General features: G+C 46.9%; 2 protein-coding genes and 1 pseudogene across 3 annotated transcripts; 2 read left to right on the top strand and 1 right to left on the bottom strand.

The window, feature by feature from the left end:
• The first annotated feature begins 16385 nt into the window (after window positions 1-16385).
• Window positions 16386-28619, top strand: LOC140219118 (uncharacterized). The gene is made up of 4 exons (XM_072289003.1): window positions 16386-16510; window positions 27958-28125; window positions 28198-28284; window positions 28349-28619. The coding sequence occupies exons 1-4, from the start codon at window positions 16386-16388 to the stop codon at window positions 28617-28619; spliced, it is 651 nt and encodes a 216-aa protein (XP_072145104.1).
• A 146-nt stretch (window positions 28620-28765) lies between these two features.
• Window positions 28766-30203, bottom strand: LOC126523288 (uncharacterized; annotated as a pseudogene).
• A 6365-nt stretch (window positions 30204-36568) lies between these two features.
• LOC126523495 (uncharacterized) lies at window positions 36569-116979 on the top strand. 2 transcript variants are annotated; one of them, XM_055066883.2, is made up of 16 exons: window positions 36570-38017; window positions 38069-38253; window positions 48135-48264; window positions 49904-50065; window positions 61730-61809; window positions 64143-64191; window positions 66764-66855; window positions 68661-68738; window positions 89075-89171; window positions 95628-96518; window positions 101791-101870; window positions 104098-104142; window positions 106733-107047; window positions 109566-109871; window positions 113338-113526; window positions 116626-116979. In XM_055066883.2, exons 1-16 carry the CDS (start codon window positions 36772-36774, stop codon window positions 116869-116871), a joined length of 4191 nt encoding a protein of 1396 aa, XP_054922858.2. In that variant the 5' UTR covers window positions 36570-36771; the 3' UTR covers window positions 116872-116979. The 2 variants fall into 2 exon arrangements, with proteins under 2 accessions (XP_054922859.2, XP_054922858.2); XM_055066884.2 differs by lacking the exon at window positions 113338-113526 and having other exon boundaries at window positions 36569-38017.
• Window positions 116980-144179: the final 27200 nt, after the last annotated feature.

Raw genomic sequence — 144179 nt, 5'->3', positions numbered from 1 at the left:
TATACTACGAGAGCTATGACTGATAGTTTTCTATATATATATATATATATATATATATATATATATATATATATATATATATATTCATCTCATCTATGGGATCGCATTCGCGCGCTGTTTCTTTGTCTCTGCGTGTAGTACAGTTAAGAGAGCCAGTTTAAGGGCGGAGAAGAAGAAAGAAGAGAAAAGCAAAAACTGCAGCGCCGTGGTTTTAAAGCGCACCCGTGGTAGAGAAACGGAATGCGATATAAGCGTGCGTAGCCATGATACGCACACGACAAACTGCCTTAAAATATTTAGACTTGAGGGAAAGCTTCGTTAGCAAACGATAGCACGGCAATCAGCACTCGAATATAATTATAACCCTAATACTAATTGTAAATATTCATCTCATCTATGGGATCTAATGCGCGCGCTGTTTCTTTGTCTCTGCGTGTAGTAGTTGAGAGAGCCAGTTTAAGGGCGGAGAAGAAGAAAGAAAAGAAAAGCAAAAACTGCAGCGCCGTGGTTTTAAAGCGCACCCGTGGTAGAGAAACGGAATGCGATATAAGCGTGCGTAGCCATGATACGCACACGACAAACTGCCTTAAAATATTTAGACTTGAGGGAAAGCTTCGTTAGCAAACGATAGCACGGCAATCAGCACTCGAATATAATTATAACCCTAATACTAATTGTAAATATTCATCTCATCTATGGGATCTAATGCGCGCGCTGTTGCTTTGTCTCTGCGTGTAGTAGTTGAGAGAGCCAGTTTAAGGGCAGAGTAGTTGGAAGGCATACTTTCTAGGTAAAATGGCCGCTCAAGGAGAAGAGCGAACTCGAGCGGCTTTAGAGGCTAGGAAAACTGCCTTAAAATATTTAGACTCGAGGGAAAGCTTCGTTAACAAACTATAACACGGCAATCAGCACTCGAATACGACGAGAGAAATTACTGAGACGTGGAAAATTCCCTTGAAAAGAAATCTGGTTTGCTAGACAAATGCTCGTATGTATTGGACCTCTTAAAAGATGAGGGGTGAAATATGCGCTCACCGAGAGGGCATCTTCAGCGCGAGACATCCACAAGGCACCTTACAGAGATGTGGAGAGCTTCGCGGCCGGAACGAAGCATCCCTTCTCCGCCGGCCAAGAGGGGGAAACGTGCTTTCCGATCGCTCAAGGTTGCGCGGACAACGCATAGCTCTAGCGTCTAGGAAAAGCTTAACCAGGTGCGATGGCGGCACGCATAGCGTGGGAAGCTAGCCGCCAGAATAACTATACCAAGGACTGCTGCTGATGAGGGCGAAGTACCTTCGTGTAATTATAATAACCCTAATAGGACTACTTTCGAAAAAAAAAAAAAAAGGAAACGGCCCAGAGGGCTATACTACGAGAGCTATGACTGATAGTTTTCTATATATATATATATATATATATATATATATATATATATATATATATATATATTCATCTCATCTATGGGATCGCATTCGCGCGCTGTTTCTTTGTCTCTGCATGTAGTACAGTTAAGAGAGCCAGTTTAAGGGCGGAGAAGAAGAAAGAAGAGAAAAGCAAAAACTGCAGCGCCGTGGTTTTAAAGCGCACCCGTGGTAGAGAAACGGAATGCGATATAAGCGTGCGTAGCCATGATACGCACACGACAAACTGCCTTAAAATATTTAGACTTGAGGGAAAGCTTCGTTAGCAAACGATAGCACGGCAATCAGCACTCGAATATAATTATAACCCTAATACTAATTGTAAATATTCATCTCATCTATGGGATCTAATGCGCGCGCTGTTTCTTTGTCTCTGCGTGTAGTAGTTGAGAGAGCCAGTTTAAGGGCGGAGAAGAAGAAAGAAAAGAAAAGCAAAAACTGCAGCGCCGTGGTTTTAAAGCGCACCCGTGGTAGAGAAACGGAATGCGATATAAGCGTGCGTAGCCATGATACGCACACGACAAACTGCCTTAAAATATTTAGACTTGAGGGAAAGCTTCGTTAGCAAACGATAGCACGGCAATCAGCACTCGAATATAATTATAACCCTAATACTAATTGTAAATATTCATCTCATCTATGGGATCTAATGCGCGCGCTGTTGCTTTGTCTCTGAGTGTAGTAGTTGAGAGAGCCAGTTTAAGGGCAGAGTAGTTGGAAGGCATACTTTCTAGGAAAAATGGCCGCTCAAGGAGAAGAGCGAACTCGAGCGGCTTTAGAGGCTAGGAAAACTGCCTTAAAATATTTAGACTCGAGGGAAAGCTTCGTTAACAAACTATAACACGGCAATCAGCACTCGAATACGACGAGAGAAATTACTGAGACGTGGAAAATTCCCTTGAAAAGAAATCTGGTTTGCTAGACAAATGCTCGTATGTATTGGACCTCTTAAAAGATGAGGGGTGAAATATGCGCTCACCGAGAGGGCATCTTCAGCGCGAGACATCCACAAGGCACCTTACAGAGATGTGGAGAGCTTCGCGGCCGGAACGAAGCATCCCTTCTCCGCCGGCCAAGAGGGGGAAACGTGCTTTCCGATCGCTCTAGGTTGCGCGGACAACGCATAGCTCTAGCGTCTAGGAAAAGCTTAACCAGGTGCGATGGCGGCACGCATAGCGTGGGAAGCTAGCCGCCAGAATAACTATACCAAGGACTGCTGCTGATGAGGGCGAAGTACCTTCGTGTAATTATAATAACCCTAATAGGACTACTTTCGAAAAAAAAAAAAAAGGAAACGGCCCAGAGGGCTATACTACGAGAGCTATGACTGATAGTTTTCTATATATATATATATATATATATATATATATATATATATATATATATATATATATATATATATATATATTCATCTCATCTATGGGATCGCATTCGCGCGCTGTTTCTTTGTCTCTGCGTGTAGTACAGTTAAGAGAGCCAGTTTAAGGGCGGAGAAGAAGAAAGAAGAGAAAAGCAAAAACTGCAGCGCCGTGGTTTTAAAGCGCACCCGTGGTAGAGAAACGGAATGCGATATAAGCGTGCGTAGCCATGATACGCACACGACAAACTGCCTTAAAATATTTAGACTTGAGGGAAAGCTTCGTTAGCAAACGATAGCACGGCAATCAGCACTCGAATATAATTATAACCCTAATACTAATTGTAAATATTCATCTCATCTATGGGATCTAATGCGCGCGCTGTTTCTTTGTCTCTGCGTGTAGTAGTTGAGAGAGCCAGTTTAAGGGCGGAGAAGAAGAAAGAAAAGAAAAGCAAAAACTGCAGCGCCGTGGTTTTAAAGCGCACCCGTGGTAGAGAAACGGAATGCGATATAAGCGTGCGTAGCCATGATACGCACACGACAAACTGCCTTAAAATATTTAGACTTGAGGGAAAGCTTCGTTAGCAAACGATAGCACGGCAATCAGCACTCGAATATAATTATAACCCTAATACTAATTGTAAATATTCATCTCATCTATGGGATCTAATGCGCGCGCTGTTGCTTTGTCTCTGCGTGTAGTAGTTGAGAGAGCCAGTTTAAGGGCAGAGTAGTTGGAAGGCATACTTTCTAGGAAAAATGGCCGCTCAAGGAGAAGAGCGAACTCGAGCGGCTTTAGAGGCTAGGAAAACTGCCTTAAAATATTTAGACTCGAGGGAAAGCTTCGTTAACAAACTATAACACGGCAATCAGCACTCGAATACGACGAGAGAAATTACTGAGACGTGGAAAATTCCCTTGAAAAGAAATCTGGTTTGCTAGACAAATGCTCGTATGTATTGGACCTCTTAAAAGATGAGGGGTGAAATATGCGCTCACCGAGAGGGCATCTTCAGCGCGAGACATCCACAAGGCACCTTACAGAGATGTGGAGAGCTTCGCGGCCGGAACGAAGCATCCCTTCTCCGCCGGCCAAGAGGGGGAAACGTGCTTTGCGATCGCTCAAGGTTGCGCGGACAACGCATAGCTCTAGCGTCTAGGAAAAGCTTAACCAGGTGCGATGGCGGCACGCATAGCGTGGGAAGCTAGCCGCCAGAATAACTATACCAAGGACTGCTGCTGATGAGGGCGAAGTACCTTCGTGTAATTATAATAACCCTAATAGGACTACTTTCGAAAAAAAAAAAAAGGAAACGGCCCAGAGGGCTATACTACGAGAGCTATGACTGATAGTTTTCTATATATATATATATATATATATATATATATATATATATATTCATCTCATCTATGGGATCGCATTCGCGCGCTGTTTCTTTGTCTCTGCGTGTAGTACAGTTAAGAGAGCCAGTTTAAGGGCGGAGAAGAAGAAAGAAGAGAAAAGCAAAAACTGCAGCGCCGTGGTTTTAAAGCGCACCCGTGGTAGAGAAACGGAATGCGATATAAGCGTGCGTAGCCATGATACGCACACGACAAACTGCCTTAAAATATTTAGACTTGAGGGAAAGCTTCGTTAGCAAACGATAGCACGGCAATCAGCACTCGAATATAATTATAACCCTAATACTAATTGTAAATATTCATCTCATCTATGGGATCTAATGCGCGCGCTGTTTCTTTGTCTCTGCGTGTAGTAGTTGAGAGAGCCAGTTTAAGGGCGGAGAAGAAGAAAGAAAAGAAAAGCAAAAACTGCAGCGCCGTGGTTTTAAAGCGCACCCGTGGTAGAGAAACGGAATGCGATATAAGCGTGCGTAGCCATGATACGCACACGACAAACTGCCTTAAAATATTTAGACTTGAGGGAAAGCTTCGTTAGCAAACGATAGCACGGCAATCAGCACTCGAATATAATTATAACCCTAATACTAATTGTAAATATTCATCTCATCTATGGGATCTAATGCGCGCGCTGTTGCTTTCTCTCTGCGTGTAGTAGTTGAGAGAGCCAGTTTAAGGGCAGAGTAGTTGGAAGGCATACTTTCTAGGAAAAATGGCCGCTCAAGGAGAAGAGCGAACTCGAGCGGCTTTAGAGGCTAGGAAAACTGCCTTAAAATATTTAGACTCGAGGGAAAGCTTCGTTAACAAACTATAACACGGCAATCAGCACTCGAATACGACGAGAGAAATTACTGAGACGTGGAAAATTCCCTTGAAAAGAAATCTGGTTTGCTAGACAAATGCTCGTATGTATTGGACCTCTTAAAAGATGAGGGGTGAAATATGCGCTCACCGAGAGGGCATCTTCAGCGCGAGACATCCACAAGGCACCTTACAGAGATGTGGAGAGCTTCGCGGCCGGAACGAAGCATCCCTTCTCCGCCGGCCAAGAGGGGGAAACGTGCTTTCCGATCGCTCAAGGTTGCGCGGACAACGCATAGCTCTAGCGTCTAGGAAAAGCTTAACCAGGTGCGATGGCGGCACGCATAGCGTGGGAAGCTAGCCGCCAGAATAACTATACCAAGGACTGCTGCTGATGAGGGCGAAGTACCTTCGTGTAATTATAATAACCCTAATAGGACTACTTTCGAAAAAAAAAAAAAAAAGGAAACGGCCCAGAGGGCTATACTACGAGAGCTATGACTGATAGTTTTCTATATATATATATATATATATATATATATATATATATATATATATATATATATATATATATATATATATATATATATATTCATCTCATCTATGGGATCGCATTCGCGCGCTGTTTCTTTGTCTCTGCGTGTAGTACAGTTAAGAGAGCCAGTTTAAGGGCGGAGAAGAAGAAAGAAGAGAAAAGCAAAAACTGCAGCGCCGTGGTTTTAAAGCGCACCCGTGGTAGAGAAACGGAATGCGATATAAGCGTGCGTAGCCATGATACGCACACGACAAACTGCCTTAAAATATTTAGACTTGAGGGAAAGCTTCGTTAGCAAACGATAGCACGGCAATCAGCACTCGAATATAATTATAACCCTAATACTAATTGTAAATATTCATCTCATCTATGGGATCTAATGCGCGCGCTGTTTCTTTGTCTCTGCGTGTAGTAGTTGAGAGAGCCAGTTTAAGGGCGGAGAAGAAGAAAGAAAAGAAAAGCAAAAACTGCAGCGCCGTGGTTTTAAAGCGCACCCGTGGTAGAGAAACGGAATGCGATATAAGCGTGCGTAGCCATGATACGCACACGACAAACTGCCTTAAAATATTTAGACTTGAGGGAAAGCTTCGTTAGCAAACGATAGCACGGCAATCAGCACTCGAATATAATTATAACCCTAATACTAATTGTAAATATTCATCTCATCTATGGGATCTAATGCGCGCGCTGTTGCTTTGTCTCTGCGTGTAGTAGTTGAGAGAGCCAGTTTAAGGGCAGAGTAGTTGGAAGGCATACTTTCTAGGAAAAATGGCCGCTCAAGGAGAAGAGCGAACTCGAGCGGCTTTAGAGGCTAGGAAAACTGCCTTAAAATATTTAGACTCGAGGGAAAGCTTCGTTAACAAACTATAACACGGCAATCAGCACTCGAATACGACGAGAGAAATTACTGAGACGTGGAAAATTCCCTTGAAAAGAAATCTGGTTTGCTAGACAAATGCTCGTATGTATTGGACCTCTTAAAAGATGAGGGGTGAAATATGCGCTCACCGAGAGGGCATCTTCAGCGCGAGACATCCACAAGGCACCTTACAGAGATGTGGAGAGCTTCGCGGCCGGAACGAAGCATCCCTTCTCCGCCGGCCAAGAGGGGGAAACGTGCTTTCCGATCGCTCAAGGTTGCGCGGACAACGCATAGCTCTAGCGTCTAGGAAAAGCTTAACCAGGTGCGATGGCGGCACGCATAGCGTGGGAAGCTAGCCGCCAGAATAACTATACCAAGGACTGCTGCTGATGAGGGCGAAGTACCTTCGTGTAATTATAATAACCCTAATAGGACTACTTTCGAAAAAAAAAAAAAAAGGAAACGGCCCAGAGGGCTATACTACGAGAGCTATGACTGATAGTTTTCTATATATATATATATATATATATATATATATATATATATATATATATATATATATATATATATTCATCTCATCTATGGGATCGCATTCGCGCGCTGTTTCTTTGTCTCTGCGTGTAGTACAGTTAAGAGAGCCAGTTTAAGGGCGGAGAAGAAGAAAGAAGAGAAAAGCAAAAACTGCAGCGCCGTGGTTTTAAAGCGCACCCGTGGTAGAGAAACGGAATGCGATATAAGCGTGCGTAGCCATGATACGCACACGACAAACTGCCTTAAAATATTTAGACTTGAGGGAAAGCTTCGTTAGCAAACGATAGCACGGCAATCAGCACTCGAATATAATTATAACCCTAATACTAATTGTAAATATTCATCTCATCTATGGGATCTAATGCGCGCGCTGTTTCTTTGTCTCTGCGTGTAGTAGTTGAGAGAGCCAGTTTAAGGGCGGAGAAGAAGAAAGAAAAGAAAAGCAAAAACTGCAGCGCCGTGGTTTTAAAGCGCACCCGTGGTAGAGAAACGGAATGCGATATAAGCGTGCGTAGCCATGATACGCACACGACAAACTGCCTTAAAATATTTAGACTTGAGGGAAAGCTTCGTTAGCAAACGATAGCACGGCAATCAGCACTCGAATATAATTATAACCCTAATACTAATTGTAAATATTCATCTCATCTATGGGATCTAATGCGCGCGCTGTTGCTTTGTCTCTGCGTGTAGTAGTTGAGAGAGCCAGTTTAAGGGCAGAGTAGTTGGAAGGCATACTTTCTAGGAAAAATGGCCGCTCAAGGAGAAGAGCGAACTCGAGCGGCTTTAGAGGCTAGGAAAACTGCCTTAAAATATTTAGACTCGAGGGAAAGCTTCGTTAACAAACTATAACACGGCAATCAGCACTCGAATACGACGAGAGAAATTACTGAGACGTGGAAAATTCCCTTGAAAAGAAATCTGGTTTGCTAGACAAATGCTCGTATGTATTGGACCTCTTAAAAGATGAGGGGTGAAATATGCGCTCACCGAGAGGGCATCTTCAGCGCGAGACATCCACAAGGCACCTTACAGAGATGTGGAGAGCTTCGCGGCCGGAACGAAGCATCCCTTCTCCGCCGGCCAAGAGGGGGAAACGTGCTTTCCGATCGCTCAAGGTTGCGCGGACAACGCATAGCTCTAGCGTCTAGGAAAAGCTTAACCAGGTGCGATGGCGGCACGCATAGCGTGGGAAGCTAGCCGCCAGAATAACTATACCAAGGACTGCTGCTGATGAGGGCGAAGTACCTTCGTGTAATTATAATAACCCTAATAGGACTACTTTCGAAAAAAAAAAAAAAAAGGAAACGGCCCAGAGGGCTATACTACGAGAGCTATGACTGATAGTTTTCTATATATATATATATATATATATATATATATATATATATATATATATATATATATATATATATATATATATATTCATCTCATCTATGGGATCGCATTCGCGCGCTGTTTCTTTGTCTCTGCGTGTAGTACAGTTAAGAGAGCCAGTTTAAGGGCGGAGAAGAAGAAAGAAGAGAAAAGCAAAAACTGCAGCGCCGTGGTTTTAAAGCGCACCCGTGGTAGAGAAACGGAATGCGATATAAGCGTGCGTAGCCATGATACGCACACGACAAACTGCCTTAAAATATTTAGACTTGAGGGAAAGCTTCGTTAGCAAACGATAGCACGGCAATCAGCACTCGAATATAATTATAACCCTAATACTAATTGTAAATATTCATCTCATCTATGGGATCTAATGCGCGCGCTGTTTCTTTGTCTCTGCGTGTAGTAGTTGAGAGAGCCAGTTTAAGGGCGGAGAAGAAGAAAGAAAAGAAAAGCAAAAACTGCAGCGCCGTGGTTTTAAAGCGCACCCGTGGTAGAGAAACGGAATGCGATATAAGCGTGCGTAGCCATGATACGCACACGACAAACTGCCTTAAAATATTTAGACTTGAAGGAAAGCTTCGTTAGCAAACGATAGCACGGCAATCAGCACTCGAATATAATTATAACCCTAATACTAATTGTAAATATTCATCTCATCTATGGGATCTAATGCGCGCGCTGTTGCTTTGTCTCTGCGTGTAGTAGTTGAGAGAGCCAGTTTAAGGGCAGAGTAGTTGGAAGGCATACTTTCTAGGAAAAATGGCCGCTCAAGGAGAAGAGCGAACTCGAGCGGCTTTAGAGGGTAGGAAAACTGCCTTAAAATATTTAGACTCGAGGGAAAGCTTCGTTAACAAACTATAACACGGCAATCAGCACTCGAATACGACGAGAGAAATTACTGAGACGTGGAAAATTCCCTTGAAAAGAAATCTGGTTTGCTAGACAAATGCTCGTATGTATTGGACCTCTTAAAAGATGAGGGGTGAAATATGCGCTCACCGAGAGGGCATCTTCAGCGCGAGACATCCACAAGGCACCTTACAGAGATGTGGAGAGCTTCGCGGCCGGAACGAAGCATCCCTTCTCCGCCGGCCAAGAGGGGGAAACGTGCTTTCCGATCGCTCAAGGTTGCGCGGACAACGCATAGCTCTAGCGTCTAGGAAAAGCTTAACCAGGTGCGATGGCGGCACGCATAGCGTGGGAAGCTAGCCGCCAGAATAACTATATCAAGGACTGCTGCTGATGAGGGCGAAGTACCTTCGTGTAATTATAATAACCCTAATAGGACTACTTTCGAAAAAAAAAAAAAGGAAACGGCCCAGAGGGCTATACTACGAGAGCTATGACTGATAGTTTTCTATATATATATATATATATATATATATATATATATATATATATATATATATATATATATATATATATATATATTCATCTCATCTATGGGATCGCATTCGCGCGCTGTTTCTTTGTCTCTGCGTGTAGTACAGTTAAGAGAGCCAGTTTAAGGGCGGAGAAGAAGAAAGAAGAGAAAAGCAAAAACTGCAGCGCCGTGGTTTTAAAGCGCACCCGTGGTAGAGAAACGGAATGCGATATAAGCGTGCGTAGCCATGATACGCACACGACAAACTGCCTTAAAATATTTAGACTTGAGGGAAAGCTTCGTTAGCAAACGATAGCACGGCAATCAGCACTCGAATATAATTATAACCCTAATACTAATTGTAAATATTCATCTCATCTATGGGATCTAATGCGCGCGCTGTTTCTTTGTCTCTGCGTGTAGTAGTTGAGAGAGCCAGTTTAAGGGCGGAGAAGAAGAAAGAAAAGAAAAGCAAAAACTGCAGCGCCGTGGTTTTAAAGCGCACCCGTGGTAGAGAAACGGAATGCGATATAAGCGTGCGTAGCCATGATACGCACACGACAAACTGCCTTAAAATATTTAGACTTGAGGGAAAGCTTCGTTAGCAAACGATAGCACGGCAATCAGCACTCGAATATAATTATAACCCTAATACTAATTGTAAATATTCATCTCATCTATGGGATCTAATGCGCGCGCTGTTGCTTTGTCTCTGCGTGTAGTAGTTGAGAGAGCCAGTTTAAGGGCAGAGTAGTTGGAAGGCATACTTTCTAGGTAAAATGGCCGCTCAAGGAGAAGAGCGAACTCGAGCGGCTTTAGAGGCTAGGAAAACTGCCTTAAAATATTTAGACTCGAGGGAAAGCTTCGTTAACAAACTATAACACGGCAATCAGCACTCGAATACGACGAGAGAAATTACTGAGACGTGGAAAATTCCCTTGAAAAGAAATCTGGTTTGCTAGACAAATGCTCGTATGTATTGGACCTCTTAAAAGATGAGGGGTGAAATATGCGCTCACCGAGAGGGCATCTTCAGCGCGAGACATCCACAAGGCACCTTACAGAGATGTGGAGAGCTTCGCGGCCGGAACGAAGCATCCTTTCTCCGCCGGCCAAGAGGGGGAAACGTGCTTTGCGATCGCTCAAGGTTGCGCGGACAACGCATAGCTCTAGCGTCTAGGAAAAGCTTAACCAGGTGCGATGGCGGCACGCATAGCGTGGGAAGCTAGCCGCCAGAATAACTATACCAAGGACTGCTGCTGATGAGGGCGAAGTACCTTCGTGTAATTATAATAACCCTAATAGGACTACTTTCGAAAAAAAAAAAAAAAATCGTCAGCACATACGATGCGGCACATACATACGGCACATACGAGCTAAAGTCATTTTTGCAGTTTCTCACAATATGTTTGCTACAAATCCGTGTTGTCTCTGATGGCGACAACGGTCTTCCATCGACACTGTGCGGAAATAAACAAAATATATCGCTGTATAGCACAAGTACGACATGCGCACACAACTTTAACTAGTGCGTCCCCTACCATATGGAATAGAAGCAGCAATGTAGACAGCTTGGCCATTTTTTAACAGTGCTCAAGAGACGGAAGTTGAAAGTATTAGTAATCATTCCTGCTTCAGCAATGCCGGCGCGACCAAGACGCGGGCGTGTATCGTCCAGCAACTCGATCGATCGGTGCAGTGGTGAAGCGGGAATGAACTCCGGTCATGTTAAATGCATCGTGCACATATTCAATTTCTCGGCACGCATGAACTTCGGCCACTGCTAGCGCATACAACAGAAGTGGTTTCCATTCTTGGGCAGCGCACACATAAACGAAACACGAGAAAGAAGACAGGACAAGCGCTCGTCGAACAACTTAAAGTTTTTATATGAATAAAAGGATTATGTACCGAGTAATTATTAAATTCATGTGCGTTACATATAAAAACCGTCATACACTCAGGAGTGATCAATGAACGAGCTCGCTTCGTTTGCCAGTTGTTTACTTCGCTCGGCGCACCGCAGTAATCCATGTGTGTCGTCTGCTTATTTCGTACCATTTTCTTGTGAATCGGCAGAATTTCACTGGTGGCATCAACCCTTTCGTGTTTACATTGCTGTCATGACAGTTAACAACACAATAATAATTTCCGGTCATCCGAAGAGGCGCCGTCGCAAACAAGAGACGTTTCGCGCGCAGCGCGAACTTAACGCGGGCGCGACCGCTAAGGAAAGCGGCGGCGGAAACCTACACCCGTTGGAGATGAAATCGTTCCGCCAGGGGAGAAACGAGCGCTGGCGTCTAGGATGGAACTTGGCGTGCGGTCGTCCATGCACCCACATTTCTTCACAGGAGTGCCAGTTCTGCATGTAATAAGAAATAAAATGTTTAGAAGCCATAGCTTCGAGCTCAGCAAGCTTATCTAAGTAGTTCTGCACAGCGATGGAATAAACTATTCTTTTTAAAAGACGGAGCAACTGGTCACTCCCCAGTCTAGCATTCTCATTGACCTTCTGCTGAAAGCATTGCAGCACATGCCATGTACACAACAAAATTTCAGAATTAGGAAGAATCTTGGTCAAAATGCGTAGCTCGGTCATGTCTTTATCATGACTACTCGGCAAACGCACACAACGAACGGGTTAAAATCTGCAAACTTGGTGAACATAGCCTGCACAATGTTAGACATTTCAGTTCTCAAAAAGGCATAACACAAAGGTCTCCCACGACCTCCGCCATCTTAAACCAAAATAGAGCACAAGATAAAGCTTTCAATGTTTACTTTATATGTTCCGTCAATATTTAAAATATCTGGATACTTTTCCGAAATCTCACACATGTGCGATGTCTGAAGTAGCACAAATGGCAGGGTATTTGATTCTTTTCATACTGAACGACCTAGTTTGGATTGTTTCCTAACAAGGTATTTATATTTTCTAAAACCATTTCTCTGTGAGCCTGCTCGTTGCGAGTAGGAATAGAAAACATATGCTTGTAATTGTTAACATCTTTCGTAGTTAATTTCTTGCCAGTTTTCTGTCGACCGAATTTTTAAAATACTTTGGGTCAATATTACATATGGGAAAATCTAATAATTCTACTTTCTCTTCATCGTTCAGAAGCCTGCTTCGAGGTTACAAGTCCTAATACTTCGTTGCGTGATTATGCTTAGTTTGCAGCTTGGTTATATTGCAGTGAAGAGTAGGTGATTTGCACAGGCTTACAGAAACTGCCATTTCACAACCAGTACGATTGTATGCTTGCTTGGGTCGCTTTCCGGTGCCTCTTGGTTTTGTAGCACGACCATGAACACAGCTATATGAAATCCTAATACACTCAAGCTCTTTAGATTCTGTCGTAAATGGACTTCTGTGAGACCTATTTATTGTGACTAGGTGCTTGCCCGCCCTGCACTACTCATCAAAGCTCTGCCTAAAATAAATAAAATTATCAAATGTTGCATTTAAATAAGCTGCTGCCTCCACCATGCCATAAATTGACAGTGTTAGGAACTCTGGTTGTGTTAGCGCCAGCTCCTTCGCAAACAGCGTGGGCATCAGAGCTGGCAAGCCTGCAGCTGGATGTGAAAGCAGCCTCACAACACCTACGTCGTGTGGAAGCAATGCACCCAGCTTTGTTAAGGTCACCAGCCTCTGTGCCAGGATTGCTCGTCATCTGCCCTCCATCTTGCATGGTTCCTGACCTACAGCATTTTCAGACAGGGACGTCATTTGGAACACCATTTATGACAGGTCTGAGCTCAGGCATAGCAACTACCAGGCAGTCTTTATTCTGCCTGCTAGCCACATGCTGCACTTTGCCAAAACTATCATAAATGGCATCATGAGAGGCACTGGCTTGTCCTTCAAGCTCGCTGCCAGAGACAGCAGAAGAAGCATACTCAGACTTTCCACTGTCAATGCATGTGTTTCTGGCTTACAGCTGCTCTCATAGGTGAAGCGAACTTCAAGAACTTGGCAGCTGTGACAGCAAGAATTTTGTCTTCGCTGTCTGCAGCGGGTCCCAGCTCCATTCTTGCATGTGCAATGCTGCAGCGCCGCCTCTTCGGTACTACCAGTTTCCACTCACCGTCGCCTCTCTGGGAGACAGCCTCTGGCACAGCTGCTTCTCGAGCACTGGTCTCTTCTTCCCCCATAGGTGAGCACACAACAAGAGCACTCTCATGCTTTTCTGTGGCTCTCCTAGTTCTCCTGACTCAAGTGGCGCTTGCACCTCGACCAAAGATCATTAGCTCAGCAGACCTCCCCTCGGCTTTTCCCCTGCTTGGCACACTTGTGCCATGGAAAATGGGGAAGGCAGGCTGTCCCAGGTGAACCAAGCCTTGCTTCCCTTGCAACGGACATGGACACCGCCAACAAGTGAAAAGCCAGTACCTTGAAGGGTTCTGGTAGGCTGGTTGGTGCCTTGCCTCTGCAATGGAGCAGTGCTCGCTTTCCAGACAGGAGCTGGTGCTATGGAAGGTCCACATGCTGCTTGAGAAGAAATGGAAATATGCAAACCAAGCGGGGGAAAGTCAGCCTCGGAGATACGCATGCATGTGACGTTGTCTTTTAGTGACGTCACTTCCGTGCGTCGGTCCATTTCGGCCGCTGCTGATTGGATGCAGCTGTATGAGAGAGGAGGAGACGAGATAGAGATTCTTGGTTGGGAAGGAGAAGATTAGGGTAAAGTGCAGCGCAGTAACTGTCTTTCAGATGAGGACACCTCAACCGCGCTGCACAAGAGGGAGAGGGAATTGAAAGAAGGGTGAAAGAGACGCGGCGGCGGCGGCCAAAACGGCGTGCGCGGGCAACTTGGTGGCCTTCGCTTATGTGGCACGGTGATGCGCATAGTCGTGATGAAGCAGCGCTTCCTGCGCGGCGAGAGCCGCGTCACACATTTGACGTACGTTGCCGACGATGGCTGGGCACTGGACGAGCAGGGCACGGAGTGCAGCAGCGAGAGCGGCTATTAGCGCATCTCTGGGGTCGCTGTTCGCAGCGGTTGGAGGGCCGCGTGACGGCTCAGCTGCGGCTGTCTGGATGCTGCGGCCGCGCAGGGCGTCACTGTAAGATCGGCCCTGCGGGGAGTGAGCAGACGTAGACGGAGCGGCTGTACGCGGCTCGGTCGGTGCGGCGCCGGCTAGCTCAAGCGCTTTTTTGCGCGAAAGGGGCCGCTGAGACGATGACAGCAACACGGCCGCCTTTCTCTCGCGCTGCCACTCGGGACAGCTCGGTTCGGTCGACGGCCGCCGCAATTAATGCAGCGAGGCTACTCTGTGGGGCAGCCTCCTGTGGCATGCGACTCACCACAGCGGAGGCAACGGGCGTCACGGAAGCAGGTGGCGCCGGCGTGGCCGAAGACGCCGCAGCGGTCGCATTGAAGTGGTCGGGGCAGACGAGCACGTACGGCGCGCAGCTGTTTGAAGAGCCGCACGTTTGTCGTTACGACGCTCCCGACGAAGGTGACGCTGACGCTCGCGCCACTCCGTGAGCATGAAATCACCGCGACGGGGGCCTCAAGGTTTTCTCGAACCGTGCGGGCGTCGAAAGAAGTGTCGACCCCATGGATAACACCCACACAGGGGTTGTTGTGTAGTGCCTTGGGGCGCACCGCCACGCCGTCGATGTCGCACACTTCGAGGAGGGGCGCCAAGTCGACACCGCGCGTCACGTCAGCAAACACCACATTCCGGCGGAAATTCACGCGAACGCGTCTCACGCCTGGCACAGAGGAGAGCTGGGCAGCGATACCGTCCCGTGAGAGTGCGAGGAAAGTCGCTTTGTGCCCGATGGGACGGTAGAACACCGTGACGGTGGTATCCCGAGCGACACCGTCGTCAACGGGTGGGGTGTGCGGCTCGAAGTCGACGACCCGTCGGTAACGGCGTCTCCTTCTTGCGGCTTGTTTTGGCTGTACCGCTGCCGGCTGGTAGGCTTTGGCGTCCTCGGCGGCCTCGAGCAGCAGCGGAGAGTTTCTCTGGATGAGCTCCCCTGTTCCCTCAGCAGCTGGGGCAGGGGTGGGCGCTCTCGGCCGGCTCTCGCTGTACGAGGGGCCGTCAGCTGGGTCGTCGTCGTCGGCGGGAGCAGCCACAGCCGCCGAGCGCGAGCCCTCTTCCGCCGCAGGTGCGGTGGGCTCGGTGTTGGTGAGCGGGGACGACGAGCAGATCGCCGGCAACGACAGTGATGGAGAATCCGGCCGGACAGGACTTGCCTCGGGCGAGGTGGTCGCGTACGTGTGGGAGGACGTAGTGTCGGCACCAATCATGCTTGCGGTTGGCAAGAAGAAGGTGCCGGCACTCTCGTCGGTGTCGCCGGTCGGCGGGCAGCTGGCACCTTCGTCGGTGGAGGCAGCCGAAGTGGGGGCCTCTGAGGTGGTGTCCGTTGAAGCGGACGGTGCGGCGTGGTGGCCGCTGGGAGCCGTCTTCCGCGCATCAAAGGGAAATGCGCGGAAGGGAGTATCCAGGGCAAATGGGGCGCGCGCGGATGGCGTCGCACTCACTTGCGTAGGCGGGCATGACGGCGTGGAGCTGGTCGAGTCAGCCGAGAGTGCACGTAGCGTACGTGCTTTCAGCCCGCGCTTCCATCGCAAGGCAGGAGGCGATCTGCCGGTGCGTGGTTGCCGTCCACGTGGCTGGTGCTGCAGGGCTCGTCGGTACTCCGAGTCGTCGTTGGAGCCAGGAACTGACTTCTTCGGCCTCTTCCTATGCTGCTTCTTCGGAGGGTCACCCATGAGATGGGGTCTCCGTGCGGCGCGACTCAGGAGATCGTGCCAGCTGCTGTGCGAGCCCTGAAAATGGCTGCGCTCATTAGCGCGGTCGAAGGCGGAGACGTGCGCGCGCGAGAGGTGGCGGGCGAGCCGTAGACGTCGGAGCGAGGGGCGATACGATTGCTCGCATCGAGTGTCCGGGAACGTCTGAGGAGGAGACGAGTGGCTCTAGCCAATCAGCAGCGGCTAAAGTGGACAGTCCACTAGATAGACTCTTACAGAATACCCCCCCAGTACTGTCAAGGAGGGGGGGGGGGGGGGTATTCTGTAAGAGTCCACCTAGATCGAATCGATCCACCTAAATTCGAATGCAAATGGCTACTCAATAATTCTTAATTGTGAATTCCGAAGTCGAATACGATTTGAAGGGCAAATACCATTCCACTAGACTATATGTTTCTACTTTATTTCGCCTGCTGGCACGTTGAAGGAGATCGCCAGACAAAGCCACGGAGGTTACTTTAATAGACTTCCTGGTCTCCCCGATTAAGTGTGAGCACATAGGCAATATCTTGTCCCTAACACTGCTCGCATTAACTTGCAGTGATTTCCTTGATTCTTTTTTTATCGGAAAGTCGATTGGTCAACGTAGGGTTGGTGCAGCTTTTAAAAGAAACGCTTTTTCCGGTCAGGAGTTCTAACTTATTCAATCAGTGCAGTTAGAATATTTGATAATTGTTCTCTTGTATATATGTGTCTTACCAGTACTCACCTACGGGGCAGAAACCTGGAGGCTTACGAAAAGGGTTCTACTCAAATTGAGGACGACGCAACGAGCTATGGAAAGAAGAATGATAGGTGTAACGTTAAGGGATAAGAAAAGAGCAGATTGGGTGAGGGAACAAACGCGAGTTAATGACATCTTAGTTGAAATCAAGAAAAAGAAATGGGCATGGGCAGGACATGTAATGAGGAGGGAAGATAACCGATGGTCATTAAGGGTTACGGACTGGATCCCCCCAGTACTGTCAAGGGGGGGGGGGGGGGTATTCTGTAAGAGTCCACCTAGTGCACTGTCCATTTCAGCCGCTGCTCATTGGCTAGAGCCGCTCGTCTCCTCCTCACTCGTACAGCTGCATCCAATCAGCAGCGGCCGAAATGGACAGTCCATTAGGTGCACTCCTACAGAATACCCACAGGAGTCTATTCTATGTGGGGTCATCTGGGGGGCCGCGTGTTGCACCAGTCTTTACCAAAAATTTTGCGAGGGCGCTGCGAGCGAACTAAGCTGGGGTAGAGACGCGCTTCGCGGCATATTCAATTTAATTTCGCTGCGGGCCCTGTGACCGATTGCGCGCGTACGCTTTTATAATAGTGATTTATTTCCAGTACAAATTTATATTGACGCCTTTTTGCTACGCATACATATTTGAGGTGTGGGTTATACAACATGACGTCTTCAATGTTGCAGTCGTTGTCAAGTGCGTCGTCCGCTAGCGAGCGCACGTTCGTTGCCCGGACGCTGGCGAACGGCCAGTTTTTCTCGCAAAAAGTGTGCGCTGTAAAATTGTTTATGGTTTTACTCGCTTTGCTGCGCCCCCGACTCTTCTCGGTCGGCAGTAGTTTTAGCCACGTAAACTCCTATTTTTAACACTGTTTTCTAAAAGTAACACATTATTTTTGCCACAGAAGCCGCCTATTTGCAACATGAAGCAACGTAAAAAAAAACGTTTTGATATTGTGTCATTTTACGCGCACTTCTGATTGGTGGAATACTGATCAGGGACAATGCATGATCAAAGATAACAATATTATACTCAAATAAACCAGGTTTCGTGGCGCGAAGACATGCAGATGACCAATGCATCTAATGCATTCTAGGTAAATCTAAGAGTACCTAGACATATATATCCACGACATATATCATCATCATCATCAGCCTGGTTACGCCCACTGCAGGGCAAAGGCCTCTCCCATACTTCTCCAACAACCCCGGTCATGTACTAATTGCGGCCATGCCGTCCCTGCAAACTTCTTAATCTCATCCGCCCACCTAACTTTCTGCCGCCCCCTGCTACGCTTCCCTTCCCTTGGGATCCAGTCCGTAACCCTTAATGACCATCGGTTATCTTCCCTCCTCATTACATGTCCTGCCCATGCCCATTTCTTTTTCTTGATTTCAACTAAGATGTCATTAACTCGCGTTTGTTCCCTCACCCAATCTGCTCTTTTCTTATCCCTTAACGTTACACCTATCATTCTTCTTTCCATAGCTCGTTGCGTCGTCCTCAATTTGAGTAGAACCCTTTTCGTAAGCCTCCAGGTTTCTGCCCCGTAGGTGAGTACTGGTAAGACACATATATACAAGAGAACAATTATCAAATATTCTAACTGCACTGATTGAATAAGTTAGAACTCCTGACCGGAAAAAGCGTTTCTTTTAAAAGCTGCACCAACCCTACGTTGACCAATCGACTTTCCGATAAAAAAAGAATAAAGGAAATCACTGTAAGTTAATGCGAGCAGTGTTAGGGACAAGATATCGCCTATGTGCTCACACTTAATCGGGGAGACCAGGAAGTCTATTAAAGTAACCTCCGTGGCTTTGTCTGGCGATCTCCTTCAACGTGCCAGCAGGCGAAATAAAGTAGAAACATATAGTCTAGTGGAATGGTATTTGCCCTTCAAATCGTATTCGACTTCGGAATTCACAATTAAGAATTATTGAGTAGCCATTTGCATTCGAATTTAACGAATAACAACACTTTTGAAGTATCGAAGGTGAGGGGCCGATGCAAGTGAGGACTCTTATTCCGAATGACTGTGCTGCTGGAGAATCTTGACTGCTGCTCAGAGGCGGACCAGTTCCTGAGAGAAATAAAGCACGGGTGCTAATCAGTTCTGCTGAAGAAGTTCCAAGCTGTCATTTGGTATCAACACCCCGTTTTGGGACAGCCTGTAAATCTGCAAACTTGGTTCAGGCAAGGAAAATATTTTTTTGACAGTCCCACGTCTGCGACCCATTAAAACTGTGTGCCCAATGTGGTACCGCACTTATCCTCTTCAACGAACACAGCAGATCTACAAATATCTCTACGTGTATGTAAGGCATGCCACTCCTTTAATTGCTTAATTATTGTCCTTATGATAGTGCACCGGATAACCGAAAGCAGCCGTTTATAATAGAGAACCTGCTTATTTGAGCGGACGTACAATTAGCAACGGCATTACATTTAAGTATGAAATATAAAATAAGCGTAACATATTTCTCTCTGAAATCAGGCTCCAGAATATATAAATATTTCGTTTACACTCCTAGAAAAAAGCCAAAGGACGCAGCTACCTTTCTTTCTTTCGTGCTATTTTTTCTTAATTAAACAAATTCCAGCGTTTTACGTTTGGCCATATGCTTGTGAGGCGCCCTGTTCAGTTCTCACAACCTGGCGTTCTTTAACGTGCACCTAAACAGAAGTACACGCGTGTTTTTTTTTTTTTTTTCATTTCGTTCCCATAGAATTCCGCTGTACCTGGTTTGGACCCGTGAGCTCGTGTTTAGCAGCGCAACGCCATATCCACTATGCAGCCACTAATTAATGCTACCACGCCGCTTTTTCCTTTTCTTTAGAGGGAAGCTGTTAGGTCAAGTTTATTTACAACATGCACAATGTACAGTGTTGAAGGCCACCCTGGCAAGAAAGCTGTAAACATACAGCTTGACGAGGCCACGGGGCCACCACCAGGCAACATCAGCATCGCATAGATCCGTAATACAAACAGTAAGCTTTCCTAAGCAAGTCCATTAATTGAACGCGTGGTATATATCCACTTCCTTGGGCATGAATACATCTGCATACATGTATACTCATTACGAGCGCATTGAAATTCTGGTAAATAACATTAGCGCCAGGGGAATATATAATGTTACACTTTTAAAATTAAAATATTGCTACGGAACAGCTGCCACAGTGAGGCTGCACTGAGGAGGAAGAAGACGACGTGGCCCGCTTGATATAGCGTCGCCATTTTGGCCTTCCGTTACCTTCCCTGTAAATAAATTGTATATAGTATTGGGCTCCAGCTACACGTAACATTAATTTGGTGGAGGTGGACGTTCCCCGTACCCGTCATGGAGCTTCGCAGCGGTCGCAACGGCGACAGTGCAACTTCGGCTCCGGCCGGCGGCACTTCATCTACGCAACTGTCTCCGCCTGCAGCCCCGACCTACGTCGCCGCCTCGCCCCCTCGGGATCCTGGTGTTTTCAACGGAGTCGGCAGTCCTTATGTCGACGACTGGCTCCGCTTATACGAACGTGTCAGCACCAGTCACAGGTGGGATCCGACTATTATGCTTGCGAACGTTCTTTTCTACCTCGACGGAGCTCCACTTGCATGGTTCCAGACTCACGAAGAGGCGATCTCGAGCTGGGATCTCTTCAAAGAGAAGCTCCGCGACCTCTTTGGCAATCCGTTCGGTCGCCAAGTAAATGCCAAGAAAGCCCTTGCCACACGTGTACAGACGTCGACCGAGTCCTACGTGTCGTACATTCTCGACGTCTTGGCCCTTTGTGCCAAGGCTGACCCGACCATGTCTGAGGACGATAAGGTTATTCACGTCCTCAAAGGCATTGCTGACGGCGCCTTCAATTTACTGGTGTTTCGAACGTCACCAGCATGGATGCGATCCTCAAGAAGTGCCGCCGGGTATCCCAGCACATCACGCTACTTCTCAACACAGCTGCTACATCATCCTGTGACGACCTCTTCCACCAGCCGTCGCGATGTGACAACTTGACCCGCATCATTCGTCGTGAGGTCGAAGCGGCACAACCGGCGGCCCCTTCATTCCCGTCACCTGAACATTCTCCAGTGACAATCTCCTTGATCCAGGCCATCGTTCGTCAAGAGTTGTCCAACGTCGGCCTGCAATCCTTTGGTTCCATACGATCGGAACCTCTTTCACCACGCACGTCCCCACCGCGTTCTTCTTACTCCTCTTAAGGACAGCGCAACCCCTCCGAATGGCGAACCGTGGACGACAAGCCGATCTGTTTTAACTGCCGACGGATTGGACATGTCGCTCGCCACTGCCGCAGCCGCTGGATTTCTCCGATACGCTATTCTCCTGATTACCACCCTCGCCCCTCTAGCGCGTCCTTTTCCTTCGCCCCTTCTATGCCCGCTCCATCATCTGACCCTGCGACACCTTTGACATGATCCCGCTACTCCCGCTTGCCTTCTACCTCCCGTCGTCAATCTCGCTCGCCCCCGTTTCGCCGTGCTCCTTCTCCGACCTACGCGCCGCACCCCCGACCGGAAAACTAGACAGTGCAGCTTCTGGAGGTGAAGCTGCAATGACGAAATTGGCACGAAATCCTCGCTTCACTTTACCTACGAACAAGAATCTTTTGGACGTTCTCGTCGACAATATTCCTGTGTGCGCGTTGATTGACACCGGGGTCCATGTGTCCATTATGAGTGCCGCTCTTCGCCGTCGGCTCAAGAATGTTCTGACGGCCGTCCCGAACCGATTTGTACAAGTCGCCGACGGAGGGACTGTCGCTATTATTGGCATGTGCTCTGCCCGACTCACCATTGCTGAGAGACACACCGTCGTTCTCTTCACCATCATCGAGCATTGCCCTCACGAACTCATTCTCGGTCTGGATTTCCTTGCCAATCATTCGGCCCTCATTGACTGTTCGGCCGGCTCACTTCGCCTTGGCTTGCCTCTTCTTACCGACCCTGTGGACCCGCCTCCAAGCCGTTTGAGCTACATCGATTTTATTCGCCTACCGCCTCACGTGGTAGGCGGTAGGCGGTAGGTAGGTAGACCTGATCTGTGACGCACGTCGACTTGTCCTCACCAGCTGTGCCTGACGGTAATTACGTGGTCGCACCAATTCCGGCAGTTATACTTACACATGGTGTTACCGTGCCGCACACTGTGCTGACAATTACTGGCAACCGCACCTGCCTTCCCCTTGTCAATTTCGCGCTAACCGCGCAAGTTCTGCCTCAGGGGATTTCATTGGCTATAATTAGCGCTTTGCACGATGGTGAGATTGAGCCATTCACAGTGGAAGATCGCCACAGCTCAGCCCATACCGTGACGTCATCGCACGGTACTGACGTCGACATTGAGAAGATGGTTTCCTCTGACCTTACACCTGTTCAAGCTGAATTCCTTTGCCGCATTCTTGACGGCTATCGCGACATTTTTTACTTTGACAATCGACCCTTAGGTCAAACGTCCGTCGTGACCCATCGCATAAACACTGGCGATGCGAACCCTATTCACCGACGTCCGTATCGTGTTTCTGCGTCCGAACGAGCTGTTATCCAACAGGAAGTCAAAAAGATGCTTGCAAAGGACCTTATCGAGCCTTTCTGTAGTCCCTGGGCTTCTCCCGTCGTACTTGTCAAAAAGGATGGAACGTGGCGTTTTTGTGTAGATTATTGCCACCTGAACAAAATCACAAAAAAGGACGTCTACCCTTTGCCACGTATTGATGACGCTCTCGACTGCTTGTACGGTGCCACCTATTTTTCTCCTATCGACTTACGGTCCAGCTACTGGCACATATCCATCGACGACATGGACGGAGAGATGACTGCATTTATTACCCCTGACGGCCTTTATCAGTTCAAGGTGATGCCTTTCGGTCTTTGTAACGCGCCCGCCACCTTCGAACGAATGATGGACTCTTTGCTTCAGGGGTTCAAGTGGTCCACCTGTTTGTGCTATCTGGACGACGTCATCGTTTATTCGCCCACATTTGACACGCATCTAGACCGTCTTTCAGCGATACTTGACGTGTTCCGCCGCGCCGGTCTCCAGTTGAATTCGTCAAAATGTCACTTCGCTCGCCGCCAAATCACCGTCCTTGGACACCTCGTGGACGCCAGAGGCGTGCGACCTGATCCGGACAAAATTCGCGCCGTTACGAACTTTCCTGTTCCGAAGTCTACCAAGGACGTTCGTAGTTTCATAAGGCTATGCTCTTATTTCCGACGCTTTGTGAAGGATTTTGCGACCATCGTACGTCCTCTTACTGACCTCTTGAAGAAAGACGCCCCATTTTCTTGGGGACCTGACCATGCCGAATCTTTTTCGCAGCTCACTACTCTCCTTACCACGCCTCCAATTCTGGCCCACTTTGACCCGTCTGCCTCAACGGAAGTTCGAACTGATGCCAGTGGTCACGACATAAGAGCAGTGTTAGCACAACGCCAGCGAGGACATGATCGCGTTATAGCCTATGCCAGCCGACTTCTATCACCCGCCGAGCGCAATTATTCAATCACAGAGCGCGAGTGCCTCGCTCTTGTGTGGGCTGTTGCGAAGTTTCTTCCATACTTGTACGGACGCCCCTTCTGTGTCATCACTGATCACCGCGCGCTCTGCTGGCTATCCTCGCTCAAGGACCCCATGGGACGACTCGCTCGCTGGACGCTTGCACCAGGATGCCCATTGTTTGTCCCGCTACCCCGTCGACGAACCGGCTGATGCGGACGCCATCGCTTGCGTTTTCTCTGTGTCCCAGTTGCTTGAAATCGGCAACGAGCAATGCCGCGACCCTTCATCACGAGCCCTCATCGACCATGTGGAGTCAACGCCTGGCGACGCCTCTCTCCGGAAGTTTCTCCTTAAAGGAGGGACATTATACCGCCGCAATCTCGATCCACACGGCCTTGACCTTCTGCTCGTAATTCCATCGCACCTGCGTTCGACTGTCCTCCAACAACTTCACGACGCTCCCTTGGCTGGACACTTGGGCGTCTCGCGCACATACGACCGTGTACGCCGTCGATTCTTTTGGCCGGGTCTCAACCGCTCCGTGCGGTGCTACGTTGCCGCTTGTGAGCCCTGTCAGCGCCGGAAGAAGCCCTCCACATCTCCAGCTGGATGTCTCCAGCCGATCGACATCCCACCGGAACCCTTTTTCCGTGTTGGTCTAGACCTTCTTGGACCGTTTCCTCTTTCGGGCTCCGGAAATAAATGGGTCGCCGTCGCTACTGATTATGCTACGCGGTACGCAATCACCAGAGCCCTTCCGACAAGTGCCAATGACGTTGCTGACTTTCTGCTCTATGACATCATTTTAGAGCACGGTGCTCCGCGCCAATTACTCACTGACCGTGGCCGCAGCTTTCTGTCGGCAGTCGTCGAGGACATCCTCCGCTCCTGCTCAACAAAGCACAAGTTCAGCACGTCCTACCATTCACAGACCAATGGCCTCACGGAGCGCCTCGACCGGACCATCACCGACATGCTTTCAAAGTACGTTGCGACCGACCACCACGACTGGGATCTTCACTTACCATATGTGACGTTCGCGTATAATTCATCGCGTCACGACACCGCCGGCTATTCACCATTCTATCTCCTATACGGCCGAGAACCCGCGTTGCCCTTGGACACTTTGTTGCCCTCGGCCACACGATCAACCACTGAATACGCCCGCGACGCGATCGCACACGCAGACCACGCGCGCCAGCTAGCCCGCACCCGTCTCGAGGCCCCACAGGAGCATCAGAGACGCCTCTATGATTGCCACCATCGCGACGTGCACTTTACTCCAGGCTCTCTGGTGCTTCTCTGGTCACCCATTCGATGTGTGGGCCTTTCCGAAAAGCTGCTGTCGCGCTACACTGGCCCATACCGTGTGGTGCGACAAGTGACCGATGTCACGTATGAAGTCATCCCCACCGACCTGTCAGCGTCATCGTCGGCTGCAAGTGACATCGTTCACGTGGCGAGACTAAAGCCATACCAGACACCTTTCACCGCGGATGTGTAGATTAAGCACCGGGACGGTGCTTCTACTGCCGGGGGTGATGATACGGAACAGCCGCCACAGTGAGACTGCACTGAGGAGGAAGAAGACGACGTGGGCCCGCTTGATATAGCGTCGCCATCTTGGCCTTCCGTTAGCTTCCCTGTAAATAAATTGTATATAGTATTGGGCTCCAGCTACACATAACAATATTATTAAAAGCAATAATTAAAAGGAAGTTAAGCAACAGTAAAGAATGCGCATGTGCAACTTACAAGAAATGAAATGAATATACATGTGATGAGTACATTCTGAACAGGTATGGACACAAACGAATTTACAAATTTCATACAGTCAGGTGAAATTTGTCAAAGACAAAGATATCGCGCAACAGCGTGCGCGATAGAACCAATCTCCATTTCCGCACTTCTGCAGTTGATTTAATTGCGCGGGTACGTTGTAGGCCAGGGTTTGCATAAAGTAATTTGTTCGATGGTGCCTTATCATCCATTTTTCCGGTCCTCGTGTTACACGGGTGCTGGGTCGTTCTACAAGGGCTGACACATGCTTTAGGAATTGTATGGTTTCTTTATCTGCAAATTGTAATTGATGTAGGAGACGGTATGCGTAAAGAGCTTTGACGTTGATTATTCTGCTTTCTTGAAATAACAGTTTTGTAGGATGTAAATAATGAACATTGTGAATACAACGAATAGCTTTCTTTTCGAGCAGCGACAGCCTGTTTGTTATGCTGTGTAGTCGTAGCCCATACTAAGGTGCAATAGTTTATCTGCGACCGAAAAAGGGAATGATAAAGCTGGAACATTACACGAGGTGGGAACATATGACGGCATCTAAATAGCACAAATAAAGCAGGAGACAATTTTTTTGCAACTGAAATGCAATGGTCGTGCTTGCCCAGACCGGTCGCCTGCAAGAGTGGTCGACGGCAGCGCCATCGCTTCGGGTGCCACTTCGGGACGAGGCGTTCCTTTGAGGGATCGCCAGTGATTTGTGCACAAGCGCGAGTAAAAGCGAGTGCGAGAGAGAAAATATGAGGGCTTTTGCTCCTTGAATATGTGGGTCTGTTCGATTCAGCTGCACCACTTGAACCAGTTCACGCGGTGCCGCACCTTTCCGTTCGTTTCAGCGGTAGGGTGCCTCGATGCGCGCGCTCATCGAGGCACCCTATTCAGCGGTGCAGCTTAGCGCCCCCTGCACCCTGGCGTTCGTTTCAAAAAGTGCAGCAAAGGTGCAGCGCTGGTTCAGGAATTTTCAGAACCTGCGCTGCCTGTGGTGCCGCGTTGGTGCACGCGCGGTTCACGAGCTTCCACACTTGAGAGCCGACCCCAGCAGACGATGTCAGCGAAAGACTTGCCGACGCTGTCTGTACTTGTAGGCGGGGTGCAAACTCAGGTTACCCCTGTAGTCGACGAGGATGGGAGTCGCGTTCCCTTCGGCGATGGTTTTGCCTACTGAACGTCAGGTATGTTAACCCTTTTTAGTCACATGGGGTAAATTTCTTGTTGTAAGCTGCTTCAATTCAGCTGTCAGCGCCTGTGAATATGGTGAACACGATGTATTCGTTGTTTAGCCATAGCAGTGTGCCTGTTTGTCAATATGCCAGTACTGAAGTGTACAAAATGCGTTATTCTGATCCGGAAATTATCGCGCTTTGTTTCCCGTGCAACAAAGGCGGAGTAACAAAGTGCGTAGTAACGTGCGTAAAAATTTAAAATGTTGGCTGCGACAAAAGAAAGAAGACGTTAACGTTTATTTGTTGCACTACATACAACAAACTCGTATGCCAATCAAGAAAGAATAGAAGTAACTATTAGTAGGCTTCGCTGTGGCATTCTGGCACCCTCACCGATTTGTCACATGTGTAGTGAAAATGAGACCATAGAACATTTTTTTAAGTTCTTGTCAACGATTTATTAGCTTAAGTAAACGAACCCTACAAATACCACTCCGCCTTATTGGATTAGATTTAACTTCAAAATGTACAATCTTTGGGTGCCCCTACACTTCGGCATAGCGACGGGAAGGTTAGCGCTGCCATCCAAGATTTTCTTTTAGGATCAATGAGATTTCAACTCTGAATACAAAATTTTCAGCCTCCTTTTCTATCACTAAAATTGAATTTGAACTGTTTTATTATAATTATGTTAGAATTTTCATTTTCGTAAAATCATGCAGGCTCTACAATCTTTGTATTTTGATAATTACTTACCTATTATGAAATTTTGACTTATTTTACACTTTCCTATAAACTACCCAATTCTTGGCCAATCCCCCAGAGTGGGTACGTGCCACTAGGTCACAAGAATCTACATATACATCTACGTCTGAATGCGTAGGTTGACAAGTCGCTCCTCTTTACTGCTGAGCCCGCGTGTGAAGTTTCGAATATGTTAGTCCAGAGTAGATGCATACTTGCAACTCAATGCGGTACTATTTTCTGGCACAGATAGGACGGTCATCAGGGTGATATTTCGATAATGTGACACTGACACGTCATCTGCCATGGAGGCAACGCCTGCGGACCTCGGCGTCGCACCGATGGAGGAGCGATCCAGATCCCCCGAGGCTGAACTTTGGAGTGCTCGGAGGACCCGGTTCCTCATTTTAAATATAAAGAGCTCAATCCTCTCGTCAGGAAAAACGGCGTCCTTAAGCAAGTTTCCTTTACTTTCTCATTGACTTGTTAACAAAAAGTTAAATTTCAACTTTGTTTGCTTTGGCACTTGTTAGCATACTTCAGCAGCTTTTAATGTGCTAGAATTGACAATTTTGAATCCATTACTTTTTTTTTTTCACAGGACAAAGAAGGCCATGTGGCAAGAAATTGCTCTTATGATTAATACAGAATTCTCAGTTGTGATGACTGAGCTGCAGAATACATGGAAGAGCCTTGAGCGCTCATATAAGAAGACGAAAACAAAAAACAATTCATCCGGGCACTCGACGGCTTCGTGTGAATATGAAGAGTGAGTGCTGTCGACTATTGCATACAGCCTCGGGCTTTTGTATTTGCTACTAATTCTTTTCTTCTTTCATAGAGAGCTAAGTGACATTCTTGAAAAAGAACACCACATCACACCTACAGTGTTGATGAAGCCTGGAGCAACTATTGAGAAAGGCAGCAGGTGCAGTTGCCTCATTTTGACAGAAGTTTAGTTATCTCCCTTAATCCTACACATTGTTTTTCAGCAAGTCTCCCGGCGCTGATGACGGCACTGACAACATGGAGCCAGAATTGTCAAAAGGCAAACCCCTGCCAAGACCTGCTTCAGCTGCAGTTGTGAATGCACACCCTAAGGATGCCTTGCCAAGAAAAAAGGACAGCACATCGTGGAATGCCCTTTTAAAAGAATTTAAGGAGGCAAAGGAAGAGCGGGCCGAACGCTTTGACAGAAAAATGGCTTTGTTAGAGCGGCTGGTTACAGCTGTTGAGAAAGTTGCCACAACGGCTCCTGAATAAAAATTTCCAAGAAAAGAAAACACGTGTGTGTGTATTGTGTATTATCACCGCACAACACAAGACAACCATACAAAGTAGCCTGGGGCTTGCAGGCCCCAAACGTCTCGATTCTTTATCTTTCACAAACATTGCCCCAGAAAGTATATTTGCAGCATTACACAGAGTGAGGCAAAACTTATCTGCATAAGTACTACTAGCGGCACAAGGATATGCACTTCTGTGTTTTAGCACTGCTTTTCGGCAATTACCTTTCGCAGGCACTCGCTGTAGCCTGCCACACTGCGGTCAACAACATGGCCACTGTCCTCATCGTTTCCGACTTCCTCCAAATCCGGGAGTTCCTGCAGCTCTTCGAAGAAATCTCTCTGCTCATTGCATAAGTTGTGCAGGACGCATGCGCCCATGATTATAAGGCAGCACTGCTTGATGCTGGCTGCGTCCACCAAGTACAGCCTGCGAAATCGCTGCTTAAGTATTCCAAATGTCACCTCAATGGCAACTCGCTGCTGGGAATGGCACTTGTTATATTTCCTTTTCCAGGAGGGGAAGCTCCGCTGTGTATCCTTGTAAGGCGTCATAAGCCATGGTAGCAACGGATAGGCTGAATCCCACAGGATGTAACCATTGCTGCATTTGGTTGCTGCAGCTTCAAAAAAGGGGCCTTCGCGGAGCACCCTGGCGTCGTGCGCCGAGCCGGGAAATCCAATGAGCACATCTGTGAACCTATTCTCATGGTCGCATATGCCTTGCAGGATGAAAGAAGGAAACTTTTTTTGGTTGAAGTACGAGTGCGGGGATTCGGTCGGGGTGTTTATCTCTATGTGGCTTCCGTCCACGCAGCCAATTGTGTTTCGTGGCCCCTTCCCAGCGCTCTTTATTAAGAAGCCACCTTTGCTACGTTCTTGCTGTTGCTGGTCCGGCCACGCGATCACTTCTTCACTCATGCTATGTAATAGGTTGAGTGCCCTCTAAATGCATGCGTGCACAGATGACTCTGTAACATCAAATCTGTCTGCAATTGAGTACATGCTGCACTGGCTCCCAAGATAGCTCAAAACGATGAGACACGTTTTTTCGACACTGATTCGCGCACGCCCTCCACGAGCTTCTGGGAAGAACGGTGACGCTTGATAGCGGTCTGCAAGACAGTTAAAGGTCTCGCGTGACAGTCGGAAGAGCCTCTTAAACTAAAACTCAAGATAGCTGCCAACGACGTCTTCACGGTATCGTGGAATACGATTTCGGTCTTTCCTCACCAGCTTTACGGCCAACATTACATGACCAAGTCATCGAACTCCTCATCACTGTCCGAGTCCACAAGGTCCATGGCTACTTGAACGACAGTTGAGAGTGTGGCACAGTTCATCGTCGTCGTTCAGTGCAGCAGCGATGCTCACACACAACACACACACACACACACACCAGACCAGACCAATTTTTTCTACAACCGCAAACAGCGCAACGCAAATAGCACAAGTCACATACAAATTCACCAGCGCGTAAACAACGGGCGACGCGACGCAGAAAGCCTGCACCTTGGCATTCGTTTCTCCGGGGCGCTAGTGTCGCGCTGCAGCTGCACCACTGAACTGGCGCTGCAAAAGTGCGGAACTCGCCGTGAACCACCGTGAACTGGGTTCAAGTGGCGCAGCTGAATCGAACAGACCCTATGACTCTGCCTTACATTACATTCTCTCCATTACATTACATTCTCTCCATTACGGTACCCTACAGAGGCTACAAGCGAAATAAGCTGAAAATTAAGCACACTAAATGGGACGCTTTCCGGTATGTTCGCAATGGACGCGAACCCGCAACCATTACAAACCTTGAAGAGTGGATATCCACTCTTCTCAAAGACGCAGCTAACTCTACCACGGAGGTAGACCAGGAAGAGGACGGCCCGGCTCCTGATGCTAAATTGGTCCACCTGTGGTCTTGTGGTCTCCGCAGCAGAGCTTGCAGAAGCGCTGGCTCACGCAGAAACACTACCGTGGCCTACGCAGACGCATCGCGCAACTCGAACGAGATATCGAGAAATACTCACGACAGCTTTTTGGGAAACACCTTCAGCTGTCAAAACCTGACGGCACCACGCTGCTCAACTTCTGGAGAGTCCGTTACGGCACGCAACCATCTTCAACCCAGTGTATGAGAGCATTAAAGAACATTTATCCTCACACCTGCGTGTCACTTTTGTAAATTAGAGATGCCTGTGTGCTACGCGCAGGCCTTGCAGATAATGAACAGAACCACAATTGCGCAGGGTGGGTAGGCTCACTTTCATTTGACTCGCCCTGGTACATTAGAAATGCGAAGAAGCAATGGAATATACAAATGCGAAGATACAGCTTGATAAAGGCAAAAAGTGCCACTGGAAACGAAGTTCACTGCACGTATACACAAAAACTCGCAACAAGATATTTAAACATACGTATAAGTAAGTCTCCAATAAATCTACGTATCTAAGAAAAAGTCACGGTATATAATGCGTCAAATAAGGCAAATAAACATGTTGCGCAATCACAGATTCACACAATCCTAGATCCTGCCCCCATTCCATTCACTCCCCCCGATGTATCGCGCGCGACGGAAGGCGGCGCGCTTGCTCCTCACTTTTCTCCCTTGCGCCCACAAGACTGAGCCACTATCGTCGGCTCACCCATTTCCCCCCACCCCCCACACGCTTTCACTCGCACATACAGCTTGCGGCGCGGGGTTAGATGTTATAGCACTTGGACTTTATGCGGAACATGATGGCGATGGCGACGGCAGGAATGCGCCTAGAGTGTCCATATAATTGCTATCGCAGTAATATAATTAGAGTATCCGGCAGCTTAAGCGTCCCATGGCCCATTAATTTCCGCAAAAGAAATAACAAAATAGCACTTTCACCATACGACAATTCGCTGCACCGCATCAACGCTTCTTTTTTCGTTTTGTGGTGCGGGGGCACCGTCATGAAAAAAAAAAACGCAATGTATGTTGGTCACAATAGAATGCCTACTTTGGGCAACTGATATGGCTATTAAAGGAATATCGAAGAAAACACGAGACGCTTGGTCCACCAAGAACCAGGCGTATACTGCTCGGCATCCTACACCGGCGAGACAAGACTTTCTGGAGAGGTTGCGCTCAAGCGAACGCGGTGCAATCCGTCGAGTCCCTACAGTGGTGGCGGCTAGCGACCATTTTTTCTTTTTCTCGTCTGCTAGCTACAAAGCGTCCAAAGCTCTGCCAGGCGAAGATACACTCGGCCAGAGAAAACCGAACGCGCACCGAAGTGCGCCGCGCGGTGAGCGGGGCAACACGAGAAAAACGCATGCGCTCTGGTTGGCTCTGGCAGCGCGCGGGTAGGGGAGCGAGAACAAAAAAAAAAAAAAAAAAAAAAATGAAGAGGCTCAATGTGTCCTCGCGATTAAAAGTCAAAGCAGAAAAAACTAAATAAGAACGTAGTTGCCTTGGCTAGCTGGCTTTAGTGTCTTCACTGGATGCTTTGGCGCAGGTGAAAAAAAATGATATTTTTTTATGTGACATGACGGCACGAATGAACCGCCACAACGCTTCGTCTCATCGGACCTCGCTACGGGCTTTGTCAACTTGTCTGATAGCGTGTTGATTTGGTTTGTCTCGTTGTATGGCCCGATGTGCGACTTTGGAAAAGTCAATGCACCTTTGGCGTCAAATATTTATGGGAGCATTAAACTTACAAAGTTCCGCAATTGAAAATCTAAAGCACACGTTTGGAAATGTCAATGTACCTTACACATCAGATGTTTATGAGAACTTTATACCCATAAAGTTTCAGAATTGATATCCACGCGCTCCGTAAATTACATGATAGAGTGTAGATTCCGCGGCCTCCGCGAAATGCCGCGGCTAGCCCGTTCGCCATGAAAACACCCTTGAATGGTGCTCGGATGGGGCTGCTTGCGTTATGTGACTCCCAGTGCATGGGCGCTGCCGCCAAATTCAGCCTGAGTTCGCAATTTTCGCGGTGAAATGGCTCTTCGAGCGTGAAAAAGACGCTCTAGACAAAATCCAGAATGATTTCCGGCGCCGGGGGTTGCTTTTGTCGGCGGTGCATGGACAGCACGAAAAAACTTCGGGGGGGGGGGGGGGGGGCTCAAACACAAACCTCCTTTCCAGTGCTTCTGTCGTTCATAGAGCGGGGCTCCTGGTTCCTTCTAATACCTCCAGACGGCGCTCGCCTCCACACATCGCTAAAGCCCCTTGGACTTTACACATCGCTAAAACCCCTCAATTTTTCAAAAGTAGCGCCATTCTTAGATCTTTACGCCACCCCGCTCGCCCTGGCGCATCCTCCTCCACGCCTCCTGCCGCCCCAGCCTCCTCCACTTCCCCATTGGCCAACCTGTGTTACGTGGAAGCAGGCGCCGCGCTTTTGTATATTTTTTTCTTTCCAGAGCGGAGCAGGCGCCGCGCTTTTGTTTATTTTTTTCTTTCTAGTGCGCGCCGACCTCCATTGCTGGGCCTGCGCGACGAAAGTACGGCAGGCGGACTGACGGAGTGCGTTAGCGTAATAGAATGCGTAGGACCGAGAACTTAATTGCGATGCAATGCTGCTGCGCCTTCGGTTGCCGCAACAGACACAGCGAGGGCAAAACGCTTTTTGCTTTTGCCGTCCGGCGGGCGTAACGCAAAAAGAAGTGTGGATTCGCAGGATCGGGCGGACTGACTTCGAGGAAGTGGCGAAGAACGCACGGCTTAGTGGAGTAAGGACCACGGCTACTCACAACCTCTTATTTTGAGCCCACTTCACGCCTTCCGCTTCGAAAAAGTGTGTGTTCATGCTCTGTGTGGTTTTAAGCGCGTTGCCTGACTTTTTTTTTTTGTTCTAATGTGCTCTCTTTGTTTCATGTAGTTTCGTCTTGCGGTGAAATGCATGCATCTGCAGCTGGCCTGTGACATAAAAGCGACTTTATTAAGGGTGTGTTTTGAGCTCCACCAGAAGTTAGCACATTCTCGACGCTTTTGCAAGGTTCAATACGACTTACGATGCAGTCTTTTAGCTTCGAATGTACGCCCGCATGTATTGATTTGGTTTGTGGTGATTAACGTTTTTAACGTTCCGAAGCGACTAGAGCTAGTATGCAGGTCGTTGTGGATGGCTGCCGATAACTTTATCTAGCTCGCCTGGGGATGTTTAACGTGCACTTTGATCGTAGAGTCGTACGTGGGCCGGTAAATTCCTCGTTGGCGTTTCATAATACTCGCGCGGGCGCGCTAGCGCTGCTTTAGAAGTTGGCGCCTCGGTGCGATTGTATTTCTTCAATAAATTTTATTTACTAGTTGTAACACCTTGTAATTATTACGTATTATTGACGGCGCCTCCAGGGCACCAAAGCGGCAACGGGAACACCAAAACTAGAACCAGGGCTGGATGGGGCTCGCCGAAGTCTGTGCATGCCAAGGGGGTAGATCGCGGACAGCCAATTTTGTATGCGAACACTCCCTGCGACGCCTGCATTATTGTAATGTCACGTGCTCTTCAGAGGCCTCCGTTAGCCATTACATGCGCCCTCCTGGAGCAGTACTTGTAAAAAAAAAAAAAAAAAAAAACATTATATCGTCACGATTACGAAAGCACCCCGCAATGAAAAAAACGGCCCTGTTGCCAGGCATTGCTGACCGCACACAGCCATTCCGGCTGTGTGCGGTCAGCAATCTCTCACGCGCCGGTCGAACAAAAGTATCCTGCAGGTACGTAAATGAACCTACGAAACCACGTACACATACTTTCATGGTGTCAACACCTGAAACTTTGGTAATTACACGCGTCTTTGAGTACACCGCGTGCTTGCGTCGTGTTTCAGCAACACGAACTCTCAACGTCGCGCGCTTTACGCCTTAAATACGCCTTGAAAAATGGTCCTTTTCTCTATTTCTTCCGCAATTCAAACATGAAACACGTCAGTTACCGACTGACGAAGAAAGATATCGATTGAAAAAACTGCTCCGCAGGGCTCGAACGAACTTTTCTGCGGATTTCCTCCCGTAGCGTGTTAGCCGTCGTCTGCTACGGCAGGCCCACCACCGGCGGCGCCACCGTCGAGGCCGCGCCGAGCGGAGGAGGAGGGAGGTGAATGGCGCTACTTTGAGAGGGTTTTAGGCCCCCCCGGTTGTTACGCCACTGTGTCGCGGTGGTGCACCATATGAAAAAGGGCATGAAAGAACCAACACCGCGTACTTTAACACTTGAGGAGTCTGGTTCACTATGACCTTAATGGGAATTTTGTATATATATTTTTTTCATTTCGCCTTACTCCATATTCTTAGGCATGCTCTTACAAAAAAATGGTTTGTTTTATTTTGTAAACATTGTTATTGTTGTGAAAAGAAATATTTCCTGCATGCACTAACAGTGAGATTTGTGATATTTTTGGTATCTGTGCCGTTCTTTGAGTATTCTTCGGTGGGGCTGATCTTGCTTATTTTTCACTCCTGCAACAATATTTTACACCGTTTTTGTTTCAATGCTGTTCCTAATAAAATGTACGAAATTGAAAGTGCATTCGAAAATAAAAGCAATTTTATGCGCTCAGAGAACAATTAATGTCGCCTGCTTGTTGAAATCATTGCTGGAATTATTGTGTAGAATCGGAAAAAAGCTTCTTTGATATTCTACAGAAAATAATTTTTCATAAATATATGCGCCGTATATTTCCTTCCGGCGATGTGTGCCTACACGTTGCATTTATGGCGCAAGAAAACTGTCCGCAACTTGACCAAGTGCGGTCAGCTTGGGCAACGGGCCACTGCTAAAGAGAGCGGCGCACACTCGACGCTGACCTTAGCGGACCGCAGTGGACGATTACACAGTGATTAGTGGCACTAGGTGTAGATAAAACGAATCATCGCGCTAACATTATCGTCGCAGTAACTGCTACAAACTACTGCAAGCTGCCCACTTTGGTGGCGAACCAGCACCCAAATTTATGTACTCGCGAGGTCATCGATAACGCCTCCCGAGCCGTCGCAGTCACAACGGTAAAGTTTTTTTTTTAATACATAGCACAAAATGCGAATTGACGCCTTTCCGGTAATACAGATAGCAACAACTTACGCTATGCAGTGAAATAACCCGCAGAACTCGCATAGGCCACTTTACAGCCAAGTCACATCTCCATATTACATCGTCAACATCACCACTTGTCATGGCGCTCTTTGGCCACACCTGGCCCTTGCGCCATTAAACACCACATATCATCATCATCGCATAGCGTAGGCGCAGGACTGCAAAACATTTCAGGTGAAAATGTTTGTAGCGCCATCTCTCGGAGGCGACATCAAGGGCATCATGCGGAGCCGTCATCTGAGCCCACTGCCGCTATTCTAGCACACTGTAATATAATCTTTTATGGTTTCAATGCTTCAATCTCAATGGAACGCATCAAGTGCGTTTCCATTCAGCGACCGTGGGTTGGGGCATTAGCGCCATTTCTCGACTTTTCTCGATCGCTGCATAGATGGATGGATAAATGGATAGATGTTATGAGCGTCCCCTTTGGAATGGCGCGGTGGGTTGCACCACCACACCCTTGCTATTATAGTGTCCATAATAATGTCCTATATACCTAGGTTAAACAAGAAAAAAACTAAAAACCCTATGAACTTCCACAACCAAATTTCCTGATCCCCTATTGCGAACTTTGCTTTTGTACGTCTCCGTTTCTTGTCGTTTCCTTACCACGCCACTGCTGGTTGGAGATACTCAAACTATTTTCTTCACTCCGCCTCATTAGATAGTCTTATCTAATTAATCAACTTCTCAAATATTACAACTAGATGAAAAGTGTCAACAAGAAAATTGTAGAGCGGCATGAACAACTCCTGATATAGCTTTATGTTCCTAGTTTCGTTGCCTGTGGAAGGTACAGTACCGACGGGGCATGCGGCAGCCCTGAAGCCGTAGCCGATCCAACTCCGCAAGCACTGCGCCATGTTGTTTATGCGGTGTACGTCTGGGACGCATTCTATCAAATTTCGTGCATAGAAGACCAACAAAACGGGCGTTTTCGTCGTTCATACCGTGATTCAGGAGCTCATACAACTCACTCAGCGGTACGTCAAGGTAAAGAACTGTAGACTTTGAGGAATTACGAAAGTTACGAGTTTGTGAAACAGTACTATGCCTCCGCGCAAAAATATTGCGCGCCGGGGTCGTAAGTCGGCGACTCAGGGCAGATGTGCGGGAACGCCTGCAGCGTGCGCATCCGGCACGACAGAGCAGCTGGAAAGCAGCAAGCTAACAGCTGCGGTCGTAGTCGTAGAGAAGCTATCTGATTCTGTCGTCGCCCAAAAGACGCCGGCGTTGCCACGCAAGGCGCCCGCCGAGGCTTGCGCCGCCATTGAGCCCAGCGCCAAGAAGAGCAAGGTGTCGGCCGCCCTGGCTGCAGAGCCTCAGCCCGGGCCTGAACTGGCGGATTTGGAAGACGGGGCAACCTACGACGACGTATCGGAAGACGGGGCAAGCTACGAATACGTATCGGAAGACGAAGAGGCCGAAGTCGAGGAGGAAGACGCCGCGTGCGAAGCGCTGGTACTTGACGCCGACGACGACGAGGGCGGCTCGCCGCGGCCTAGCGACGATCAGAAGGCGGACGACGAGGACCACAAGAGCGGTGCGGAGGAGGACTCCATGCCTGCCGATGCTCAGAAGAACGCTGAAGAGGACATCGAGGAGAACGCGGACGGTGCCGCCGATGCGGAGGAAATGTGCGACGAGGCTGCACCGGACGACGAGTGCGGTGTCCATGACGGGAGCGCGGAGAACGCGAACGGCGAGGAGTACAATGTCACCGAAGTCATCGAGGAGGAAGGAGAGGAAGAGAACGCCGCTTGCGGTGGCGGAGATGTTGTGGAAGAAGGCGAGGGCGCTGAAAATTGGCAAGAAGCAGCCGAAGGCGCGGACGAGGAAGTCGAGGAAGGCGCGGAATATTACGAGGAGGGCGAAGGCATAACCCAGGATGGCGAGTGGGACGAAGAGGTGGAATGCCTCGACGCTGACGAAGCCGAGGTCGTCGATGACCTGTACGATGCTGAAGGTGCAGAGGGCGAAGGCGGCGAAGCATACGCTGGTGAGGAAGAGGGACAGAAAGGTGACGACGCAGTGTGTGCTGGAGAAGGTGGACAAGGTGACGGGGATCACGTGATGGATGCGCCTGCGGTGCACGATGAGACAGCTCGTGACACTCCGACAGTGCTTCGTGACACTCCACGTGACGGAGCAACGATAGAAGGTGCCGGTGAGAATGAGGCTGAAGGCTCTTACGTGCGCAGTGATATCGAGGGCCAGGGAGGTGAGGGAACCATGGACGCCAGGGATGGAGAGGCATTGGCAGATGAGACAATGCCAGCTGATGACGGTGCCGAGGGTGAGAATGCCACGTGTGAACCGGCAACATCTGAGCCTGCTTCTGTTTCAGAGGAGGCAACCGTGGAGGTAACGCAGCTGGCGGAGCTGTGCCCCACTGTGGTCTTCGAGCAGCCCGAGGTCATCACTGAATCATTTCGCAACAGCATCCAGAGATCAGTACGGCTATTCATTGAGCGGCTGCTGCGTGATGCTAAAGAGTCGGGCCCAGTGGCACAGTATGGAATGGCCAGCCAGGTAAGTTTTGTTGGAGCTTCTGTGTACAAGTGTGCCTTTCTGGCAAGAATTTGTGACATCCTAAAATTTGGTAGCAGATCTTGCAAAGCAGCTCAAAGAAGTACTGACACAAACTTTTTGTCTTGTTTTTACTACATTATTGGGTAGCTGTAAACCCAGTAATTACACTATGAAGCTTCAATTCACTGAACCCGCAGCAAATAAATACAATACCTTTTGATGTAACAAGTTCAAAACATGAACCAAGAGCAGCGTGGCTTTGGCTGGGAAAAAGGCAACCCATAGTGCTTGTCTTTGTCACCTCTTTCATCCTCCTTTGTCTAGGTTCGCACTGTCAAACCTCATGGATCAACACTAACTAACCCGTTTGCATACCTTAACCCATATACCACTGAAACCTAGTATTACGGTCTCGTGGTACCAGATGCCACTTATGCGTGCACGCAAGCTGCGGCCATGCTGCTGAAAGCAGAGTTCATTCAGCACTCGATGGGTCAAGAGGGGAGAGCATGTCTTCCTGCATTTCCAGAACTTTTTTGCACTGTTCGGTGACACAGTCATTGTATGGTCTTCAACCACCACACCCGGCCACTTCCGCTTTCACTGATGTGATGAGTCTTCTCTTTCACATCAGGAGCCACGCACTTTGGTTTATGCATGTTTTGAACAGGTCATACAAAAATTGCTGTAATTAATAATTTGTGGTGCTCTCAAGAAAGTGCGGCTCCATACCTTAATTGTGGAGTCAAAAGCTATTTAAATAGGAAAAAAAAAATTAGGACACCAAGCTATTGTGTTAGGGCTTTTTTTTAATGTGTTAGAACATCAACTGGCTCAAAATAGCTCACTCGAAATCCTATGCTTTATTGAGAACTGAAATGAGGCCAACGGCAAAGCCGCTGTAATGCTGGCACAATAGTCGCTCACGTCCATGTGTTCTGTGCTCCACTATGCCTATGAACAGCGTCAGTTTATAGCATTGGTTGAAGGTTTAACCCATTCCAGTCAGGAGCATCGTGGTACAAAGGGGATAGCCACAAGTGTAGGGATACCATTGAGATTCTGCAGCTGCTTCTTCAGGTATTCTGGCTCTAAACGTGTTTCATTAATTTGTTAGGGCACAAGTTAAAGCAATTACGTCGCCATCAATGAATCCAACCCCAAAGCCATAAATTTGAGAGAAGCCTGGTCACTTGAGCTGAACTCATTTACCTTGGCATCTTCAGAATTTGGGCTTGCTTGGCACTGCAAGCTGGTGTTGCAGTCAATATCTCTGGTGAAATCACAGGCTTAAATATCAGCATTGCTGTGAAACTTGGACTTCCTCTTAGTTCGGTAGTTATTGTAGTGCTTCTACAAAGACAGACTTGTTGCTATTGGGTGTATTGCACACAAAAACAATAAGAATGCTATTAATTTTATTAATGCAAATAGTATTGTTTGCCTACTTCAGCCGTTTTTAGTCTGCATGTCTATGTCCTTTTAGCCTCTTATGCCGACCCAGTGACCAAAGTTGTCTAGCTGCTTGGGAAGCTAGGTATGTGCTCCTGGCCGTGATGCTGTTGTCATTTCATTGTCATCATTTCATGTGATCTTACTCTCGTCATGCCGTTGTCGTCACGCCTTCTACCCCAACCCATTCACCCAAGTTAAAGTTTAATAGCTTGTGCCAGTAGGTATGGGCTCGTGGTCATTGCTTCGCCATCATTCTAGCTTTCCCATCCGACATTCATTCGTAATGCTGTTGTCACACCATCATCATCATAGTCTCATTGCATCGTCGTCATTACAGCTTTGTCCTCCGACTTACGTAATGTTGTCGTCATCAGGCCATCCTCGTTACTGTCATACACAGTCAGTGTATGTTGTCATCAGGCAGTTGTTTTGTCGTCGTCACTTCAGTAACATCATCCCATTGACATCGTTGTTTCATTGACGTCAATCTTTGTTATTGTATTGTAATCATACTGTCGTCATTCAATCGCAATTATGGCACTCTCGTCATGTCATCGTCAGTTGCTATCATGCGTCCATTGTCAGACCATCATTACGATGCCATTGGGGTCGTGCCACCATTGTCACTCCTACTATGTCATCCGACTCGTCATACTGTCGTCGTCAAGGCATCATTGTCAGACAGGCTTTGTGCCACACTCATTATCATGCCATTGTCATCATACACTCGTCATCCCACTGCCCTTATGCTGTTGTCTTGCATCGCTGTCATACAGTCGTCATGCATTCGTGGTCGTACTGTTCTCGTCATGCCATCGTTGTCACGCTGTCAATCCACCATCGCCATCGCTTCAGTATCGTCCCATTGCCAACATGCCATCATCGTACTGTTGTCATCATGCTGCCGTCATTCTCGCGCTGTCATTTCACTATCGTCATCACTTCAATAACGTCATGCCATTGTTGTTATGCCCTTGTCACCATACCACCTGTGTCTATCCATCGACATCATTTCTTTTTCATTATTGTATAGTAATCATGCTGTCTTCATTCAATCGTGACTATGTTGTCGTCTTTCTGTTGTTGTCACACTGTCTTGGTAGTGCGATGGTCGTCATTCTCGCTTCATCCAGTTTTTATTTTACCGTCATGGTCACACCATTGTCGTCACCTTATTGTTGTCATGGTGTTATTGTTAAATCCTTGTCATAATTTAAGAATCAATATCTAATTGTCGTCATGCCATCGTAATTGTATGCATTTGTTGTTATATTGATATCATTGCTTCATCCTCATTCCGTCATCACTGTGTCATTGTCATACGGTCAGCGTCATGCCTCCAAGCTCATGGGTGACCTTGGCAAGAGGGTGCCTTAAAGGGCCCCTGAAACGGTTCGGACAAACTTTGTAAACGCATAGGGTACAGCTTAAGTAGAACATTCGCACCACAATTGAAGTGAAGCGTTACGTATTAATGGAGCTACAAGCGATTACAAATTACCCTCCTCCCTAGCCATGCTTTTCCTCCTCAACTCGTTCGCCGAGCGATCGGGGCTAAGCTCCGCCTTCACTGGCTCTGCGTCACGATGCGACGTCACATCGTCCACTTCCGGTTGTTTTGGAGCCCGCCCTCGACCGCGAGAAACCTCTCCGTTAGCCGCTTGGCCGTCGACCCCAAGCGAAAGCTATCGAAGCAGCGTGCGTTGCAAGCATTCTGTTGTAGCGCCGAACGTGTCTGGTATTCCGGTAATCACACATTACCTGAATATTTTGACGAAACGGTGGAGGCATCAACTCAAGCTGGTGAAGGAACTTTAGCGTAGACGTACGTGAGCTGCCTGATACGGGTGCCTGCCTCCACGGTCCAGCCAGCCGTTGGCGCAGAGCTTAACCAGCCAAAGAAAGAGCTAATATTGCTCTAACCAAGTGTAAAATATTTTATACATTTACAAAAACAACGTGCTAACGATTACACTCCTGCGAAAAATTTACACCAGCAGCAAAGAAGAATATATTTTGTTACTGCTACTGTGTGGTTGAGCTCTATGCCACCAGGTGGCTGCACCGTGCAGACCATTCACATTTGCGCTTCTGTTCACCACCTCAAACGACACGCAAGGGGACACGGCCAGGCCCTGTCCCCTTGCGCTTGCGTTTAGCCTAATACCGGACTAGCGAAACGCTATTGCGTTAGTAATCTTCCGGTGTAAAGTGACGGCCGCAATCGCACAAATCCTGGCGCCGATCGGATAGTGGCAGTCCAATGCGCTGCAGCCAGTCAGCTCGTGTACTGGCTTGCAGAGGGACACGATGTCGCAGCTTGACATATTGCCAGTCGCTACGTCTGCAGTCCACAACGCAACAAAGTCGAATCAAAGCGCTCGCGAAAAGACAAACCGATACTGATGGCGGAGTTCTCGTCAAAGACGGAGCACGTTGTAACACAAGCAGACGACACTTGCTGTGTGCCGGAAGTGCTTAAGTGTACTGAAAAATTGTTCTTGTGCATTCTCTCTATGTTACTTTCTTTTTATAAAAACAAATTAACTAACATTCCAACTATTACGAACATCATTTGTTTACCATAAAGTTGGAAAAATTATCGATCACGCGCCCTGGTCAGCCAATCGGATAGCTCGCCCCACTGACGTCATATGGGTGATTTCGGACATATGGGTAGAGGCGGCATAAAATTCCGCCGAGCGGTGTGCTGAGATCGGCAGCGATGTGCATTTTTAATACCTTATAATAAATTACACGCTTTACGCAGAGCACTTAGATGTGTCAATTAATGATCAGAATGACCTACTCTAAGGACTCAGTACGTTTGTAGAAAATCTTCAAAATCGTTTCAGGGTCCCTTTAACAAAGTGGGAGAATATCGGAGTATGGGGTGTATAGGCAAAGTAGCGAAAGTCTCAGAATTACTGCTTGACATATTCAGTAATCGGGACTTCAGCAATACTGTCTGTCACTGCATAGCTCAATAGCTATTCGCATCACCGGCGACAGTCGTGAGATGAGTTCTGCCATTTTTTTGTGGCAGCATCTTACCTTTACTGCTCAAAGAAGCTTGTTTCATAATGGCACTAATTGATTTGTGCATAAAGAAACAGTAAGTGGGAAAGTTTAATTTAAGCTGGTCTGCTGAAGTGCTTGAATAGTGAAATTTCCTAAGCAAATTTATATATTAAAAAGAAAGAATGACATTCGAATACGAAATCGAATATCAAATATATTCTTATTGCTACAAGTGAAATATGAAGTTTGTGTGGAGTCTGCTTGTTAAAAAAACATTGGGCTTGTTTCTATTATTTCATACATGCACTGCTGTTCACAAGTGGGCATCCTGTCAGTCGAGAAGGTTGCATATGAGAAAAGTGATTGCATCTGGCGCTCCATGATAGTGACAGTAGTGAAATGCGGGAATGTCACATCACCAGATGTTTAACGAGCAAAGGAAAGCAAAGGTGGCAGGGCATTCCTAATTGTTGTACACTTTGCTTTAATTGAGAAAGCAAATTTTTAGGCTGGCCAGAGGCGAGCAACCTTTATTGAACTAAGAAAATTATTGCGCAGAAGTTATCTACTTCATCCGTTTGCACAGCAACTGGTGCCTCTACAGGAACCACAGCTTGCAAAGCTGCAACAAAATCATTTACAAATATTTCTCCCGGAAGACTCCTATAACGGTTGTTATCCTTTGTATTTTAACAGACATGAATATTTGACAACTTCAAGTAGTGAATTCTTAAACTGTATATGATTTGAATAAGAAAAACTGTGTGATTCATATTTTCAATATTTGTGCACCCTGCTGGATTGTAAGGCTTAAAAGGGCATTTTGATAAAGAAGGTAGTGTAACAAAAGTGCACTATGCCAAACATTGAGCTTTCTTGTCCCACAACTAATTGTTCCGTGTTACTCATAAATTGCAACATGTTCTCTCAGGTGATTAGTGAGATAGCATGTTAACTAATTAATTATCAAAGTACTTACTGTGGTGTCTGTAGCGTGGGACTCTGGATTAATTTAGACCACTTGAGGTTCTTTAACATGCACTCAATGCAAGGTACACAGGCGTTTTTGCATTTCACACGTATTGAAATGTGGCCGGGAGTAATACTTGTGGCCTTGTGCTTAGCAGTGCAAGGCTGTGTAGCTGCTAAGCCGCTGCGGCGGGTCATGGAATCTCGTGCAATTAATATCCACTGAAGAAACGTACGTTCCAAAACAGATCATTTTTAAGAATTCCTTTATTTATAGAATTCCTACAGTGCTCTCACTGGTGTTATTGCAAAGGGAAAATGCAAAAGCAAGTACATCAAATGCAAAAATAATATACACAGGTGCTTGGCATGCAAGTGCCTCGAGTGGCCAGTCGTGTGGCAATTTTGCTTGCATTTGCGGGCATCTTTCATGCTCAGAAAAACACTTTTATGTAGCACGTATCAAGCAACCAAAAGCTGTATGGGGAGTTTTTGTGTTGTCCTATAATTTTTTCATGGACACTTTTTATCCAGTTATAATATTCGAGTAATTAAGACTACTGATCTAATTAGGCAGAATGCAAAAGATAGTCTGAGTATCTCCAAGCGACTGCAAACATTACTTTGGTTGTGTCCAGCTATGTGGCATTTGCATATTTTTAATGTTTGGCTGAAGTTATGTGGGGCACCGTGTAATAGTACAACACTAAGACCATATGATAATAAAGCAAACAGACAAAAAAAGTCAATTCAACAATTCTCAGTGCTACAAAAATATGCTCACAATAAATATTAAGACACATATATTAGAAAATGAGGTGAACAAACAAAAATGAAAGAAGAGTAGAAAAAATATTTGGAAAATTGTCGAAGTCAAGCAGCCTAGTAGATACATCGTGTAGCTCAGTATATCTGCTCATAAGAGATACGTTTCTTATTGGTGAGTTTACTGGCAAATGCTATGACATCTGTGGATGCTGCAACGTGTGGACATGTTGGCGTACACCTGGCAGTATTCTTTAGCCTGACCACAGGACGAGTCGAGTGACTTGCAGGTGAACTCACTTTCCCTGCACCTACGGTTATGCCATCACGTACTCCATGACCAGCACCTCGTGAAGCGTTGGCAGGGCTGCGAAGCGCATTTTCTTTTTTTTTTTACATCCTGCATTCACGTAGAGTGTACACCAGCGTAGTGCGCCATGTTTGGCAGAGGAATGTTTTGAATGGTTTATGCACAGCACCAGTTCCCCATTTTCTATTGTTGTCTGAAGTGGGTTGCAGACGGGGATATGTGATGGACATATGCATTGACAGTGTGTCTGGGACAGGACACCATTGCCTCCGCTGAAGCTGAAGTTTTTGTATATTAATGCTATAGAAATGTGTCTGATATGAAGATAATGCAGATATACGCACACATTGCTGCACTTAGAGGGGAGAAGGAGGAGGGGGAGAAAGGAAAACATTTATTAAGAAAATAAAAAAGAAATAAGCAGCAGCAGTCTTCCTGCTTGTGTGGGGCTGTTCAGTCTGTTGGGAGTAAAACATATCTGGGCCTACAGTTTGCAAAGCTAGGAGTGATGTATGGCATGCTCCGTGTGCTGCATGCAACTGCAGCAGCCTAGCACAGCTAGTATTTCAGTGCAGATGGCTGCATAAGGACTTGCTTCCTGGTTATTGACCCCTTTAATGTTCGCTGTGAAGTATTACCCATGCCACGTGTCCTCCCATTATGATTATTTGTGCTCCTAATGCATTTTAGGCAAACTTCCACTATTGGGTTCGTTATAAAATGTTCTACAGTAATGAACACTGAAAAATATGAGCAGATAAGTTTTATTTAGAATGTCGAGCAATAAACTTAATTTCAGAACCCTACCTGCCAGTCACAAATCTATTTTTACATGGAACACCAAGAAACACTCCGATGTGTAAACAGTGTCACTTCGCTTTTTATACTCCAACCTTTCTCTTTTTTCTTTTTGCACTGTATATTGTGCACTGTGGTGACATGTTTTGTTTGCCAGGGTTCGGTAAAAAAATCAATGGGAAATGTGCCCGTGCGCTGCTTCGGAATGGTTGTGCAAATGTTCCACAAATGTCAACTAAACATAGATAAATTACATGCACCATGAATTGAACACACAGTGCCGTCTGTTGACATTTCTAAATGTACAAAGTGAATATTCACTGTTGCGGCATCTATGAATAGTTTTAAAATGAACAGTACCTCTTGTCTGGCTAATTGCCGACTTTAGCAATATGACCCCCATTCTTCTGCCCAGTGGTTCTTTGGCTATGGCTGCCAGTGGGTTAAAAGAGTCCCGTCAGGAAAATGGTTCCTTGCATTTTTCTTCCTTTAATAGTTACCTGCCATGTAGTGATGGTACAGTGTCAGAATTCCTCAAAGGTGTGACAGAAAGCATGGAGCATAATGAGCAGTACATGTATTTGTGTAACCTTTGTGTTTGTGACTTCAGATTCAGTACATTGTATTAGGGTAATCTTTGTGCTTACGACTTGAGATGTTCTTGCAGCGTTTATTAGACCAAAATTTTTTCTAAATTTCCAAGAAATCGCATTTGTCTAAACATACAGAAGTAAGTTTTTGCACACATACATGATCATTGTGAAGTGTTGCCTCTATTTTGCAGTGTTTCGTCAGAACACAATAATTTGGTAAGTCACAAAGCCGTTTGAAGCCACAACATGGGAAGGGAGAAAGTGTTATGTTCAGCATCTGCTAAACCAATTTCAATGATGCTTGTTGCATTTAAAAGATGTCAGTTTCACTGATTGTTGGGAGCTGATCTTTTATTTAAGCTGCTGATTTTTTTGCTAGAATTGTCAAAATTGAGAAAAACATTGAAAAATCTAAATTGTAAAGTTAGTAAATATAAGTTGGCAATAAGCAAATAAAGTTATTGAATTATACCAACATTTGATATTTCAACTAGACTTGCACAATAGCTGTTGCAATTTTATGTAAACTGTACACAAATTGCATCACACTTCACTTTAGATGATCAAACTGATAGTTTATAGAATTGAGCTATATGATTTTGGTCCAGAGATATGGAGTTCTAAAGCTTGTGCATCATGTTTTTTATTTGCCAATTACTGTCAATTTTTTAAAAACAATTTGGGCCCTAAATCAGCAATTCTTCTGCAACAGTCGGTAAAACTGAACTTTCTCTCTTGAACACTGCAAATTTAATTTAGGTAGGTCCAGCGGTTGCCTGGTAACACTATTTGCGCAGTGCACATATAAAGCTGTCTATTTTAATGCAAACAGACTTTTCAAAGATCTGCTGCGGTGAACGTTGTAATTCTGTCATGAGCTGGATTACTTGAAAAGGTGGAGACTGCTTGCAAAACAAATTACAGCTTGACTTTACATAGTTACGAAATTTTGCTCAGTAAATTCATTCACTTTCTAGCAAATGTTCAACTTGTAAAAATCAAGGCTTATGTACCTGAAGTTTATGTTGAGATGCATTGATGTTCCAGTTAGCACTTATCAACACTTTTCCACAGTGGTCAGTGGTTCTTTAAAATGAGTAGGGAAGAAACTTTGTGGTAATGGGCAGAAAAATTCATCAAATTCCTTTAGTCAGCAAGAAGCCATTGGGTGCCGTTGGGCTTGCCCACACCAGGAAACAGCTCCAGTGCCAGAAATTTTATGTAGTTGGCCGAACTGTGGCATTTGTGATGAATGTGACCGTGTGGGCAAAATGTTCTCCCTGCTTGATGGCCAAGTGCAGGCCAAGTTGATGGACCGCAGTGTGCCAGCACCATAGTACTGTAGTATGGTAGGTAGCTAGCATCCTAAAAATAAAACACCATGGCAACCACGCCAACTTGGAGGCAATACAAAGCAGTATTCTTTATTGAGATTGCAATGTTACGGACACTCGACATGCATTTGCACCAATGGTGTCGTCATGCTGCCCTGCTATTGATTGGCACATGCAGTGCGTTTGGCTCCAAAAGCAACCTAGCCAAGTGGATGCAGCGTCGCGCTTTGCTTAGTCGGGTATGCCGGAGCCATTCTGGCTTCTTCCAGTGGTTGGCACGTGTGCTGTGTGAGCACCACACTGTAGCAGTGCCTACGCCGGTCTGAGCGAAACATGCAGTAAATGTCAAACTAAATTCATGTAATCCTTTCTTTTTGACGCTGACAAATGCTCTTACCTCGTGCACCATTGAGGTGTGACACCAGCAACGCTGCTGGAATGCCAGCGTTCTGAGAAGTATTCATTCTGATGCCAAACCGTGTTGCTGCTTTCAATGGTCGAAAATTTCTCCTCAAGTGCTGAAGTCTGCTGATTTGCTGGATATGTTGAATATGCCTGGTAGGGCTGTCAATTTTTTTGGCTGGCCATGGTTTAAGGCTCCGTCGAGTCCACTTCTTTCTTTTTGCCTCTCTGCAGGGTGAGAAGGCGGCGTACGGCTGCAGCCTTTGCAGTGTCCAGATTGAGCAGCCCGAGCAGTTCGACTGCCACGTTGAGAGCGCACGGCACATCAAGCGCCTTCGTTGGATGTACTTCATGGGTCTCAATAGTGAGTTGACTGGATAGATGGATGGACGGATGCTGTGAGCATCACCTTTGAAACGTGGTGGTTGGTTGTGCCACTAAGCTCTTGTTCTTATTTTGCCTACTGTCCTACCTATATTTTTGAGACAAAACAACTCTCCCCTGTTGTTGGGCACCACCTACTGACTTTCACGTTTGTGGAGCTAGTGTTGCTGCTAGGGTTCAAGTGGTCATTGTGTGTGCGGGAAATATTGTAGTTGTGCAACAAGCTTTATTTATTTCGCGATACTGGAGGCCAGTTGTCCTTAGAGGAAAGGCATGTCTTCTGTATGTGTTAAATGCTTTAATTTCAGCAAAGAGAGGCCGAAAGCATTGTTTTAGATGAGGGACACTAAAGGGAAACACTGAATCAGTTTAAGCTTGATAAAGTATTCTTCAAGAACCCTACTTTCGTTGTTTTTGCTGTAGTAAGTGGACGATTAGAAAATAAAATCATGGTCAAAGTCTGATTTTTTTAATTTTGTGTCAACTCATTGGAGCTGGTACGTCAGTGTGATGCCACAGATTGCAATTAGTATTTTCCTGCATTTCAGTGGTTGTGGTTCTTTAAAAATGTTTGAAACTTCGCATGTTCAGTGTTTTAGAATACCATTTTTAGTGTTGAAAGTTGCCCCGCGCAGACAGCTTCATGAGGTCCGGGCAAGGTGGTTCGAGAACATCAGGCTGGTGTAGCCTTTCATTTTTGCACTTCTTGCTGTCTTATTCTTTAAGCCCCTTCTCATGGGTGTTTTAGTATTGTAGGAGGGTAATTTACTAACAGTGCTCCAATTGCCTTTCTCCTTAGGGTCACTTTGAGGAACGTAAAGGGCTCCAAACCATGTCCAAGGCCACATTTAAATAAACACGAGCATTGTGTACAAAATACTGCGACGATCGTCTCTGGCAAGCACAGCGGTGCACGTGCCCCGGAAAAGCCACAAATTCGAAAAACAATTCCGTCTCTCCTTTGATCGCAAGTTGTGATGCCAGCAGGGTGTCGCCAAAGTAAAAAGCTGTTGATTGGTCAGTTGATGAGCAATGACAGAGTCAGTGTGATGGTAGCCAGCTGTCTTCTGAGAGATAAGAAAGGTTAGGGTGGGGGAGCTTGACCATTGTGGCGCCACTAATCCTGCGATAAAGCTTCCATTTAGTTGGTGTCGTGCAGAAGGAATGGACAGTGGAGGAGCCTTTCTTCTGGTGTGTTGAATTGAACCGCAGCTTTCACAGCACTGCGTGGAGTTGGCGAGAATAGGTGACGAGGAGGAAGTAGTACCTATGTGAAGGGCAGCAAAAGAGATCAAGAAACTACAGCGGCTGCTTAGTCGTACGTCAAACGCCCTAAACTTTGCTGTTAGGGCATTATCTTACAGAATTATTGTGGCTCTGTGTTTGTTCTGGGCTGGTACACAGCTACTTCTACACAACACATTTTTGAGCTCGGGGTGGCTTAAGAGCCCATAAGATGCGATGGAGATGGTAAATAAATATTTTTGCAAGTGATTAGAATCTTCTACCTACTGTGCCTAACAACAAGGCAGTCGCAGTGTCTCGAACTTGTTTTCCACAAGCGCCACTGTTAATAAACAGCACCCTCTCAGGATGTTGCAATGCTGCTGGTCATGCAGAGGCGCCGAGCAAGTTCTTCTGCCGCGTGTGCCACATTTCGATGCCCTGCCGGGACCACGTGATCGGACACCTGCGCAGCGAAAGGCACGTGTGCCTCAGTAAGGCGCTCAATGTGCACCCGGGCTACACCGAGTACCTGCTGTTCCAGCACTTTGACAGAGGTGAGTCAGCCTTGGCCCGGTGCATTTCTTGTCACCTCTCTCGTTGCGCATTGTGCCCTCTCCTTTCGCCTTTGCAAATGACAACTGTACGCGGGTTTCCTTAAAGGGCCCCTCACCAGGCCACATAGCAAATTTGGTTACACGCCGGAAGTTGTTACATGCCCTCTAGGGAGCATTCTGTCTCAAGAATTTTCCAAATTAGTTCGTTAATAGCCAAGATAGAAATATTTCAGTGCCGCGAACCCATGGTTTCAGGAGGCGAGGTCCACGGCCAAGCAAGACATTATCTCCGCTTGCCCCATCTAGCCTCCGCAAGCAAAATTCTTTCCCTGCATTTTCCTATACTGGACCTCGAGGATTGCGTGACGCATACGTTACGGGACCCGCCTTCATTCTTTTTCCCTGGCTTTTTTGCTACGTGGCACACTTCCGCTGAGGGTGTCACGCTCGAGCTGTTGTGATTGTCTAGTTTCGTGCAGCGCAAGATTTTGCTCGCTGTGCACGAGGAAACCTGACTAGCAGTGTAAGTCAGTGCCGCACGAACACTGAGGCAAACACAAGCAGACCACAGAGCATGATTGTGCCCTAGAACACGGTAGAAAATGACATAGTTTCGGTGCCTGTGTGCACGACTGCATGATGTGAGAACAAGCAGACAAAATGGAAGTACATCTCTCTTGCTGTGGTGCAAAGTAAAACAGGAAGACGTAGTCATTCGGTTTGTGTGTTTTATTATTTCTCTAAACTTTAATTCGTCTATTGAAGCAACAGGTTACACAAATAATAGATATTGCTTGAATAATTCTCAGTCATGTGGCACTATGAGCAACGTGACAGCACAGACACATGTACGTAGGCGCACTTGCACATATACGTCATCCTTCCTGTTTGAGGCATGAGGAGAAGGACGATTGGTGTTCGGTTTGAAATTTCAGCTCTTTTCACAGTATGTAGAGATGTAATACTTTGCAGACGCGATCCATGGTGCTTGTCAGCTGAATATGGCCAGTCCTGGTGAGGGGCCTTTTAACTACTTACCCTAAAAGGGCAGTTGACGGGGAAAAAAAGAAAAAGGCCACCGTGCTTCTAGCTAAGAACACGGTGCTTGATCACTAACGCTTTTTGAAGCCTTTATATAAACAACTGGCAGGAATGTGAGGATTTATTGCTATTGTAATGACTTAAAGTGGAATATAACAGAAATATATTAAAGGAGCCCTGCAATAACTTTTGGGTGCCGTCATTTTGCTCCGTTTCTGTACCCAACAAGTCAGAGAACATAATCATAAATAACAATGAAAATGACACATGCAAATGGAAGTTTGTTTGAGAAGCGTAAGAATGTGTGCAAATGAAAGCCTACTCTCAAACTTGATTTTGGTGCCTTTTGCCAATGCATTTCACTCTCCCAGTGACGTTCTACCATGCAAGCCAATTGCTGGTGATTGCGCGCGCAATCGCCTTGAAAAGTTTGTGTGCCACATTTGCGAAAGCCTTGGCACACAAAACCATAGCTGACCTTCAAGTGTGAGTATGCAGGATGACGGTGCTGTTTTTACACAGGACTTGTAAAAGCACATGAGCTTCCACTATACATTATACTAGTATTATTATGCAAACCTCGCAAGCCTCTACCGTGTGATGTCTTCCAGTGAAGAAAAATAGCTGCGTTGAGACAGTGCCGTCAACAGCAGATAAGATGTTTTCTCAGACACATTGCAGGGCCCCTTTAACAACATGAAGGCTAGCCCAAGTATCACAAGTGCTGTCATGCTTTCCTATAAATATCACATGAAAATTCTGTAAATGGATTTCGAGCACATCTTGCACGAGCTCTAATTTTAATGATCGTTTGCAATATGCTGCATAATAGGCAACAGCTCTTGCAAGTTGCTGCTACTAATGACTTGCCTCAACTGGATTTTACTCTCACGCAGATGATCTCCTGACGCTGATTTCATTTCTAACACTGGCATGCAGAACGAGACCTTGCTTTTGTTGTTCTCAGCACTCGGATGGGCCTAAAATTCCAGCACTGCTTTTTGAAAATCCTCCTGTGAGGGCAGGCAGTGGTCTTCGTCACGTGCTTTTGCCATTGTTTGGAGCTGACTGTTCGAAGTACGAAGTTATTACCGGTGAAACCAACCTCGTTCGAATTGTGGCAGGGGTCATCGAAGCTTTCGTTCTGCAGTAGTTTCTTTGTTAGCATAAGGTCTCCACAAATAGTTGTCGGTCCAGAAAGCAAGTTTCATTTGTCCATTGCACTTGTAAGTCAGAATGAGATGCTCCTTCACATGGTTTAGTTTCCACTGTGGGCATGTGGAAAAGTGTCTACATTGGCAGCTTTATAGTTGAGTAAAACCTCGTTAATTTGGACTTCACAGGACTAGAACAAATGTTCGAAATCACCAAAGGTCAAATTATCGAATGTGTCAAAGAAACGACAAATAAATGCCTACTACATCAACGCGGCTTTATTTACCGAAGGAATCTGCAACCCCTCACCTCTATTCCGTATGAAGTCAGCGTGGAAGCTTTGATTATTGTTATCTCGTGACTGATTAGTGCTTGCAGCGACGAGATCCTCGTGATTTTCTTGATAGTGTGGCTCTGGTATGACACCTGCACCTTCGTCTGAGTAGACAGGCTTTTCTCTACCTGATGCGTACACATACCTATTATTTTTAATGCTTTATCGTTAGGAGTGTCAAAGCAGAAAAAAGTGTATGTCTGCAAAGTGTGGGAAGCCGGTCACGTAGCAGAAGTGTGCATATACAGTCGCCGACCGTTTATTCGGACCTCACGGGGACTGCGAAAATGTCCGAATAAACAGGTGTCCGAAAAAGCGGATTAAGAAAAAAAAATGAAATCCTTTATTTCCACGCACTTATTCGGGCTCGGCATTAGGCTTGAAGAAATCGTGAGTGCGCCGTTGCACGCTGTTCCGTTTACGCGCGATCAGATAAGCCTGAATCTCGGAGAGGGTCGTACGGTCACTATAGGCGGCTGAAAGCACAGTCACTGCTTGTGCACGCTCCGCATGCGACGGCAGCGTAGCACATGGTGCGTCATCTTCCGACTCGGAGTCATCGTCCGGCGGTGCAGCAGAAACCTGACGAATGATCTCCCGTCGTCGAGTTCTGCGCATGTCAGTACAGCAGTGTCAGAACCTTTGAAACTGTCAAATGAGACGGTGTCCGGAATCGCAACGCAACCACTGCGCAGGTTTCGGCAGAACATTTTCCGCGTCAGTAGGGAGCACATCGGAAGGCGACAAATCTTAGGCCTCCCGGCACCCGCTTGCCGGCATTTCCCAGCGCAGTCTGCGCGGGCACTGTCGGCGCCATCAGACACTTGACGCGATGTTTCCGTACGCCGCGCTGGATCACCGAAACCTCGACACAGCACACAAAGCAAACACCACCGGGCCGACACCAGTTGCACAAACGAAAAACGTGGCTCGCAGTGTCGCGCGTGAAAGAAACAAATCAGCTGCTGGATTGTCTTGACATGGCTTACTAAACTGAAACCAGAACTGCTGTACGACCACTCTATCGAACCAGGCAGAAACGATGATGATGAGCGGGGATTTTCAGTAGCGCCACTTCGTGGGACAGCAAGGAGGCTCCGTTCAAAACAAAAATGGCATTCAGCAAGTCGAACTATGCGCCGGTCAGAGTCGGTGCATGATGCCCTCGATCGAGTTGGCTCAAGAACTGTCCGAAAATTCAGACGAGAGGTTGGAAGGTGTCCGAACTTTCGGCAGTTGTTATACATTATGGTCTATGGGGAGAACGGCGGTGCCGCGAAGCTGACCGAACAATCGGGCATGTCCGAATTTTTGGAGTCGGGAAAATCGGTCGGCGACTGCACATGCGAAGTACCAAAGCACGGAAGTGCAACCAAACTGGACACATGGTAGCGCGTCCCTGCTCTAGTCTTACTGCGACAATGGTATGGCCTTCGAGATGAGCGAGCGACCGCTGCACTGATTTCTGAAGCTACAAAGAAGGTCACACACTTGCAGGGCTTGACTTCCCCCCAGGGAGGAGGCCTACATCATAAGCAGTTTGCCAGGAGGTGTATGCTGGTGCGTGCGCAGGTGCAACATAGCAACTCAGGACGGTGGCACTCGTTTCTGCGCAGTTGTTCGTGTGGCACCACATGCATTATTACCTGTTTTAAAGATTTTGGACAACCATCTATGTCCTCCCACCATAGGAACAATGGCTGCTGACAGGCACGTACCCAAGGGAGTGCCTGGTTGGGGGGGGGGGGGGACCCAGGCCCCCCTGAAATTAAGTGGCATAACCCCCCACCCCTCCTGCACACGCCACCACTCCTGACCTGACACGTATTCCTAAAGCACTGCCAAATCAAGCTTGAGACTTGACAGCTATATGGCGGTCAACATTTTGCTACCTCTTTCACTCCTTTTGTATGGCAGTACAGTGGAACCCCGATGATACGACTTTCTCGGGACTGTGAAAAAGCGTCGTAAAATCTGAACATCAATTATGCCTATAAAAATACTACTTATTTCGCGCGATGGATTTACGAGGAACTTCAATGTAAACTACTAACAACTCTGCAGGGCTTGGAAACCCAAATTACCGAAAAAGTAAATGCGATAAGAATTAATGCTGCAGTACATGTACCAATCATGCTTTATTCAAACGAACCTTTACGGCACTCCACTGCCCACTCCAACGATTCCCGTCAGCTGGTGCGAACTTTATAAAAATGTCAGTAAGTTTCTTTTGGTCCTTGTTTGATCCGTGAACCCAGAGCTTTTGCTCGAGTTGGGCAATGTGCAAAAGGAGGTCCTCTGCGGCATCGTGTGAACAGATGAAGTTCCGGATGTCGTCTATGTGCCGTAGCACCTCGGCAAATGTGGTAGGCACAGGCACGGCATCTGTGGCGTCGTCATTGTCCTCGTCTGACGTTGCAGCGGTGTCGGCACTAGGCAAATCCTCCTCGATGGTGTCATCCAGCGACACCTCGCTGCAGATCGCAACGTTGTCGTCGGCCTCCATGTACTCGGTGGAGGTCTTGGTGAGGTTTAAACCCTCGAAATCGTCATCGGCGAAGCCTGCATCAACCTCGAGCGGCATCGAGGTTGTTGCGTCCCCAGCAGAGGAGGCAGTCTCTCACTTGAAGCCACAGTGCTTGAACGAGTTAGCGATTGTGCTTCGTGACACTGCGTTCCACGAATTGGAAATGAAATGCATGATGTTGAGCACAGTGATCTTTTTTTCCGACTCGCTGCGCTCCATAGCCGCCAGCCAACACTGCACTAACCACTTCCGGTACCCTTGCTTGACGCACTTAATGATCTGGGCATCCAGCAGCTGCAGCCGGCTTGTGCAGTTGGGCGGAAAAAAAAACAACCTTTATGCTCCTCAGGCTGGACGTGTCGGGTGGGTGGCACGGTGCGTTGTCCACAAAAAGCAATAATTTCCTATCCTTAGCACCCATTTTGTTATCCAGCTGCTGCAAAAAATTGCTGAAGAGCGAAGACGTCATCCACACCTTTTGTTGAAGTTGTAGCTGCACGGCAGCATCTTCAAGTTCTTAAAGTTCTTAAGCAACAACGAGCACGGGCAGCCTCTTGGAACCATTCTCGTTAGTTCAGAATAGTGCCGCCACACGCTCTTTATTACGCTTGCCACCATGACAGCTGTCACCATTAAACGCAAGGGTTTGCCCAGGCTGCATATGGTAAAAAATACCACTCTCATCGGCGTTGAAAACGTCGCAGGGCTTCATCCATCCATTTGTTCACCGTCGAAACGTCCACGGAAGTGCTTTCTCCACAGGAGCGGCTGTACACAATTGTTCGTACGATGCCTGAAAGTCATTGATACCCAGACGCAATGCCACAAGGTCTGCCTTTTCTTTTAGAATGGCGCCGTCAAAGTTGATCGCAGAGCTCCGTGCTTGATGCAGCCACTTGACGAGAACTTTTTCTAACTTCTCATGCTGTTGTTCTTTTGCCGCTTTCCACTTGAGCCCGAACTTGTAGGCGTTCTGCAATATCACCTCTTTCTTAAGCGAAGATTCGGGTATCTTAAGGTCCCGGGCAATGCTGGCTTTCGTGGCTCCATGCTGCTTTTCCGCTTCCTTGATAATATTCAGCTTATTGCCGAGCGACAGAACTGTCCGCTTTCGGGACATTGTGCATCGCATTGCTCCACACAACTCAAAACTTCCGCTGAATACTGGTCGCCAGGATTACGACCAAGAACATTTGCGATAAACCTAGGCCTCTCTGCGCTACCTTGTCGGCGATCTGCTGCTGGGAAACTGGAAGGAGAGAAACGCTTCCCCAACGCGACGAGAGGCGACGCCACCGAGAAGAGAGGCAGAAAGTGATTGTGGAGAAGAAAAGACGCTATTTCAGCACAGCGAGCGTCACGGACGACTCCTGGCACGGGAGAGAGAAACGAATGATGAGGCGAGGCAGGGAAGAACGCTGCGCCAGAGCGAACCGGTCGAGCGGTGTCAAGCGCTCCACATGCAGAGAGACGGAGCGAGGAAAGAGACCTCCGGCACTTTTCTTTGGTGTGCCGTTCCGTCCCGTGCTTCGCAAGGGTCATCGCATAATGCAAGTCAGGCGTAAAATTGCGTCCGATAGCCGGGGTTTTTAATGCATTGCTTCTATGGTGACTTCGCCGGGACTGTGCTAGTCCGTCGCAAAAACCGGGGGACGTATAACCGGGGTTCCACTGTAGTTATCGGCATCTCCTGGGGTGTGAAGGCCAGTTTTCTCCTTGATTCAGGGCCCACATGATTAACTCGAGATGCGTTGTCACCATCTATTGCAACGGTCACGCGCATCGCTGTTCCTTCGTTAGTTCAACCTTCTTTGGACTCATCCAGGGACTAGAAAAGCGATTCAGTGCGTAGTAACCTTGTGTGTATGCTCCTGGAACGAGTTAAGGCCGGAGGAGATGCCAGCTGCATTTAACTTTTCCTTTTGCCTCATTACTTCCTCGAGTGACAGCTCACTGCAACGCTGGCAGATCCTCGGAACCATATACCCATGATATGGGTTAGAAAGGTGGAAAATAAGCTCATGCGAAACAGTGTCCATCATCAAACCCTGCGATAACCGTTAAACCCGTAAGCAATGTGAATGTCACCCGTTACCTCGTCTGGTTTTTCCCTAATTGTACAGCACTTTTTCATGCAAAATTGGAAACTGGAAAGAAGAGTCTCAAGGAGTTGAGAAATTAAGCTGTCTAGTAAGACAGAGAGCAGAGGCCACAGCCAAGTAGAAATGAAAAGCGAAAATTAGCAAATTTAGCAGTTGTTTGTTAATAATGTTTATGGCCCAACGTCTTTTTATTTAGAAAGGAAGTAGAGAAAACACTGCCGGAAGTGGAGAATAATTCCGTGTGTCTTGAATAACGCTTATATAATGATCAGTCGAGCCGCCTGGCATAGCCACTTCTCTGCGGTGCTTATGTGGGTGTTTTTCTAACCGTCGGTGGTGGGCGCAGTACGTCTAGAACCACAGTGTCCAGCGCTCTTTGCGGTTGTACGGGACTAGCGGCCACGCATCGTTAAGCAACTTGCCGAATAACAAAACGAGTCTATTTTGGCACTTAACTTGGTAGAGCAGTAAACGAGGGAACGAAAAGAACGGTGATTGTTCCGAAAATATATATTTCTCTAATTCTTCCAGACCTAATTCAAGAAACGCTACTAGAAATCTTTATTTTCGACTTTCGCTTGTTTACTTCTTGACAGGCGAATGGTAGGCATTATTCACGTTTGGACTAGTAAAGGTACCCCCCCACCCCTCTCATTTTCATAGGTAAGTTACATTAAACTGCCCCCCCCCCCCCCCCCCAAAGCAAAGAAGAGAAACAAATCCTGGGTATGTGCCTGGCTGCTGAGGCGTACCTATCGACGCGGCCCGCATCGGCGAGAAGGCTGCACCACGTGCGGCTGCCATGTACCCGAGGTTACTATGCCTTTACGAGGAGATCACGGTTTGACAGTGGTTCACTTACGTGTTGCTGATTGCTGATAATTGTTCGTGGTGACACTTTACCTATACAATTACTAGAGGGAACTGTGGGCCTAGTGTTTACGGGAGCTGCAAGCAAGGCAGTTCAGCCAGTATGGGAATAGTGGGTATAGGACATTGTTTTGCCTAAGCTTCATCTTTCTGGTTTTAAGGGGCCCCCCTCACCAGGCCCCATCGCACATTTTGGTTATACGCTGGAAGTTGTTACGTGTCCTCTAGGGAGCGTTGTTCCGCAAAACTTTCAAAATTCTCCTATACTGGACCTCGAGAATTGTGTGACGCAACGTCACGGGTCCCGTCTTCATTTTTTTTTCTCCTCGCTATTTTGCGGCGCAGTGCACTTGCACTGGCGGCATCGCACGCTACCTGTTATCATTGTCTCGTCTCGCGCAGCGCACGATTTTGCGCGCTGGGCACAAGGACACCTGACTAGCACTATAATTCAGTGCTACACGAATAGTGAGGCAGATACAAGTGGATCACAGAGCATGATCCCGTGCTGGAACACTAAATCACCACTGAATTTTTTTGCAAGTGGGCTGGTCGGCAACAGATTGTCTGTCCATTGCGACGTAGCTGACGGGTTTAACACCAGTGTGGAGGAATTGAATTCTGGGGTTTTCTGTGCCAAAACCACGATTTGATTATGAGGCACACCGTAGTGGAGGACTCAGGGTTAATTTTGACCACCAGGGGATCTTTGACCTGCCTCCAATGCACGCGACACCGGCATTTTTGCAGTTTCGCCCCCCTCGAAATGCGGCCGCCGTAGCCGGGATCTGATCCCGCGACCTCGTACATAGCAGCGCAACGCTATAGCCATAGCACTACACCATTGACAGCTTTTGCTATGTTTGCAACATTGCGCGCAGGATGCATTAAATCAAAACGGAATTGCGACTTGCCAAAACTGCTGCAGATGAATTTGTTGTCTCTATCGATGCAATCGTGAGATGGTGAATACGTATTCCTGGAGGCCAAAATGGGTCATGTGAGGTGGTAAGCAGGGTAAACAACATTAACATCAGCAAAGCGTTCCATCGTTCTTGTCGTTCCCCCATGATTACCACTGATGGCCATGGCGATGTTGACTTAGCTGCTTTGCTTCTGTTGGATGTTAGTGCCTCTTCTGCAGCAAATATTTGCGGCACTCTGCACGTTTGAAGGGTCTTCTGAATTAGCCAGTGTGCAGCCAGATACATCCAAATTAACTAAAGTTTGATGCAAATAAATACTGCATATGGTTTCCCGGGACCTGAGGGCGACTTCAAATTATCCAATTTTTTGAACCAACGAAGGGCAAATAAACGAGGTTTTACTGTACAATCTACTTTCACCCACAAGCAACTCCTGGAAGGAACTATTGTTTTTGCAGGCGTGCAGACTTTGGCATGTAAGCATTCTGAATTCTGTTAATCTATTCAAGTGGTAATACGTGTTAGGTCTGCAATTAGGTCCAAGGTAGCTGCATTTGTCTTGGAGGCAGAAGCACGACTATGCGTGTTTTTGTGCCAGCATTTCAGCTTGTGGAAATTGCCATTAAGGGCAACTGCAGGCACATTTATTAGAAAAGCAGCAGCAGGGTAGCAGCCTGCCGCACCACCTGTCCTTCACCACGAACTGGCTTGCATTCTGAGCTCGAGCCTTTCTTCATCGTCCTCAGTCCTCTGGTGAGCCTTGTGCGCTCACCAGAGTTGCGCTCCTACAAGCTCATTGCTGTTTTTTGTCGAGGAATTCAATAGGAGTGTCGCATTAAAACCTGCTCTGGCTTTCTTGGTGCTGGACCACGAGAGGCATTTGGCTGTGAATGTGTGGCGTTTTGGTTCGGTGCTTACAGCACGAAGCCTGATTGTCGAAATTTCTTGGTTAGGTGCGGAGTTCTTATCACTGTCGCAATGAAAAGAATCAAAACTACGATTCTTGCTTGACTGACTAATGTCCTTCCAACTGGTTGTCAACCCATACATATCGTTAGCCAGCTTTGGGTTGTAAAAGCTCAATGAGAACATGTGTTTCCTTTTTTGTGTGTGACGCATTATCCTTACAAGTTGTCATGCAGAAAAACGCTTACGTTGCTTGTCTGCTCTAGTGGGCATCCATAGGCTTGAAGTATGCTGTTGCAAGGGCTGTATCAGTGAATCATAAGTGTTAGGTCGTTGCGCCTATTTATTATTTTGTCACTTCTTCACAGATGATTGTGATTGCTAATTGGAAATGATTGGCAATTCGTTTCAGGTCGTCTGAGCGGAGGGGACTCCTGCTTTGTGATTTCACTAATCTGAATGATGTCCATGGAATATTTCTAACTTTAACCTTTTTATTTTTGTAACGTAAAATTGTTCATTGGTGCAGCCGGCTTAGTAAGTTTAGCACATTAGTGAAGCTAGTTTCTATGCAGCTGGTTTTGATATTTCAAAGTAGTCAATGAAGGTTTTCAGATTGTTATCCAATTAGGGCTGTTTTTGAGTAATGCTCAGTGTCTAGCTTACTTTATTGATTATGAATGTTTTTGGCTTTAGTCCTTGTCGCACCATGACTCAACCTTCTGAAAATGTGTTCTAAAAGCTTTTTCCTCAGTCCGCATTGTCGCCAGTGCTGGCCACAAACACAATCGCCACTCAGGCAGTAGATGCCACACCCACATGCAGGGCTGCTTCTGTTGTCTCCTTCATTTAATGCGCCAAGCATTGGAAGCGTGCAGGTATACACGGCATCTGGCGTGGCTGTGATGAAGTGCTCATCCTGTTACCAGTGCAAACCACTAGTGGATTGCCGATATCCTGTCGGCATTGAATAAGTATGGTGCACCACTGTGCACAGGCTTGCGGCTCTGTTCCAGTTGTTCTTGCCCCCCCTCTGGTGTGGCTTTCTTGTGTTGGGCTGAATCTCGCTGGTTGTCTCGCAGAAGGATGCGAGGTGACCTTGCTCATGTACCTATGGCGCTGAAGGGTGAGCATACATTAACATCTTGTCTCTCTGAGAAAATAAAATAAAATTGACCCATCATCACTTCATTTTACTGGCAAGCAAGGCCAGATGCTTTCATCCTACCCAGCAGGGGCTTCCAGCTAGCTGGATACTTTCTGGTGGTCAGCGCAAGCTGTTGGAGGTGGCCATCGCAACTGGAGTGTTGTCTGCCCCCAGCCACCACATGTGTAGACCTGCGACTTGGGCATCACCGAGAAGGCAAGACACGACACTAAAGAGCTTAACTCACCAATGTGGGGAAACGGGTGCGGGCTCTGGATCCGTAACAACCAACGTGGAGCGGATGACACAAGGTCGTCTGGGCATCGTGCGGTCCATCGTCTGCTGGGAAGCCACCACAGGCATCATCATTGAGGACGCCGGAACAGAGAGACGCCACGAGCTGCAGCAGGGTCTCGAGAGCCGCATCCTGAATGGCGACTTCCCCCAGAAAACAAGCCCCACGGCCTGTTAGCTTCCGTGGGTGCCTTTCCTGGATGTAGGCTCTAAGAAATCTTCGCCGACAGCCCTGGCAGGGAGCAAGCCTCACTACCCTTTCTGCCGTGGCGACAGTGTGCTGCAACTGTGCCTTGCCGCACAGACTACTGTCGTCCGCCGGGAGCTGACGGATCTTCTCCTCCTGCTTTTGTTTCCAACAGCCAAGGTGGAAAGCATTCTCCAGTCGCTCCAGCTGCCTGCCGCCAGAAGTCAGCAGGCGGCCACCACCGATGAGGGGAAGGTAAAGCATGCCACTCACGTGTTTCGGGGAGGGGTGGGTTTCTGAGGGCTGCAATCGTCGCCTGTTGATCTGGAGAGCGTGGCCCGGCGCTGCGCGCCGTGTGTTGGCAGCCTCTTCCTGATCCTGGGTGATTGCAATGTTTCTCTTCACTGTCGTCTCTTATTACTTTATTGCTTTGTCAAAATGTGCACACACGGAAAACCAAACTGCATGGCCCTCTCTTTCTAGTGTTAATCTAAAGCCAGGAATACTATCTGAATAAACCGCTCATTAGAAAATGATGTGATAAACGACTTTTGCCCCCCCCCCCCCCCCTTTATCAAAACTGTCGTGGATTGTTACTGTTTTTGGGTGATGCTGTTCACATGCCACTCTCATGTTCTCTGCTATACCAGCTCTAGCACCAGTCATGCAGTAAGGTATCCATGTGGTACCTTGAATGACAGAAATGTCTTATAAAAGGTTATGCTGCTTTATATAGTTTTTCAGACATCATATTCACAATGCGTAATGATGCCTTTAGGGGCACAGTCTATTTTACCACATTGAGAGAAGGTTAATGAGTAGTATGTGGGGATTCGCTTGCCTGCCTAAATAAAAGCTAATAAACCAGTTGCAGCAGTTGAGATATTAGCACTACTTTGTTTGTGAGCTTGTAGTTTTTGTTTATCCTTTTCTGCATTTATTCTGCTTAGCTATTAACCGAGGCATTTTTTAAGAAAGTCTTTTGAGAGTGCCCCACGTGTCGGAACAATGCCACCCAGTGTGTGAATTAATTGGTCTCTTAGCTGAAAAATTGAAGTGCGTGACATACTTTTACGGGATGGTACTGAACATTCGTGATGTGCAAGTCACTGCGGAGATTTTTCTAATTGTCATGGATACCTGAAGATTCAAGATTGCACACAGCAGAGACTGACCTCCTGTCATCTGGGGACCAAGGCCACGTGGAATGCAACCCAACCAATCATCTGAGGAACTTTTCAACTAGAAGTTGTGGAAGTGTGACGCCAGACCTCGGCCTCTGCTGTCAAGCCACTGTTTGCCAGTCATACTCATCCAACAGGCCGTTATCCAATGGAGCTGCGTCACCAGGCTTCTCTTCTATGGACAGTGATTCGGCCAGTCATCGCAGTTCAACACCGTCTAGTCATCGTTGTCATTAGTGCAGCGCTCATCCTTGACCAAGTGCCCTCCTGTGCTCAACACAGAGAACTGGACCCCCTCGCTTTGTCATCCATTTTTCCTTTCGAACCACCTGCTGCATCTTCACTCCACAGACAGTGCCTCTTCATCAGTACAATGAAGTTCAGCAAATGCCTGTACACTGGCCAGCCATCACCAACATCAGTTTTCTATGACAAGCCTTCGAATTTGAGACCAGTGAAAGCATGTTGCCATTCCAAAAGCAAAGAGGTCTCCAAAGCAACTCATGGTCAATCACCAGGAACAGTCACAGGCAGCATCATTGGCTCTTGAAATGGAGCAGTACCACCAGTGACAGGACACTACAAACCACATTCGAAATGTTTCTTCAAGCCTCGTATCAACTGGCCCTCGAAACCATTTATCAGTAGGACTATCCCGCGGAGTTCCAGAGACCTGGAGGACAGCAGAAATCATCCGCAGCCTAATGTGCTGTGCATGTCTTCTGGCCACAACCGGCTTGATACAACTTCACCCTGGTGTATTTGTATGTGCCCACTAGACCTTTGCTACAAACTGTGTCCTGTTGTAGCCATGCTACGTCCCCTCCGGAGCTGCGGCCGCGCTTTGTATCTGCTGGGTCTGCATCTTGGAGCCATCTCACCTCACCGTTTACTGTGGTCATCTTCTGCCTTCTGGATCTTCACTGTGATCAGTGTTCAGCCTAAAGCAGTGTTTGGTGTGGCAAATGCTGTGATGCAGTCTCAGTTGGTCGACCTGTCCCTGATTCATGGAACAATCATGGCCTGTTCATTACCATGTCCTGGAACAATTATAGCCTACACAATATGCAACTTAAAAAGACTTGTCAGTGGGTTATTAGGGACAGAATGAGAGAGTTTATGGTCAGGTTGTGGTGTGTCATACTGTGTCGGTATTTTGCTCTAGGAGAGTGCATCACTTGTTTTCTTCTTTTTTTTTTTTTCTTCCAGTGTCATTTTGGTTAAGTATTGTGTTTGAAAGGCACAGCGCTACGTAATCTCTACCTGTACCATAAGCAGCGAATGTTGCAAACACGTTGCAAGCATGTTGCATTAAGAAGGGTACAAGGTACACTTCTCTTTCTTTCTCTCTCTTTTTTTGTTTGTTTGTTAACCTTTTTGTTGGGCTGCATTTTCTAAAACCAGGGCCAGAGAGGAGCAGATAAGCAGCTGGATACGAGCGGGGTGAATGCAGGCAAGTTCCATTTTTTGTACAACCTCGAGCAGTGAGAATGTCAGTGAAGGTTTCTAGTCTTTCTCATGTTCCTACAATTGTTTGAATCATGGACAATTTGAATACAGGCAAGTTAGTGCTAACTAGAACACAAACTCTTGTTTCTACTTTTGGCAGTACATGTAATGTCAGCACGGTTTTGGCTTGCATGCTCTAAAGTGAGGGCTGCAAAGTCTTCTGTGACCAGATAAACATAGCTGCGAGTTGTCATGCCCTCGTGTTGTTACGTGCAATGTACATTGTTACGTACATTGTAATTTCTTTGCATTTAATTCTTTAGCTTTAGTTTCTAGCATTAGTTTTTTAGCTGCATTGTGCAGTTTTGCTGCTGACCTGGTCAGTGCGAGATATGCCCTTTTTTTTTTTGTAATGTGGTTTAGTGTAGAATGCATGTAGTGGACCGTGGTTGGTGCACAATCACCAAATTTTTACCTTTTGCTGCTGTGCTTCATCATGTAGTAGTGCTCAGCTCTGCTGCTTGCGGGACATTCAGTAACATGACTGCACTTGGTCATCTCAGTGGCAGCACTCTCAATCATGTTTTAAGAAAAGAAGCCTGCATACCCATCAAATAAGAAAAAATGGATCTACCACACTGTCCAGCTTTCGTTCGCACCTTCATTGTGAAGGTCAGAATTCTGCACATTCATGAATGATAAGTTAGGCCGCCTCCGAACAGGGATGCGAACACATTCGTTGGATTTCGACAAGCATGCTGGCTTTGTTCTTTAGAAACATGATTAAGAGCGCCGCAGTCAAGACGAACAACTGACCAGCGACGTCAGTTTTTCTTCTCATCATATTTCGTGGCCTTTTTCCAGAACTTGGGAAAAGTTCTCGTGTAAGAGGTAACAACACAGAAACAACATCGATGGATGTTTCTGAGCATGCTTTTATGACTTCTCAAATGCAGATTATCCCTAAAGTGTATTTAAAGGTTTACATAGTGAAACGTTACTAATTAACTAAGTGCTTCCACCTCAAAAATCAGTCTGCGTAAATCAAGATTATTGCTTACAATATGCCATGGGTCTCACTTGTCAAAGGTGTACCACTTCACTTTTAACCCTATGAGGGCTGATTTATTTTTATTGCAGATTTAAATGCTTCAGCACGACCTATTTCGAAAAAAATTGACCGTAATTTTGCTAGGGGGACCGTAAAGTGAAAAAAAGAATATTTTGTGTTGGTATATATGTTCTGTTTATTCATGAATAACAACAATAAAAAAAGGAAATAAACTTATAGGAATGAAAAATTTGATGCATTGTTATACACATAGTGCAAGGCTTAGAAAATGCGCACACGAGAATATTTTGCAAGTCTCAAATGTTCCTCCTCTTACACTTATATTTATGTCCATAGCATAATCGAACTGCATAGGTGAGCGCACTCGGGAAAACTGTGTATTTGTGTGCGCGTCAAAAAAGCAAACTAAACGTGTGACAAGCTTCCACTAATCTTCATCTTATCGCCAACCACAGGCGATTAGTTTTCACAAGTCTCCAAAAAAAAAAGAAATGCATGCATGGTGGCATCCTTCGCATGTGTGCACCTCTGTGAGCAATAAACGAGTGAGTAACAGGCGGTTGCCCTTTGAGCGATTAGTGACTATATAGCCATCAGTTTTGCGAGTGCAAGAAGCCTAAACCGCCCACAGAACAAAAAACAAAACCCAAACTAACCGCCGCCCGCCCGCGCGGGTGCCAATGCGCGAGCTGTATATATCGGCGCGCCAGGGCAAACAAACCACGCAATGAAAACTGAGAGAGGGAGGTGCGAGAAAAAAATTCCCTGTATTCCTGCATAGTGGCAGGACATGCCAGGAAAGAAAAAGTTAGGAAATTGGCACGCTTTGGGAAGACGAGATCAGCAAGCGAGCGGCCACGCCAGCCGCCCCAGCGTACCGCACATGAGTACTGGCGCAGTGGCGTAAACCGACTCAGCTATAGCTCTCTATTATTGAGCAGAAGTTATCTGCCCCGTGGGTTCAGTCAGGAGCCGATGCCTCTGAGTAGCGATCACGGCTCTCCCGCAGCAGAACAATTCGGAATAGCCCTCACTTCCACTTAAACGCGCAGACGGTGCCGTAAATATGCCGTACAGCATCGACCATTTTGGACTTGTTCGCGGCACCGTCTATTTACGTCATTGACCCTGAAAGGGCTAATGTTTGGTCCTAGTTAGGTGCAACAGCATTGGGCATGAAAAAATATAACTGTAAAGTAAAGCCGGAAGTAAACTTTTTAAAAATGTTGAGAGTTTCTGAAATAAACTGCCATCCCTGTGTTAGTGCCTTTTCGTGTATGTTTCACACTGTTTATAAGTATCAATCTGCACCACCTAGCTCAAATGTCAGCCCTCCTGCTGAGCAGGTCCCCCACTGTATCCCTCGTAAAGAACAGTAAATGTCAGCTTTTTTTTATTGGCTCGAATGCTACGTGCAGTTCTGTTTAACAGTGGACAACTGCAGTGGTGGTATTGATTGTGTAAGCTGTGTGATGACTCACGTTTGTCTCTCGTGGCTGAGCAGGCGGTGGACAGCAGAAGCAGGCCAGCCAGGTGTTCCCATTCTGCTGCGACTTGTGCCACGTCTTTTTGCATCGCGAGGACCAGCTCGAGGAGGTGAGTAGATGTTTTTGCTGATGCAGTGGGCATTGCTGGAACTAGATTTTAAAAAAATGTGGTGTCACCCGAAGGTCAATGTGTTGGCGGTGGTAGCAAGGTTTAACGTGAGTGCTCGAAGTCCTCGGACAATGTTTCAACTATACACGAGCGCGGCATGTTGGCGCAACGCAGCACTCAAGGCAACCGCCACTGGGTGGAGGGAACAGCGCCCTGGCCAGGGGCGTAACGAAAGTGGTTTTGCAAATGCTGCAAATCGATGGGAGATGAGGCCGACGGGAAACCAGTGGTGTTAACGTCCAGCGAAATATTAGATAACATTAACTTGACACTTACAGTACCACCGGTGTGCTTATTGTATGCGTGTACACAATGCCAGCAGCGAAAGGCAGAGCGCCGTCCCGGCTCTGCCACTGAGGTGATTGATTGGAACATTGATGGCGCAGCAATTTCGCTTTGTTGTTTTTTTGCAGCAAAACACACTCCATGTTTCTGGAGACCCTCTAAGTCTCAGGTGCAAGCCGTGAGTTTGCTGTCGATAGCGTGACAGTAAGACAACAGTGAGAATTCGCCTTGAGCATCTGTACAATTGCCATCGCAATAAGACTAAGCAAGTTGGTCCGCATTCATTCTGCGATTTATGCAGTGGTTGCAAGAAAACTGACAGCATAAAAAAAAGAAGTGCATGAGGCAAGCGCGTGTCCGAAACACTTCATTTCCTGCTGTCCCTGTATTGCTTTTCTCCCTCTCACTTTTTTTTTTTTTCGTGGCTGCTGCACAAATTGGCAAATGAAAGTATTGTTGAAAGTTGAGCTCCTTGTGATCATGTTCGTCTTCACATTACCATCATGCTAGAAAAGCTGAAACTTGGATGATACCAAAGAAACTAAGAGAGGGAAGAATACCGTATCTACTTGCGTAATGATCGCACTTATTTGGTGCTGCATCATGTTTCCCAGCCCATTAAACAAGGACGACAGAAAAAGACACAGAACGTTCATAGTGCTCTGTGTGACAGCACCCCGTGTGTCTTTTTTCTGTCCTTGTCTAATGCGCTGGGAAACATTGGTGATGCTTATGATTTATTCAGTGCTTATGTGGTTGGTAGGATGTGTCTGGATGGTGGCTGCTTCAGCCGTTCGAGACTATTCAACACCTGTAGGATGTGGTTGCTTGTGCAACTTCTATGTTGGATTGCACAAAAAGTCTTACCATGCATCTACTGATTTAACAGATTGGTTGTGCAGCAGTTGATCCATATACTCATCAAGCTGGTTAAATGATGTTTTGCTTGAGCTATGCCACCATCTTTCTTTCTTCTTTTTTAATCTAAAGTTTTTTTAGTGTCTATATTCCGTGGGATGACTCCCAGTTGTATTGCAAGAATGAGGGGGAAATTTGGTACTAATGTAGTCAAGTGAGTAACCACTTCAGTGAGTTAGGACGTTTACCACCTGATAGTGTTGAATACGTTACATTCAGGTGGGTTTATTTGCAATGAAGGTATCAGTGGTCACATAGCAAGAATTTTGAAAAAATTGGGTCTTGAAGAAAGAAAGGCTAGAATGCCATGCAAAAGCATTTGGTTGCACTTGGATAATTCCTTATACTTTTTAACAATGCAAGATAGTAACGCAACTATTTCTTCAACACATCTAAAGTGCTCCGATGTGCTTAAAATGCCGGAAATGTAAAAAACTGCTCTAATTTTGCAAAATAATTTATCTCCAAAGTTGGTCACTACCTTCACTTGTGTGTGGATTGCATTTGTTCTCTGAACGGAAATATTTTTGGCTCTGGTGCAGCACTTCAAGGGTAAGAAGCATCGAACTAAGCTTGAAGATTTGGTGAAGCAAGGAAAGCTGAAGCAAGCCACCGATAGTGTAAGTCCTGGGCTCTTTGACTCTTCTTTCTCTGGTACTAAACACTTCCAAAGGCTTTTATACATACTAGACCATTTCTTTGCCTACACACACCGACAAAACCGTTTCTGACCTCGAGTAGAACGGCTCACACTTTTAAAGAATCCTCTGTTTGGCAGTAGTATGTTTCAAGGCCCATGCTACCCTGACTCAACATCCGAGTGTCTTAACCATTAGGCTACGTACACAGGCCTTGAATGTATAAATGAATTTGAACCATATGCATGAGTTGCTAATAAAAAAAAATTTTAAAGTTCACTTGCAGTGGCATGGTATTTTGTAGCAGTTTATCGTAAAGGGTTCAGGCATGCTTATGTAGCCTGGGTGCTGCTTGTAGCGAACAAAGACATACAGTGAAATCTCAGTATAAGGGAATCAACGTGAGGGAACCGCGGTAAATTGTTCATTATTCTGAAAGATTGTTATGGTGGAAAGCCCCGAAATTAACATACTGCTCATCAACCCATCAGTTCATAACTTGTCACCATATGAGCTATCCACAAAAACGTCCCTGTTGGCTTTCGGCGCATGTTGTTTGCTATTTTTGTAGGTTTTGCCACCACACACCACCGAAGCACCGTATAATAAGAGTGGCACGCGCAAAACGGACGGCTGACGTCGAGAAAACTACCGACAAAAAGGTAGCTTTGTGTCGCCTCCAAAGCGCACTGTTTCTTGCTTTTTGTTTGTAATTCACATTTCTTGCTGTGGATATCGCAACTGTCTCGCTCGAGGAGGACACCTGAACTATGTCCAAGGTCAAGTGCGCTTAAACCGCACTGTCTGAAAAGTGCAAAGTGTGACCGCGTGGCATCCCCACGAGTACGGAGGTTGCATGTCGCCCACCGCAGGTGTGGCTAGTATGGCCGCGAAAAGAAGAGTGAAAGAAGAAAGAGATGTGCTTCAGTTGCGAGGCGACACTTTTCTGGGCAGAGCATGCACTCACAAAACATTATGCGTCGTCGCCTCCGCTCGCCTGCATTTTTTCCTCTGGCGCCATCTCGGGTTTTCCAAACCCATGTGCTGCGACGTTCACTCTCTTCGCTTTGTCGTCTGCTAGCCTACTGTTCTGGCTGCCGTGAAAGATACACGAAAATCTAAGAAGCCCAAGATTTCGGAATATTAGTTCGTAGTACTGAGGTGTTAACGTCACAGGGAAACTGAATCATGATCGTTATTCTGAAAAGTTCAGTATTCTAAAGTTCATAGTACTGAAATATGTTTACATTGAAACTATAAGAAGTCAGCAGGGGATTTCTGAAAAGTTTGTTAATGTGGTGTTTGTACTAACGAGATTTCACTGTAGAAAGTGGAATTCTGGTGACTTAGCATACTTCGTGGTTTCTTGTAAAAAAGTGCAGGTGTGGTGATGTTGCATTGCTTGCTTTGCACTGCAGTCACTCCTAAAAAAAAGCTCCATTTTGGTCGCAGTTCACAAGAATATGAAAACAAGAACAGATAGCACACACACAGGTGCAGTCACATAGCCTGTCGCTGTGGTTTCTCATACCACAGAATGCAGTCGGGGTGACATGGTGTCGTGCCGCTCGCTTTGCGCTGAAGTTATGCAGTCCAACTCGGAGCATCACAGGTCATTGGGCCTCGCAAGCGACCACCACTACTGCAGAAGAAGAAAAGAAAGAAGGAAATAGCTCAAATGAATTAAGCTTCCACGTCACATTTGCGTCTTCATAGTACAGTGAAGCCTTGTTTCACTGGAAAAAGGCTACCCTGGAGACCGAACTTTTTAATTCTTTAGGATATCTGGATGAAACATTTAGGGTATGTTCACAGCACCTAACTATGAGGAACTGCAAAGGTTCATGAAGATGTGTTTATTAGTTCCAGAGTTATTGAGGTCTAACTAGGTGGTTCATGCACCATATGCCTGAGGGAGAGCCTGGAGAAATCCTAGGACATCGTAGAAAGCTGAAATTCACTCTGATGATCCCTTGATAGATATCCCAGAGGCTACAGAGCCCTTTTCTGTAATTTCCCCTCCAAAAAATTTTGAGAAAACTTTGAATTTGATGTAGCCAATAATGACCACATTCATCAAATATGAATTGCTTATTATGGTAAATTAACTGCACCAGCTTCCAAAAAGGAAGCCTGTTAACCCCTGGTAAAGTCATTCAGGAACAGAATAAAAAAAAAAAAAAAACGGCATACAAATATGAAGAGTGGTTCTTGAGATATCGCCTTCCCCAGCACCACTGCTAGCGAAAAAATCCATTCCGAGAAAACATGCCTTAAAGTTGGAACACACGTGTTTTTTATTAAAAAGCTCCTGCGGAGCTTCTAATTAGCTCTTGCGGCTCCAGGCACACTCACTGTGTTGGATTTTCGACTGGTGACAGCCGACAGCACAGTTCCACTGCTGAATAGCGTCTACGCAGTCGGCAATCGCTGCGGAGGATCGGAAGTTCGATGCTCGTACAAGACGCTAATCACGCTCCCGCGCACCAAGCATCTGCACTGTCTTGGGCTTTGCCGGCATCGCGTGCAGCGAAGAACTAGTGAAAAAAAAAAAAAAAGAAAAACTGAGAAAATAATCTAAAAAATAGCGCAAGGCGATGTGCAGGTCACAAGCAGGCGTCTGTTGAGGCAGACGGAGCAAGGGGCAACAACGACGCGAGCGTGGCGGGCGCAGCATCAAAGGGAGCAGCCGCCAATAGCAGGTGTGCTTTAGCTCACGGGATTTGAACGCGCTGCTCCGGCCAATCAGCGCTCTGCATCGCATCGCAGGAAAACGCCAATAGTGCCTCAACCGCGCCGACGATGCCATTTTGCAAGGCGGCAAAACAGACAAAGAATTGACGGTCAAAACGACACCAAAATGGCGCGGGCGGGCTGCACGGGCCGGGAATGGCGCGCGAGTGAAGTTTGACTTCATTTCGGCATTTGCGCATGTTTTGTGGTTCACGGTGGCATGAAAAGTAGCGTATTTTTTTTTGGGTACTTTGCAGTTGAATTAGGTGCTGATAATTGCAGAACAGGTAGTTTATGAGACATACAACCCCAAAATATTGTTGCAGGAAGAAAGCAGGCCCACGAGTGTAAAATAATGTATATTTACAACTGGCGTATGTGGCGTTCAGGCAACTGCCAGAGTTCGTCTTCGTCTAGTCCAATTCAACTTCTTCGTTCCCTTCACCGCAACATCACCCTCCCGGTGGAGTAGCTCCGTCCCGGTGCAAGTTATAAGCCTCACTTAATGGGGGGACATAGGGCTTAAGCCTGGCAACGTGAACAACATTGCTGGTGACATTGCGATGCACTGAAGGCTGACCGACTGGGGCGATCTCGTATGTCACGTCAGACTGTTGGCGTAAGATCTGGTACGAACCAGAATACCAGGAAAGTAGTTTTTCCGACAAGCCGACGCGCCATGAAGGCGTCCAGAGAAGGACAAGGGAACCAGGTGAAAAATGGTAGTCTCGGTGCCGAAGGTCGTAGTGTCGCTTTTGAGAAGCTTGTGAGACTGTGAGGCAATGACGGGCGACATCTCGGGCCTGGGCGGCTAAGTCAATAGCATCGCGAGCGTAACCAGTGCTGGGTGATTGTACTGCGGAAGATAGCAACGTGTCAAAGGGCAAGGTGGGGTCGCGGCCATACAAAAGGTAAAATGGTGAAAATCCGGCAGTGTCGTGACGGGATGAGTTGTATGCGAAAGTGATGTATGGTAAAGCGACGTCCCGGTCACGGTGATCGTGGGAAACGTACATGGCCAGCATTTCAGTTAGCGTGCAGTTGAGTCGCTCGGTGAGGCCGTTCGTTTGAGGGTGGTACGCGGTAGCAATCTGGTGTTCTGTAGAGCAGGAACAGAGTAGGCCATCGACGACCTTCGATAAAAAGTAGCGGCCCCGATCCGTCAGCAACTGGCGAGGGGCGCCGTGGTGCAGGATGACGTCGTATAGTAAGAAGTCGGCGACATCTGTAGCGCAGCTGGTTGGTAGCTCTCGTGCAATGGCATATCTCGTGGCATAATCGGTTGCTACAGCAATCCATTTGTTGCCTTTGATAGAAATTGGAAAGGGGCCAAGGAGGTCTAAGCCCACACGAAAGAAAGGCTCTGTGGGGATATCAATTGGTTGAAGCAAACCAGCGGGAGGCGTAGCAGGCGTCTTCCGGCGCTGACACAGGTCGCAAGAAGCGACATAACGGCGCACAGAGCGATAAATGCCGGGCCAGAAGAAGCGTCGCCGCAGGCGGTCGTATGTACGAGTGATGCCCAGATGTCCAGCAGTAGGAGCGTCGTGAAGTTGCTGGAGCACGGCTAGTCGAAGGTGCTTGGGAACGACTAGGAGGAGCTCCGGGCCATCAGGACGAACGCTACGACGGTATAAAGTTCCATCGCGCAAGGTGAACATCCGGAGGGACGGGTCATTTCGCGAGGAGCTTAGGCGTTCCATAAGTGTTCGAATAACAGGATCTTTGCGCTGCTCGTCGCCAATATGGAGGAAGCCGGAGATGGATAGAACACTGATGTTCGAGTCTGCATCGGTATCGTCCGTTTGATCCACGGGATTGAGGGACAGGCATTCAGCGTCTTTATGCAGGCGCCCTGACTTGTACATAATAGAAAATGTATATTCCTGTAGACGCAATGCCCAATGTCCAAGTCGTCCAGTTGGGTCCTTCAAAGAGGAAAGCCAGCAGAGGGCGCGATGATCGGTTACGACACAAAAGCTCCGACCGAAAAGGTACGGTCGGAATTTTGCGACCGCCCATACGAGCATGAGACATTCTCTCTCGGTAATGGAGTAATTTCGCTCGGGTGTGGAAAGAAGGCGGCTAGCGTAAGCGATGACACGGTCTTGGCCCTGTTGACGCTGAGCGAGGACAGCGCCGATGCCATGACCACTCGCGTCAGTTCGTACTTCAGTGGGCACAGAAGGGTCAAAGTGTGAGAGAATTGGGGAAGTTGTAAGCCGCTCAGTCAGGGTAGAAAAGGCTTTCTCCTGCAGAGGTCCCCTAGAGAAAGAGACGTCTTTCTTAAGAAGGTCAGTGAGAGTGTGAGCGATGTCGGCAAAATTTTTCAAAAATCGCCGGAAATAAGAGCATAAGCCCAGAAAACTACGGACATAGTTTGTTGAACAAGGTACAGGAAAATTTCGCACGGCGTGAACTTTCTGTGGATCAGGTTCGATTCCGGCGGCGTTTACGAGATGGCCGAGCATGTTAATTTTACGGCGACCGAAATGGCAGTTGGAGGAGTTTAGCTGAAGGCCAGCCCTGCGAAACACGGAGAGTATGGTTGTGAGGCACCGCAGGTGGCTCTCAAAGTTCGGCGAAAACACAATCACATCGTCGAGGTAACACAGGCATGTAGACCACTTCAAGCCGCGCAAGAGAGAGTCCATCATGCGCTCGAATGTAGCTGGCGCATTGCATAATCCAAACGGCATGACTTTAAATTGGTACAGACTGTCCGGTGTGACGAAGGCGGTTTTCTCGCGGTCCATCTCATCGACGCTAATCTGCCAATAGCCGGAGCGGAGGTCAATTGATGAAAAGTATTGGGATTCGTGAAGGTAGTCAAGAGCATCATCAATGCGCGGCAGGGGATAAACATCCTTCTTTGTTATCCTGTTGAGGTGACGGTAGTCAACGCAGAAGCGCCACCAGTTGTCTTTTTTCTTTACTAAGACAACCGGTGATGCCCACGGGCTACTGGAAGGTTCAATGATGTCCTTGTCCATCATCCTGTCTACTTCTTTCTGTATGATGGCCCTTTCTGTTGCGGAGACACGATGTGGCCGCCTATGAATGGGGCTGGCGTCACCGGTGTTGATGCGATGCGTGATAACAGATGTCTGGCCAAGTGGACGGTCGTCCAAATCAAAGATGTCCCGAAAAGATGACAGGAAGCGACGAAGAGCTGTTGTTTGCTCGGAAGGAAGGTCAGGGGCGATCATCTTAGAAACATCGTCCGCAGGCGTCAAGTACGGAGGAGTGGGTGACAAAGGTCCGTTGGTACTGACGAAGGATTCAGAGGTCAACGAAGAAATCTCAACTTCTTCCAAAGGAGTGATATGCGCTATGGTAATACCGTGTGGCAGCACATGCGACGAAAATCCAAAATTGAGGATGGGCACGTGAGCGTAGTTTTCGCAGATCCGGATTAAGGTGCTCGGTAGGGCAATATTGTGCGACAAAACCACATCAGTAAGCGGTGACACGATGTACTCTCCATCAGGTACGGGAGGAGAGGGCGTCAGGAGGACATTTGTAGCCGCCTGTGGAGACAGCTTTGCAAACTCAGCAGAACATAAGCGGTGTGAAGCACAAGTTGTTGCGTCGGCAGGAAGCGGCAGATCCAACTGAACAACACCTGCGGAGCAGTCAATTTGGGCAGAGTGTTTCGAAAGGAAGTCGAGGCCGAGAATTAGGTTGTGTGGACAGTGTTCAAGGACGATAAATAGAACAACGGTATAATGGCCCCCAATGGTCACACGTGCTGTGCATATTCCAAGGACAGGTGAAGTACTTCCATCGGTGACTCGCACAGTGCCCGGTATGGTGGGTGTCGGAACCTTTCTGAGCCTTCGGCGGAGAGCAGCACTCATAACTGAAAGCTGCGCTCCTGTGTCAACGAGAGATCTAACAGGAACGCCATCAACTTCAATGTCCAGTAGGTTTCCACATGTAGGCAGGGTCAACAGAGGATTTGTGGGCCGGGTCGGAGTTGCAGCTTCACCTCCGGGAGCTGCACCGCCTAGTTTCCCGAAGCGAAGCGACCGGTTGCAGAAGGGGACGAAGAGCGGTGAACGAGAGGCAAACGCCACCTACGACCTTGCGGAGACGGGGAGCGGCTGGATCTTGGTGGAGCACTGTCGGCATTGATGTTCCTAGTCGGCGCATAGGGCGAGAAAGTACGATTGTCTGGTACTTGGCGGTAGAGACTCGGAGACGACCACCGAGGAGGCGACGAGCAATGGTTGCGGCAATGACGGGCAATGTGTCCAATACCGGAATAATTAAAACAGGTAGGTTTATCATCCGCTGTGCGCCAGTCAGCTGGGTTGCGACGAGGTGGCGGAAAGCTTTGCGTCTGGGAGTGAGCGGCCGGAGAAATTTGGTAGGTGTTTGTATGGCGGACCGAGCAGAGAGATGGAATGCCCAAACTTGCTATTTCCTTCTGAACGATCGCTTGTATAAGGGAGATAGCGGGCACGTTTTCCCGACAGTCAGAACGAACTGGAGCCGGAGCCATGGCCTCAAGCTCACGGCGAACGATGCGCGTGATTTCTTCCAGTCCTGTGGTCTGAAAGAAGCGCGGCGGGTCTTCGCAAGAAGATGTCGCGGCGGTATTGGGCAATCTCGAAAGTTTGAGCGACGCGGCGGCCCTTCGCTTGTTCGAAGCGCCGACACTCCTTTATAATTGCATCCACAGTAGCACAATCCTTGCACATCAGGAGATTGAAGGCATCGTCTGCAATACCTTTCAATATGTGACCAATCTTGTCTGCCTCGTTCATGTTGTTATCAGCCTTACGACAGAGGGCTAGCACATCCTGTATGTAGACGACAGGATTCAGTGGACGTTTGAGCGCGACACGCAAGTTCTTTTTTCGCCGCGTCTGTGAGGATGACCGTTGGCACGAGCTGCTGAGGCGTTGTCCCTCGTTTCGGTTGATTTGCCATTGTGGCGGCAGGTAGATGACGTCTGCTGCGAAGTTCTGTCCTTGTACCCCGCACCTTCCACCAAAATGTTGCAGGAAGAAAGCAGGCCCACGAGTGTAAAATAACGTATATTTACAGCTGGCGTATATGGCGTTCAGGCAACTGCCAGATTTCGTCTTCGTCTAGCCCAATTCAACTTCTTCGTTTCCTTCACCGTAACAATATCGTTTTTCAAAAATTGACTTTATCGTGATTTTTCGGTTTTCGAGGGCTGCGTCCCCCCTTATACAAACCTAAATTTTGTATCTGAACAAGAAATAAGAGTTCTGCAATAAGTTTTGAGTTAGTGATGAGCAAGTGCGCATGCTTTCACTGGTGTGGAGTGCAAACATGCGTGTAGCGATGGCAGTCAGCGTGGAGAAGGCTAAAAGCGTCAAAAATAAGTTTCTGCACTTGGATATTTTCACACTGAATCAAAACGGTGTATGGCACGGCATTTTCGGCCGTGTGTCTTGCGCCGTGGCACCCACCATGCAACTACAGACAGATGCCGCGATCCGCACTTCTCTGATGCGTCGGTCTTCTGTGGCAGCCTTTGACCTTTTCATTAGATAAGGCCTGATGAGGTTTGCAGCAAAAATTGGGCTATTGCGCTCCATTTAAAAACATCGATTTGACTCCTTGCATATGAAACCGACATTTTTATTTTCCAAATGTTCGAATAATTCGATCGAATAGTTCGAATAGTAAAAGGTGGTTCTGATCGAATTGAATAGCAAACGCTATTCAATAAATATTTGAAAGTTCGAATGTTTGCACATCCCTAGTTTGTTCCCATGCTTCTTCTCATTTGCTCATATTTTTACCAGTTTCTCAACATGATCTTCCTTGGTGGTGCTTGCCCATGTTTTCTTAGGCCGATGCTGTTTCTTACGTAGACTGATTCCTTGCTGATCAAGATGTGGTATCTTCTCACCTTGCGCAGCCAAATTTCATTGGCCTTTTAACGAAAGCATAAAGCTTCGTAGTCTTTGAGTATTGAAGAAGAGGTAAAAGACGGAATGCCTCACGTGTGCGATTAGACTCAAATTTTAGTATCTGGAAGTCTTGGGAACTAGTGAATGTACACGAAAAGCTAAATTAGGAGCATGTAAATCGTTCTTTTGCTTTTGGTTGAGTATGGCACACGGTGCCATGATGACAGTGAAGAAGCCAAAGATGGCCTAGATGCTCGATGAGCCCTTCATTTTTGTGTGAACATTGCAATGATGTGTACCGTAGCCCTCAGATATGCTCCCTCTCGGCAACAATGGGTATTGCAGCAGAAGCTGGCCTTGGCCAATCAGGGCCGAGAACTAGCTATAAATTACAGAGAACGGAGAGCTTACCCATTGTGATCTGCTAATCCTCCTGTTATTTTTGTGCAGTCAGCAATGGCCTAAAATGCATTGATAGCAGACAGTGTACTAGCCTTTCTTTTTGTTTATGTATACTTGGCTGATGTGAACCTTTGCCTTACCTGTTCTCCGTGGATGCCGAGGGCACGGAGGACATGGCCGTTGTTCATCCCTCAGTAGGTTAGAATTAAAGGGAATCTGAAGGGTTTTCCAGGAAAAAGAAATGAGTGAAACAGGGTGTCTACCAACTGGGAAAACCGGGAATTCTCAGGGATTTTGACTAGCCTCGAAAAACTCGGGGGAAAACTCAGGGAATTAGGGCCTCTATCAGGGAAAATGAGCTGTAATCTTATTGAAAGGGTCGAAAGTCGTCGTAAGACTGGCTCGAGTAACAGACGGGAATTGTAATGAATCGTCTTTGACGTCCTGTCGTCAGCTGGAGGAGTTGCCAGTGTAGTCAACGACCGACTTTCCGGATGCCCGATAATTTGGACTGCTTCGCGGCACCTCCAAGTACTCCATAGAGTCATTGTATCAGAACGTCTGAAATTTCGGGCGCAAGAACCCTTTGCCGTCCGATTTTCCGGACTTTTTGCCGTGACCACAGGTTTTGCCGTGACCGCAGGTCCAAAACGGCATTAATCAAAGCCACCATCGCTGCCGTTTTGATTACCTCATGGCCTCGAACCGGTGCTCACGCACGCAGATCCGCTGGCAACTGTAGCCACCACTGCGGCAATGCTAGACCTAGCTGCTTCGACGTTTGCTGTTAAGCTTCTTGCCGTTGGGTGCTGTGTTTTTCATTGAGAGAATTTGCTGCTGTCAGCAATGGCACCGACTCCGCCTTTGTGATCCTCGCAATTAGCTTAGAAGCTTGGTAAGCACGGTGCGTTGCATAATGCCGGTTTCTAAAAGTCAGCTTTCCCTTTCTATAGAAATGTTACTTGGTGAAGCATACGCAAAAGTATTGCAGTGAAGCATAACAAGCATGGGAACGGGCTATTGCCTCGGGACACAGTATGTGTTCCTTAATTATACACGCGTGCACCCGTTATCTCCTGTCACACTACGAGCACCGATATGCCTAATGCGTGTACCGACAGGCCTTCAGAGCGTTTCCAATGCGCCTTTGGCGGTTTGAGCCTTTAAGGGCAGTAAATGACATGCATTTATTTTTCCTACTGACCGACTTTTCGGACGTTTTTGTGGCCCCTAGGGAGTTTGAAAAATCGGACGTGGACTGTGCAACTGACCAAGTAAATGCTTCAAATGGTCCATGGGGCAAACGAGTGGTGGAAGGAGGACGAGAACAGAAATGACCGTCGCATTGAGGAATGAACGGGAAAGGAAGCGTGCTGCAGCCGTCTTAAAGGAGCTTGAGCTCAAAAAACAAAGTATTGGCTGATGCCGAGATGCAGGTGTCTCTCATCCAAACCAAAATCAACTCTTTAAAGCAGTGAAACACAACACTGAGGCGTCGTGCACGGGCTGAGAGTATGTCAGGACAGTTGAGGTTAACTTACGAGCAGAGAGAATGTCAATTGTGACAAAGTTCGGGCCTCATACCGCTGAGCTTGCTATCAGTTGATAGAAATAGCTCATATTCGAAAATATTTGCTTCTGTATGCATCTCCTTTTTTTTTTTTTCGTTTATGAGAATGTCCGACTCAATTTCCAACTTTTTTCGAAGACATTTTATTTCCTGTGCATTTTACTAACCCCTCTCTTCTATTCTTTTTGAATAACATAAGCACTACTCCTTAGTATTCAAAGTGAATTAAGTGGTCTTTTTTTTTCTTTTTTTTTTTTCATATACTTACTAGAGAGTGACAGCACCGGGCGACATGGTTTCAGCTTGTCTTGACATAAAACATAGTTCTGCGTCAATCAGAGAATTTTGCAAAGGCACTCGGGGAAAACCTGGAAAACTCGGGGAATTTGGAAATGTCGACTTGTAGGACACCCTGGTGAACAGCTATATGTAATGGTTTTCAACCCTCAGAATTTGAATATCGCATCAAAATTGAGCGAAAGAAAGCGCAAACAGATTTTCTTTTGACGAGAAGCGCAGCAGCAGACTCGGGGCAGCTTGCGTGCCTCGTTTTCCACCTGTGATTGGTCGGGCGCCTCGTGACGTCAACAGTTGCGTTCGTCCGGACCGACCGCTGCCGCTACACATAAAGCACGGTGCAAGATGGTTTGGCACTGTTGTTTTGCTGAAACGGTAATGGTAAATTTCAACAGCTTGCATTTCTCTGAGGAGTTCGGTGTTGCTCCCTACATGTACGAGCCGATTGCGAGGAGCCGGCCTCTCCAAGGAGCAAAAGATGCTGGTAGCATGCAGTGCTTTTGACGCGAACGGAAGCGAAGTGTTAGTATCTCCTCGTGTTAGAAATGTTCTTTTGGGAGTATGTTTTTTGCAAAGCTGCATTCAGCGATCCAGTGAGTTCGTTTCCGGGCAAACAACTGTACTGTTACGTTCCTGCATGCCTCCTCGTGGAGCGTAAACGGGGATACGATCGTCGGCATTTGTGCACTGCCCCAAAGCTGTTGGCAAGCTACACAGACGTTTTACATGCGGGAAAAGTTTTCAGGCTCTTGTAGCACGTGTAGGGACCTTCATCAGCGCATCAACTGCACGCTACTCGCTACCGGAGCCGTAAAGGCGGCGAATTCCGTCGGCTACGTCAGACGGCTGGTTTCTGTCTGCGCGCGAGAGAAGGGGGAGCGCAGTGTCCTGGCGTACGCTGGCTTTCAAACACATCCAAACTTTGCACTTGCACTGCGTTATGGTAGCTGCAGGTAGGATGTTTCACAACAAACGTGTGAATAGAAAATTAATGGCGGTTTGCGACGAAACCTGCGTCAAGGGTGGGAGATAAACACGCACCTTCCGTTCAGCGTGCTAACACGAAGGAGCTAGCAGTAAATCAAAATCCAGGTTTGGACGAGTTCGTGTATTCATAAGGTCTTCCAAGACCAGTTACCATCCCTCTGCCTACACCCGTCCTGTCTTTGTGAGTTCCTTGCCCCGACCGTTTCGCGCTGTGTTTAGAAGTACTGCTAGCAGCAAGTCATACTCTCATTCATTCACGCATTATTGATAAACTCTGGTAGTAATTGTCATCACGGAAGTGGTTAGAGCGCAGCACTGTTGTTCTCGAGCGCTTGAAATTCTTTCGATTCACAGCAGCCTCCCACTCTGCTGGAGGCTTCTTGTCTTGCAGGAAGTAATGGAACATCGTAACATCATCGCGGCCGCTGGTGTTCGTAGGCTGCACAGAACGCCAGCATGATCGGCCCACCACTTCAATTGATGCTGCGAACGTCAACTACCACTCTACATACACACAAACTAAGCAATGCAGGGTTGAGCGAAGCAGAGTATGACGGCACGCACACAGAAACAAGCACAATCAGGCATGGTCACCGAGACTGCGAAGGAACGGAACACCAGTGCTGACGTCGCTATGCCGCGGTTTCCAGCCTCCACTCGCATCGTCAGCAGCAGCAGCAGCGTGCGGCACTCGACGGGGGGCGGAGCAACAGCACAATTTTAACCGACGATTACGTTGCTCCTAAGTGAAAAATCCCCCCTCCCCCTCCCCCCCCCAGTATTTTACATGCATGGTTTATAAGGTTCCCGCATCCGTATATGAGCGTCTTATTGAATTCAACACACTCTTCAGTTTCCCTTTAAGGCTAAACCCCATGAGCGCGATTTTGTGCGCGACAGCGATGAGCGACGGCTTCGAGCGACGGATCGGGCCGTCGCATGAACAGATTTCAGGTTCTGCAAATCTAGAACTCGTCGCTCTTCGCCTGGAAGTGCTATGAGCGACTAGCCAATAGCGCGAAGCCGGAACTGGATATACATAACTGAAGAACTTCCGATTGTTGCACGGAACGAGCAAATGATTGAATTTTTATACGTGCAAGGATAAGAACCTACTGCAAGACTTTCAGAAATATTTTATGCTGCTTTTTACAGTAAAACACATCAACTTAAGTTAATAAAGCATGCATCATGCTAGGTTCAGCGCCTATATTGCTGCCCTCATACCGGCAACACTGGGGAGACATTGCTCGAAGTCATCGCTCGCGTGGGGTAGAACTCATGAATACTTTGTTTAGCGCAAAACAACAGACACAAGAAAGACGACAGGACAAGGCGCTGTCGTCTTTCTTGTCTCTGTTGTTTTGCGCTAAACAAAGTATTCATGGATTCGCACCAACTAGCCCAACGCATTGTGCTGGGTAGAACTCGTAGGCGACGAGTGAACGCAACAGCCATCTCCATCGCGCCGCTTGTCGCTGTCGCGTGCAAGATCACTTGCGTGAGATCTATACATTAAAGGGGGATGCGGGTCTTAAAGTGCTCAAAAATGGCCAAAAAATGTTTTTGGCAAAAGCGCATTTTTCGAATGTTTGCATCCATAAGTACCTGTCATCAAAATGTCAGCGCTGAATTTGATCAGCAAATGTGATAAAATCGCATTTCAAAACATTGTGGGAGTCACGAAATGCCCTGCAACAGGGAATATTTGGTCAAAGTTTCTGCGCGCGCCGACGGCGAAGCAGCCGGCCAATCACCACCATCTTGGGCTTGTTTTTAAGCTGATTTCTTTGTGCTTATTTTGCGGCCCCTCAATATGGCGTCGCCTCAGGAGAACGACAGCTCTCTCCCCTTTTCCGAAAGCCATTTCCGGAGCGCCGCTTGGCTAGAGTGCGCGCCCACAAGGCGTGCCTTTCTCTGGGAAGCCCGTCTCGCGCTTCCCATTGACTGGCGCAACCAAGGCCAGCCGGTTTTTTTTTTCTTTTTTTTTTATTAGCTCCGCTGGTTGCCGCGGTGGCAGTAGTTTGTGCGCCCGGGTGCTGTTTGCCTGCTTCTCGCTACCACGCTGTGGCCGGAGTGAGCAGAGACAGTCACCTCAAAAAGAAGGCTCGTCAAGCGTACGGCAAGAAACGAAAGCGTGCATGGAACAGGCAGCGAAAGAAAGCGGATGACATCGTGCTGTCAAGGTCGCCTGATGCGACCGAGGCAGTTCATTTCGACGATGGCGCGTTGCTGCGACCACCTGTTGAAGCGGTGCCGTGGGTCCTGCTCTCTCCCGGTCCTAGCTGCAGCACCTTCTTGGATAATCCCATCATCGGATCATCTGACACTTCTAGCAACATTCAAGACCACGTTGACACGGCATTCTTTACCGCTGAGGAGACAGCCGAGCACGTCAGAAATGCGGCGGACTTGAAGGAGTCCGTGGCAAAGCAGTGCATGACTCAACGTAAGTTCAAACTACTGGATGTTCAGCTGGAGAGCGACGGCAATGAAAATGCCACAGAATTCTCTATTATTGATATGGCTGTGCCTAACTCATTTTTTGGACTTGTCGTCGGCCGGGAGTGCTGTGCGAAAAGCATGACTTTTTTGAAGGGGAAAAATGACTATGGGCTGTGTTCAAAGCTTGTGCTTTCGTGCAGCGACTGCGACTTCCTTGAACGTTTTTCGTCCCCAAGAGTATCTGGTGATAGTGACACCTAGATAAGGCCTTTTGAAGTAAATCTGCGTGCCATGAAAGCTATCAACAGCATTAGTAAAGGGGCAACAGCTCTATCGGACTTTTTCGCAGCCATGAATGTTTCACATCGAGGCCTTCACCACAAGACCTACCAAAGCCACATGAAGAATATGCACAAAACTTGCAGTGCGACTGCTGCGGAATGCGAAGCTGCTAGTGTTGCTCGCGTCAAGGACTTGTATGCGGAGTTGGGCAGTGCACCCGGGAACGTCGACGTTATCTATGACGGCACCTGGTTGACCTCCGGGCACAGTTCGCATATATGTGTCGGCTGTATAATTGAATTGTATACAGGCGTAGTAACAGACCATGTTGTGTTCTCTAGTTTTTGCCTGGGGTGCACCTTGGGACCTAAAGGAGACGGCGAAGCGCACTCTGCCTGGCTCATCGAGCATTCACTTGTGTGCCAAAAAAATGTTAATTGTAACGCTGGCCAGATGGAAGTAGAAGCAGCCCTAGAATTATTCCAGCGGTCACTCGAGATGCATAAGCTTCGGTATACTACAATGCGTTCAGATGGTGACAGTAAAACCTACCACACCCTCACTGAAAATGCAGTCTACGGCTACATCAAGGTTTCAAAAAAAGACTGCATAAACCATGTGCATAAACAAATGTTTGCAGGCTTACGTACCCTCACCGCCAAAAAAACTCTCAAGGTGAGCCACTTGGTGGTAAGGGTAGGCTGACTCAAGAAAAAGTCAAGATCGCCTCCTACTATGGTTATTCCTTGCGCAGTCGCAAGCATGATGTACCAGGCATGCAAAAGGCTGTGCTGGCCACACTAAAGCACATGTCACGTCCACTGACCGAACACCCAGGCATGACCTCTGCCCTGAAGGCCCTGAGTCGTGCTGTAAGTTCAACAGGGCCATGGCCGACAATGAGGATAGAAGGTTGGGCGAGCTGGTACGGTAACGTGATCTTGGATTGTAGCCCGAAGGGACACGGACACAGACTAGAAGCAGACTGGACAAGCACTAACTCTCAATGAAATTTTTATTGAAACGAAGAACATATATATATATATATATATATATATATATATATATATATATATATATATATATATATATGTGATTGCAAAAAACCGCAGCATAAGAACATGACAAGGTAATATTAGACTAAAAGAACACAAACCTTCACTTAACAACCCTAATGCTTCACATCCAGCATCACTTGTTTTCAATTGCGGTTGTAAACCTTTGTTTGAAGACACAAAGATTCTTTCAAGACACAAATGCCAAACCACACGGGAAATAATCGAGGCATTCCACATTGAAATATTAGGAGAGACTTGCATTAGCCAAGCATCTTTGTCTCTGTTAGAATGCGAATTTCAGTATCTTCACAACACATGTGTTAATCTGAAGTGGTGTCCTTTTGTTGTTTCCTTTGTTTGACTTCCCTACCTCGTGATATGTTTAACTGATGTCTTCATACCTTATGTTCTTATGCTGCAGTTTTTTGCAATCACCTATATATATATATGTTCTTCATTTCAATAAAAATTTAGTTGGGAGTTAGTGCTCGTCCTGTCTGCTTCTAGTCTGTGTTCGTGTCCCTTCGCGCTACAATCCAAGATCATGCAACAATGAGGAGCCACCACCACACAAGCATAGCTTGCCTGACTTTGTCTGCGAGGCATTGGAGCCTGTGTTTACACGGCTTAGCGACAAAGCCCTTTTGGAGAGGGGCAGTGACGGGATCACTCAAAACCCAAGTGAAAGCTTGCACTCAGTCATTTGGCAGCAAGTCTCATAGACACAGCATGCCTCATTACGCAGCGTTGAAAGGGCAGTGGCTGAAGCTATCGGCCGCTTCAACCAGGTTGTCACAAAGAGCACTGTGGAAATCGCCGTGGAACTAGGCCCAGGAAGTCGCTCCGTGCTCCGCAGTCTCGAAAAGGACAGCAGCAGGCTTGAAAATTGCAAGAAAAAGCACATGGACAGCAGTCCGACAAAGGCAAGGCTTGCAAGAGGACACAAGCCAGCAAGGGACTCGGCATACAGTCTTGGCCTGCTGTAGGGCAGTCGCAGTACAGAGCAGTGGAAATTTCTCGGCAAAAATTGTGCTTTAGACTCTGAACATTGTGCTTAGGTTTACTGTCTGTGGAAGAGCCACTTTACTATACTCTTCAAGTGTTTCTTTTGCTTGCTGTGTACTGTAACAGACACATAACATTGTAAATAAAGTTTCTTGTGCTAGTTCAGTGGCCAGTGTGCCATTATGTATTTTGAGAGTGTGCAGTCACGCATTTAGTGTGGCCATTCTTACAAAACGTAGAGCTTCAAGATGGTGCCATTTGTATTGCTGTAGATTCACTTCAGCAAAAGCTACATTTGTTTCAAACTTCAAATGCATTTATCTCAGTTCGATGTTTTTGCACACCATACTCAGCCTTACAGGTGTTTTTTTCAGGTTGTTTTTGGCCAAAAAGACAAGGATGGTATCATTTTATTCGTATTGAAATGATCTGGGGGGTGATGCTATTTTTATTACTCTTGCACCGTTGCGAAAATTTCATTCGGGTGTAATACTCGCTGCTAATTAGAAATTCTTTTTATAATAAATGCAAGATTGTTTTCCTGTCCGTAAAATGCTTCCAAATGAGTAAGAATTGCCTCATCCTCTACAGTAGGTCTTTAGCAATGGTGTCATGCATTTAGTTTTTGGTTTAGCAAGACTGAATCATCAAAAAGCGCTGTAACGAGTTTGAAATTAATTTGACTTCAGACCTCAATGTTATTTTAACTAATTTTAACTAAAAATCTAATTACAGATTTGAAATCAGCACGCAAAATTACCCCAGACAGTGGAGCTTATTAAAGATTCACTTAAAAATAAGAAAGACATCTTTAGGACCCATGTCCCCCCTTAATGCAGCAGGTGTGCACATACAGTTGAACCCCACAATACCGAAATCGATGGAGAACGCAGAAAAGTATGCTTTCGTAAGAATTTCCTGGTGATATTAGACAGCACAGGCAGGAAGTGTGCTGAAAAAAAAAACGGAATGTTTACTGTCGAAATTTTCGTGGCGTGCCACGGCAAGCTTTGCTCAAGGCTGTCCAGAACTTCATTGCCAACGGCACAAAGCATGCCCCCTGCGTCGGCCTGCCGGCACTGGCACTATCGTGGAGTGGTATTCCCGATAGCTTTCAGGGATAGTACGATCACTTGTGCGAGATTTCATGGGAGTTGGCGCCAGACATGTCAGCGTCTATGAGCATTAATAGCATACGACACAATGAGCAGATGACACAGCAGTGGCCCCTTATTTCCTGACATCGCACAGTCCATGCCTCAGTAGCAGTCACTGTCGGTGGAATAGAGGCATCGACTTCGAGTTGAAATTTCTAGTTTAAAATGCTCACTGAGAGCTCGTTCTCTTTTTTTTTTTTCATTCATGACAGCCGCGTAGAGCAAACGTTACAGGCGGCTGTTGACGCGGCGCAGGAGTATCTGCGCGACACGGGCCTCGAATGCTCCGCGGCCAAATCGGAACTCCTGCTTTACAGACCCACGCGCAGGGGCCGCAAACCCAAGAACGCCAATTCCGCAGCCTAGCGCGCAGATAGAGAAATTAGAGTACTCACATCAGACAGTTATCCTGCATGTTCACAACATTAGGGTACTGGGCTAGCGCCTGTCAGCCAACGGCGAAACCGTACACAGACTAGAGCATGCAGTCGATGAAACGATCCGGTTACTGAAACGTATGACGAGCAGACATATTGGAATGAAAGAAAGCAATACGATCCACCTGGTACAGGCGTTCGTAACCAGTCACATAAAGTACGTCGCCTCCTACCTCAAGTGGCAGGTGGCCGAACGAGCGAAACTAGACCACCTCATCCGCAAGGTGTACAAACACACCATAGGATTGCCAATCAATACCAGCACGGATAAATTTCTCGAACTGGTTTTACACAATACCCTAGGCGAGATAATAGAAGCGCACAACGTCGCGCAGTACGAGCGTTTGGCAAAAAGCAGAACCGGACGACACATCCTCCAGACGCTGGGCATCAGCTACCACACGCAGCTGGGCGAAAACGTCGCAATACCCACACTGATTCGCGAGCGCATCGTTGTTTCGCCGTTGCCCAAGAACATGCACCCGACGCATCACGTTGGCTGGCGCAACAGGCGCGCGCGAGATTTGCAAAAGAAATACGGCAGCAACAAAGAAACTGTCTACGTAGATGCAGCTCGTTACGAGCGGCAACGTGGTTTCGCCGTCGCAATCACGGACCACAGCGGAACTTGCGTCGCGAGCGCAACGATACGCACAGAAGAGACGGAGGCGATCGAGGAAGCAGTGATAGCCCTCGCGGTAGCCACCACAGACGCCGAGGTGACAATAAGCGACTCGCAGGCAGCGATACGCAACTACGCTAGCGGCCGGACATCCCGGGAAGCGGCCCACATTCTCCAAATTCAATATGGCAATATTTGCCGCAAAAACGAGTTTCCTTGTATGGACTCCCGCCCACACGGATCCTCCGCTCCCAGGAAACGAGATAGCCCACGCCACGGCTCGAGGACTTACATGCCGAGCCGCGGCGCCTGCCGGCAATCCCGACGTCTCGCCCACCGCGAGAGCAATGCGGGAGTGGACGTGGGGGGATCACATGACCACTTTCAGAGACATCACGCGACACTACAGATTGAACAGATACAAGTACCCACCACCACACGCCAAACTAAACAAGAAACAGGCGGTTGCCTGGAGGCAATTGCAGACACACACATATCCGAACCCGGCGATCCTTCACCTCTGCTGCCCCGACATTTGTTCGTCCGACATTTGTAAAGTGTGCGGAGCCAGAGCGACGCTGCAGCACATGCTGTGGGCATGCACCGGTAGCGAGCAACAGGAGTCTCCGACGAACGGGGTAGAAATGGCAGTCTCGAATGGAGGGGCGCGTTGGGAGGCAGCCCTGCTCAGCCACGACCTCGCTGATTAACTGTGGGCCGTCTGGCACGCCGAAGGAGCCGCCCGAGTCCAAGGACTCGAGGCCGTCACCTAGGCTGGGGTGCTTATGGCCCCACCCCACCCAAATCGCCGGACATTTGCAATAAAGTTTTCACTCAATCACTCTTTTTTTTCCGTATAGCCATATCAGCCCTCTACTCACAATTACAGTGATTTTGAAGTGAGAATATTCAGACAACCATGCATCGTGGCTCCTTTTTCTTGAATTGCTTGAAAGTGGTTGTCTGCGGAAATGTTAGCTCGGATGTTTTCAAACTAGCTACTATGCGTGGTTCTGAAATTTTTATTAAGTGTTCATGGACTCGAGCATCGACTTCAACTTCAATTCTACCATTGGATTATCTGTCTTAAATTAGGAAGTCTACTGATTTGTATTAATAAGTTGTTATCACACAGCTGCTGATGTTGACCACTGTTAGTATTGTGTTGACGAAAAAGAGACAGTACCGACCCTGCACATGTCTTTAAAATGTTTTGATAATGTCTAAAATTCTAGACAAAATCTATGGCTCTTTTTTCCCCCCATTTGAAACACATGTATCAAGGCAGTGCTTGTATCCTGAAAATTCAGTAATGCTCTGCTGTGGCTACAGTTGGGAAGATTGCCAAAATGTGTCACAGTCTCAGCCACTTGCACATAAGCCAGTTTGTTGAAAATCTCCAAGCTACAAATTTCACTGTGTTGTGCAGGGGGTTGTGCAGGGGGAAGGAGCTGCCAAGGATGCTGGCAAGCCTGCAGATGCCAGCACTGGAACCTCAAGCCCTAGCAAGCAGGCCAGCCAGAAAGGTAAGCTTGTGAAGTACCCCAACCGTTGTATATAGTAGACTTCCGTTAACTGGTAACCTGTAAATACTTCATTTAAATTTACCTTTACATTTCCTCTTATTATTGATACTGTGAACACAGAACATCAATGGGCTGTAAAATGACAAATAATTGCTCAATTTCTAATCTGTTTTCAGCATTGCACATCCTTATGCACTCTAGTATCCAACTATATGTTGTTTTCAACTTTCCCTTCAGCAGGTAAATTTTAGTTGTTTCATCAAACAATAGAAGGTAATTATTAATTACCTTGGCAACTACTATGTATCTGCAGTATATAATTAGATATTTAAAATAAACACGAAACACTGAATGAGCATATGCAGTTGTATCAGACTTGATAAAAAAATAACAGTTATCTCAACAACCCATGTTCCAACTTAATTCGACACTGTGTACTTAGATTTTCCATCTTGACCAATGGTCCCAGCTGCCACTAAAGTATTTATTTCGACCTTGATATTGGCCTTCACTGGATAACTCACACTTGGCTGGTCATCAGCACGAGCATACCTAACTCCAGTGGTAACACCAGTTGCGACCCATTTGGCGGCATCTGCTTTTGGGGGGGCAGCGAATACTATGTCAAACCCGCACCATCTCCTGTCGAAAACTCCCGTTTCCATCGGGTGATTTTCAAGCGGGAACGGTATCTCAGAATGAATAATTAGTGTTTACCAGTCACAACGCTTGCTTCTTTTTTTTTTCCTAAGTTTGTTTATAAATTACCTGCCCAGTGCAGTTGAACATGAAACCAAAGCCACGTTCGCAGCCGCCTACCTTCAGAGCCAGCATCCCCGCTATTGCCATCACAACATCGTGACTCGTGTACCATGCTTGCGTGGCGTAGCGACGACAACATGCCGCTTTCAGTGTTCGAATACTAAGGCTCATTCTAAGATAAATTATTTTGCATGCTACTACAATCAAACCTCAATACACAGAACGGCGCAGTGTTTGCAAAATAGTTCAATATAGCCAGAATTCTATTGGGGGCGAGGACTTAAGAAGTCGCCATCTGTCGGAAGCACCCCCCTTGTGTAGTATGAGGGATAACGCTGTGCAGTCCTCATTGGTCTGGCTTACGGCGCTGGATAAAAACACCACACGGCAGCCTTCCTGGAGATTTCTGTAAGTACTCTGAAAACGAGGGTAGTTTCTTACTGTCAAAATAATAATCATCATCATCAGCCTGGTTACGCCCACTGCAGGGCAAAGGCCTCTCTCATAATTCTCCAACAACCCCGGTCATGTACTAATTGTGGCCATGTCGTCCCTGCAAACTTCTTAATCTCATCCGCCCACCTAACTTTCTGCCACCCCCTGCTACGCTTCCCTTGGAATCCAGTCTGTAACCCTTAATGACCATCGGTTATCTTCCCTCCTCATTACATGTCCTGCCCATGCACATTTCTTTTTCTTGATTTCAACTAAGATGTCATTAACTCGCGTTTGTTACCTCACCCAATCTGCTCTTTTCTTATCCCTTAACATTACACCCATCATTCTTCTTTCCATAGCTCGTTGCGTCGTCCTCAATTTAACCCTTTGAGGGTCGAGTTATTTTGAAAAAATCTTTCCCAGGTGGTCAAATTACTTTACTGTGGATCTGGAATGCACGAAATGTACAAAGTCGGGAATAAATGGTAAAAAATCATTAGGAACAGTATTTTGGTGTCGGCACCACTCGGAACTGCAAAATGTTCAATAGTATTTCTGAGCGTGGTACTCCTTGAAACACGGGTCTACGCACAGCGCCTTATTGCAATCTGCACACCTAAAATGCGTATCTCTTCTCTTGAAGGGAGGAGTTGTGTTGGCGCACACATGACATCTCTGCGTGCAGCTGCCTTGGGCAGAGGTCGGAGGCACCCTCACGCGTAAGCGCGTTGCCGCGGAGAGCGAGAATACCTCGCGAGCGGTGGTGATAAACAAGCTAAGAGCAGTGCCAATCGAGATAGAAATCAACTTCCGCCACCCCTGCGAGAGCGTGGCAACAAAGAGAAAAATCACATTTCGCGCGCCTCCGTTACGATCACGCGGCAGAATCGAAACCGCGAAAGCGCATTGCCACTGAGAGCGAGAATACCTCACCACCGGCGCTGATAAGCAAGCTAAGAGCAGCGCCAATCGAGATAGAAATCAACTTCCACCGCCCTGCAAGAGAGTGCCAACAAAGAAAAAAATGACATTTCGGACGCCTCCGTTGCGATCACGCGGCAAAACCGAAGCCGCCAAAGGGGCGTTGCCGCAGTCTGAGCGATGCGCTGAAGCTAGCAATCAACTCTGTTTATCTCCCCAAAAAGGTAGCACCAATTTCAAACGCATCTTGTTAGTGCTAAGAGGTGGCAGCACCTCCCAGTGAGCACGCATCGTCATTATGCCGCGAAATTTCAAACGGAGGGTCGGAACCGTACCCGTACGGCAAAGACCTTGCGGGACAGAAAACTGCCGCCGTACATGTACAGCTAAAACCTTTAAAGGGTTAAGTAGAACCCTTTTCGTTTGCCTCCAGGTTTCTGCCTCGTAGGTGAGTACTGGTAAGACACAGCTATTATGCACTTTTCTCTTGAGGGATAATGGCAACCTGCTGTTCATGATCTGAGAATGCCTGCCAAACGCACCCCAGCCCATTCTTATTCTTCTGATTATTTCAGTCTCATGATCCAGATCCGCCGTCACTACCTGCCCTAAGTAGATGTACTCCCTTACCAGTTCCAGTGCCTCGCCACCTATCGTAAACTGCTGTTCTCTTCCGAGACTGTTAAACATTACTTTAGTTTTCTGCAGATTAATTTTTAAACCCACTTTTCTGCTTTGCCTCTCAAGCTCAGTGAGCATGCATTGCAATTGGTGCCCTGAGTTACTAAGCAAGGCAATATCATCAGCGAATCGCAAGTTACTAAGGTATTCTCCATTAACTTTTATCCCCAATTCTTCCCAATCCAGGTCTCTGAATACCTCCTGTAAACACGCTGTGAATAGCATTGGAGAGATCGTATCTTCCTGCCTGACGCCTTTCTTTATTGGGATATTGTTGCTTTCTTTATGGAGGACTACGGTGGCTGTGGAGCCGCTATAGATATCTTTCAGTATTTTTACATACGGCTCGTCTACACCCTGATTCCGTAATGCCTCCATGACTGCTGAGGTTTCGACAGAATCAAACGCTTTCTCGTAATCAATGAAAGCTATATATAAGGGTTGGTTATATTCCGCACATTTCTCTATCACCTGATTGATAGCGTGAATATGGCCTATTGTTGAGTAGCCTTTACGGAATGCTGTCTGGTCCTTTGCCTGACAGAAGTCTAAGGTGCTCCTGATTCTATTTGCGATCTAGGCTTGGCACGCGACATATCGCTGTGGCATGTTCAGGATGCAATCATTACACGGGAAAGGAAAAAAAATCGAATTTTGACGACAAAATTCAGGGGTGTGATTATTACGAGAGTGCGATCATCATACAAGTTAATACGGTACATCCTTGGTGGCTACTGACCATTTAGATATGTGGATATATCAATATATCAATACTTTTTGTCATATTTGAATAAAAATGAGCTTGTCCGTTTTTTTTTTTTGTTTTTTTTTTCGTTTTCTCAAAACATGAATTTTTGCTAATCTTAAATATAAAGCATATTTTATTGTATGCCGTACCATTCTTTCTTAACAGAAACATGTTAGTAAATGCATTTTATCATGTTTCCAAAAAAAGATGTACTGCATAGTTTTTGTTTTGCTCTTTACCATTATAACCTACACTAATCAAGGAGTGCCGTAAGTTGAGTTTTGTTATTCTAGCTTGTCCAGAACAAAAGTTGTAAGCATTTGAACTTCATGTTTACAGTACAAGCATAATTACTTTGGCCAGAGTTGTGAGTTCCTGTAATTTAAAGCCTTATCTTGCATTATTTAGCAGTCTTATGGCACTTATGAAACACTAAGCTTATAAATGAAAGAATAATGATTAAAATTGGACTTGTGGAAGCTGAGAAAACCTAATCAGAAGATGAATGCAAGGCATTGTTTTTAAGGGTTGTGCAAATATGCCCCAGGTGAATAATTGGTGCATGGTTTTGCTCAGTGTTGCCACTTTGCTGTGGGAAGGAAGGTGACCGAAGCTGCCCGCTTTCGCTCCACACTAGTGAGATGGGGACAGTCTTGTTAAGTGGTGATGCGGCGATGAAAACTTTATATTTATTTGTGAGAATAAAGTGGTGAAATTTGGCATGCAGGTGTGATTTGTAATGCTGATGTCATAAACAGGGCATCTACCAACCGGGAAAACCGGGAAATCTCAGGGATTTTGAGTAGTCTGGAAAAACTCAGGGAAAACTCAGAGAATTTGTGTCTCTATCAGGGAAAATGAGCTGTAATTTTATTGAAAGGGTCGAAAGTCGCCGTAATTCTGGATCGAGCAACAGACAAAAATTGTAATGAATCGTCTTTGACGTGCTGTCGTCGGCTGGAGATGCTACCAGTGTACAGTCATCGACCGACTTTCCGGATTCCCAATAAATTGGATTGCTTCGCGGCATCACTACATCTCCCTAGAGTCAATGTATCAGACATGTATAATTTCGGACGCAAGAACTCTTCGGCGTCCGATTTTTCGGACGTTTTGTCGAGACCACAGGTCCGAAACAGTATTAATAAAAGCCGCCACTGCTGCCATTTTGATTACCTCGCCACCTGAAATCGGCGCTCTGGCACGCAGATCTGCTGGCAGCCGTAGCCAACGCTGCGGCAACGCTAGACCTAGCTGCTTCGACGTTCGCTATGAAGCTTCTTGCCGTTCGGTGCCGTGTTCTTTATTGAAAGAATTTGCTGCTATCAGCAATGGCACGGACTCCGCCTTAGCGGTCCTCGCGATTGGCTTTGAAAGCACTGTGCGTTGCATAATGCCAGTTCCCGAAAGTCAGCTTCGCCTCCGTATAAAAATCTTACTTGGTGAAGCATACGTAAAAGTATTGCAGTGAAGCTTAACAAGCGTGGGAAGGGGTAATTGCCACGGGACACAGTATGTATTCCTTAATTATACACGCGTGCAATCGGTATTTCCTGTCACAGTGCGAGCACCGATATGCCTAATATGTGTCCCGAAAGGCCTTCAGAGCGTTTTCGAATTTGCCTGTGGTGGTTTGAGCCATTAAGGGCAGTAAATGACATGCGTTTATTTTTTTCCAACTGGCCAATTTTTCGGACATTTTCGCGGCTCCGAAGGAGTTCAAAAACTCGCACGTGGACTGTGCAACTGACCAAGAAGATGCTTCAAATGGTCCATGGGGTGAACGAGTGGCGGAAGGAGTACAAGAACAGAAAGGACCTGTGCATTGAGGAATGAACGGGAAAGGAAGCGTGCTGCCGCCATTTTGGAGGAGCTTGAGCTCAATAAACAAAGTGTTGGCTGTTGCCGAGATGCAAGTGTCCCTAATGCAAACAAAAATAAACTCTTTAAGGCAGTGAAACATAACAGTGAGGCGTCGTGCATGGGCTGAGAGTATGTCAGGACATTTGAGGTTGACTTAGGAGCTGTTAAAAGAGAATCTCAGTCGTGACAAAGTTCGGGCCTCGCACCACTGAGCTTGCTTTCAGCTGATAGAAATAGCTCATATTCGAAAATATTTGCTTTTGTTTGCATCTCCTTTTTTATTCGCATTTGAGAATGTCCGACTCGATTTGCAATTTTTTTCGAAGATATCTTATTTGCTGTGCATTTTACTAACCCCACCCTTCTATTTTCTTTTTGAATAACATGAACACTACTCCTTAGTATTCAAATTGGATTAAGTTGTTTTTTAAAATTTTTTGATATGCTTACTAGAGAATGACCGCATCGGGCGATATGGTTTCAGCTCGTCTTGAGATAAAACTAGTTCTGCATTGTTCGGCTTTGAGAAAGTGTCCTTCTGCATGCACACGGAGACTCAGCAGTAAGAAAAACGAGGGGAACAGAAGGTCTCAATGTTTAAGTAACAGCTTTACAAAATAATCAAACAGTCAAACCAAGGAAAGTGAAGAGGAAATTGGCTGCAGAATTGTGGATATGGCTCCCGCAAGTTGCAACTGGTCTTCTAATTTCCTCTTTTATGGTTTTTGTGATTGAGAAACGTATCGAAAAATTTTACCCTTAAATAATTAGTTTTACACTTCATGATAGAACCATTAATTTCCCTTGCATTTTCCTAGGCATCATTGTCTGTTGGCTACATATTGTTAATTGCAAGTGAATGTTGTCCGTCTGTACGCAGACACTAGCCACATTATTGCTGTTCTGGTTTTTCAGTAAAATCAGTTGCTTCGTGTACTTTCAACGATTTTTATTCTGCTTGTAGAAGCTTTTTTTTTTCTACCTTCTGAGAATGTGCTTGTATCTGTCATGTCCCAAGCTCTACAATTACGGTACTTCTGCAGGAACAACAAGCAAAGCGACAGACAAGGAGCGAAAGGACGGCCACCACTCGAGAGATCGGCATCCGAGGGACCACTCCCACAGCAGTGCACGGAGGGGTCGGAGCAGCTCGAGGGACCGGAAGGCTCGTACCAGTTCCAGGGACGGCCCTTCCAGAAGAGGGGACCGTAGCCACAGTGCTGCTCATGGCAGCTCCGGCCGTAGCCGCTCCAGAGACGGCACGTCATTAAGGAAACGATCCGGCCGAAGTACTTCGAATGCCCCAAAGGATGGCGTTAAAGGGAGCAGCAGGACTTCGAAGAGCGATGCCAAGGGCTCGGGAAAGTCGGCTTCACTGGGGGAAGCTAAGGCTCACGACACCAAGAAGGATGCGCCCGAAGGGGGCTCAGCTGAAGATGGCACCAAAGTCGAAGGTGGCGAGGAACCCATACTTGCCAGTGCAGGGGACAGCACCGGAGAAACCAAAGAAGATGCCACTGTCGTCAGTGGCAATGATGCGGCCGCATCATCAGAAGCCAAAGGTGCTTCAACCGACGCCGAAGCCAAGGGTGAGCCAAAGACCGACTCCGAAGGCACCACCACGAAAGACCAAAAAGAAGCAAGAAGTGAGCACGCCAAGAAAGACCGCGAGGGCAACTCCAGCGACCGTTCGAGAACGAAACGTAGGCGGCCGTCACGCAGCCGCAGTCGTAGTCATTCCAGAGGCCGGCCCAGAACTGGACTCGGGCCGAGGCCAGCTGCGATCCCGAGAGATCCAAAGCAGAACGTGCGTCGAATTTCCCCGCTGCGCAGGTACGTGCGGCGAGATTCTCCACCAGTGCGGAGAAGGCCCGAAATCCACAGCGAGTCGTCTCGGGGCTCCAGACGGTCGAGATCACGTTCCAGGGACAGAGGTACGATGCGCTGGTTTCTGAACACTGGCATTAACACTGCTAATTGTGCTCCACCAAATATGCACTCCCTGAGCATACAACTGCTATAAAGGAGAAACTGGCCGAAAGCTTTTGTAATGAAAGTGGTGGGCTTTTGTAGCCTGTGTGCACAAAAACTTGTTCCACTGCCATCCTTTGACAGCAGGTGTGATTACACTGGCTCTGAAGGCTCTTTTACTTTTGCATTTAATTGTAAGACGCAGGCAGTCTTTTTACCCATTTTCATTTCGAATAGGTGTGCGTTTATGGTTGACAGGGCTCAGTATAGTAAACTTGACTGTCTTGATCCTGCTAAAGGCTGAAATTTTCGTGCACAGGGAATAAGAAGTGATGGACGTTACTGTCATCAAATAAGATATCCAATCTATAGAATACTTAGAATGCATCCCACCGTATTTGGGCATTGCAATCAGACGGTCACACTGTGTAGATCACGGGGTGGCAATTGTGTCTGCATAGTGTTATGCCGCTGTATGCTGGAAAAGCAGCTGAAAATTCAAACAAGGGACCATGCGCTGTTATCCTCAAAGGAAGCACTCTAGCTGCGAGCACGGTGATGTCCCACACAGTGCATTACTGCAGGTGCTTCTGTGGGTAGGCTTATCTCGACGTTTCAAGCTTTTCTTAGCCCTTTGCACCCATTGATTACTTGAAAGGTGTCCACCTGTGCACTTGTTAAATTGCACAATGCGAAATAGCTTCACCGCTGCCAAGTCAGTGGATCATCCTGTCCTGTGTAAATCATGTCCCAATCACTATTGGGCGTAGGCTAGGATGGAGAAACTGAAGAAATGTGAGATAAACAGATCGTGAAGTCTTAAAAACATGCAAAATGTGCAGGTTGCCAGTACGTGGACCCGAGAATTTCGAGAATACCCGAGAATTTCGACAAAATCAACTGCTTCCCTCCCCCCTTCAAATTTGGTGTGCGTGAAAGGGTGTGTTTGCAGGCACCCCAACTAGTTATCATCGCTGACTTGTGCAATGCTCGAGATGGCACATCACATTTGAAAGCGTTTTAATGCTTTTTGCAGTAGAACACTCCCTGAGCTGCTCATACAAATCATAATGTGTAATTGAAATTTCCAGAAGGACCTGGTGAAGGGTTCTTTAAATTAATCTCTACAGCATGACCAAAGCAAATTAGAATGATGTAGCTAACTTCTTGGAGTTTGCCAAACAAAAATATTTGATAACTAGTCTTTGCCTGCACCGCACTTTTTCTACAGCGCTTAAATGCAGTGGTTATACAGACATAACAGATACACTACTGTTTCAGGGTCGCATGTAGGCTAGATGCGTGTAAACTAAATTGTACAGTCTTGCAAATAATCCGAATAGTAGCACCGAGTGCGCCACAAGCGTAAGTCTGCTACTGCCTTGGCCGATGCGGTAGCAGATTTAGTCACTGCGAGCGCGCCCCACCGTCAGCCCGATGCGGGGAATGCACACAGAGTGCCTGAATGCCACAGTTCACAGAATGGTGCTGCATTTGCTGGGTCTGCCTCTGGCAGCACAAGGTTATTCCAGATCAACAACACCAACCGAGAGAACATGATGAGGACAAAGGGAACGGCAACAAAAGCAGTGCACGTTGTGGAAAGTGAAAAAGCACACGACAGGCGCGCGGATCGTGTTGGACATGTGGCAAAGAACTTCACTGGGCACGGGAAATTTGCCGTGTCCCTCCAGGTTTCAGAATCTTTGACAGGTGGCAAATCACACTGAACCTGACAATGAAATGGCTCGGAGGGCGCCTGCATTTTACCGTTGGTACCGACTACGCGTGGAGCAGTGATCAAACCACAGGATGCATGGTCCTTTCGTGTGTCATGCAAGCTGGCCTTACCATACCCCACCTGCCCTAAAGTTGGGATAGCCGTTGTGCGTCGTGGAGAAAAACTGGAAAGCAAGACTTTCTTTGTAATGAATAAAAGCTTGCTGCAAGAGACAGGTCTGCTGTTCAACTGAGAACCTCATTGGTATTCAATACATCAGAACGTCACTAATTCATTCGTTTCAGAGGCAAAAAGAAAAAAAGCCCTCAATTCTATTCAACAAAAATTATGTTGATAAAAAAAGAATATTTTTTGGACCTTCTTATACCAGAACTGAGCTGTGCTGGTATTCTAATTTTGTTTAAGAGTGGACTGTACGGTATAGCTTGATTTTCTATGCAGTCAAGTAACTGGTGGCTTGCTGCATTTTTGTTATGCAATGCTAGGAGAATCCCGAGCATGTGCAATACTGTATTTTCTTTCCCCAAATTTGTTGGCTATAAATTTTGTGAAGCATTTTCTGATGTACGATATTCAATTCGATAATTGTTTCTTTTTCTTGATTTGATTCAATATTCAGTTCAAAGCCTACTACAGTGAAACCTCGTTAAACCGTAGTTGGCTGGAGCTCAGAAAATGCACGTAGTAAACGGTAGTACTGTTTAACCGAAATAGCATGAGATCGACCACTTACCTGTCAAAAACGGAACTCAGAGAGAGTGATGAAAGGGGAAAAAAAAACATGCAGCATTTATTCACTTCGCGTGACAAAAGTGTTATTTTCGTTTGATGCCGTGGCGGCCAAGCAGCGAAGACAGCAGCCTCAGACTTACTGAAGCTGCGAGGCAGCTTTTCAGCCAGCCCCCTCATCTCGGCAAACCCTTGCATGGCAGATTCCTCGTTGGCGTTGCGTAGTCGCCATGCATGCGCGGTAGCGCTGCAGAAGTCGTGGGGCGCCTTCTTCATTGCGGGGTGCTGTTCTCGTCGCGACGATTGCATTCATGAGGCTGACTTAACGCGCACCTTCTGCCGCTGTCGGGCCTGAATCTCCGTGCTGTCGCTTTCCATGTCGTCCTCATCACTGTTGCTACCGACACTTCAGCAACAACAGAGGCAACGATGGCAAAAAGTCGAACTGCATAGTTGACATCTCGCGGTTGCAGCAGTGCTGCTGAGCAACTTCGCATTCCAAATGCTACCCACCTTAGTCAACAGCAGATCCCTCTCGCGTTCCAGCGCCGACTTCTTCGTGTCACATTCGATAGCAGAAATTATGTCTAATTTTTATTCTATGCTGAGCATCCGGCGTTTTTTTTATCCGAGCTTCGGCACAACGCGAGTCATCGCTTACTACGCCTCAACGCCCTCTGGCACGCCACCGAAATGATGTTGATGTTGATGTGGCTACATGCGCAAACGCACAGGGCGCTTGGAGGCCGTTGTTTCAATCTCTGAGGCTAGTTGTTCTGCCGGGCCGCCCGATGGAGACGATGCACCGTCGTTATTGCGCGATGAAAAGTGGAAACACTACCGTATTTACACGATTGTAAGTCGACTCGAATGTAAGTCGACCCCCCCATATAGCGGGAGCGGAAAAAAAAAATGAGAGCATACCAGAGGGCACATTCGATAACGAAAATTTATTAGTAGCTGACATGGTCACTGGACTACTCGTTTTCACTAGTGCTGCCATCGTCATCGTTGCTGCAGTCCCACAGCGCGTCGTGGTCCAGCGAAATTTCAAATTTGGCAAACATCTTGCGGAACAGCAGCCCACGCCAAATGCACCCAACCACACGCAGCTGTCAGGGAGGCTCTTTTGACAGGTCCGGTTGGCGTAATTTCGCAGTCTTCTGCCGCCAGCCACTTGTACTCACGGCGGAGCAGAACCTTAAAATTAAGGCGAAGGTCCAGGCTTGTTTCATGACCACGTCGCACTTCACTGGCAGGGACCGATGACGCATTTCAGCGACGTACGCCGCAAGCTTAGCCTACAGCTCCGGAAAGCGTCCAGACTTTGGCACGTGGGAAATTTATTACTTGCCGTCACAAGTGAAAATTTCGCTTCGCTGCAGTCGCCACTCTCGCACCACCCGTTTAGAAACATCGAAATTGCGGCCTGCTGCGCAGTGATTTGTTTCTTCGGCGTAAAGGATGGCAGCCCTCTTGAACGCTGCTGTGAACGAGTGCCGAACGATTAGTGGGCCTGGAGCACTCACGACGACTGGGGAAGCATAGAAGGAGCACGTAGCCGGCAGTCAAGTGGAATGCGTCTAGCCAATACCAATGTCTTTAAACAGAGAAAGAGAAACCCGCGAGCGGTGTCTGCTCTTCCATGAACTACCGATACTCCCCACAAGCGCCGCCGTTCTGAGAGTGCCGCCGCAAATGGGAACAGCGGCGCTTCCATCAGCTATCGACACCCCCCTATGAGTGTTGCATGCACTGTAAAACTCTCAAAAGTGTTGAAAAACCCTTCCGAAAAGTGAACAAACACGCAGGATAGCGAAAAGATACGGGTAGGGCCATAGAGCAAACATAAAATTGTAACTACGTTGTAGCTCCCGTTGGTATCGCTTTTCTTGGCGGGGCCATGTTTTGGTTTCGATTGTAAGTCGACCCCCCAACTTCAGACTTTCAAATTTAAGAAAAGGGGTCGACTTACAATCGTGTAAATACGGTACGTGTTAACCAATACGTATGCAATAAGCTGGTATGGTTTATGCGGACACAAAACACATTATGTTCAATGGCCGCTGAGTCGGGGATTTGACTTTACTACTTTTAAAACAAAACTACTGTTTAAGCGGGTATGGTTTAATGAGGTTTTACTGTATTTGGTATTCACACATCCCTACTAAAGTGCATGAAACAGGTATTGTTCTTAAACCATGAAACCGTAATTTGAACCATGTTTTTTGCATGTCAATTGCGCAGGATAATTTAACAGAAGTGTATGATTTGATGATCAATATTTTTCTTTCTATAATCAGTTGATGTGTGTGTGCGTACCGTAAAAGAAAACTTGTACAAATAAGGACCAGCACAATAGTTGATGCACACAGCTATAAAATTTATTTTTTTGATACTCTTGCCCGCCTCATGGTAGCCCAGTGACCATGGCGTTTCACTGCCAAGCTTCTTGAGGTTGCGGGTTCGAATCCCTGCCGCGGTGGCCACATTTCAATCATGTATGGTCGTGTATTTAGATTTAGGTGTACCTCAAAGCAAATCAGGGGGTGTAAATTACCCTGGAGTACCCCCTTTGCGGCCTGCCTTCTAATCAGATTTATGTTTTGGCACAGGAATTGCAAAATTTAACTTTTTTGTTTGATACACAAATCCATGGAGAGAGCTCTATTTTGATAGGAAAGTCAATATTCCTGTTCACCAGTTCAGTGCCTGTCGTGAGTGATTTTGTAACTGGATTGTGCTGCGACATCTTGTTCTTCCAGCGCTGAGGGGGTCACCGCCTGGGACCTACAACTGCCACACCTGCAACCTGGTGCTGCACTCGAATCAGGAGTACCATGAGGTGAGTGTGTGACTGCAGTGACAATGGTGATAATAAAATGGACAAAGCACGGAGCTCGTACTTGCAATGCTGAAAAGAAATCTGCTAGTCTTAATAGACAGCTTTAGAATAGCATATGGGCCTTTACCTACATTCCACGGGAGCAGTTTGCGAAACGCTATGGTTTGCTCACCGTACGGGAAGGCAAGCATGGCAAGCATGGCAACAAAAGAGGTTGTTGTGCCATGTGGTTCCTAGTGTCAAAGCAGTTTAAAAGAAGACAAACTACTAGCCGTGACATGTTTTTTATGCCGATGCATCTTGTCACGCCTGTGGATGCCAGAATCACCAAATGACGTCTGAAATTGGGTGGGCTGGCTGCTCGTAACTTGTTTAAAAGAGTTGAATGTTGGGCTAATTCACTTTCTGTTCGCAGATCACTTCCTGTCTAACGAATTCGATTTTTTCTTTTAACGGTGTGTGTGCGCATATTTCGGATATACTGTATATACCTGTGGGTCTGGCTTCAATAAACTTGGTTGTTAGTTTGCACCTATGTTCATTTTGCTTGCTGTTGTACCATCCCGTTGCACTGTATTTTAGGATGGTTCTCCTGTCATAACTTGTTATTCAGGTAGATATCAAAGGAAGCAGAAGCTTACTTCACTATCTAATGGTAATCAGCAAAAGCAAAAGCACAGTCATCACATCAGTTCATACTGAGGCAGGAAGCCACAGATAACTGCTTCGTTTGACACTGATTTCTAAGCATGCATAAATGCTGTGCATGTTAAACTCGTCAAATAGTATATGTCACTATAGTGTATATAAGGCACAGAAACATGATGACATACACAGCCATGTGCAGTGAAAGTGAAACGAATGCTTTTTCTTCACATGGGGGGCACAGGCCCTTAGTGTTTGTTTACAAGGGCTATTCTAAAACTGTCTCGTGTCTTAGTGTACACCAACAGCACGGCACTTCATTCAGCGTGAGCGTGAAGGGACATTGATTTGTCTGTAGTAGTTTGCCTTGTTGGCTTCAGCGAACCTTCTAGTTTCTTATTACAGTGAAATCTCGATAATTCACACTTGAAGGGGCCCGAAAATTTTTTGTTCGAAGTAAACGAAGTACAAATTAAAAGAAGGACTTGGTTCTTGAAGTATTCGTGCCCTATAGCACGATGGACGAATAGTGCGAGTCGTGAAATATTGCGGCGCACAAGCACACAGCGAGCGAGGACCACGAAACTGCCCATGCTGGTGAACGCTCGCTTTCCGATAACAGCAGAAAACAAAACTTCAGGCAGTGGGGCTAAGCTGCTGCCGGGCTGGCGGGTCTGGTGGTGCCGGTGCAGAGGCAGGGGCGCGTGGAGGCCGTCGAAGGTGAGGGAGTTATGACGGAGAAGAATTACGTTCTGTTCGTCACCTGTCATTCCCACCGCTGTTTAATTAACTGCAGCACCCGATTTTGTTGCAGTGCTCATAGTGGGAAACTGCATAAATTTGAGTTCGAATTATCAAGATACGACTGTATGAAAAATTTAGAGAGGCTGGTTAACACATTGCACTGTTGGTTTCTCTTAAATCAACTTTTGCTGTCGTGAACATCTTTATAGCTCATGTTTTACGCATACTGTATGTATACACAATACATTCGCCAAGTATTCTATAACTCTGTATCATGCTTTTACAGTGTGCGTCTACTCATGCAACTACTGCCAGTTACCAGATATTCATCTCCAAACTCTTGTCACAAAACGCATTGGTTTTCTTATAATTTGTCTATTATTTATAATATACAAATAACATTTTAAAAAGTGGTGCTATTTGAGGGCTCCTACTTAGTGGGTGTTCCTTTACACCCTTGCATTATGCAGTTAGAATGTGTGCTCTTAGTTACAAAGCTAATTAGGAAATTTAGTTAGTTAGTTCATAAGTGATTATTACACATTAGCTTACTTCTGCCATTGTTAGTAATATTGTTTGAGGAAAACGCTTTTTTCTCCCATTCATTCTCTTCAGAAAAGCTTAATCTTGCTAATCGGGGCATGTGGTTAAATGCTGGCATTACTGGTAAATCGTAAGAATGCTGAAAAAACCCTTCGTCGGCTGAGTGCATGCCACAGTTGCCGTTGCTTTACTGCAGTGGTCGGAGACAATCTTGTGCGGTCTGTGTCTTTATTTCTTTGTCGAATGTGTATGACTAATGATGTTCACTTTCATTCTCTCATGCCACCTGGAGCAGCACTTTACCTCGCGGACACATCGCCTTGCTCTTAGCTCACATGGGGTAAGTTTCACTCTCTGCCAATTCCCATCAGTTACACATCTCACCATTTATTTTTACTTTTTATTCTTTGTTAGGGCTATACTTCATACCTGCACGAGCTTAAAACGACGAAAAAAAAATAAAATTAACCATGTATGATGAGAAAGAAAGTTACATAAAAATAACAATGGTTGGAGCATGCACAGCAGGCATTATCACGTTAACACTGGCAGCTTATTGATATCCTTGCAAAGCGTACAGTCATTGCATTGTACTGGTGTTAGCATATTGTATAGAGACTTTCAGCGTAACAAAGAAGCTTCAGAAGTTAAGCGGGCAAGGCGTGATGGAACGATAAAGGTTAGGTGTGCTGTCAAAAGACAGGAAGTTAGTGGTGTGGATCAGAGAGCAAACGAGGGTAGCCGATATTCTAATTCGCATTGTTCGCTTGTTCAAACAAACATAGAGTGGCTCGTGCTGCTAAGTCATGCCGCCGGGTATCACGGCAAGGTCGGTGTTGCATGCAGCCAGCTTGTCCTTGATGCACTGGTCAAGGTAGCACCTGAATGCGTCGAGCACAAGCATCCCACGCAGACCCAAACTGCCGCCGGGTCTCTTCCGCCAAAAGTTATCAATCCAGTCGGCGACCAAGTCCGCTGTCATCCAACCTTTTTCATTTGCACACACAATCAGGCCACTCGGAAACACGATTCCTTTCGGGAGCATCTTCCACCTGAAGATAAGATACGGGGGCACCTTGTGCCCATCCGCAGTGCAACAAAGCATTGTGGTGACTAATTTTTTCATGGCTGGAAGACAAAATGCGCACTTGCTTTGCCCCCTTCTTTTCAACAGTTGTGGTGGCAGGCATGTCAAAGTAGAGCGGCATCTGATCGGCATTTCCAATCTGTACGAAGTGGTAGTCGTTCCTATGGCGCAACTTCAAAACATGCTGCTGAAAACTGTGCAATTTCTCTTCATATTCTTCGGGAAAGTTTTGGCATATCCCTGTCTGCCTTCGAAGAGAAAAGCCTTTTCTTTTCATAAAATTTGATAGCCAGCACCTGCTTGCTTTGAATTCACTCCGCATTAGCCCTTGTTTTAGGGCTAATCGCATCGCCCGTACATTGAGCAGGTCCGTCGTCACAGACCGCTGTGCCGCTCTTATACGTATTCCGCGAGCAGCTCTTCTATTTCGGCGAAGCGGCCCTGCTTCGGTCCCCTGAAACTCTTCCTTGTTGCTTTGCTGGTGAAAATATTCTCCTTCTGCTTGCGGCAGTCTTGCACGCAAGTTTCGGGAACTCCTAATGCCCGTGATGCGGCCCGATTTCTGTCCATCTCCGTGCACATGATAACTTTCCTTTTAAATACGGCATCATGGTGGACTCAGCGTGTCTTCGCAGTCGGCATGTCCATGCTGATTGAATAAACGCAGAAAATGGGAAGACAGGCAGTAGACTAGGTTAAATCAGCACCTAGTCACACGTACAACATGGAGGTATGCATTGGAGGAAGCTCCGGCAGCTAGGCTGGAAGCGCACACGAGGCGGCCATTGTTCGAATGCCGATAGCGATACGGTAACGCGGATTTAGGGTCATACTCGATTCTAACGCACATGCAATTTTTGGAGCTGCCCTATCGGAAAAAAGGTGCACGTTAGATTTGAGTAAATACAGTATGTAATCGTGTGTTTTGCTGGTTTTGTGTGTGCTTGACGAGGTGGTTGGGATATGATGAAACACAGGATTCAGTCAAATCTGAGGGTGCATCCAAACTGACTTACTGTTTATTGTTAGTAATAAAATATTCTGGTCTGACATAGTAACTTGGCTAGCTGTGAAGCACTATTTTGCAGTGGAGCCGTTAAAGGCAGCTCTGCAGTAGTTTTTCTGTGGCGGTGTGGTCACTGTCGAGTGTAATGCCATGCTTTATGTGTCGCAGCCCCGAATTTGCTTTGAAATTTAATGATCAATGATTATAAGGTAAAGGTTACCTAGCATATATCTCTTTCGAGTAGAATCTGTCATTTTTGTTTTTCACGTTGCATTATATAGGCTGCGATTTGGAGGTCAGCAAGGAGTTTGTGCAGCTGCAGCGGTGAAAACTGGTGCCGTGGTGCTTCAACAGCCTGCATAGGAGCTGTCGCTAAGTACAGCCACCTCAATACTTCCAAAGAGTGCGAGAACTCGCTTACAGTCGAGGGCCTCTACAACGAACACCTCTGCAGCAAAATGACCTGTGTGACGAAGCCGTAATTGCGTCCCAGTTCTATTGTGAGTGATTCAGTGCTCGACCTTTACGACGAAGTAACCTGTATAACAAGCAATTGCAAAGGTCCCAAACACTTTGTCATAAAGGCGTTCAACTGTTTCATTGTCTTTGATGCAACATTTGTCAGATTGGCATACATCCGTGCAGAATTTTTTTTCATGTATGTATTTGTTGATTCAGTGTTATAGACTGCCAGCAAATTTTTCTGAAAACAATCGGTGAAAACTTAGGAAAATCGGGCAACTCAACAGTATCAATGCAGTAGACCCTGTTTCCAGGTTTAGTAATGTGGGCAACCTGGGCAACTTCTGTTTCCTTTTTCTTTTTGTGCGGGTGCAGCCTGGCGTGCCCGGCCGCAAACGATCACGCTCGCCAACGCCCCCCTTGCGCCACCGGTCGCCACGAAGATCGCCCCGCCGGTCCCCGCGTCGTTCTCCACGGCGGTCACCTCGGCAGACTCCGCGCCGGTCCCCATGCCAGTCACCGCACCATTCGCCACTCCGGGTGCGGTCTCCCCTGCGGGAACACTGGGTGGGTGGACCACTGCGCAAGCGTTCTCCGGATGTGTTTGGTGACCGTGGCCTGCCTAGAGACATGTTTGCACAGAGCCAGAGTGCACCTGGAGCTTTTCCCAGTGGCCTCGCTGCTACTCAGGTATGTGCACGAGTTCAGTTCTGTTTCATTTTCAATTTTCCATATTTACTCATGTAAAACCTGCCCTCATGTAAGGCCCCCATCCCTCTTTGGAGTGCGAAAATGAGGGGAAAAAGAGGTTTTGCTATGCATCACATGCATGGCCGTGTGGCGGCTTATTTCTGCAATTCGCTACTGTAGGCAGCTTCAGTAGTTCTGTGCCCCACTACTCGCTTCTTTGACCAATCATGGGGGGGGGGGGGGGGGGGGGGGGGGAGGAGGAGCAAACACATCTTAAGGTGCCCTTCCATGTCCTGTCATCTGCTAGCAGAGAGTGATGCAGTGTAGGTGGCGGCAGCATCTGCTGAGATTGCAACTGCGCAGCGAGATCAGCTGTTCTGATAGCAGCGGTAGACAATTCGTTGCACATTCTTTCTGAAATGAAAGAGGTGTGCTTCTTCGAGATATTTCGAGATACAGAGGAGAAGGACGGTTGCGAAGACAAGTGGAGAGTTAAGAAGGAGCACCCGGCCAACGTGTCGCACAGGAGGGTGGGGCCGTCCCTTAATCCCTCTCGTAATGTCCACGGTGCGCTCGCTGACATTCCTGAGAGCAGCCGTTTTCTTAATTGGAATTCATGCACGTTTACAGGACTCCTTCAGCACTGTTCCAAGCATGTTGAATGCCAACTTATTTGGTCCTTTCGTGTGAAAGAGTAGCTTGCAACGATACCACACAAGCGAGTCCGCAGATGCCATTATTGCAAAGGACAAAGCACTACTCAGGAGGGAGTCTTCTGCGGTGTTGTGGCTGTGCCGACTACACATTTAGATTTAGCCAACGTTAAATCATGTGTTGGTACTTTTTAAAGACAAATTGATGTGTGTAAGGCAACATTGCATTAATTTTGTTGTTCTTTGCATGCTTTTATCCGAACAACTGGAGAACTCTAGTTTCAGTATCATAGAGCCTCAATAAAAATTTCATTAAATTCACGCAATAAACTGCTCTGTGACTTGCAGAGAAGCTTCAAAGTAGACACCTGCAGACAAGACCACTTGTCCAGGTCATTTAGTCAGGTTTTGAACTGTGGCATTACATCTTGCCGTGCAAGGATCTGCGCTCGTGGGCCGTGTAGCCTTGGTTCTGCTGCACAGAACTACCGTATTTACACGATCGTAAGTCGACTCGAATGTAAGTCGACCCCCCCATAACACGTGACAGGAAAAAAAAAAAGAAAAGGAGAGCATACCCGAGGGCGCATTCGATAACGAAAATTTATTAGTAGCTGCCATGATCACTGGACTACTCGTCTTCACTAGTGCTGCCATCGTCATCGTTGCCGCGGTCCCACAGCTAGTCGTGGTCCAGAAAAATTTCATATTTGGCAAACGACCGCACCACGACATATTGTGGAACAGCAGCCCACGCCGAATGCACCCAACCACACGCAGCCATCAGGGAGGCTCTTTTTACAGGTCCGGTTGGCGTAATTTCGCGGTATTCTGCCACCAGCCACTCATACTCACGGCGGAGCAGAATCTTAAAATTAAGGCGAAGGTCCGGGCTTGTTACATGACCACGTCGCACTTCACTGACAGGGACCGATCACGCATTTCAGCGACGTACTCCGCAAGCTTAGCCTACAGCTCCGGAAAGCGTCCAGACTTCGGCATGTGGGAAATTTCTCACTTGCCGTCACAGGTGAAAATTTCGCTTCGCTGCAGTCGCCACTCTCGCACCACCCGTTCAGAAACATAGAAATTGCGGCCCGCTGCGCAGTGATTTGTTTCTTCGGCGTAAAAGATGGCAGCCCTCTTGAATTCAGCTGTGAACGAATGCCGAACGATTAGTGGACCTGGAGCACTCATGACAACTGGGGAAGCATAGAAGGAGCACGTAGCCGGCAGTCAAGTGGAACGCGTCAAACCAATGCCTTTCGTCAAGAAAGCTAAGCGCAACAGGCAAAGAGAAACCTGCGAGCGGTGCCTGCTCTTCCATGAACTAGCAATGCTCCCCGCAAGCGCCGCCGTTCTAACAGTGCCACCGTAAATAGGAACAGTGGCGCTTCCATCAGCTATCGACACCCCCCCTCCCCCCGCCTTGAGTGTTGCGTGCACTGTAAAACTCTCAAAAACGTTGAAAAACCCTTCCGAAAAACAAACAAACACGCGAGATAGCGAAAAGATACGGGTAGGGCCATAGAGCAAACATAAAATCGTAACTATGTTGTAGCTCCCGTTGGTCTCGCTTTTTTGGCCGCGCCATGTTTTAGTTTTGATTGTAAGTCGACTCACCAACTTCAAACTATTGCAGCGAAAAGCTGCGGGTAGGTCCCTAGAGTAAACATAAAATTGTAGCTACGTTGTAGCTCCCAGGATATCTCATTGGTCTCGCTTATTTTGGCAGTGCCATGTTTTGGTTTCGATTGCAAGTCAACCTGCCGTTCAGATTTTCAAATTTAAAAATATAGGTGTACGTACAATCGTGTAGACTCTGCTATAGACACGGTAGACTCTGCTGACTGTGTCTTTTACAGCCACCACAGACTGGACTCCTGGAAGACTACACAGAACGTCGTGGTGGTGTCGGGATGTCTGCGAATGCAAACACTGTCGCGGCCACGCTGGAGACCATGATCCAGCTCCAGCAGAGGCTGCTCTCCATGACGGCTGCCCAGCAACAGCAGGCAGTGTCTACCAGCTTGGTGGGAGCCGCCAGTGCTACTGGCGGGGCAGGGATTACGGGGTCAGCGGGCTCTTACCGAGCCGACGAGTTTTCGCCCTCGTCCGGCCTGGACCTGCAGAAGAGCCTGCAGCAGCTGAGGCAAAGCCAGCGCTACAATGTGAGTTGCTTCTCTGTTTTTATTCCACCCCTGTGAAGCGTTCACCAGGCATGGCCATGTGTTTGATGGAAGTTCATTGATTTGAGAAACATGTTGCGAAAAAGAAGTTGTCGTCTTTCAGTATGCCAAATTATAAAAGGCTGATGCTTCGGAATCTTTTTTTTCAAGGTCATGTTTAGAAACCTTGTGTGTTCCTTGTCCATCTGCGTACCTAATGATTTTGAAGCCTTGCACTTTTATATCATGGACTTAATCAATGAGTAGAACTCTCCTTCGTAGTGCTGATCAGGCATGGATCATGGAGTCAGGGTGCCTACCAACCGGGAAAACCGGGAATTCACAGGGAATTTGATACAGTAAAAGCTCGTTAATTCGAAATCCCTTAATTCGAACCGCCGGTTAATTCGAACTGATGCCCGGGTCCCTGCAAAGCCCTATGTATATCAATGGGCCGGAACGCCCGATAATTCGAACGTACCGGTACTCACGTCGGTTAATTCGAACTAGGAGCCGGCAGCCGACATTGCTTCTCGTAAATAGAAGTCGCCTCGTAACGAGTACAATGCATTGAAATTTTTTTTTTAATATGCACAGCGACGAGAATAAATAAGCCAGCGCGCATTTTTGCACGCACGAGGCGAGCCGCCAATTTCCTTGCTGGAGCCTCCGGCGTTGTTGTTGTTGCGACTGAGGGAAGGATGAAAAGGAAAGTGCACGGGCCTGCCGATTGGCTCAGGCCGAGCCATCACCGCTGCCGCGTGCAGATAGAGGAGAGTTCAAAGATAAGAGGAAAGAAAGAAAAGAAAAGACGCGCGTCGCAACAACCGCGTACGCCGCAGCGGACGCTGGCAGAAAAAACAGATAAGCGGCCAAAGCCGCGCTCGCTCATCGCTCGCTGCACACCACTCTCCGGCGCATGCCGTAGCAGGTTTTCTCTGACGCGCGGGCGCCGCCGCCGCCGATGCTCCGGAGCAAGCCGTTTCAGGTTTTCGTTGCGCTGCGGCGGCGCAACGAAATTGGGTCTCAGGTGAATTGAAGGAATACCTTGCCGATTACCCGCTCAGCGATGTTTTCAATGCTGATGAAACCGCACTTTATTTTAAGTTGCTCCCAAACAAGACTGTGAGCTATAAAGGTGATACGTGCTCGGGCGGAAAGCGCAGCAAGGAAAGAGTTACCGTGCTAGTGTGCGCGAATGTGACGGGCACGGAACGGTGCCGCTTGCTCGTGATAGGCAAAGCAGCGAAGCCTCGTTGCTTTAAAGGCGTGAAGACTCTCCCTGTTGAGTACACTTCGAACAAGAAGTCGTGGATGACGCGAGCAATCTTCACGGACTGGTTGCGCACACTAGACAGAAAGTTCGCGGCACAGAATAGAAATATTCTTTTGTTCGTCGACAACTGTTCGGCGCATTGTGACATCAATGGACTGAAGGCGATCAGTCTGGCATTTTTGCCAAAAAACACTACTGCTGTGCTGCAGCCTATGGACCTCGGGATTATTAAAAATCTAAAGACTCTGTACAGGCGCCACCTCCTAGAACGGATTCTTGTATGCATGGAAAGCGGGAAGCCGTATGATGTCAACCTGCTCGGAGCTTGCCACATGCTGGCAACATCGTGGAACGCCGTCAAGGCAGACACTATCGCTAACTGTTTCCGCAAGTGTGGCTTCAGTGAAACCACAGAAGCCTGCTGCACAGCCGACTTTGATGTTCAAGTGGATCAAGATGATGGCTCCATCGTGCTGGACCCTGCCTACGCTGTTTTATCGGAGGGTGTGGACTTCGAGAGCTTTGTCGACGTAGACAACGGCGTGGAGACAACGGGGCCTTTAACTGACGCCGAGATTATCGAGGCTGCGTCCAGTCAGCAGCACGACTCACGCGCGGCGAGCACGCCTGACAGCGACGACGAGTCCGACAAAGAGGACGATCCGTTGCCTCCTCCGAGCGCATGTGAAGCAGCATCGGGACTCGATCTGGCTGCGCGCTATTTCTCCACCGATGAGAATTCGGATGCTGCGCTGGAGATGTTGGGCAAGTTGCAGACAATGCTTCTCGAGTCGCGGCGAAGAAAGCGCAAACAAATGCAAATCACCGATTATTTTTCATGTTGATATGCTTCGATCATTATTCTTTTGTTAACAAACATGTTTTTGAAGCATAAATAGTGTCATATTTCATCATTAAGCCTGACGCTCACGTGGGTACATTTATCATTAGTTCCAGGCGCATAAATTGATTGGATATCTTTATTTCCTTTGGTGTTTGGACTCGCATGATTTTAATACCCGCAATCGCCGACCTCAAAGAGTAGTAGTGCGTATTCCTCGATGACGATCCCAGATATGGCTATTTTGGCTTCGGCCCTAGCAGCCAAATGCAATGGCCATCTTTTTTTTTTTTTTTTTGCAGCCCGCTCGTTAATTCAAACTCCGCTTAATTTGAACAATTTTTCAGTCCCCCACGAGTTCGAATTAACGAGCTTTTACTGTAGTCTGGAAATACTCAGGGAATTTGTGCTTCTATATTAGGGAAAATTAGCTGTCATTTTATTGAAAGGGAATGAAAGCCGTGTAAATGCTGGCTCCAATAACAGAGGAATCGCAACGAATCGTCATTGATGCTGCGTCAACGGCACGAGGTATTGCCAGAGCACTTAACGACCGATTTTCCAGACACCCGATTTTTCGGACATGACCGAAAATTCGCACGGCTTCGCAGCACCACCACGTACTCCATATAGTCAATGTATATTGCCCTGACTGCAAGTCTGAAATGGCATTGATCAAAGCTACCACCGCCGCCTCGAACCAGCACTCTCGCACGCAGATCCGCTGGCAGCCGTAGCCACCACCGCGGCAACATTAGGCCTAGCTGCTTCTACGTTCGCTATTAAGCATCTTGCCAGCATCTCGCTATTAAGCATCATTAAATGAAGGGCCATGACCTCCAAGATCTAGATGAAGAAGCCCAGACGCGCTACTTTAACTTGGCAGCTTCAACTGACAAAAGCACCTGGTGTATTTTTTGCATGGCTCTCATGTTTCTCACATGTCCCTTGTTTTGCTTTCTGGCACCAGGGCACAGGTATGGAAGCGCATTTCGACCAAGTGCTCTGCCTCTCTGAAGCCTTAGTGAATATGAAGACTATGTATAAGCAGCTTGCGGAACCGCAGTGGTGTGCCTGTGTAGCTCCTGGGTTCCAAGGAGCTCGCTTTGAGAGCCCATTTGTTAGCTCTTGAAAGAACAGCTAGCGGAGCATGTAAACAGAGATTCGCTGTATAAAAACAAAGACACAAGAAGGAAAGAAATGGAGAGCAGAGACACTGAATATCAACTGAAAGGTCACGCGCTGGCGGAAAAAAGGGATGGCACAAAGCCCGCCTGCATATGCTGAAGCAAACATTAAAGGTTAAGGATATGAAAAGTTGCATAGCCCCGCCGTCTGCTCTGCCCCTGCAGGTGGGGTCCACAGCACCTTACAGTGGCACCACCTCTGCGGGATCCCAACCGCAGCACGTGCATCAAGTGGCACAGCCTTACGGAACTGGTTCCACAGGGGCGCCTCTGCGGGACGTCGGTTCCAGCTACCAGAGTAGCACCATGGATGCATACTCCAGCAAGAAGGGGCCTCCATACGGAGCCACGGCTGTGAGTGCATGTTCCACAACAAGTGCTTGGGCAGGCTGGTGCTTGCCTCGTGATGTCTTAAGACTAAGGCAACTAGCATTGGAAACATATTGTCGCATTGTCAGTGACGGTGAAGACCCAAACACTGCCGGAGGTGCGAGCTCTTATTTGTCAACTTGTGCGCAGAAAGACAAGGAACTCTCAAAGCGCAGCAGTAGCAGTGAGCACAGTTGCTGGTCGTTGAATCTTATCTCACAGATCAAGTGCGTCCACTGTCTACATTTTGTATCGCTGTACCTTCCAGAAGTAATCACTGGTGTACATGTATGTCCAAGAATGTGCAACACTGGTCTAGTTGTGCACACAGATTGATAGGCAAGACTCATTCGCTTTAGAATTGGCAATAACATTAAAGAAATTAAAGCAATGAGAGGTGTGTCTTGCACCGAATGATAACTTGATAGCAGCAATAATCCGGCAAAAAATTAATCATTGGCAAAAAAAGTGCAACAATGTATGTGTGAAAATATTGGAATGTTAAAATTTCTGGAAATGAAAATGCAAGTTGGTAAACGTTTAACATGTTAGAACAACACAAGAACAAAGAATGGAATGAATGAGCACCGGCTAACAACTGAAGATTTGTATGAAAAACATGAGCTATAAAGGGCAGTGTTACTTGAAAACTAGCCTAAATAGCCTCTTGGATCAGTGCGCTCCTGAAAGATAAGACAGCAGGTAGAATAGTGTCAACAACTTGGTTGGTAATGTAGAAGCACTTTTTCTCACAAAGAGCGAAAGATGGTTGCTTAAGGCACGAGGAATTGCCCTGTGCTTCTTTCACAAGATGGGCCCCCAGGATTTCACGCATTTTCTGGTCAGTGTAGCAATGTAAAACATCAGGCTTCTCAAGTAAGGGTGCACGTCCACATTTGCGACACCGAGCTGCAAGGTGCACACGGTTCTTTCACTTTAGGGGTGTAGCCTGGTGTTACCAGTACTGACTGTAATCATGGTGTTACTAGTACTGGTATCCTGCCAGTGCTAACCTATTGGCCTTGGAACTTGGGTACTAAAAACGGCTCAAGGCACAGTAAAACATGGTTGCACCAGGAAGGTTTTGTAAATAGTAACATGTAGGGGTGTGCGAATAACGAATAGTATTTAACGTTGAATCAAATCAAGGGAAAAATTAAATATCAGAAAAGTAACGCTAAGTGTATTGCTTACAAATTTTGTGCTAGGAAAAAAGAAAGCAAATAACTGCAGATGCTATGTACTCTACTCTCATCACATAGCAAGAATTTCATTAGCTATCAGTAACCTTGGAATCAAGGTGTATAGTGTGGCCTACTCCTATTAAAGGGAATACCAAATTAGTATGCCAGCACTGAACACAGCTCAGTTCCTTATGAAAGTCTCAATTTTTATTCGATCAGTGGAATGACTGTTGAACACAATCAAGCGCTTTTTTTGTTTTTTGTTTCTGAAGCTGAAAAAATACTCGAGGTATGTTGTAATGAATATTTGCAGTTTACTGGGAGCCATACTGTGCTTAATGGCAACCTTCCTGTCACAAAAGCTGACATTTTAAGCTGGCTGGCTAAAAGAGTATTTACTGCCTTCGTGTTGTTGAGAAAATGCACCAAAATGTTGGAGACATTTTTGCCTGCATCATGCTTGACACTGCCGGTTCTTGTGGAACCTGAGCATTGTTAGCACCATAATAATCAGCCTTAAGGCCCTCCTCAATCATTCAATTATGATGTCAACCCTGCAGGTTTTCACTTCGTCATCGACACAGACGTAGCTCTATGTGTCCGCAGAAATGCCATTTGGTTCTCGCATAGCTAGGAGAATTAGCCTTCTCCAAATCTGGCAATCCAAGCCTTTGCACTGACCCCTAATTTATAGGCATCATTGGCGAATGTGGAAGTTCTGCTTAACTGTGTTAGTGGTCTGTGATAAGCGTACGGCAAAGAAGGGTGCTCTATTAGATTTACTAAATGGGTGCCAAAAGAAGAGAAGCGCAGTCGAGGACGGCAGAGGATTAGATGGTATGTTGAAATGAGGGAAATTTGCAGCCACAAGATGGAATTGGTTGGTGAAAGACTGGCAACTGGAGATTGCTAGCAGAGGCCTTCGTCCTGCAGTGGACATAAAAATGGCCTGACGATCATATGTTGACGATTTGCAGGTTGTGGGAGATACGGGGTTCTCCTCCGTACTCTTGGGACAAAGGAACGACAACCCAGTAGTGCAAACAGTCACAAGGGCATTTATTGCACCTTTCATAGATCCATGCCTGCTAGCCGAGTGGCTATCCACAAAACATGCCGATGGGCGCGCGACAAATCTAGAAGTCCGACTCACCGCGAGCGAGCGAATATGTTCGCCCCATGCTGGATCCCAACACCTGGTCGTTCGCGTGTTCGGTCACGCCAACGGAGGCGCGCTCGAAGGCCGCCACGCGAGGCGGTCTCGCAGAAGCATGGGTCGCCGCGCGCGCGTGGGACGTCCACGCCGTGCGCCCGACCCGCCGGGAAAAAGGGTCGCTCCACCCGCGGCACGGCACGTCCGTGCTGCTTGCTGTCTCCAACCCAAGAGAGCGCGCCTTGTCTCTCCCGCCGAGGGTAACCCCGCAGCCGCGCAACACTAGCGCCATCTCTCGGACTGCGCCTGTACCACTCGGACCGCCGCGTGTGCGGCGAAGCCGCACTACAGGAGACGCGCTATGCGGGAAAAACATCAGGGGAGGCGCGAGGGTCGCGCAACCCCACAAGGTTTACATTTTTACCTTTTTATAACAGACTTGGACCTGCCATGAAAATACCTTTGTTATATCTGATATTCGTTATCTGCATATATTCACTATACACTGATATTCGCGAGAACATTGTATATTTACTTCGTTAGATCCGATGGTTTGTTGTATCCATGTTCTCTATATAGAAGTTTTACTGTATTATTGCATTGGGTCTATGGGAAACGAACTAAATTAAATGTTCACATATTGTTCCTAATGTCCAAGCATTCGGCCTAAGCAGGTTGGTTTTAACAGCAATACACTGTATTAAGTTGTAGTGTCCCCTTTGACACTGTTGAAACTGTCGTTTGCAGGGTACTTACTCGCAAATGGGAGCCCCGGCAAGCAGCACGTATGGCACAAGCGCAAGCGCATATGCCAGCAACTCTAGCGCAATGAGCACTAGCAGCTTCACGGGGAGTAGCATCTCCAGCGCCCTCACGCGGACCAACGACTACCGCAAGAGCAGTCTCGGTCCCACGGCACCCATTCCAACCAGCTTTGGACGACTGCCACTGGGTCACCTAGGGCGCGGTGGCCCTGGCATCAAACGCTACTGATCTAAGTCAGCGCAGGAAAAGCAGGATCCTTTTCCCCCACCATTTGGTTGCTTCTAATTTGTGTACATATCCTTCACTCAATAAAGAAAATGGTCATCTGTTGCATAAGTGCCAGCTGTTTCTTCACTTGCCAATAGTTGCGTGGGTGCATATCCTGGCAGCTGAGCTAATAATGGCAGAGGGCCTTTTTAAACACCCAAACAAAAATCAGGTAGCGCGACCCATTGCTACACATGATATAAACAGAGCCATACACTAGATGGAAACAGCATGTGGAAATGCCTGTGAAACTGGAACCAACGAACCACTCGTTACTTCGGTACAGCTTTAATAAATCAGGTTGGACTGATGAAGTATTCTTTCAAAACTGTTCTCGTTAACGTAACATAATTGGTTGATTATTAAACGAGAAAGTGTACAAAGTTCGATTATTTTAATTTCATACCCAAACTTGGCGCCTGTATGTCAGCGTGACGTGACAGATTTCAAATCATTTTTCTTTTTTTTTTCGTACTTGGGCCGTGGTGGCCTGGCAAAAGTATCTCAAACTTTAAAAAAAATGTCACTGTTATTTTTTTTAATGTGAGGCTCTCTTTGTCTACCATTCCATGGTTTCTCCCAAGTTGGTCAGTCCGTTGGTTGGTTGGTTGCTGGTTGGGTTTCCACAGAGTAGATTCCTCCTCACTATTAAAAAGAAAGAAAAGTGCGTCTGGTGGCAGCAATTTAACCTCACACCCCCAGCAATGTAGCCTGACGTTTTAACTATTAGGCCACAGTCTTGTGTATACTTCTATCTGCCTCTTTCATAAGATAATCACCGGACCATGATTGCAATGATGGTTTCCATACTATGGCATATAGTACCCATGACGGGCTATCTGCCAATAAGCGTGTTGACTGTGATGATTTTCACGCTATATCCCTTACCCACAACAAGCGAACGGCCAAGATAGGGCTGGTGATATAGATGAACATTTAATCGATTCGAAGTATCCAGTGAAACTATTATTCTTCATTGATGTCCACCCTTCATTTAATTAGTTAGACATGTTCAATTGATCATTTTCTAGAGTGATAGGAGTGGCGTGAAAATTTTCATATCGTACTCAAATGGTGGACCACGAGCAGTGACTGTGCGGCTGTGGTAGAGTGACTTGCGACTGTTTATGCGCGTCCCGAGTGATGCCGAGCCGAGTTCTTCCCCTCTCTTCCCCGAAACGCCGCCCGAAGCTGGAAGCTCGAAATCTCCTCGCAGTTCAAGGTGTACTATAGCAGCCCAGTCGTTGATCTTCGTGTCACTCCTAGTCAACTGAAGATGTGGCATAGCATTTGCCTCAGTTTTGAGCATGTATTTGACACACCGATTACAACTTCCGAGTGTCTATTCTCGCATGTTGGTTGTGTGGCCGTCAAAAGAAGGTGTCGTTTTCATCCAAGCATCTCAACCAATTCACATTCCTACTCTAAAAAAGAGCATGTGGCTTAGAATTCTAAACCAGTAATTTTCTTTTACCCTGTGCATATTGCAACTTTTTGCATATTTTACTTGGACTTAACCTTTCAATTTTGCCATTTTTCTTATTTATTGTTGAACTGTAGTGCACAGAGATTCACTAGTGCCATTTATCTTGTTTAATACTGCTCTAGGTGCCATCTTATAACAGATATATTTTCAAAGGTCGCTAGTGCCAACTCTGTTTAGTCTTTAACTAATTAAAGATTAGTCTTTACCAAATCTTATACACTTGTATTTCTAACTTGGTTCCACTTCTCAAACATTCAGATAGGGTCCCACAAAAGTCGGTGACTGTGTTTCAACCTTTTTAAAGTGCCCAGAAGAAATTTTGATTAATCAGCTGATTGTTCAAAATCCTGCATCAAAAGTTATTAATCAACAAAGGCTGAAATTATAAATGATTAATTGTTAATCGAAAAAAAAAAGGTAATCGACCATCCCTAAGCCAAAAAGCAGCCAGTTAACATGTTCACTGTGGCAGTACTTTTTGAAGTCTCGATTTCTGTGCAGGATGACCCACCGGTGGGTCACTTGAGATATTACTCTGATACGTGGTGACCCACTGAAGAGTAACCAGGGAGTTTGAAACTTTGTCAATGTGCAGACAGATGGCACCACAATGAGGTGGACTAGAAAGAATTTTTCCTTTTCATTGATTTATAGCAAAGATGTCATGTGCACACTGCAGGAAAGCCCTGCACATACGCACAGTGGGAATAACTGCCGTGACGCACCAGTAATCCATGCTGCAGTGAACATGCTGAAATAAACGAGAAGATATGAAGAAATACAAGCGAATATAAGAGTTGTCACAGTGTGTAGCATGGGTGCACAAGAGCACGTGCACGCGCAAGTGTTTTTTCTGCAAATGGCCCAGAAATGGATTGGGCACATCTATAGCATTTCATAAGCGCTTCACAAATGTGTCGCCTCACAGATTCCAAAATGTGTGCTGCATCTCCATCATTTTTGTTTTGTTTTTGTATCTTTACTGAACAGCTGTCAACTCTGTAATTACACTATGGAGCCAGAATTCCTCGATAATGCAACAATTACGTTACCTTTAATGTGACCAATTCAAAATGCATGCCAAGTGGAGCGTGTCTTTGGAAATGAAGCAGATATTATTCTTGTCACTGAAACCTGATGTTGGAGTCTTTTACCAGATGCCACTGATGCATATGCCCACACTACTATTGCCATGCTGGTAAAATCAAAGACCATTCATCACTTCCTGGGATAATGCACATTGTGAGAGGGTCACTGTATGGCCTTCAGCCACAGCACCGGGCTGACAGGCATGTACTTGTGTTCTGTGGGATTACCACCTGACCGAAAAGTCCGAAGCTGTGCCTTGCTTTGCGCGCGTTTTGAAGTGTTCGCGTGAATGCAGATGTGCAGTAAACCCCTCTTAACTCGAAGTTGTAAAAGCCAGAAAATAATTTGAGATAGGCGAAATCACTAAAATAGAAGCGTCTGGACCACGTGTAGAATACATAAAACCTTAATACACCTTAAACCTTAAATAATACATAATACTAAAACCTAAAGTAATATTTCTGGCCATTTTCACTTGCATCAGCACCGGACACGTTGGCGTCTGGGCAACGGCATTACTGGCACTGTGGCAGGACAACATGCAGAGACAATGGATCCTAACGCAATATTTGAAGCAGTCATTTGAGCATAACATTTTCAGGCATCCGAAATGCTGACGCTGTGAATTTCTGCGTCACAATAAATTCCGGACAGTTTAACTTAAAGAGCTGAAACTATGGGACAGCACAATTGTAGCACGTGTATGAAGTGAGCGTCAAGCCGCGATCTCGCGGTGGGCTCGCATGCTTTTGGGTGTGAACTGTGCGTGCCTGCTCCAAAGTGCCCTTCATCTTGCCCATGGTCACAAATAGTACGCGGTGGCCACATCGATGCGTCACCAGGGCTATCTTTTTTTTTTTGCCTAGACTGGCTACACGAGTGTAGGAAGTCACCATTTTTTACCGCATAAACTGCTAACCCAGGTAGCACAAAAGAGATGCATAATGTTTTTAAAGCGTTTATCTGAGATGATAACAGTTTAAAGAAGACACGAGCAAGACAACTTTGTTGTTGAAACCTTGTATATGTCTGCTAATGTCCGGCTTTTTTCAGACGATCTAGAACAGCTCTTCAACACGTATTTGAAAACCTGGTCTTGAAATAGGATTGGGAAAGACACAAATAATCCCTTTGCCAGGGCTCTTCATGTATGATTTCTAAACGCTTTTAATACGTTATCAAAAAGCTGGTCTCGAAGTAGTCTTGAAAGGTTTATGATAATCTGAAGCTCAATTTCACGGTTTGTAAATGAGTCGAGACGTCGGCATCTAGTGCTACTGAGCTCCTGGCGCAGTGCCAAGCACTGTTGCCTACAGCAGCCGACGCATCCTCGACCAAGTCACGTGAAAAGGCACATGTCCACGAAAATGAATCCAGAATACCACCTGTGGTATGCAGATGTTTACAACCAAAATGGGAATAACATCCCGCTAAGAAATGGGCTCGTCTTGACAATTGGCCAGGCCAGGGCCTTTGTGTGAAGAGCGCATGAAATGAGAATATCACAAAGCAACAATTTCACTCTCTCGTTCCTATCAGAAAGGAAAGTGTTCCTTCGACTGGGCACCATCTCGGGCGGTCCTTAAGAACTGGGCAACTGCGGAACCCCTCAGGGCTCAGTCCTATCCCCGCTGCTATTTAATATCGCCATGCATAAACTCTCCGAAAGGCTGGCCGCACTCCCAAAAATAGGCCACGCAATCTATGCAGATGAAATCACAATCTGGTCCCCGGGGGGATCTCTGGCCGATCTAGAGCAATCTCTCCAGGCGGCCATAGATGTAACGGAAGAATTTCTTACATGCACGGGTCTCAAGCTGTCACCGACCAAATCCGAACTCCTCCTCTACAGACAGTCGAGGCAGGGTGTTAGGAACCTCTAGCCTCTGGAAACGCTGCCAGTTGAAATTACAACACGAGAAGGGCACCCTATTCCGAGGGTGAACTCCATCAAAATTTTAGGACTTTTAATGAACGCCAAAGGCTGTAATGCAGAAGTTCTAAACAAGCTGGGTGCACAGGCGAAAAACATACTATTAAGACTCATAACTAGAATCGCAAGCTAAAGGGGGCGACTCAAGGAGGACAACCTACTCAGGGTCTTCCAAGATTTCTTCATCAGTCACATTACTTACACGGCACCGTTCCTCAAATGGAGCAAAATTGAAAAGAACAAACTCGACATGCTCATCAGGTCCGGCATCAAAATAATACTCGGTACTCACACTCCGCTAGCACAGTAAAACTACTTGAACTCGGAATTCACAATACCACAGACGAATTAATTGAAGCTCAGTTTATTGCACAGATCTCCAGGCTTTCGTCAACTAAGCCGGGAATCAAAATACTTGAAGCTGGTCAACTCCCTGTACAGGCACCGCTCGACAGACACCCCCTGTCTAAATTAGCCCGTGAAGGTATAAAGGTTGAGCCCGTGCCGAGGAACATCCACCCAATATACAACGAAGGTCACAGAAGAGCGCGGGCTAGAACCATCCTTCGACGAATCGATCCTTACGGGGCAGATGTATTCTTCGTCGACGCCGCCAAATATGGCAGTGAAGACAGGTTTGCAATCACGGTCGTTGACGCGTGCAGAACTCTTATCAGCGCCGCATCAATTTACGCTAAACACGCGAACGAGGCGGAGGAAACCGCGATAGCCTTGGCTCTTCAAGCCGCAAAAGGCCCGGCGACCATTTTCTCTGACTCGCGCACGGCGTTCAGGGCTTTCTCGTCCGCTCTAGTTTGTAAACACGCAGCCGACATCGTCAACAGATCCTTTCGTATTGCTACGCGAGAAGACACTAGAGGTCATGCCATAGCGTGGTTCCCGGAGCACGTGAACGATGTAACTAACCAAGCGGGTTGCAACCCTAACGAGCGGGCCAACTGCCTGGCGCATGAATTCACGAACCGCGCCCGAGCTAATGGTCCGGCTCTCCCGCAGGATTGCCCCTTCAAAGATAATCTTATGACCTTTTACGAAATTACGTCACATTACAGACACAGCAGGAGGAAATTCCCTCCCCCCAGCCCGAAACTGAGCAGGGCTCGGGCTGTTACTTTCAGGCTTTTACAGACGAGATCCTACCTCACCCCGAGAGCGCTTAATTGTATAGACCCCAACTTCCCGCAATCGTGCTCCAAAGGCGATCACACGTGCTGCTCCTTCGACCACATGCTCTCGCTGTGCCCGTACAATGCGGGCTCCGACTTTCATAACAAGTCCAAGTGGGACGCCTTGCTGAAGAGCTCGGATTTCACAAACCAACTACAGGCCGTCCAGAGGGCCCGCGACGTCGCGGAGAGTTACCACCTCCCTGTCCCGTCGTGGGCGGAGCCACCAACTTGATCGGGGAGCCTTCGGTTCCCCCCAATCGAGTTCCTCGGGACACTCTAATAAAGTTCTTGTCACTGTCACTGTCAACACTTTCTTGCAAAAATAATACTCGTGCAAGGTTTGAGCAAAATATATGAGACATGCAAAGTAAATAGAATTAAAAGCACATCAAGAATGACTAAATCTCCCAGAAACAATTCAATAAATAGAAATTGATCAACAATGACTAGAATATACATAAACGAAATTCGTAAGTGCACATACAATGACAAACAGCAAGAACACAGAGTGTACTAAAGTTTTTATTTCGCATAGTAAAGAACACATACTATCAGATGAACAGACTAGAGTTATTTAGAAATTGATATCACACCAACTGGAAGAAGCAGAATGAAAATGCAAAATTGAATTGCATGGTAGCTGCCTCCAAGCAATGTTACCAATAATCTAGTAGCTTGAAAAGAACACAAAAAAATAACACGTACCATCAAAAATAAGTCCTGTGGTAAAAACTAAACAATGGAAATATGTCAAAATTGAAAATGTTGCCTTTAGGATATATCAAGTATGTGTGAGAATTTAAGGATTCAAAACTAAAAAACAACAATCAAGTGAAAGATCGTATAGAATACTCAAGGAAATCTGTGTAATAAGTGAGCACCACTGTAATGTACAATGAGACTGAGTAATGCTGCATAACTAGAATCTTAGTACTCTAGTACACGAGAGATGAATGTGCAAGCCTCAAAATTATAAACTTGTACAAACGTGGAAATAAACTGGAATGCACAGAACCTGCGTTTGAGTAACCAAGGGGGAAATGGTCATATTAAATACGAATCGGTTTATCTAAAAAGCATTGTACAAGAGGCCCATATGTATACCACTCTCGCAAAAATAGGCACAAGGTCGCAATGAATCCTTTGCAAACCCATGTATATATTAGTACGCATTGCACGCACCTCCAGTCTCCTAAAGTAAAAAAAGAAATTGGCTCGCCATCTCAGCCCTGCAAAAGTGGATGTCCAGTGAAGCTGTTTAAAACCACCACTACAACTGCTGAGCAATATGCAATGCTTTATTGCTTTAGTGTAATGGTAGTACCGGAAATTTTGACGGCAAACCGCCACCAAATAGCGGTGCTGCAACAACATTGAAATCAGGTGCTAGGCTGGTTATTCTATATGTGAAAGGCTAGGGACGTCACTTCCCACACTGCAAGCTGCCATCGCCGCAGCAGCTTGCGCAGCAGTAATCGCTACCAGGGAAGGTATGCGGGGAGCACCATGTACATTGTTAGCATTGTTACCAGGCACACCTTATCATCAATTATGTTGCTCGGATGTTTGTTCTGCACTTGTTTATTGGTATGTTGTATCCGTGAGCCCAAAGATTGGTGCTACATGTTGCTGAAGTGCACTCGTATTTTGCACTATGCTGGTAGTTTCGAATGCAGATGCATTGGCTTCACCAGAATGACTTGCCTACATACCACCGCTGGCACATGTATGCGCTCACTCTTCGCTTGGTAGCACCGAACATCAAGTGTCCCCTCTCGGTGTGCTTGCCAGACAAGTGGGCAGGGCAGGCATCACTCACTCAAATTTTCACAGCTTGCAATGAACCATATAACAGCACACTTGACCAACAATGTGAAAGATATAGCACTAAATTTTGTGACTGATGAAAGTGGCATGTACACAAAATAAGCAACTACAACACTATCCAGATCATAAAGATAAACACGCAATGCTAACTATAGATATGTATTGCGGAAATTGTTTTGAACAGGCTGTTCAATGAAATGGGCACATATGTAGATTCCACATTAAGTATATCGAGCATTGCAACTGAAATTAGCGACAGCTTATGTAATCACAATGTATATTGCGTTCACTCGCCCATTGTGTGCTAGTAATCTGATTGTTTGACTTTCTTAAACAATTTGGAAGATGTCTTTTAAAGCAGACGAGGGAATATGCCCCAGTGTATATCCACATATTCTCTCCCACCCTTTCACCAGGGGCCACTGCACTGATGCCAGTGGACTGAATGAGAACGATCAGTTGGCACATTGCGGTGTAGCAAGAATTAAAGCCACTATGCACTTATACTACTATCACGTTTTATGCCACCTGTCAACTGCTTACTACCATTTAAGACACCACGCGAAGTTACCAAGCATTAGTCCGATATTGCTGCATTTATTAGGACACTGTCACCTTGTATCACATTTTCTACTAAGACTCGTGCGATCGACAGCACGAAGGTCACTTCGCTCGCTGCTGCTGCCACACTAGCTCACACCAGCGTTTTGACAGCGAGTGTCCGAGCTCATCGAGTGTGGTGTGTTCATGTTTGCTTCTGCGCGCTGACACCATGCTTGTTAATTTAGCTACTAAGCAAATGTTTCCAAATTTATACAGTCAATAAAAATACTGTCCTTACTTCATATAGCTTCAAATAGCAATCGATGATTTGCCTTTCGGACAAAACTGCGACTTTTTAAAGTTAAGTAAGGCAGATTGTTTAAGAGCAAGATATTGTCTATTCGGTTTCGATGAACTTCGGTTCTTCCGACACGTCATCAGTGCTGAAGGTGTTCGGCCAGATCTCGAAAAGACAGCTGCTGTTGTGAGGTTCTTGACACCTACAGACAAAAAGTCAGTGTGACGTTCTCTTGGGTTTATGCACATACTACAGAATATTTGTGGAAAACATTTCAAAGATTGCCGAGCTTCTAACAAAACTAATAAAAGAAGACGTACCTTTCATGTGGCAAAGTGAACAAGAAACCTTTGACGAATTAAGGAAAAGGCTGCAAACTTCTCCACTCCTTGCCCATTTTGATGAGACAGCCGACACTGAAGTTCATACTGATGCGAGTAACGTTGGCCTTTTTGCCATACTAGTCCAGTGGAAAAACGACCAGTAGAAAGTCATAGCTTATGACAGCCGTAAGCTCTCGAAAGCAGAGGCAAACTACTCGGCAACAGAGAAAGAGTGTCTTGCAATCATTTGAGCAATACGTAAATTTCTACCCTACCTCTATGGCAGACCCATTCAGAACAGTCACGGATCACCATTCGCTTTGCTGGCTGGCGAATCTCAAGGATCCATCAGGACGGCTAGCAAGATGGAGCCTTAGGCTGCGAGAGTATGACATTACCGTCGTATACAGATCCGAGAGGAAACACACTGATGCCGACTGCTTGTCATGCGCACCAGTCGCGACATCTGTGTAAAAAAGACTTCCTTGGCATCGTTGATGCGTCACAAATCGCTCAACAACGACATGACCCGGAATTGCTGCCAATTATACAGTGACTGGAAGGACTTGACGTTCAGCTCCCACCTATTTTCTCTAGAGGGCTGTCCTCATTCTGTCTGCGAGGAAGTGTCCTTTAGAAGAGGAACTTCGAACACAGTGAGGAAAAGTTTTTACTTGTACGCACAGCTATGTGAGAATAAATTTGCATGCATGTCACGATTAACCGACATCTGGACACATGGATGTTAGCCGTACATTCACCGGGCTTCATCTAAAATATTACTGGCCTAAGTTAACATCAGTACAGCACTATGTCAAGACTTGTTGCGAATGTCAAAGGCACAAGACTCCATCTATAAAACCGGCAGACCTCCTCCAGCCAATAGAGCCACCGAAAGCTCCATTCCAACAAGTCGGTATGGACCTCCTTGGACCCTTCCCAACAGCATCTTTAGGTAAAAAGTGGACAGTTTTAGCCACAGACTACCTGACCCGTTACGCAGAAACTGATTCCCTGTAGTACAGTGCAACTGCTGTCGAAGTTGCAAAATTCTTTGTCAACAATATCATACTCGGGCATGGTGCTCCCACCATCGTCATTACTGATTGTGGAACAGCCTTTACTGCTGACCTAACGCAATGCTTTATGCGAATGACTCGTACTGATCAAAGAACTACGGCGTACCACCGCCAGACGGATGGTTTAGCTGAACTCCTTAATAGAACACTGGCTCACATGTTTTCAATGCCGTTCAAGAAAGAACACAAATCACACCATTTGAGCTTGTATTCACCCGAACAGTAACTACAACTTTGGATGCTATGTTGCCGTTAGATGAAGAAAACAATCCATCCGATCTAGATGATTTCTTACAAAGAGCCAAGGAAGCAGGACAGATGGCAAGGTGCGGAATATGCTGCCAACAGCGCACCAACTACAGCCGGTACGACCAGCGACGTAGTGAAGCTCATTATCAGTCCGTAGACAAGGTGTGGACATGCACCCCAGTGCGACGCCGTGGACTGTCCGAAAAGCTTTACGAAATACTCCATCATATAAGCGACGTCACTTACGAAGTGAAATTCGCTGGGCACGAGAGCCCAAGACGCCGCAACTCCACGGAAGTTGTACATGTCTGCGTGAAACCCTACCACGAGAGGTCAAGGAAAACCACAGGAGCCTCTACTTTATCTCACGCATCGTGCCGATGCGTTAAGGAGGGGGATATTGCCGTGACAACTTGACCACATTCAAGTAGCGCGCCCATCGCCCTTCATATTGGACACTGTGCCATAGTGTAGTTCAGTGCAGGGCCAGATTAAGAAAAATGGGGGCCCTGGGCTAATGCGCATGCAGGCCCCCTTTCCCTATACTGTACCCCCCCGCCCCCTGTCGCCTGCTACGCTACTGGAAATATGCCATGTTTCATTGTAATTTCACGAAATTAAAAAGAATGGAGTGCGATCAACAGGATTATTATCATTGTTATTATTATAAGGAAAGCAACCAAACTTGCTTGAAACGCGTGCTGTTGTAAACACCATCACATATGTTCACTTTGTGATTAATCTGCATTCTGTTTTCAGCAAAAGCGAGGCTTTAAGAAAAAATTTAGTGTACTCAAGATGAACAAGAATGTAGAAAAGACAACACAGCTCAGATGTCGATCCTTCTGAAGCTAGGCTTTGTTTGCATCACTAAGTTTAATCACGTGAGGAGACGCATGGTTGTATCCAAAATATTCTTTATTGAAATTCAAGCATCAGACTGCAGTAATCGTTATACACGTTACTCTATAAATATGCAATAGATATATTCAATACTTAAGCCAATACAAACACCATAAAAATGCTCTAGAATACAGATGAAAATTACCAACTGTAATTAAAAAACATTATTTGAAAATATTTGCTTTAAAGGTAAGACAAGCAACGACGACACCAAATAAATGTGGCACTATCAAAAACAACAAAAATACAGTTCTTTATAAGCACGATAAATATCGCAACAAGAAGAAGCAAGAGACGAAACACGAAGTTTTGCATATCTTGAATTACACTGCTCAGCATTTCATTGGCAACGTGGAGGCTGGGAGGTGACACAACGAACTTATTGGAACTATTCATGTATAGCGCAAACAGTCCTCTTTTAAAATGGCATCTTTCGCGCCTTCGCTTTGACGAAATCAGATAAAGTCTGTTCGAAGGATAGATCGCGGAGGAGGTCACTTTCAATGGGCATTATAGCAAGCGAGTTCACCTTGTCGTCAAGGAGGCTCGAACGAAGGCAATTTTTATCAGCGAAAACTTGGAAAACAATTTTTCGGTCTCACAGTTAGCCACGGGTATGCTTAAGCACATTCGCAAAGCAACAGAAAGGTTCGGAAACACATCAATAAGCTTTCTTTCCTGCAGCAACTTCATTATTCCCAGGGGACTCGTGTCCTGGCACACAGAGTTGTGCAGAAAGTTCGCAAACTGAACGATTTCAGCGGAAAATGCTGGCTCCAAATCATTTTTTGTAGGCTTTCACCAACTTCTCAGCCTGCTGTGCCAGAGAGGCCTCGCTCCCAACTTCTGTCAGCAATTTTAAGAATTCGAACCTTTCGCAGAGTTCAGTGTAGGCAGCCTTCCGTTTTTTCCCTCCTTCTTTGATATAGCTTCAAGGCAACACAAGACTGCATTGAAATTTTTCAGAATGGCCTTACATAATTCAGTGTGTTTTGACCACCTCAGAAGTTTAAGAAAAAAGTATCTCAGAAGTCCTTGAAAAGTCTCAGAGAGACTTTTAATTCAAGACAAGCTGCTGGCCAGTTCCGCCCATGCTGTCCAATAAATATCTCCATCGCTTAGGTGAGGCAGCAAAGAACACGTACAGTGTCTTCTGAATTATAGTGAAAAATTTGACTGCCTCAAGGCAACTGTCAACACTACACGCGCCAACTAATTTCAGTGAATGACCAGCACACAGGACGTAGATTGCCAATTCGTTCAGGTGTTTGATTTGAGCTTGCAGTCCTTTGTATTTTCCTGGCACATTACTCGCATTATCTTAAGCTTGGCCCTTACAATCATCAATTGAGATGCCATTGGTCGTCAAGAGGGACGTCACGGTATCGAAAAGATACAAGCCGGTATGCGATTCAATTGGAACAAATCGAAGAAAGCGTTCATACACTTTCCCATTTATATAGTATCGTAAAACAACTGACGGCTGATCAACGTGAGTAAGGTCTGGAGACGAATCAACAATTAAAGAGAAGTATTTTGCGCGTTTTACTTCGTCAACGAGACGTTCCTTAGGAGCCGTTGCCATATGTTCGATAAATTCATCACAAATGGTTTTTGACAGATACGATGGGTGACCCTTTCCTTTGTTCCCGTAGCATTTGATGTGCTCCTCTAGAAAGGGATCAAAGTTGGCAATGACCTCAAGCACTCCCAAATAATTGCCATTTCTCGGTGAACCAAAAATCTCCTCACTGCCCCTAAACGCTAGGTTGCACTCAGCTAGAAGCTTAACAACAATGACTACGCGCTTCAACACCTCTGCCCAGTAAGCGGTCTCAGTGACAAGATTCTTAACCAGCTCCTTGTCAATTGTGCTGCTCGAGTTAGAGCGGGCAAGCCATGCTGCCACGTAGTTCCGGTGCTCGACGCTATTTTGTGCGCAAACCTTTTCATCTGCTCTTTTCCAATCAGAAAAGCCGTGCGTGGTGAAAGCACTGGGGTTGCTTGAAATCGAAAATGGTTTGCACATGAAACAGTAAACGGAACCTTTGGACTCCGAGTACATTAACCAGTGTCGCTCGTACACCTCCCTATTTACAGCCTTTCGCACGAAAAGATGAGGTGACATTTAGCGTTTCTGAGTTTTGTATTGCCTTTCGGAAGAGGGAAAATGTTCGGCCCGATTTTGAAAATAGAATGGCCCTTTCTCAAGGCATACACTCCGAAAGCTCTCAGTAATAACGTCCGGCCACTTAGCAGGGTCACCTCGAAGAATCTCACAACGTACCTCTTGCTGCGGGGGTGTCTGTACTTCTCTGTTGCCGCAACGAGAAGCCGTCTCATTCGTCCTCTCGAGGCACGCTTTGTGGGTGGGAACATGATTATTTGAAGCCTAACTAACAGGAAACAAGTTAGTCGGTTCTTGGAGTGTTGTTTCCTGGTGCTCATCAGTAGAAGAAGGCTCATCCGGGAGGTTTGGCACCTGTTGATCAGCATGTAGTAGAAATCGGGCCTGGCGGACCGGACACCTGGAGCTCTGTGGCAGGGGCCCGGCCGAGTAGCATAGACGTTAACAGGACAGGGCTCGGTTAGCGTCGGTTGCTCAGAAGTATGGACGCCCGAGGTTGGCACCGTTTTCACAGGATCCAGACAACCAAGATGAGTCAAACCTTGCTTCTTGCCAGGAAACCATGGTGATGGAGTTGGCTAGTCCTCTACAGAAGCACAGTCGGTACTATTGGGAGTTTGACACGGACTCCGGGTGGAGCAATCATACTGCTCCGCGGAAGCTGCATTCAGTAGGTACTTTGTCATCTTTGGTAGCTTCTTTTCATGCTCTTCTCTTTCTAACTTCGTCTTTCGTTTAGACGCACCGCTTTGATGCTTCCGACCGAGCATTTTCGCGTGAATGGATGCTAATTGTTCACCGGGAACTTCGTCAGCCCGACGTGACCGCAGGTGCCCGACGGTGGCCGTCCCGATGACTGGCGCACGCTGCCTGGATGGTCCGTGGCTGGCCGAGAGTGGTGCGTCCCCCGGGAGCTCCTCAGCGGGCGGACTTCTGCAAGCTTAACCGGCGGCTCGGGGCTGAATCGCAGCCCGCGATCAACTTCCTTTTATAGACGAGCGCCGCGTCTGTCTGCCACTAGCGCCAAAGCAGGCATTCACATACGCATAGAGTTTCTTGTACAAATTCCCTCCTTCTCCGTACAAACTCACTCTTCCCGTTCCGGTCTCGTCTTCCTATTGGCTAGGAGCAATCGTCTGTTCTGGGAGCTTCTCGATTTTTCTTTCGCCCTGTCGACGCCGAGTGCGAGAACGAAGGGGAGAGGGCGACTGCTAACGCAGGCGAAGTTACGCGCCCTCCGTCGCCTCTGAGTCATCTTTTTCTACTTCTTTCTGGATATTTCGGCGGCCATTCTGACCTACATTTTCCGTCGAGCGCGCGCGAGGGTGCGTAGCCACTAGGTAGGAATGGGCCCTGGAGACAGGCCTTTGCGTCCAGCTCTCCAACTTCCCCCTTCACTTTTCCACAAACCTAGCCCGAACAGTAAACATTCCATGCCCCACAACACGCGGACAAATGCACGTGTGACGTCTTCTTTCCTTTCCTGCCTAGACTCTGCCATCCGACTCATCATCATCTGCTATCGGACTCATCCTCCCCCGCCCAAGTTACCTTCACGGTAAAGAAAAGTCGAATGGGAGGCACTGCTGGGTACTGCAGCACATCCTTTCTATGAGTAGGACAGCGGCAGAACTATTTGAGAGGTGGAGGGTGTCGTGTTGGTGACGACGGGCAAGGGAGATTTATAGGTCCTCATCCCACATTACATGTTTTAGGTGTTTCCCCCTTGCCCCTCCTCTCCAGATAGCACTGGACAGACGGACTGACAGGAAACCACGAAAACTCTTCCAAGCAAATGCACCTCGCTTCGTAAGAAAGAGGGCCCCGCCGGGGTGGGGGGGATTCCTGTTTTTGCAGCTCGACAAGCTCTCCCCAAATGATCAGGCTAAACGCATGCTGTTACATTTGGCGTGGGGCCCCGACTGCTCGTTCTGGTTTTCTCGCTTCATGCATGTCGCTCGAAGTTTTGTTGCCCATGGTTTCATATACTAAGCAGGTTAGAATAAATGGGCCCCCGGCTTCTCCCCTGCTATTCTGAGAAGACCGATGGGACGACGGCGGCGACAACAATTCGATTAGTTCCAGGAGCCCTGCCGCTCCTTGAATAGCTTCGGGATTAAACAAGTCCCGGCATGCTCAGCCATGCTGTTGCATGCTTCCGAACGCACATTTTTTCTAGACGTGACCAGTGCATGTAGTCTCAACACTTGTGCTGTGCTTGCGATTGTGTGTACCGCGAGTCTTCATTGCCTCAGAATGTGGAGTGCCATGCCAAGATATGCCTAATAAGTGCTGCGTGCCCAATTGCCGGAGCAATTGCATGTGCAAATCGGGGCAGAAAAATCATGTCCAAGTTTCCGCAAGATGAAGAAGCCCAGAGTGCCCGGATTAGGGCGATACTACGTGCAGACTTCATTGTATCACCGCACTCCAGGGTAAGATGTTCAGAACTTCTTTAAATAGTTACTTTTGAAAAATACGGGAAGGTAAATTAATTGCTCAATTATAGAAAGTGCCTTTAAATCAGGAATGTTATAATAAAATTTACAACTTTAACTTCCTTCTAGGTTTGTGAAGTTCACTTCATTGAGGCCGACATCGCGCGGGAGGTCTCCCACCTCGGCGATCTTACAGGGCACACCGTCACTGCACCACTATCACACCTGCGTCTTCGCCCAGGCATAGTCCCACCAATGTTTCCTCAATGTCCACCTTATCTTTCGAAGCCAAGCACCTCGAGGGAGGATCCTGATTCCATGCGCATGCGTCTTGAGACTGCTTCTTTTAAAAAAGCGCGTGAAGCGCCTGCTGAAGCATACCGCAAAGAGAAGGAAGCGGATAAGATTCTAAACCTAGAAGACCTGAAGCAATTTATAACAAGCAAAAAGTTTACGTTCTGGCACGCTATTGAACGGAAGGAACGACTAATTTTACTGCACATCACTGAAGACGACGCTCCGTGGCGGGCTATGCCGTGTACGCTTCATTGAAAAAGCTCAAATGTTCGAAATGCAGGACGCACTGACAGAGAAAAGGTTGACATCGGTCTCAGACACGGATGGAGGTACGACCTCGTGAAACAACTTGACAGGGAAGGACTTGTCTATCCAGCTATATTTGCCGTCAACGCTGTCGCACACAACCACGTGGTTGTTATGCAACTATCCGCGAAATATGAATTTATTAATTTGCGAAACCAACGTCGATTAGTCACTGACCTCACGCTTGATTTGCTCGTCAGTGATGATTCCTCAGAGTTCGACGCCTGCGAGGATGGACACAAATGTAAATTTGCGTTAAGGCACCTTTCGGGGTGTAGCACGAATATTTTATTGAAGAACTACTGCTGCAAGATGAATGACAAAATATTGAATGCGAATGCTAAGGCAAGGAAGAGAAAAGCTGAAACTCTGCGCAACAAGGCAGCTGTTTCCTTGTAAATAGCTGCACGAATGTTTTATATCCCGTTTCTAAACTTATTGGAGTTGTATATTAGTAGACTGCGGTAATTAGTGCGTCGAAAGCGATATTATTCGTTCAAGCATAATCTAGATTGGAATAAGTACATGTGTCCCCAATAAAATTGTTCATACGTAATTGTGAAGCTAATAGAGTCCGTTACATTCATCATTGCCACGCCATAAAAACCATAAGTACAAAAATACGGAAGGAAATGTTTTTATGGATTCAATTTATTTGAAGCAATAGGTATGAAGTATGGGGTTTAATTAATAATAATAATAATTATTATTATAATGCACAAAAAACGTACATTACAAAGACGACAAAGCGCGACGCTATAAAAAGCTGCTGGCATCCTGCACAAGCTATCCAAAGCTGTTTTGTATCTGTACCTTTAAATAAATGCTTTGTAAGGTATCTGCTGCTCATTCCACAGTTTCGACTGAAGAAAAAGTGTGGAGTGGTCAATGGAAGCACACTGCTGCTAGGTGAACCAAGCCACGATTCCTTCATTCATGGATGGATGGATGGATGTTATCAGCGTCCCCTTTGGAACGGGGCGGTGGGTTGCGCCACCAAGCTCTTGCTAATATGCTGCCTAATATCCTACCTAGGCTAACCAATGAAAAAAGAAGAAAAAAAGAACACTATGAACTACCACATCCAAATTCTCTGATCCCCTGCTGCGAACTGTGCTTTTGTACGTCTCCGTCTTTTGTCGTTCCCCTACTTTTCTTCCACCAATCCTCCAATCGCCTCTTACTAATGTCTATTGCGCACCTGTTTGCTTTACCACTGCTCCCGCTCTACCCAAGGGCTTCAAGGAGGCCAGTGGTGCCTAAATCGACCGCTGGGTAGACGTCTTCACATTCTAATCAAATATGCTCCGTCGTTTCCCTAGCTTTACCGCAGCAAGCACATGCTTCTTCTTCCTTCTTATATCTCGCTTTATAGGTGCGTGTTCTAAGGCATCCCGATCTCGCTTCGAAAAGTAATGAGCTTCCCTTTGAGTTATCATAAATGGTTTCTTTCCTGATTTCGTTTTTTCCTTTTAAGTAGTTACTCATGGCAAGTTTCTTTTCCATTGCCGCCACCCATGAGATTAATTCAGTCTCTCTGACTTTCCGCTTGACCTTCTTTGTTGCTGTGTTGCCCACCCCACAGGCCGCATACTTGCTGGTAAGCTTCCTAGTTCTTTTCCCTCACTGTGAATCAATGTTTTGCCTGTACAGATACCTGAACACTCTCCCAGCCCATTTACTTTCTTCCATATTCCTCAGCCGTTCTTCATACTCAATTTTACTGCGAGCTTCCCTCACTTCAAAGCTAGTCCAGCCCATATCCCCCTGCACAGCTTCATTTGTAGTCTTCCCGTGAGCGCCCAATGCGAGGCGACCCACTGACCTTTGGTTCACGTCGAGTCCTGATTGTACCCCTGATTTAAAGCAAACAACCGCATTTCCAAAAGTAAGTACTGGAACCATTACCCCTTTCCACATACCTCGGAGGACCTCGTACCTATTGTATCCCCCTAACGCTCTGTGCTTCATTATGGCTGCATTTTTCTTCCCCTTGACTGTTATGGTTTTTTCCTGTGTTTCCATATATCCATTGCCTTCGTTTATCCATATACCAAGGTATTTATATTCTGTTACCCGAGGTATTTCTTGGCCCTGTATCTCCACTGTCTGTTCACTGTTTTCATTGAATACCATAACACCTGATTTTCTAACACTAAATTTCCAATCTAAATTGTTGCCTTCCTGTCCACAGATATTAGCCAGACCTTGCAAATCACTTTGCTTGTTAGCGAGCAACACAATGTCGTCCGCATAAAATAAACCTGGGAGTTGCTGCTCTATTACTGTACCTGCCTGTTTGTATGAGAGATTAAACCCGATATTACTTCCTTCTAGCGCCCTCTCCATCCTCACCATGTACATCATAAACAGCAGCGGGGATAAAGGGCACCCGTGTCTCAGACCCTTGTTGCTGTGAGCTTTCTCCGCGCTCCTCATCCCTTCCCATTCAACGCAAACGGTATTTTCTAGGTAAATCTCTCTCAAAAGCTGTAGACAATCGTTACCTAAGCCTTCCCCTTCCAGAATATCCCACAAAATGTTGCGGTCTACGTTGTCGTAGGCTCCTGTAATGTCCAAAAAGGCCACATACAACGGTCTGCCTTCTGCTTTTGATTTTGCAATACACTGAGTAAGAACAAACTAATTATCATCCAAACGCCTACCTATTCTAAAGCCATTCTGAAGCTCTTCCGAAATGCCATTATTCTCTGCCCATGCTTGAAGCTTTAATTTGATTGCCTGCATTACTAGCCTGCATATTACCGATGTAATGGTCAACGGTCTATACGAGTGAATTCTGTCTTTGTCCCCCTTACCTTTATAAATTAAATTCATTCTACTTTGTCGCCAACTGTCCGGTATTCGTCTATCTTTTAAAGTTTTTTCCACTGCTTTCACCAGAGCTTCCTTACTTTTTGGTCCCAGTTCATTCATCAGCCTAACGGGAACCTAGTCTAGCCCTGTGGCTGTGCGCTTAGGAATTTTCTCTTCCGTTTTCTTCCAGTCTAAATTTGTCAGCACCAGCTCCTTTCCCACTTGGGTCTCTTTCATGGTCTTTTTTTCTTCAAATACAACTTCGTCCTTGCCTTGGAAAGATTCGGCTGTTACTTTTTGGATGTAATTTATTGGCGCTTCTCCTTCCAGTCTGTTTTCATCTTCGTCTAGGATATGTTGTTGTATTGTTGTTGAGTTCCTGCCTAATAATTTTATGCGATTCCAAAATATTCTAGGTGCGGCCTTCTTTTTCTCACGTATTTCTGACAACCAACGTTCACTTTCACCTTTTAATTTTGCTTGCACCAGTATTTGAACCAGTCTTTTTCTCTCGGTATATTTCCCATTTACTGGTTACTTCATCCTGTGGCAACTGCGCCTTCTTTGCCTGCCTGTGCTCTCGAGATGCATTCTGTCGTTCGGCGATCGCTTCTCGTATCTCCTTGTTCCATCAGCTTTTCGGTTTCTTTTTTCTTTTCCAACGAACGTGTTGTTTCTCTTTCCGTATTTCTGTCGTTATTACACTTAGAAGCTCACCATATTCCCACTCCTTACTTAGCCACTTGCCAAGTTCTTCCTGAACTCTAGTCACTATATTTGCTATTTGTTCAGCGTTCAAATTTGGACTGGCCATTGTGCTTTCCTTGCTCTCTTTCCCAACTACATATCCCATTTTCAAAATGAAGCGTTTATGGTCACTCCCTATGCTGTTAAACCCTTCCTCATCGATGACCATTTCTCTCAACTTATCATGAATTCCTTCTGTCATCAGACAGTAGTCACTGTTCGATTGCCGGTTTCCCACTTTCCACGTGATCTGCCCTTCACACTTAGGTCCTGTATTCACGATCACGAGGTTATGTTGCTCGCAAAGGTCTAGCATTGACCTCCCGTTATTGTCGGTATAGCCATCTAAATCCTGTATCTGGGCATTCATGTCACCTAATAGGACAATCTCAGCACCATTCCCGAAACCCTTAATATCAGCGCTTATGCATTCCACTAACTCTTTATTCTTCTCTGCGCAATTTTTTCCGGTCCACAAATACGTTACTCCCAGCCAAGTTTCTTTCGCACTCATTGTACTTGATAACCAAAGATGCTCTCGACACTGTGAATTTACTCTTTTCCATATGGCTCCCTGATGGATGAGCATTCCGACTCCCCCTCCCTTTCTTTCCGACTTAGTTCTGTTGCACCCTTCCCACACATAATTCTCAATAACTGGCGGCTCTTCTGAGTCTCTAAGGTGCGCTTCTGTACCCGCATACACCCCTATTTGTTCTCTATGTAACTGCTCCTCAATCTCTGCCCACTTTTCATTTCTTCTGCCGCCCTGCATGTTTATGTAGCCTACTGCATGACGAGCTCTTGTTCTTGCTTTCCTCCTTTTTCTGTTATCGACGGCTATGCTCAGCTGATGTTCCCCTAGGGGACCTTCTTCATTACTACTTACTCTGACCTCCTGAGCGCCCGCGGGCCCCCTAAAAAAGCAACAGCGCGACCCCCAAGTCGCCAGCCCACTTCTCGTGCTAGCCTGTAATTGAAGTGGATCCCATCTCGTTTAAGACCACCACAACTTCTCACTTCCCTGTTTACTTCGACAACCTCGAAGCCTTTCTCTCGGCTCATTTTTCATATTGCCTCATTGGTAGCCATTACGGCTGTTTGTACGTGACTGTCACGCACAGGCACTTCCGGCACCGTGCACACCACGACCTGCACCTGAGGGGATAGCTCACGCAAGTCGTCCACCCCCTTCGCCAAGCGCTGGGCTAGTCATGGCCCTTTCCTGTTTAGGACGTCATTTAGCCCATCTGCGACTACGACAAGGTTGCGCACGTGGGCATTTTCCGTGAGCTTTTCTTTTGCTCGCTCCATGACAGAACTCAGTGTCCGCCCTGGAAATGTCCCTACCGCCACTCTTTTGTCGCCTTTCACCCTCTCCACAATTGCTTTTGAGCACCCAGCCATGTTTGAGTCGCCAGCGATAATCACCCTTTCACTCTCTCCTACCTCTCCCTGCTTCCCTGTGTCCTTTTCCACGTGATTCGGGCGCGACAAAGGGCATTGTCCCCTGGGCTCCTGCTTTTTCTGCGTGGCGGCCTGAAGGTAGGTGCCGCTCTTTCCAGCTTCCTGTGGCTGCAGCGTCACCTCACTCGGGGCGTGTTGCGCTGCTTCACTATAGCTATGCCGATTCACCGGCGGCGAGCTGGCGACCGCTTGCTTTGGCTCCCTGCCTCCCACTTCGCCTGTAGGGTCTACCCTACTTTCCGAGTCTTTGCCACCGCTTTGGTGTCCTGACCCGACATTCTCGACTGCCCGCGTCTCAAGCGCGTTGAGCCGCTTTTTCAGTTCGGCGCTCCTTTCTTTCTCTTCCTCAAGCTCGGCCACAGTCCTTACTAACTGCGCGGCCTGGGCCGCCTCCACCTTGACGAAATTTTCAACTTTCGCCTGCAGTGCTACCCGCTTATCCTGCTCCTCCCTCAGGTTTGCCTTAAGCTCTTCGAACTTAGCCGCCCAATTCCCTTCCAGTTTTTGGACGGCTTCCCTGACGCCGTCGCACGACCTGCACGTGAAGCTAGACCCCTCCGCGTCTGCTAAATTCTGGAATTTAGTCTCGTCGAGGAAGCACCATCGCAGGCACTCGTCGCACTGCACTTGGTCCCCGTCCCCCTAGGCCTTCACGTTCTTTGATTTCATCGCTAGGCCTACGTCCCTAGGCCCAACGAGCAAGTTCGCCAAATCACTCACGCAAAGCCGACCTCGACCGCTATCCCAAACAAAAATAAAGAATTATCACTCCCTACTCCATGTAAGAATCCGAAGAGCTAGCTGAAAGAATTAAAAAAGACTATCAATTCAACATATATTCAACCCGTATCCCCGAGCGCGCCGCCGGCCTCTTCTCCGTGACGTCACTCGACGAGCACTCAGGCCGTCTTGTCTAGGAGGTGTTGCCCTACCCCCTCAGCGCGCTGGGAGACAAGGGTGGATGAAATAACGTAGTAGGTTATCTTTTTTTGCTGTTTTTTAAAATTTCTTTGCTCTAGTGGCCACGCCTTTCGGGCCACAATGGCGGCCTTGTTATGGTTCTGTGCGCTGACACGTGTTGCTCCGTAGGTTTCGTATATACTGTGGCAAAGGCGCCGTGCGGGCAGTATTGCGTTGGTCTCCATGTTTTGTTGCGCGGTGTTATCTGGACCGTGCTCTCCCGGATGTTGCTGTGGCCAGGTGGGACAGGAGGAACTAAAGTTCGTGAAATGAACGCGCATGCGACGCTGCACAATGTACCGCGTCTCGGCAATGGCAACGGACGAAGGAATATCCGCGGGAAATTTTGCCCTCTTTGGCAGAATCATGCTAACGTGCAATCGCAGGACGAAACCCTTGCGTTTCAGAACCTGTACAATGAACGCCTTGCAGGCCAGTGATGCCTGCTTCTGACAGTGCATGGTGCATTTGCGGCACGTAGAACTTACGTTATGAATGCATAGTTCGTGTTCAGTAACAACTTGCTTTTGTGCATATTAAAACACATGTCGCTGAAGTGTTGCTTGTTGTCGAATGGGAATTGGAATGTTGTCGAAATTCGAATGGGAGGCACTGTTGGGTACTGCAGCACATGCTTTCTATGAGAAAGACAGCGGTGGAACCAGTGGCGTAGCTAGGTCGTCTGGCACCCGGGCCCATAGGTCTTCTGTCACCCCCCCCCCCCCCCCCCCCCGTTGCTACGCCACTGGGCGGAGCTATTTGAGAGGTGGAGGGTGGCGTGGTGGTGACGAGGGGCAAGGGAGATTTAGGTCCTCATCCCAGATTACATGCTTTAGGTGTTTCCCCCTTGCCCCTGCTCTCCAAACAGCACTGGACAGACGGACTGACAGGAAACCACGTAAACTCTTCCAAGCAAACGCACCCCGCTTCGTAAGAAAGAGGGCCCCGCCGGAGAGGTGGGGGATTCCTGTTTTTGCAGCTCGACAAGCTCTCCCCAAATGATCAGGCTAAACGCATGCTGTTACATTAGGCGGGGGGCCCCGTCTGCTCGGTCTGGTTTTCTCGCTTCATACATGTCGCCCAAAGTTCCGTTGCCCATGGTTCCATATACTAAGCAGGTTAGAATAAATGGGCCCCCTTCTCCTACTGTCCGAGGTGAGGCCCTGGGCTGCAGCCCCCTTAGCCCCCCCCCTTAATCCAGCGCTGCCCGCTGGTCCTTTGACCCACCCACAAAAAAGTAGCTTGTCTCGAAGAATTCTTACAGAAGCAGCTGCACTCCGGGTGAGTCATGCCACTCGCATCATCATCATGCTGGTTACGCCCACTGCAGGGCAAAGGCCTCTTCCACACTTCTCCAACTACTCCGGTCATGTCGTCCCTGCAAACTTCTTAATCTCATCCTCCCACCTAGCTTTCTGCCGCCCCCTGCTACGCTTCTCTTCCCTTGGAATCCAGTCCGTAACCCTTAATGACCATCGGTTATCTTCCCTCCTCATTACATGTCCTGCCCATGCACATTTCTTTTTCTAGATTTCAACTAAGATGTTATTAACTCGTGTTTGTTCCCTCACCCAATCGGCTCTTTTCTTATCCCTTAATGTTACACCCATCATTCTTCTTTCCATAGCTCCTTGCGTTGTCCTCAATTTAAGTAGAACCCTTTTCGTAAGCCTCCAGGTATCTGCCCCGTACGTGAGTACTCGCCGCATGGTAATAATTAAATACTCGTAGGGCGGATACCGGGATTCGTCGCGCGTAATGCTCGTGTTTTGTCTGATCTCATAAGTTCTTTTGAGCAAGCTTATTTGTACTTGTATGATCTGTTACATCCCCGTCCCAGCGTTTGACCCTTTCGCACTCCATAAGAACTGCAGTCATGAGTAAAGTAACGTACTCCCATAAAAAAGTCGAACTATATGTAAGAACACTTTCTATGAAATAACGAAAAATGTCATCAACAAAAATGCTGGTAATACTACAGAAAAAGTCAGCAACTGAAAAGGTGTGTTAATAAAATTGCCATACTTTCTATGAAAAAAAATTTAATTACAGTGTACGAAGTTAGCTTACTTTCCTGGAGGCCACATACAAACCAAAGTTGCGATCTTTCAATACCGCACATATTTTTTGTTTTTGAACGACAAACGACTTTTGTAGTGTACTCCTTTGGCAAATGCTCAGCTGTGGGTGTGTTCTAATACGATAAACGAAGAAGAAGACGAAGACTTCCTTCTGGTCGCAGCGATGACCCACCAAAGTCGCCTTACTATCGCCCGGCGTTCGTTGAGTCGAATCCAAGTGTTGGAGGGCGACGCGAAAGGCATCGTGGATGCGACCAGGCGCAAGTCTCAGCACTGGTTGGAGGGAGACATCAAGCGCTCCGCTCTGGCGCAGATGGAAATCTTGGTGAGCTACGCTTCCCGCTGTGCCTACCGCGTAATTGCACCCGTATATCGTGGCAGGGGAATGTTCAATAACCTGGCGAGGGAACAAGAATTCATGATCGCCAGTTAGCCTCTAGAGGCTGCACATGAGTACGTTTATCTAGGTCACTAACTCAAAGAGGACCCTAACCACAAAATGGAAATTTACAGAATAAGAATGGGTTGGAGTGCATACGGCAGACATTACCAAATCCTGGCTGGGAGCTTGCCACTGTCATTGAAAAGTGCACAATCATTTCATTCTACCGGCGTTGAAGTACGGGGCAGAAACTAGAGGTTAACAAAGAAGCTCCATAACTAGTTAAGAACTGCGCAAAGAGCGATCGAATGAAAATTGTTAGGCGTAGCGTTAAGAGACAATAGGAGAGCAGCGTGGATTAGACAGCAAATGGGGATAGCCAATATTCAAGCTGACATTAAGAGAAAAATATGGAGCTGGGCAGGCCGTGTAATGCGTAGGGTAGATAACCGGTGGACCATTAGAGTTACAAATGACCGCCAATGGAAGGGCAGCGCTGTCGAGGACGGCAAAGAATTAGGTGGGGTGATGAAATTAGGAAATTAACAGGTGCAAGTTGGGATCAGCTAGCGCCAGTCATGGGTAATTGGAGACCGCTGAGAGGCCTTCGTCCTGAAGTGGACATAAAAATAGGCTGATGACGATGATGGTGGCAGAACAGCCAATTTCAAAAGGCACTATCGAGCTTCACCACTTATTTCGATTGCTCGCTCAATGATTGTGAAAATCACCAATGCCTCTTCTTCCTGGCCAGTTCGTGCTAAGGGAAACACTGCACTGAAGTAAAAGCAATATTACGACAGAAAGATTACAATCTTTAGCTGGGCCACGTGAAAAAAAAATCCGCCCCCGTTTTACCTAGTGGAAGTGGAGGTACAGCGAAACTGTTGCCGATGTCTGACAAGCACCACCACCACAACGTCACGCGTGCAGATGTGCAGCATACATGCTCATTCCCCTAGGCCCTCCGCCAAGCGCAAGTGCCTTATCGAACAAATTCAATGTTGCAGCGAAGCTGTATATGGCTAGGGTTACGTGCATTTTTGTTCTCTGTGAACAAAAACTATCATCATCAATGGCTCATAGCCCCGTAAGCATTCATGCTCCCGTAAGCAGGCAAAAAAAAAATGCAATCGCTCATAGCCCCGTAGGGAAGAAGATACAAGCACTCAGCAATGTGAAGCGAACAGTGCTTAAATTTTTTCTAATCACGCATCCGGGCACTTTTTGGGCAGCGGTCGCAGGAACTGGACGCCTACTACGAATCTGTTCTCTGCGCTACAGGTTGGTTTTGGTAATATTATTTTCGTCCATGTTGTGTACTCACCTGCGGCTGCTGCCCCTAAGTGTTGCCTTGTGGTTTTGCTTGCTAGGCAATATGCCTACTAATACTGAACTGGCCAAGAAAATTGAGCACCTTGAGTTCCTGCTTAATGCTAAACTCGATAACCTTGTTGATGATCTTGTGTCTAAAATTTCCAAGAAGCTAGAAGATCAGGGTCTTGGTAATCTTGATTCACTTGTCGACAGTGTGCGTTTTATGAGGGACCAATACGATTCAGTACGCTCGTCTGTTGCTGAATTGGTCAATTCAAACAAAACGCTGAGGGCGAAAATGAGCAGCTATCCAAGAGGATTGCAGATATGGAGCAATGCAGCAGGCGTAATAACGTCGAAATCAAAGGCGTCCTTTGTACACAAGGCGAGGATTGCGCAGTTATATTGAAAACCATTGGAGAAGTAATTGAATGCCCTGTTGCATCGACTGACGTTGATGCTGGTCACCATGTGGCCAGTAAAACGGCTGAAGAAAGCGTCATCGCGCGTTTCTGTTCACGCGTAAAGAAAAATGAATTCCTTCGCAAAGCGCGTGAAGCGCGTTTGCGTGCGTCCCAGATCAGGATGTCTGGAAGCTACGATAGTCCTGTTTTTGTCAGCGAACATCCTACTATGACCAATAAGAAGCTGTTTAGCAAAGCGCTTGCTTCAAAAAGCAAGAGAAATGGCGGTTCCTCTGGACTGAGAATTGTCATATTAAGGCCCGTAGGTCTGATGACAGCAGGGTCTTTTGGATGAATGCGGAATCTGATCATCGCGTATTCACTTGATGCTGATTTCTGCAGTTTATCTTTCCTATTTTATAATATTTGTTTTATATCATCATGGCACTGCTTTCATCTGAGGAAACAAAATCGTTGCTCTCTAATTCTGCCTGTTCATTACTGCACATCAACGCGCGTAATTTGTGCAAAAACCATGACATTATTGCTGCCTTCTCTGAATCGCTATGTCATTCTTGTTCATTTCTTTTTCTCATTTCATTACTGAAACGTGGTTAGGCTCTTGTGATGGCAGACTGTATGGTTTTCGCTCGTGCAATTCAGAATATTGTCACCGTGATTCTGGTCGCTACGGCGGCTCGGCTATATTTATATCGTCTGAAATTAAGTACAAGCGTAGGTTTGACTTGTCTTTGAATGTATTGAACTGTGAATCCGTGTGGATAGAACCTAATGTTTCCCCTTCTTGCAATCTTAAGAATTTGATCATTGCGTGCATTTACCGCGCCCCATCTTCATCTATCCCGGATTTTCTACACAATTTTGCTGCAGTAGTCGATATAATTTCTGCTGACAGCAAGAAAGTTGTGCTGGTTGGTGATATCAGTATCAATTTATTGGACACATATAACGACAGCACATTAGCATATGGTGATTGCTTTCTTG

The sequence above is a fragment of the Dermacentor andersoni genome, chromosome 6 (genome assembly GCF_023375885.2).
Source record: "Dermacentor andersoni chromosome 6, qqDerAnde1_hic_scaffold, whole genome shotgun sequence".
NCBI classification, from domain to species: Eukaryota; Metazoa; Arthropoda; class Arachnida; order Ixodida; family Ixodidae; genus Dermacentor; species Dermacentor andersoni.
Note: the sequence above shows the minus strand (reverse complement) of the source record. Positions and strands in the feature narration are given on the sequence as shown.

Bases quoted from the DNA above. Each gene is read 5' to 3' on its own strand.
- LOC140219118 (XM_072289003.1), top strand. From the start codon at position 16,386: ATGGGGTCTCCGTGCGGCGCGACTCAGGAGATCGTGCCAGCTGCTGTG. The intron at 16,511-27,957 runs GTAGACGTCGGA...TTTTTTTCACAG, and splicing joins CGAGAGGTGGCGGGCGAGCC to GACAAAGAAGGCCATGTGGC. The intron at 28,126-28,197 runs GTGAGTGCTGTC...CTTCTTTCATAG, and splicing joins GCTTCGTGTGAATATGAAGA to AGAGCTAAGTGACATTCTTG.
- LOC126523495 (XM_055066883.2), top strand. From the start codon at position 36,772: ATGCCTCCGCGCAAAAATATTGCGCGCCGGGGTCGTAAGTCGGCGACT. The intron at 89,172-95,627 runs GTAAGCTTGTGA...GTACTTCTGCAG, and splicing joins CAAGCAGGCCAGCCAGAAAG to GAACAACAAGCAAAGCGACA. The intron at 101,871-104,097 runs GTGAGTGTGTGA...CACCTGGAGCAG, and splicing joins CGAATCAGGAGTACCATGAG to CACTTTACCTCGCGGACACA.